The 119,529-nt window shown below is 38.4% G+C and overlaps 6 protein-coding genes and 1 long non-coding RNA gene across 12 annotated transcripts; 1 reads left to right on the top strand and 6 right to left on the bottom strand.

The window, feature by feature from the left end:
* Positions 1-1,046: 1,046 nt before the first annotated feature.
* On the bottom strand, positions 1,047-8,017 carry spmip4 (sperm microtubule inner protein 4). Of its 2 annotated transcripts, XM_077598181.1 has the most exons (8): positions 7,897-8,017; positions 6,349-6,417; positions 6,237-6,266; positions 5,978-6,144; positions 5,801-5,883; positions 5,554-5,728; positions 2,279-2,358; positions 1,047-2,209 (listed from the first exon to the last, which is right to left on the bottom strand). In XM_077598181.1, exons 4-8 carry the CDS (start codon positions 6,075-6,077, stop codon positions 1,697-1,699), a joined length of 951 nt encoding a protein of 316 aa, XP_077454307.1. In that variant the 5' UTR covers positions 6,078-6,144; positions 6,237-6,266; positions 6,349-6,417; positions 7,897-8,017; the 3' UTR covers positions 1,047-1,696. The 2 variants fall into 2 exon arrangements, with proteins under 2 accessions (XP_077454307.1, XP_077454306.1); XM_077598180.1 differs by lacking the exon at positions 7,897-8,017 and having other exon boundaries at positions 6,337-6,384.
* Positions 8,018-8,349: 332 nt separating this feature from the next.
* On the bottom strand, positions 8,350-34,530 carry tmem65 (transmembrane protein 65). 2 transcript variants are annotated; one of them, XM_077598182.1, is made up of 8 exons: positions 34,266-34,530; positions 33,617-33,971; positions 21,764-21,808; positions 21,040-21,107; positions 20,207-20,261; positions 17,126-17,168; positions 10,949-11,054; positions 8,350-10,310 (listed from the first exon to the last, which is right to left on the bottom strand). In XM_077598182.1, exons 2-8 carry the CDS (start codon positions 33,924-33,926, stop codon positions 10,137-10,139), a joined length of 801 nt encoding a protein of 266 aa, XP_077454308.1. In that variant the 5' UTR covers positions 33,927-33,971; positions 34,266-34,530; the 3' UTR covers positions 8,350-10,136. The 2 variants fall into 2 exon arrangements, with proteins under 2 accessions (XP_077454308.1, XP_077454309.1); XM_077598183.1 differs by having other exon boundaries at positions 33,617-33,928.
* Positions 34,531-35,436: 906 nt separating this feature from the next.
* On the bottom strand, positions 35,437-75,684 carry LOC144072843 (protein MTSS 1-like). 4 transcript variants are annotated; one of them, XM_077598175.1, is made up of 17 exons: positions 75,399-75,684; positions 75,166-75,286; positions 70,657-70,718; positions 64,775-64,848; positions 48,937-49,021; positions 47,855-47,946; positions 47,656-47,730; positions 43,752-43,909; positions 43,484-43,591; positions 43,126-43,223; positions 42,317-42,581; positions 40,896-41,018; positions 40,050-40,277; positions 39,284-39,499; positions 38,998-39,157; positions 38,649-38,918; positions 35,437-37,637 (listed from the first exon to the last, which is right to left on the bottom strand). In XM_077598175.1, exons 2-17 carry the CDS (start codon positions 75,235-75,237, stop codon positions 37,144-37,146), a joined length of 2,580 nt encoding a protein of 859 aa, XP_077454301.1. In that variant the 5' UTR covers positions 75,238-75,286; positions 75,399-75,684; the 3' UTR covers positions 35,437-37,143. The 4 variants fall into 4 exon arrangements, with proteins under 4 accessions (XP_077454301.1, XP_077454303.1, XP_077454304.1 ...); XM_077598177.1 differs by having other exon boundaries at positions 42,317-42,446; XM_077598178.1 differs by lacking the exon at positions 40,050-40,277.
* Positions 75,685-76,786: 1,102 nt separating this feature from the next.
* On the bottom strand, positions 76,787-83,317 carry mal2 (mal, T cell differentiation protein 2). The gene is made up of 4 exons (XM_077598526.1): positions 83,015-83,317; positions 81,104-81,274; positions 78,190-78,390; positions 76,787-77,350 (listed from the first exon to the last, which is right to left on the bottom strand). Exons 1-4 carry the CDS (start codon positions 83,129-83,131, stop codon positions 77,279-77,281), a joined length of 561 nt encoding a protein of 186 aa, XP_077454652.1. The 5' UTR covers positions 83,132-83,317; the 3' UTR covers positions 76,787-77,278.
* Positions 83,318-85,496: 2,179 nt separating this feature from the next.
* On the bottom strand, positions 85,497-88,887 carry LOC144073023 (uncharacterized). Its single transcript, XM_077598524.1, has 4 exons — positions 88,692-88,887; positions 88,519-88,602; positions 87,493-88,374; positions 85,497-86,274 (listed from the first exon to the last, which is right to left on the bottom strand). Exons 1-4 carry the CDS (start codon positions 88,789-88,791, stop codon positions 85,895-85,897), a joined length of 1,446 nt encoding a protein of 481 aa, XP_077454650.1. The 5' UTR covers positions 88,792-88,887; the 3' UTR covers positions 85,497-85,894.
* A 1,571-nt stretch (positions 88,888-90,458) lies between these two features.
* colec10 (collectin sub-family member 10 (C-type lectin)) lies at positions 90,459-101,525 on the bottom strand. Its single transcript, XM_077598525.1, has 7 exons — positions 101,393-101,525; positions 99,202-99,273; positions 95,212-95,283; positions 92,297-92,350; positions 91,894-91,989; positions 91,546-91,763; positions 90,459-90,809 (listed from the first exon to the last, which is right to left on the bottom strand). Exons 1-7 carry the CDS (start codon positions 101,499-101,501, stop codon positions 90,579-90,581), a joined length of 852 nt encoding a protein of 283 aa, XP_077454651.1. The 5' UTR covers positions 101,502-101,525; the 3' UTR covers positions 90,459-90,578.
* LOC144073026 (uncharacterized) lies at positions 90,526-92,931 on the top strand. The gene is made up of 2 exons (XR_013299992.1): positions 90,526-91,721; positions 92,321-92,931. It is a non-coding gene; the product is annotated as an uncharacterized LOC144073026 (long non-coding RNA).
* Positions 101,526-119,529: the final 18,004 nt, after the last annotated feature.

The following is a 119,529-nucleotide window of genomic DNA, read 5'->3' as shown; positions in this document are numbered from 1 at the left end:
AGAAATCCAATGCACAGTTACGAGTTGGTACTTGCCCTTCACTCAAAACTTAATTTTATGGAAAAATAGGATCAAAAGTATCATCTGGCAGTATATATATCTTACAGCACTGCAAAAATGAATATGCTGATACATTTTTCAAAATACAAATAGAGCAAAATTATATTTGTGAAAACTAAAAATAGATTGTGTACAATATATACAGTATATAGATTTTCAAAAAAGTTGCTGGAAAAAAAGTCTCGCTTGGCATCCATAATTGCATTGTCAGTTAAAAATATTTATGATTATGTGAACAGTTAAATGCGGAGTAAGCTAAGTAACCTAAAATTTATTGCGGGTTATCAACAGTCTCTTAACTGTGTTTTATTACTGCCAATAAAAATAACAGTGCATAAAAGTGCTATAAAACAAATGAACCAATGTGATACCCATTCCTCCTTACCCATAAGAGAAACCAGACTAAGAAGTTAAAAAGTGTAAGAAATATTTGCAAATGTTGGACAATTTTTTGGAGTAATAATTTTGGACTAATAATATTAAACTTCACCATGAAAGGTCGCTAAATTTACAATGGGGAACAACTTTTAAAAAAATCTGTAATTAGTTATATGGTGGTTAAAACTAATATCGGCATGTTAATTCCAAAATTGTAGTCAAGTTAAGTGCTTCCCCCCTCGTTTAGCAATTTATTACGTTCTTTTTAAAAAATATAATGTTGTATAAAGATTGTAGTCATTCCCGTTTTTCTCGTATTTTGTTGTGTGTACAAATTATGTATTTTTTTCTCAAAATATAACAAGCACGTGTTATCTCATTGAGTGCCATTGTTTGGGCTAGATGTCCAATCCATTTTAACTGGAAGAGGATGGCAGCAAAAGCTTTAAATTAGAAAAGCCTAAAATTAATATAAAAACGATTTTAAAAGAAATAAAAGTAAATATAAAAAATCTTATTTAAAAAAATAAATCTTCAAAAAATAAATACTTTTGATATTTTTCTTATACTTTCACATTTTTAGACCTTGTTTTTATTCTTAATTTTACATATTTTCAAAGTGTATTTTTTAAATATTTTTAATATTTTGAGAATTTTTAAAGATTTTTTTACAATTAATTTTCTATTCAATATTCTGTATTTTTTTATGTATTATTTTTCTTTGGGTATGTATTTATTCCCCAATGCTTGTTGTATACCAGCTCTTGTATACCAGGGTTGTCCAAACTTTTTCTCTAATGACCGCTTTCAGAATAATCAAAGGAACCGAAGTCTTTCCCCTCTCATTTGTTAAAAAGAGGATCGGGATTGGGTTAAAAAAAACAAAAAAAAGATTTAATTCATTTTTCAGAATTAACTCATTGGTTGCCATTACCAGCAAAAAAAAAACCCAAAAATCCAATCCATTGGCAGGGTTTCAATGCCATTCTTTTGTGTGCCATATTTAATGATGTTTTCATAATTTGCTGCTAAAATCTGGGCAGCGGGCCATAGTTTGGACACCCCTGGTGTATATGTATTGTTAAATGTAAATGCAGGCACCAAGGGTTTAAGTACAGTATTTTTCATAATAGTTAAAAAAATAAAGATCTATAGTTCTCAAAAAAAAAAAAGATATGTTTTGGATTCTGCACCTAAAAATGACTTAAAAAGAGCTATCAGACCAAACTCAAAAGAAATTGTATTCCCCAGCTTCAAATCAGTGTATGATGTTGCTGTTGACGCCATAAAAGTTGTGTTTCTTGCCTGTGTAAACATTGTCTCTCAAGTTGATAGACGAATATTTGATGGAGTCGTTGAAAATCTGGTGGGCCTTTGTTTTGCTGTACGCGGCTTGCAAACTCCGAAGGTCGAGGCCTATGTTTTCCCTAGACGCTTTTACCACAGGTGAGATGCCGGGCAGGCGAAGCCGTGACATATTGCTATTTTGGTTGTTGGTCGCCAGGGAGCTTGTCAATCTTTCCTCAAAATGCACTCTTGGCCCCTCTTTTCTCTCTACTTGATTATTCCTTAAAGATTCGGCTACTTCTCTTGTTGTTTCTTTGGTGTTTGTGGGTTGAGGAGCAGCTTTCTTGCATAAACACACTCCTAGTTTTGTTAGAGAGGGGTTTAAATACCCCTCGGCGTGAGGGCTCTTCAGGTTCCTTCCTTTTCTTCGTCTGGCTTCTTGCCTCAGTTTTGAGGGAACCAGCACCAAAACAGCTCGATCCCTCTGAAAGAGAAGATTTGAATTAAGGACAGTGAAATGCTGCCGCCAAGACTTAATTGTGAATTTTCTCACATCTGGGCCCAGTGGTACAGTTTGTGAAGTTCTCCTAGGCTGTGCATTCTTTTTTTCTCGCAGATCATACTGAGGCGATCCTTCGAAAAGATAAAAAAACAATTTGCATCATCCAAAGGCAGTAAAATGAACTCATTGTATGGGCATTATAGGGTTTTTTTCATTCGTTTTCTGCATTGCTTATCCTCACAAGGGTCTACCCCAGCTGACTATGGGCACCATCTGGGTGGGGGGACATCCTGAATCTCACACTCATACCTGGTAGTATTCAACCATTCATTGTTTTGGGACGTGGGAGGAAACTGGAGTACCCTGGGTAAACCCACGAAAACCCGGGAGAACATGCAAACTGGAGGACCGACCTGAGATAGAACCATCGACCCCCTAACTCTGACGCTGACGCACTAACCACGAGTTTATTCAGTCCAAAGTCACATGCTCATAAACACATCAAATGCTATCCTAATATTTTTTAGTGCAGCGCAGTGATGTAATTAATCTCCATTTGCACACAATGCAGTAAAACCCAGGGCAATGAGCAATATTAACACAACAGGTTGCAAAGGAAGGAAGTACATCTGTTTTATCCCAGTGGAGAGAAAAGATCCAATTGAAAGAATAAAATTTTAAATGTAACAAATGAAGCAAAAGTTCATCAAATCGAATGTGTGTACGGCAACAGTAAGAAATGTCATTAATAGCACTCGTGTAAATGTCAGCTAAAGATTTGGAATCAAATAACAACCCACGTCACTGGATCTATTTAAAATGCCACGATTTAGAACTAACGTGACGACAAGGTGTTAAGTAATGAAATAGGTAAAGTTATGGAACGACAAAACCATGGAGACAAAAGAGAAACTCAATTAATGTTTAAAAAGTGTATTGCTTCCTGGGTATTAAAAAAACTATGAAAGAAATAATGACAAAACTAAATCTTTCAAAAGACATTGTTGTATAGGGAAATTTACTTGTTAAATGACTTTTTTTGTGTCCCGTAAAGACAAAAAAACTACAGTATATATTGTTTTTGCTGATTGATTTCTTTTGATTTTGGATTATTTTGATACGTAATGAAATAAAGCCACCTGTATTGAATTATTGGTGTTTAATCTGAACTATGACGTCATGTTTAATCCTAAACTATGACGCAATCACTGTTCAATCAACAGTCTTTATGCAACAGCGCCACCTGGTGTCGAAAGGAATACACAGGCGCAAACGGATAGTTAAACACCACAAAGAAAAATAGATAAGCAAACATAAATATACATATACATGTTAAAAGTTAGAATGCTATTAAATAGCTATTTTATATTATTATTGCATTTAGGATAGGGTGAATGAGTGGTTAGGGTGTCGGCTTCACATTTCTGGGGTCCTGGGTTCGAATCCAGGTCGGTCCTCACTGTGGCGTTTGCATGTTCTCCCTGAGCTTGCATGGGTTTACGCTGGGTACTCTGGTTTCCTCCCACATCCCAGTGTAGGATGGTTGAACAGGGGTTAGGGTGTCCCCTGCCTGTTGCCCGTAATTAGCTGGGATAGCCCCCAACATCCCTTGCCACCCTTGTGATAATAAGCAGTTCAGAAAATGAATGTTTTAAGGATCAATACCAAGCCCAATTCATATAGTCTGAATTCATTGAGTGCAGGATTTGATTTCAACCACACAAAACGACAACTTTTCACCAATCTAGTGTCTTACAAGTGTTATCAGTTGATTGCAGTCAGGTCTACCATGTTTTAGCAGAAAACTCATTGGTTAAAATGTCTGTGCTGGATCAGGTGGAACAAAAAGTTCCCACAGCAGCCCCTGAGGACCAGTTAAGCGGCCCCTTCCCTATAGAAATTTGCCTGCTTAATGGCCACGATCCTGCACTTCGTGGTGATTCTTTCAATCTCATTATATACTTGTATCATGCCAATAAAAGCATTCAATTCAATTCAATTCACTTCGATGTTACCCCCTTCTTTCAATAATCCTTCACCAGTTTTGCACTTCAACACTATATGTTCAAACTGGTCGGATGTCCAGCCATGTTTGTTGGGTTAGAAATTTTAAACAAATGAACATAAATCAAATTCTCATTTGTGATTGAACACACAAAAAACTAGGAAAATATTTGAACACTAAAGTGTTATATTATAAATTAATCAGTGCGTTTTATATCATGCCATATTAATTTGAATTACAAATAAATGGCTAATTTTTTGCATGCTTTATTTTGCAAAGCTGGCTTCGTATCGGGTAGCGGGAGGTTTTGCATATGCATATAGTATCAATTTTCAGTTTGAGAAATGACAGGGTTTTTCAGAATAAAACGCAACAAAGGTGAGGTGCAAAATTAAGAACAAATAAAACATTATGCTTAAGAACACTCCCAAACCCCATTCCATTTGTTCTTCTTATGGCCTTTTCCTTTTGATATAGCCATATACATTGTTTACATATGTATTTTGTATTCATTCATTTTCCATACCGCTTAACCTCACAAGTGTCGTGAGGAGAGCTGGAGCCTATCCCAGCCAACTACAGGCACCAGGCGTGGGGCACCCTGAATCGGTCGCCAGCCAATCGCAGGGCACAAGGAGATGGACAACCATTCGTGCTCACACGAGCAATTTAGCGTATTCAACCATCTTATCTTATTCTGACACACCCATCACTTTGGAACAGGACAATAAATCTGGACTCATCAACCCAAGAGACTAATAATAATAATAATAATCGGACATAGGCCATGTCGTCATTACCACAACACAAAAAAGCCTACTTGTCATCACACGCAGAAACTGCGTGTGACGAAATTGATGGTGCTTCTCCATAAGCTACGTTTAATCGGCAAAAGACCTAAATAAGTGTAAGTTACGGACGAATTTGTCATTCCGCTGTTGTGGATACAGGTCGCTTACCTCTCGATTACATACAGGTCGCTTACCTCTCGATTACCGCACCCTGTCTGCCACTTACCTTCCTTCAAGTCAGCTAGTAGGAGGCAGATCACCAACCAAACATCTATTCATATGCCGCATAGATGTTTGGTTGGTGATCTGCCTCCTACTAGCTGACTTGAAGGAAGGTAAGTGGCAGACAGTGAATGGGTGCCATAATACAAACTAAAGACGGTCCAACAAAATATTAGTGTGTGTGACTTTTTCTTTTTGGATGGTGAGTTTTTTTTCAGCGGGCAGTGTAAGTCAAAATGGGCCTTTCCCACTGAAAATCAGCCATTATTTCCAATTTCAATTCTCTCAAGGGGTGATTCGACACTTACCCTTGTACTCCGTTTGATAGGAAGTGACCCATTGTAGCTTGTCCATTTTCCTTAACATGTTACTCGTTCGTTCAGAAGCCGTCAAGTGTCCGTCACCACTTTTGGGGTGGGGCAGCACTGCCATCGTGGGAGCGGCGTACAAGGCATGCCTTACTCCCCACACAGGTTTTGGACGCTAAAAAGATAAGAATGATTGGAAAAGGTGTGGACATGACACAATCAATTTGGTACTCAAATGTTCATTTACATCAGAGAAGGTAAACTCTCCAGTCCTTAGAGCTGTCTTTGCCCTGGTGGGTGTTCCCAAGATCTCATGCCTGTATGGAGCACCTGTATGAGGACATAGTAGGATTTCACCCATGTGATTAGGTTAGAACCAGAATATCTCATGAGAATATCCTGCACCTAGCTACTTTATTTGTACCTGTTTTGCCCAGCACACTAATCCTGGGTGCCGTCTGGACGATGGGGCTTATAAAGGGGAATGTCCGAGGGTCATCTGACTTCCGGAAGATAGGGAACATGGCAAAGCGGGAGATGTGGGATGCATAGGGATGTTCTCTTGGAAACGCAGTCTTGACTGCTTTCTCCCTATTTGGAAGTCATCTAGTCAGCAGGTGTTCAATTTAGGGTCCGACGTAATACACATGGTCACAAGTAATTGTCTTTTCAGACATACTCACGATATGTTTACATCAGTGGGTTTTGCAATTCTAAGAAAAAACACATAATTAGTCTATGCCATTGTCTTGTTTATATTATAGCCGCTCATGTGATACAGACAGCATTACTCACAGCTGATCATTGAGGGGGGCATCTCTGATCTTTATGACATCATTGTTGTCAGAGTGACTCACAGTTCGACTGTGGAAGAGGAAGTGGAGACTGTTATTAGAAATGCATTTGGGAGTTTGGTTAGGAACCGCTTGGATTCTAATTCTCACTTGGATATGTCTCTTTTTTTATCAAATACTACGTCTCCATCAGGATACAAAAACGATTAAACGGAGGAACAGATTTCTCCATGAGGACCACATTCATTATTACTTGGTTTTATTGGAAACAGCTGGGAAAGGTAAGTTACTTTCTATGGTAATTATCATACTATTTGATATTTCTATTCAATTAATGAAGTATTCTTTAAATTATTATTATTTCACATTAGATGAGGATAAAAATAGAGACTCCTGGTTAGCTAAGTAAATTCGAAATCTCATCTCATCTCATTTTCTGAACCGCTTTATCCTCATTAGAGTTGCAGGGGGTGCTGGAGGCTATCCCAGCTGACTCCCAGCCAGAGGTGGGGGACACCCTGAATCGGTGGGCAGCCGATCGCAGGGCACAAGGAGACGGACAATCATGCACACCCACACCTATACCTAGGGGCAATTTAGAGTGTCCAATCAACCTACCATGCATGTTTTTGGAATGTGGGAGGAAAGTGTAGTACCCAGAGGAAACCCACGCAGGCCCGGGGAAAACATGCAAACGCCACACAGGTGGACCGACCTGGATTTGAACCCAGGAGGCCAGAGCTGCGAGGCTGACGTGCTAACCACTCAGCCGTCTGGCCGCTCTAATTTAGAAATTATTCTGTGTATTCCTTTCTATTACCGATTTTATTGGCCAGATCATTTTATTGCCTCTGATGACTCAAAATTAGTTGATTTATAATCAAGCCACCTGGTAGTTTAGAAGGTTCATTCACCTGTCTTCAGCGTGGGCAAATGGGATAGAGCATAAGATCGATTCCTGCTCGGTGGTGTTATGATTGTGCGTGTTAATGGTTGTTTGTTTAGGATGTAGCCTGCCCTTTAACCGAAGTCCGCGGGGATAGGCTCCAGCAACCCCCGTAACCTTTGCGAAGATCAGCGGGATGGAAGATGAATGCTTTTTAATTTTATTTTCACTTCTTGAGCCACACCTGAAAGAGCTGGGTGCAGTTTTGAGTGTCAAAATAATAGGTATTCCTGTTTATTTTAATATATCTCATGCGATTTGAATGAGAAATATGAGTTATTTAGGCCTGACAGCTGTTTTAACAAATTCTTTAAGGCAGAGTCCATACCTGATCTCAGTTTTTCCTCAGTTTGCCGAATATGCACACACAATTCTGTTAAAAAACAATCCAGTCATGTGTGTTATAACCACATTCAATTGTATCAATGTTCTGTATAATTTTATGTAAACATCTAGAATCTAGATCATGAAGTTGAAAAAAAAACTTCAAAAAAATCAATGTCAAATATGGATTCCACATTAAAAAAAGTGTTAAAAACAGATGGCAGACACATTTTTATCCACAAGCTTTGACAGTATTGCACAATTTTGTGTTAATCTTACCTTCACAAGTATACGAGCAATCAATCCACCTTTTCGATTTGAAGGGGCAGTAGTGGGGAATAGTGCAGCAGCAGGTGGTAAAAGTATTGGGTGGGCATGGCTCCAATGAGTCCAAAAGAACCAAACTACTGTAACAAAAATGAAAATATACAATGTCACAGATTGAATCACATTATGAGTGGAATTGAAGCTCAAACCTCTTCTATGGAACACAATGAAACCAAATAGTACCTGCATTGGATGGAAGAGTGGTTTTGGTTACAAGGAGTCATCTTTCACAGTTGCATTACAACATGTTCAGTCTGCCCTGCAACACTTGACTCAGAAACAAATGAGAAAATTAACCTCCAGATAATGAAGCATTATGTACTCATATTTGATTTTAACATTATCTTGCGTTTTTGACATGCATGGCAATAAAGGCTAAAGCACAAATTGGACTCAACAAGAGAGTGAACGTTAGTGTTTAATAAAGGAAGAATAAAATGAAAAACATTCCTGACAATTCCTTAACACCCATGCTTGAGTTAGCATGCGGTTTGTAACCTCTTCTGAAGTCTAAATAGAAACAAATAAAGAACATAATACAATCGGTACTTGCATTTCCAAATCTCCCATGAAATAATCGCCATGACAACCAGCAAGAATAATAAAATACGGAACCGAGCAGTCATTTAATATCAAGTCATTTAGTGCATTGTCATTTAGATTTTATAGTGCTGCTCAAGTCATGTTACACTTGTTTTTCTAGAAATAAAAATTACCTCATGTAAAAGAAAATGTTAAATATAAGAGTAAAATAAATAGGACTAGACCATTTGATACTCATGTCATTTTCGGCCACCTCCATTTCTGTGCTTTTTTAAAATTTGACTTAAAATATATCATTTCACAGAGCTAATAAAGCTGGAAATGATCTTGTAATGTCCTTCATGAGCATCCTCAATACGTGACAAAACAAGGTTTCAGTCTACAAGTGGAAGCATGTCTGGATCAAACAATCACAACCAAAAAACGCCAAAAAAAACTTCACTTCTCTTGGAATGTCTACAGCCACAAATAAATAGCTTAAAATAAAGGGAAAGCAGTCAATATAAATGTGACTACAAAACCCCAAAAAGGTGTCTATGCAGAATTTGGAGGGAGAAAACCCACATAGTTTGCATCAGTCTCCTGTTGTGTGTATTACGGAAATGAAGTATATTTTCAAAGATAATAGGACTAAATAAATGTAAAGACGAAAGATATTATTGAGTAACTTTTTTTCATTTTAAAACCGGTAATCTGTTAGCAATAAGAATGTTCAGATTTGACTAACAAGTAGCCATTTCTAATATATAGTGCACTACACAAGAGGGTCCAACTATTCAAAATCTTTGCTTATGTCGCAGAGCATTTACACATAAATTCGAATGCTTTTCATCCTAAATTGGGCTAGAAGGGTATGATAATAATGTGGTTTGAAAATGGTATAACTCCTAACCAGTAGAGTGCAGCAGAGACACAAAATAGTGCAGCCATATCAACCACTGACTTCATTTGAAGGAAATTGTAATAAATTGAGAAGAGGTTAACTTAGTGTAGTCTTGCGAATACTTCTGGTGATTCATATTCTGGTTATCTCAAATGTATTTTTGAGCAATAAAGTTGCACACGTACGTATTTTTATAGTTCACCAGACTCAAAAAGTAAAAGGATTCAAAATAGGAGGTCTGATATTCATATGCTGCTATGTCATACAGCATAAGCTCTTAAATAGCAAAGCTTTTAAATTAAAAGTCTAATGTTAGTCAAAACCAAATGCATCACTTTGACCTCAGATAGAATATAGTTCTATAAAATCATAACATTCATCCATCCCACTGTTATATCTTGTCAGATATAGCAGCGGATTTGTTGTAGTGAACTTGTGGCAGGCCACAGTTTTTAATTTTGTTTTATGGGCAGATTTCACCCAAGCTTGCATGTTGTGCCACTTTTTGCGTCACCCAATCTAGCTTGGTTTCAAAGTCAAGTAAGGAATTTATGGAATGATACCCCTATTCTGTAATCAGAAATGCGGCATCAGAGAGAACAAGGAGGTCAGTTGAGAATAGCAGCAAGCTGATGATGATAATAATGTCGGGAGTAGACGTCCAGGAGCTTCACTTTTAGTGAAGCTGTTGAATAAGATTAAAAGTCTTCGACTATTTCAACGGTCATTTTTTTGATCCGCATTTTCAAAGCAGGAGTCCATGAGCTCACTTTCCGTCGACCTTGACAGCCGTGGCTGTTTGCGTTTTCTCATCATTGTCGTCCTTTTTTCCGCCCTTTTTGCCGCCCTTTTTGCCGTCTTTCTTGTCATCGTCATCGGTGAAGAAAAGGAGTGGGAACATTCCCAGGATGCAGCCGATCCCGACGCCAATGGCTTTTCCCTGGGTGCAAATACTTGCCATGTTACCCAATCTAATAAAATCATACCGTATTTTTATACTTCATGTCATGTACCTACAATGACTGGAAGCAAAAAGATTGATTTCCTGTCACAGTTTACTGCTAAAAGCCAACCGTATTAATGATTGCCGTGAACTTTTCCATTTATCCAATTAGTGTTTGGCAAATCGGAGCTAATGTCAAGGAGTTAAATCTCACAGCTGACAGGCCACGCACTATTGAAAATCTTTTTGGTGTAATTTTCTTTCAAACGTCAAGCGAACAAAAGGGCACATTTAGGACGTTTGACTTGTTTCACTCAGTGCAGGAAAAATGAAAGCAACCATTGATTGCAGCTGTTAAAGCATCAAAATGAAATGCTAGTATAATGATAATGAACCTGGATTTGCTTCAGTGATTGCACCACAATCAAAAAGTGCAATTAAGATGCCTATGTACATGTTTAAATTGTTTTATCACATTTGGACCAAGCTTGGCCATCAAAATCATGTACCACGGCAAAAATGAATATTTTTTTTCCTACTTACAAATCCATGTAATTTTTTAGTGCCCTTTCCAAGTATAGTTGGCTGAACGTTTTACCAACCGTGTCAAACCAATCATGTTAAACTTTACCAACCGAGTGGGAGCTGACTCTGGTCTGCCACATATCAGCCTGCTTCGGACTCAGGTCCGGAATCTGCATCCCCAGTCGAGATGCCAAGGCCTCGACATAGCCTGCCAGTCTGGAGAGGTAAAAACAAAGGCAGAAAAGAACATTTTAAGAAAATGTACGTGTGCGATATAAAACAATCTTCAACTGTTTGTTATTCTACTAAATAAAAACGAAATAAAACATTTTTAAAGAAGAAAAAATGGTCACACATATTAAGTTAATGAAAGATGAAATTATCAATAGGTGTGAAAGAGAATTGTTGCTTATCTGTACTTCTGCTGCAATTGCTGGCTGGTGACCACTCTGGCACTTTTCCAACATAACAAATAGCCTGATCGGACAGTTTTATTTTATTTTTTGGGAGTGCGACGGGCAAAGTTCGCTCTAATTTTTCGTTTGTCTGAGTACCAGTGTGAGCAACATCATCATTGCTCGCTATGGGCACACACCAGTATCACACCTGCCATAGGCAGGTGCAGGTCTACCACCCATAAATGATCTAGTCATAATAAAATGTAATGATTAAAATCTATGAATAAAACATGTTAATAAATGTCACTAGAATATCCACAAATCTGACTTAAATTTTACCGTATTTTTCACGTCTGTCCTTCTCACTTCTCATTCAAATGACTTTTCTGCTGAATGTGTCACTTGATAGTTAAACTTGCATCTATATGCAATATTTTTCCATCGGAAAACTCGCTAACAACTTTAGCTTCGCTGCGTGTTTTGCAGAGGAGACCTTTCTCACCCAATTTCACCGTTTGTTCCTCTATGTGCACACACTTCGACAGCCATTCCATCTTAAAACAACCGGATTTCTTTTTTTACTTTGCCTTTTGAGTGGCTCTGCCGCAGCCCGGTCGTTTCGCCGTGATAAAGGCTTGACAGCAGCTCGGACGAACTGTTAGCTATATGCTCACCTCCAATACAGGCAAATTGTGTAAATAACGCAGTCAATTAATGTCATTAACATTTACTCATGCCGTGAAAGAAAACACACCGGATGTGAAGCTAATCATATCATTGGCTAGACCAGGGGTGGGCAAACTATTCCACAAAGGGCCACAGTGGGTGCAGGTTTTCATTCCAACCCATAAAGAGGACACCTTTTCACCAATCTGGTGTCCTACAAGTGCAATCAGTGGATTGAAGTCAGGTGCTTCTTGTTTTCTGCAGAAATCTTATTGGTCAAAGTGTCTGTGCACAGATCGGTTGGAACAAAAACCTGCACCCACAGCGGCCCTCAAGGACCGGTTTGCCCACCCCTGGGCTAGACAGTGTTAGTCATAGTTTTATCTGAAATTACTGTTTATTGTCAATTGTCCGTGACAGGCTGTCACTCTCGGATTGCTATGAAAAATGGCGCAGAAAAAATTGTAATGTGTTTATTTTTGTCAAATCAGTTTGGATTTTATTTTGTGCGCGTATATGTTTGCTTGCGCAGAGAGCACGAGAGTAGTGTGCAATTGCGCACGCGCGCAGCTTAGAGGTAACATTGGCGACGGGTATTGTTCCCAAAAATCATTGTGCCATAAATCATTCTTTGACCTCCGTTCCTGTCACTGACCTCCCAGGGGACACTCGACGCAATATCATCACACCCACGCGCAGCAGACGTCCATTTTTCTCACCCACACCTTCAATCCCTCCCCTGCCAGATCTACTATTCGACTCCAAGACAAACTTTGTGCTGCAACAATCTGAAGCCAAAGTATTGAACACAAAGGGAGCTGGAAAGGTCAAAATCAATTCATGAATATGGAAAGTCATTACACAGGTGTTACATAATATTAGGTGTCAACTAAGGTTTTCTTGTTGAATGCTTACAGTGGTTCTGCATCAGGCAGGTGCAACATTTGAGCAAAATAATACAAAATATTAAAGAGTTTACTACAGATAGAGAGTCAGGATCAAGATAGGAACAGTAGCCACCACAAGTTTATACACTACAGTGAGATATAATTGTGTGTTAGGTAGGGCCCACAGTCCTGTATTTGCTAATGTGTATGCTCTAGATAAAGAAATGGATGCCCCCGAAAAGATTATCGTTGCCTACAGATTTCACAGTGGTTATACTTTATCAACTCAACGTCCAAACTATAAAGTGGCTGGAAACAGTTTTTGTGGGTATGCTCAATTATGTGCGTCATTAACTTTCATTTGCGCTGCCTTGTTTTCTCTCCCTCTGTAATTAAACCAGCTCTTTGCAGAAGGAAAGACAGGTCATGCACATATTTTGTCACTGATCTAGTTTAAGGGACTGGTGGGCGAGTGGTTAGGATTCGATCCAGCACCCCTTGCGACCTTTGTGAGGATAATCGGTTGAGAAAAAGAATGAATGAATGGCTCGTAGCTAAATCTCACTTCATGACCAAATTTTTTTTCCTCAATAACTTACAAATTGAAATATTATGCCAAAAGAAAAAACCCTCAACAATAGAATCATTTATTTTAATATTTTATAGGAAAATATAATGATTCCAAAAAACTTATGATAGGCACAGCTGCAAGAAGCGGTCAAAGGAAACGTTTTATATTAGAGGGGGCTTAGTTTGAACTTTGTAAGAGAAAACGGAAGAGTTCTTCAGCAAGTAAGTTTGCAGATTCGCGAGTAGCGAATATTAAATAAACGGAAAAAGTGATGCTGAGTAAGACATGTCTGTAAGAAAAATGACTCGGTTGCTTTCCTAATGATTACGAGCTGTCATTCGACAACAGAATTGATGTTTACCACAATTAATTGTTGATATCTCAAAGATATGAAAATTAAATTGCACATCAGGCAGTAAAAAGAACGTAAAGGAAATGCGAGTCACTTGCACACTTTTGACAATATTGCCGTTTTTATGGGTGCAGTTGCAAAAGCATATCACGACTCAACGGAGTGTATTTTACCGACAAGTCGTCCCAGCGTGACAAATGCCTCATAACATTTGAAGTTCAAATTAAATTATAGATTTAACGGCCGCTTAGCTCTTCACTGTCATACAAATGTTGAGTCAGCGGGCTGAAAGATGACATCATATTCTAGGACACGTGTCAAAGTGGCGGCACGGGGGCCAAATCTGGCCCGCCGGATCATTTTGAGTGGCCCGGGAAAGTAAATCATGAGTGCCGACTTTCTGTTTTAGGATCAAATTAAAATGAAGAGTATAGATGTATATTAAATTTCCTGACTTTCCCCCTTTTAAATCAATAATTGTAATTTTTTAATCATTTTTTTCTGTTTATAGTTAAAAAATCATTTTGTAAAATCTAAAAATATATTTTAAAAAAGCTAAAATAAACATTGTTTTAGATATATAAAAAACTGAATATTCAGGGCTTTTAATCCAGTTCTTTTAATCCATTTATTAAATAAAAATCTAAATATTATATCTAAAATGGTCCGGGCCACGTGAAATCAAGTTGACGTTAAAGCGGCCCGCGAACCAACCCTGACACCCCTGTTCTAGGAGGAAGACATTTTTTGACTACATGCCTTTCAACAATCCACATAACAATTTCTACCAAGATTATGTTGTCAAGGGTGCAAGAAACAGAACCTTATTCAAGATGACTAAATCAGCATGTCCTGAACTGGTATCCGGTGAATCATTCACCCACTCATTTAAACTGTCACTGAGTCAGAACGGGACTGACAGGGTGTAATTTAGGGAATTCTAAAAAGGGGAACAAAAAAGCACTTTAATGGCAAAATGTAGCAAAATGTTGTTTTGGTTATTAGAGTTGAAATTACTACTATTTATTTTGGGTTACTAAAAACAAATGACTATAGTCGTTACGCTGAATTACAGTAAATCATATTCAGAGAGGGTAAAGCTTTACATGATTATTAAGAAGATAACAGTCTGAATTGTGGCAAAGATATATGAAGATAATTCTCCACAGCTTTGTGTTAAAGTTATCTTGTGAGTCATAACATGGTAAGTGCAGATATACATCCCTTCATATCAGGAGGCAAAAACTGTTCTTATTCGGTTACTTAATCTAAATGGGCTAAATCCAATTATACGTAAAAGAGGGCTTCTTGCTGTGTTAGAAAGTAAAATAATTGGTCTGTTTAAAAAAAAAAACAGCAGCTGAGACTGAGCTGGCAAAGATTTTATCTTGTCAGCAGACAGCCACATTCAAAAAGTCAACATACACACATGGGAATTAATTATTACATGTTTAAACAATCGATTTGATGATAGATGCAGGCAAGCATTACAGCAGAGTGCAAAAGCTATCATAAAGAATAAAAAGCATCATTTTAGAGAGAGTGTCAAGGCAGCTCCATCTATTTGGCCTCCTTTTTTAAACATCTTTAGAAGAATATGACGCCGTTGGTTATGGGACAGAATTGTTGACTTGGGAATCTGCAGCTATCTAGTACACATTAGTTGAGATAACCTAGTTATTGTACAATGGGCTCTTTGCACATCTTGATGTGACGTTATTCCCACTGGAGATTTTACAACTCACTTTTTAACGATTTAAGTAGCACTCATAGCCCTTCATATTTTCACCAGTCGAATGGGAACCTTTTAAAACATCTGTTTTGCTGTTCCAAAATCTACAAAATCAATGCAATGAATATGAATGTGTCAAGGTGTGCACATAGCAATCATCTTGTAATTTCTGAAACTGGATGAAGGCGATGTTAAATTGAGGGTTTCTCGTAGCCACTGGGCACCGCAGTGCATGGTCACACACGACTAAAAAGAGCAAGTAATCCCATGATTGAAAAACTATTCATATTATTTATATGTATTGTATTAACTATTTATGTTTGTTTTACCAAAGATTCACCAAACAGATCAGACGACGACGCCCACTTCTAATAAAGGATGTCGATGATGGAATGAATATACAGTCACCTCCATAAGTACAATATAGTACCTTGTTCATCTTACTGTTCAAATACTTGTTGTAGGTGACTGTATATTGACACGTAAATTAGAGCTGGAATTTAAAAAAAACTTGAATATTGATCTCAGGCTAGTTTATTTAGTCCCAATATTGAGGATTTAGGAAATACCCTGTTCGGCAGAAGAAGAAAAAATCAAAGAAACCAACAAGCCTTATGTAGGGCAGCAGCTTCTGAGTCAATCTACCCATAAACATTGGCACACTTTATAGCACATAAATCAATTCTGCAAGCTTTTCGTTTGGCTTGTTTGCTGAGAATAATTAGAACAAATTCATGTGCATCCCATCTAGTCTGGCTGATTTGGGGGAACAGATCAACTAAGTGCTTAGCAACATCTAATGCATGCAAATATATGGGTTTGGGGATAGATTTGGCGATTCGTCACTTGGCCTTCCCTGGGAAAAAGATGATTTCCACCTGGAACTGTATGAATAATTAATGAGCCGATATTCGTGTTTTTCAGTACATCATTTGAAGGGGGTATTGCACACCTGGACAATGTTTTTTTTATTTTTCGCACAGTAATTTCACTCAAGACCCATAACGAAACCAGTCCATATGGTAAAATCACATCTCTGGTTTCATTACTCACAATAGTGAACATTAAGTCTTACAGACTTGTTGCCCAGCCCCAACTCTCCTATTCTCTCATGTCTTACTGATATGACCTCCCCTTGAGGACGCCTACCGGTGATGCTCTCTCCCGAATTGTGACAGAGTACCACATTCACATGTGAGTGGATGTGTGTGTGTGTGTGTGTGTGTAAAAAGGTCACAACATCCATCACAGCATCATAATACATCCTTGATGTCTATGAATAACTGATGTTTTCAATCGTCACTTCATTAAAAGTAGCAGAATGTTCGTAGAAAACAACAATATTACGTTAATTTAACCCATGCAAAATAACCTTGGTTCATTTCTTTTCCAAAATTTGCAATCTCAAACCATCATTGTCTCATGTAGCTCCTCATTTCTATTTCAAACAAATCTAGTACAGAGCTCATTCAAATAAAAATGGTGGACAACATCTATGCTGCCATTAATTTTTCACGCAGCGTATATTTCCACGCTGAGTGAGAAAATCATTTCATCACTCATTTATCTTTAAAAAAATACTTTAAGTAAGACCTTATCAGTCACTAATCTTAATTTGAGTGAGTGCCCTTCTCAAGTGTTTCAGGGGCAGTGTGTAGATTTATAGGTGTGTGTGTCTTACCCCAGTCCCGCCAAATCAGACACCAAGTTGCCGAGAGCCGCAGCTGGAGAAGGAAAAGATGAGAGTGAAATTCTCATTTTAGGGTTGTTGGACTGTGTCTTACATCAAGCACCAACTAGCATAAAACACATTGACAGGGAGACAAAGCCAACAAAGAATGAAAAAGTTTTGACATGCAGCTATACAAACTTATTTAAATATATTGAGGTTGTAGTCTGCAGTTTTGTTTCATTCATTGGCCTAAAAGACAGGCTCATAAGTCAAAATGTTAAAACTTTATTTTGGCATGTGAACCGATTAAATGTCAAGAAAGTATATCCTGTCCTTTGTATCTTCGCTTATACATGGAGAGGGAAAACTACCTTCCAGTCCAACATGAAACAACAGACAGGACGATTTGTCATTTTTTTTGGATGATACACCTGAACAGGTGGCCAAAAGGACCACAAAGGATCTGAGCTAAGTGAATTTAATATGAGCCAGCACATCATAAAACAAACTCAGCTGGCAGCCATAAAGAGGCATCCCGATACTGAAAGATCTTGTCTAACGTCTGTTTGAGCTGCTTGGTCTCATGGGAGACCGCCCCATCGTTCCAAAACTTAGGAATAAAGCAGTATTAAGTGAGGAGATTGATGCTGGGGAAGCCACATTTTTCTCTGGCTGTAGCTGACAGCTTCAACATGAAAACATTTACTTTTCTGTCCTCCTCCACATGTTAGTGCAGTCGTGCGTTGATAAAAATAGACATTTTGTAGTAGTGCTAGAGAGGCTGGTGTATAAAGGGAGAAAGTAAAATGAGACTTCCTATTAGCAGCAGAAAAATATGCTGCTCTCTTTATATATACAGCCATAGCGACACAAAAACAAAGCGTTGTTTGATGTATTATTTTTTTATCACATGCTGATGTGTGATGAGAACCATGAAACTGATAACTATAGGTTTTGTGGGATGATTAATGACATCTACTAATATAAGTGTAAGATGAATCTATTGTGCATTTCAATGCTTTGCACAAATGGAAACAGTGATTAAATTATAATTATACGTACATTAATCACAATTTTAACACATTTCATAAAAGAACATGTTAATTTAATGTTTCATTTGGGTTCTGTTAAAGAATTGAAATATAAACAAATACAACAACCACAGCCAAAGGTTTGGAGACATCAATTGGTTGAGCGTGTCTGCGGGTGTACTCTGCTATTTTCTTTTCAAATAATAGTTGACTTATAATACTACAGCTATTCATCTAACCATATTTGACCAAAAGGTTGCTACAGTTGTACCTCTACTTATGAATGCTTCTACAGGTGAAAAGTTTTGATGGGAAACAGGTTGTTCCAAGATCCACAAATATTAAATGAAATCAAACATCCAGACGAAAAGTTTTCATGGGAAGGAGGTTGTTTTAAGATACACAAACTTTTAATGTCGGCATTTTCAGAGCTAGTTATAGCAACTGTCCGACAAAAAGCCCACTTTGTGGGCACTCCATCTTTTTCCAGGACCATGGCTGATCAGCTTCAGCTGGCGGGGAGTTCCCGACTCGTGTGCCTTGGACCATGATTCGTCATGGAGTTGTTTCTTGAGTTTTTCTGAATGTGCGTAACATCCTTGTTGTTGAAGTTGTAGTGTCTTTACGTGTGTGTGTGTGTGTGTACATATGTTTACTTAGCTGCCACTCGCAACTCCACCTTATTGGAGAATGTCTTTTATATTCATTATATTGGCTTAATAAATAATGTTCTTAAGTTTTTTCTTTTATTTTGCAAATATAGAGCCATTTACATATATTTAATACCAGATGTATATATTGTAGTCTTTGCTCTGAGGGACAATTAAATGCTCAACAATTAAATAATTTTATTTAGCTGTTAATTATTTAGTGGCTTGGGCATTTAAGGGTAAATTTTCTTCATAGATATAGTAATAAAGAATATTGTCCAACACACATGAACCTGTGAATAAATGAGCCATGAAAATACCATATCAGAGCGTGGTATTGGTGATAATGTCCTGTTGACCACAGTATGCATGTGGATCTTCAACAGCAATTATAAAGGATTTATTTTTTTCAATAAATGCAATTCCCTCAATGACATTCAGCATCTTATTTTGCAGTGGTGCAGCCTCCATCTGTCACAATCTGGAGAGTCATTCACACTCATTTGCATCCCAGAAATGCTGTGATGGGTGAACTTGACTATAATTTTGACACAAGTGCTAGATCACTTCAGAGTGGCCTTAACACGGGCAGGCGTTTGGAACTTAGAAGTCACCAGAGTGGCTGTAATGGTGCCTCAATATTTGAAAAACTGAGGAAGGGAAAGGAAAATAGAGCTGTTTATCTTTTTACCTATAGGTGCAAGTGTGGCCTTAAAGCAAATTGCAGCTCAACATGGGAGAGAAATCACCACGATCAAAGATAAGAGGCAGCAAGTGTCGGAGCTTGCAGCTCAATTTAAAATGACATTGATAATCATCTCTGACTTTGCAGTTTTGACCACCTCTTTCCTGCCCTGAAAAGCTTTAGAGGTTTCCCATGGGCATTTTGCTACACTTCCTTGCTTGATCAATGAGAATATTTAACATTAGGTTCACAAGCATATTGGATCCCGTATCAGTCAAAAGCTCTTTGATGTGGACACCAATAATCCTGAAATCTTTTCAATCAGTGAAGTGACTGTTGATGATCTGACTGGCATGTACATGCACCCTCATTTGACCTGAACATACTCACTATTTTTCCCCAAAAGATGTTACAATATTTGAAATAAAAATGAGCCATATGAAGATTGACCTTTAAATGAACAGGATTCTAGTGATTACAAAAACAATACCGGAGACATGCATTTAATTTATGCCTTTAAATAAAAGTAACATAACATTCCAAATGAACTGCACAGACGAGTCACACTTAGTGAAAATGGTAAAATTCAAATAAAGCAGAGTAAATAGTATTACAGTTGTTGTCAGTGATCATTTTACATTGATGCATGCACAAATATGAGTCACAATCATGCATTTGTCTTTTCTTTGATAAAAGAGAAGTTGAGAAAGAGTAATCATCTTACCTGCCATAGTAGATATGCCAAGAATCACACCAATAGACAATTCAATTTGGGTTCCCTGGGGAGTAACAAACATACACAATAACCATGAAAACAAAGTAAGGTTCAATTCCTATTCAGTAATGGTGTAACTGAGTACAAAAAAAATCTGAAACTGGTGAAATAATATCAAAAAGGCATCATGCAATCATAGCTGAAATGTGTAGCTTATGACCCGTTCATCTTTGTTTGGCTGGCCTTCAGCAAGATTAATGAGTAGCGATTAAAGGAGCATGTGAGAATTGTGAGATGTGATATACAGAATGTTAGGAGACAGAGAAAGGCAGAAAGATCAGACAGTGTGAGAATATGACCGAGTAGAAGGTGTCACAGTACCATCTGGACTGTTGTCTTTCTGCACACATTATAATTGGTTTAACAATTGCTTTAAAGGGTTAGTCTGGATTCAACATCTCAAAATGTGTCATCATAATTACATTTCCAATTTCTAAGTAACTTTGAATTAGATTTACAAATAATGTCCGTGTTTGCCAGCTGATCGCAAGACACAATGAGATGAACAACCATTCACGGTCAGACTCATAAGTAGGAAAATTTTAGAGAGTTCAACCAATCTGCCATTCATGTTTTTAGGATGTAGGAGGAAACTGGTGTACCCGGAGAAAACCCACACAGCCAGGGGGAGAACGAGCAAACTGCTATTTGTTCAAGAGTGAAAAACTCTTCTTGTATACAGTATGTTACAGCTGAAGTCTTCTAAATGGTGTATTCTATTTCAGTTGTTGCATCAGCATTTTTAAGGAGTGGTCTTTGTATTTAATGTGTGTGAAACTTACGGCAACAATCATGATGCAGTTGTCCAGAAATCCAAATCCAACAAAAGGGAGTGCATTGTGCAGGAGAACTGAAAAGTAATGAATATGCCAATCACATTAGTGTCAATATTCAACACATTACAATGTTTTTTCTATCTAGAATTTCTAGCTATTTCTACAACTCTGATTTGTCTATAATTAGAACTATGTAATATTCCACACGACTAAAAACTATAACATTCACAGTGAGAATATGTTTTCATTAATGCGTTACAAAGCAATTCATATATTGATTTCAGTAAACTATGCAATGATATCTAGTGCAATGTGGAGTACATTCAGTTAATATAAGAGCAGATAATGTTATTTACTTGAGAACCTGTTCCTATTTATAAACAATTTCCAGTCAGACATAAAGTAGGGTCACATTATTGGCCAATAAAAATTGAATTATCCAAATGGCAAGATCAGGCCAACAATCACATTAGACAAAGGCTTGTGTTGGCGAGGGCAACGTAGACATTCCGGAGATTGCTGGAGTAGCCAGTGACTAATTGCAACTTTTATTTTACCATTTCCACCCAAGCAGGAAAAACTACATTTCACTGACACATATTGAATCACTGTGCTTTACACATCTGACTAAACCCAATTAGAATCAAAATTGTTTGTAGGGCTACTTTAGTTTAAGCATAGTACTGTAAAATAAATGGATTGAAACTCTACAAAAATGTGTACTTCTTACCATATCTTAACTGTGCTCTAGTAGGTGGCGCAACGTCAAGCTGCCCTGTAGAAAAAGAGATGATGAAAATGTTACAGTCAAGCATGAGAAATATACCGTGGTTTTCGAGAAACATTTTTGGATGAAAATGACGAAGGGGAGGGGTGGGGTTGGGATGATGGGGGGAGAAAATAGACCATAAGAAGTGCACGTGCGAGGAGCACTTTCTATCTCAGTCATTCCATCACCCAGAATGATAAGCGTGTAGGAAATGATGCATTATATTGATTGGAGCTGGTGTAAGCCTGGATGAGTGTGCTTGAGAGACACACACGCACCTTACTTAATTTCATTCAAATAATAGATAATGTTTGTGATAGCAGGGGCAAATAAACGGAAAGAGTTGATGGAAGGGGAATTAGGGACCTAGAAAATGACTGGTCGCCAGTCGGTTGTAAGACAGGAGTGGAAACTGATGCCATGCTGCCTGTGCCGTAGTCAGATTTTTGGGGATTTGGACTTTTGGACACTACTACGCCATCAGTGACTGAAAGTAATTATAATCAAATTATTCCACTGTGAGACAAAAAAAATGCATTATGCATTTACCGTACATGCATAGAATATATACCAATTACATTTCATTTAGATCTTTCAATTAATAATTCAGAAGCAGGAATTCTATTTCTGCAATTAATTACTAGATTCTCTGCCGTAAAAAAATAGAAACCAAAAAAAACCCGGGAACGGGGATCGATGCGTTTATATACAGTAAAGAATAAAGAGCTTAGAATATTCATTCATTCATCTTCTGGACCTCTAATCCTCACAAGGATCACAGGGGTGGTGGAGTCTTCCCAGCTAACTATGGGAAGTACGCGGGTACACCTTGAATTGTTTGCTGGCCAAATCCCAGGGCACAACGAGACAAACATTTATGCACATAATCACACCATCTGGAATGTCCTGTCAGTCCACAATGCATGCTTTTGTCATATGGAGTAGTTGAATTGCATAAAATTATTTTATTGAGGCAGATGTTGATAGAAGAGAAACGTAGCCTTTTAAGAAGTTTGTAATGTTTGAAGATGGCATGAGAAACAACAATGCCATCTGTTAATGGATTAACATGATTGTGTACTGTATAACATTTGACATAAATTTAGCATAGAGGAAAAAAAGGAACTTCACTCAGGTATCATACAAAAACCAAATCCATGTTTCCAAAGTAGCTGAGGCAACCTACAAAAATAGTGTGACACACCATACCTATGGAACAGACTTTGCAAACAAGAAATATAAAGAGGCATATGAAAGAGTGCAGTGTTTCTCTGGCCTTCAACAAAGGCAGACGTTTGTTTCCTTTGCTTAATCACTCCATCTTGCTGACTTTGCCTTGTGCTTATCTTATGTAACTAAAGCCTCTTGCTATATAACCGAAAAAATTGAAATTATGGAAATCATCTGGTCTATAGATGCAAATGATCACATTTTATTCTATTTTTATTTTTGAATCCAAAAACAAAGAATAAGCAAAAAAACAAACAAACCAAAAAAGCCACCTGTACTGCTAGTTGCTGTGCAATAAACAAAATGGTAGAGAACAACACCAGTGGCTCTACCACCCCCTTCATTACTGAGGGCAATAACATGGTTTCCGTCTGCAAGTTCTGTGAAATTGGATTTGTTTCACTCATGTGTGAAAATTGGACCTCAATTTCCACATGCTGACATCTATGGATTTTGTCACACATTTTATCTGCCTACATGATGGAACACATGATTTACAGTGTTGTTTACATTTTAATCATATCTACATATATAAACAAATACAGTTTTTTAAATTGTAGATATACAAAATCAGAGGGAAGACAATTAAATATTATATTAATTCAGAGAAAAAAATATTTTTTTATAAGATTTGAGGTACAAATAACAGGGCATAAGGAATTGTGAATTGAGGACCACTGACACCACAGGATTTTTCTGCTTCACTTTGAAGAAAGGCTCCTCACTATTTATTTATTTTCCTGACACGGCTCTACTAAAGGCCTCTGGTGTAAAGTATTGATTGCTGCCATCTAAAACCCACACTGCAACCACATTGCAAGAATCGGACTGAGCTGAAAGGATCTGGGGAAATGAATGGACCGTAATATGCTGCTAACCACAAACAGGTACTCAGAGAAGCTACAAAATACTTCTCTAATTGTTTCTCCCCAACTTGCAACAATGCAGAAGATAAAATTAGCTATTTATAGATGTGTTAGTAGATTGGAATTTAAATACACATTTGTTAATGATGCTGTCAGCCCCACAACATCCTAAAGCAGCACCTCCGCATCCATTATTATTACTACAAGAAATGGAGCATTCTGCACGCACGTGTGCGATGGGACACGCACACACATTTGTCTAAACCCAGGGGTGCTCAATACGTCGATTGCAATCTACAAATTGATTTTGTGGGTACTCTTGGTAGACTACATAACAGTAAGTTTTAATCCAATCTGTTGTTTTCCTTTAGGCCTGAACAATGTCTCATACGGTTAATAGGTTCCAAGACATGCCACAACAGGTAAAAAAATGACAATTTAGGGGGTCTATTTTATATTATTTGGATTTTTAAAAGGCATTCTGTACTATTATTTAACTCACCTATTACAATACTCTTCACTATTCCTGCACTAACAATAAAACTTGTTAAAAAATAACATTTAGTATTGAATAAAATATTGCACTTTACTTTGTTGCGATGATATTTGTATCCAAGAATATGTTCTTCTTTCGACAGTCATACATTATTATGAGACAATGCTCAAGTCAACCCAAATTGTAGATTCACTCAAAGCAAAATGGCAAGTTTGAGTTTGATTTATTTAATAAAAGGGACAATACAGTAATCCCTCGAATATCACGGTTAATGTAGACCAGACATGGCCGCGATAATCGAAAAATCGCAAAGTAGTCATCCCTATTATAACTCTTTTTTTTTTTCAGTAGCAAAAGTGGCTTTCGCTTACGAGTTTCAGCATGGATTTTCACATTTTTTTAATTAATAGTGGAAAAAATCACGATGTAGTGAAATCGCGATAAGTGAAGACGCAATAATCGAAGGATTACTGTACATATTAATGACCATATACATATTCATGTTAATGAACATATATATGTATAAATATGTAAGATTATAGCCAAATGCTACTTTCCATCTTTAATTCCTTGTGCAGGTTGAAGATAAAAACAATGTTTAATTATAATGTGATAGAGAATGTATAACGGATCTTGTTTTAGCAAAAAAAAAACTTGGTTTGTATGCCATGACTTTTACATGTGAGAATTCTTACATGAAAACGTTCTTCAGCAAAGTTTTTAAAAAGCCTGAAATTCTTCCTCAATATTCAGCGAAGGCAAAAGCAGAAAGGAAAAATGCAGAGGCACTTTCCATCTCAGACTTTGAAGTAGCTCTCTATGCTTGTGTGTTTTTGCCCCCTTAGGATTTGATTGAAAATCCAGTTCTATGAGGAAAGGATTCTCATTAACTGATAGTGAGAGGCAGCAAAAATGACTGAGTTGTTTGTATGGGTGTGTGCGCATGAGGGAGGGGGGATGAAAGGTGGTAGATACCACCTTTATTAGAGGGCTAACGGGCATTTTACCTTTTGTGGGCAATTATTGCTGTTCTGCACAAGAAAATGCTGGGATGGACTCTTTTCACCCTGACAGTGTGAGTGTGTTTGGGTGTGGGTGTGTGCAAAAAATGATCAATAGAACCCTGCATAGGGAGCAAGACATTCATCAAGCGACCAGCGCTGCAGTAGTTTTGTATGAATTATGAGACAACTCAAGAAAATAGTCACCCAGATTGTGAGCCAGAAAGACAGATGCAGTTGTCATAAAATAGGAAGAGAGTGAAATACATCCTGCTAAAAACAAGGATATGAATACAGACGCTCCCCTACTTACGAACATTCAACTTACGAACAACGGTACATACGAACATGTCTGCAAATTGCGTTTAAGTCCAAAAATGTTCGCAAGTCCAATTTTGTATTTCGCCTTTTTCGGAGTAGTACTTCTTTCCGCCGCTAATACCAACGCCTGGCACTGTGAGAGCTCAGCTCACCCAGCATCTACCTTCTTCTTCGTTGCAATGCGGAAGTGCGTGAATGTATCTCCAGTGTGCAAAGAACCTTTTTCATTTGTATCATTAAATATCTCATGCATCCAATATTGAATATGGTTGGTAAAAAAGCTAAAGGCTTCTATTGAGGGAGTTGCAAGGAAGAGGCAAGCCATTTCATTTGAAACGAGTGGCAATAATAACGAAGCTTGATGCGCGTGAGAGTGGTGAGCGTTGCACATCGTTCGACCGTCAGTACCATTTATAAACAGAAAGATCGAGCAGCAGGACCCAAATATTGAACGTTGCACAAAGTTTGCAAATCAATTGAATAATGCCATACAGTGCTACCGCATCATTTATGATGAAAAAAAGAAGAAAACTGTGTAATTGTCATTAGGTCGCTTCTTTTGGCCAGTTTCTAATACATAAATCTCTCTCTCTCTCTACAGTACTGTACATATTCTCTCCATTTTATTATTTTTTTTCAGTACAAACCAATGCGTGTTACTTATACAAGCCTTAAACATACAAATGCACTTATATAAACCTTCAATATACTTATATCGGCCTTAAACATAAATTATAATACAAAATATAGCACTGAATCAACTTACAAACAAATTCAACTTATGAACAATCGCTCGGAACCAATTGCGTTCGTAAGTAGGGGAGCGTCTGTATGTAGCTGGGATGTAAGTACAAGACAGATGCCTCCAAATATTCCATACACTAATGGGAATTTCTAAGCACAAGAAAAGTAAGTAGAGTAGCTTTCTGGTGGTAGGACATGGGGAAGTGGAAGTTTTAATTAGGCGGTCTAAAATAACTCCAAAGACATATACTACAGTGAATTGACATTGAGCTGAAAGAGAAGCCACTACAGTTCCTCTGAGATGGTGTTGATAATGAAGCCATGCTCACATTTGATCTCACAGTCCATCCATTTTAGTGTTGATACACACCATCTGCTCAGATGACCATTACAGTTAATGCAGCTCATGCCAGGGTGTACTTTACTTTATAGCACACTGACTTCCACTCACACCATAATGAAATTCATCATAAATTATTCACTAAAACACTAGACATGGAATTAAACTAAGGTCTGCTTCAATGCTTTTTTTCTTCTTTTAAAGGACGATTAAATTGAAATCTATTTGGATTAGGATTTTAATTCATGATGATTACCACAGAAAATAAAGTACCAACACTTATACTACAGGTCTTATTTTACATTCTTCTCTTTGTAAAAACAACAGCAGAGGACAATCTACAAGCAAACATAAATGCATAAAAATAAACCATAAATCCATGTATTTGTATTATGTAGATTTATGTGTTACAAATTTAGATTTTCAGTCTTTGTTTGTTTATTTTTGTTTTTCTGTTGAATCCAAAAAAATCTTCATTTCAGTGCAACCCAACCAGGGAAGGTCAAAGCCTAGCTTTGAGCCCAATCAAAACTGCAAAGTGGATGTGCTGTCCATTCTTTCTTGTGCCGCTACATCGCAATTGAGAGGGAATTCCTGGAATAATTATGAGCCAAAAGATTTCAAGTATATAGACACAGTTGGACTCAAGTCATATTGTAAGTCTTTACCATGATTTATTCTTTTTAGTATCAATACTACTTGTGTACTACTACTGGCTGTAACATCAAGATGGATGGTGTCACTTGAGCTTTCAGTTTGTCCTGCGATTGGCTGGCCACCAATCCAGGGTGTCCCATGCCAGGTCCCCATAGTTAGCTGGGATAGGCTCCAGCACCCCCCATGACCCTTGTGAGAATAAGTGGTTCAGAAAATGAAAATACTAACAGTATTTGGTAGAGGTGGAGCTAATTCTTCTACTTTCATGGCAAGGTGAGTTGGCTTGGTGCACACTAAGGAGCAAATAATGAGCAATGACAGGACACATACAGAACATCAGAGGTCAAGAGGAAAAATAGAAAGAAATCTGAATATATTTCTTATCGGGGAGGTCATTTTGTCCCAAGGAGAAGCAATCCCCAAAAGAACCATGACAGCTTATGATGCTCAGACTATCATGGCATGTAGTCTGAATAGTAGAAAAAAATAACAAGGCTTTTGGGATAATCACATTACCGGAGTGTCTGTGATGCGGTCATAACTTGATTTACAGAACAGTCCGCCTCTTCAGATTTTTCAATGAAAGCAATTCATATGCAGCCATTTCTATTTGGAATCCAGACACTGATAATCAATTATGTGCCTCTTTGAACTTGGCCTCCATCCTATACTTTGACGAGCGACATCTATCTGGCTGATACGCTTTCAACTTCACATTAATCAGCGTGAACGGTATCAAAGAATCCACCTCAGAAAGGTATAAACTATTACCGAGAGAAAGATGTGTTACATTACATACAACGGTGCATGTGGGATTAAAAACTAATGAAGTAGGGCTCTGTCTTGCATGAAATTGAGTTTGATCATTTTGTAAAAATCACTTTTGCCTTGAATGACCTTTTAAAGGAATTCCAATGGTGCGTTTTGCAAACACTCAGTTTGAAATGATCTTTGTGTGTTTGAGAGTTATTAAGGGCTGTCGGAAGTACAGCAGTGTGCAAATCAGAAGAGCTGAAGCACAATGGGGAAATGAAAAAGGGGAGACTTCTCTTTCTTACCAATATAAAAATAACTTCAAAATAACTTGAAGAGCACCAAGGCTTAAAAATTCATGAAAAAGCAGGCAGCAGTGAAGCTATAGATGAGCAGCTTCACTCGATGATCTGATTATGTGAAAAGAGATCGAATGAATAATATAGATTCTTCTGGATTCAAGCAAACCTATAATTTTTTCAGTCACTTGATCAGTCAGGTATCTTCAAAGGTTTAATTTATTTTTACTTAAACATGTTAAATTAAACTATGTGATTGCACACTTAAAGGAATTTGATGCTGTAGTTTGTGCAGGGAACCAATTTGGCTTTCTTGTAGGTACTGTGAAAAATGTGTTTTAAAATGAGAACAATTAGGAAGTCAACCATTCTCCTGAAATTTAATGTGTTATTTTTTTGACCATGCATTGCAACTGTACATGAACATTAAACAATGCAAGTTAGTTGGTCACCACACTATACAACCATAAGCCTTCAATTTTTGATCTTGCATTATAATTTGCGGGTGGATAATTATACTATGCCCAAACAAACAACAAAGACCACCCTCACACCTCTATGCATTTTGTGTTTTGGAAAATCCTGGAAAACTGCAACCTTGGTGGAAAAGTTTTTTGTCAGTGTCAGCCGTCCCACTTGAAAAAAATTATTAAAATTGCAATTCTTGAATTTCAAACTGGGGCTTGTGTTTCTCACCTCGGAACCAGGGAAGTCATAAAAAAATCTTTGTACAAATGTAACCTCAACAGGTACAGTTCATTATGGCATTGCTGTCCAAAAATGAAAATATTTCTACAAAAAATGTATTTGATTTTTTTGCTATGTCCAAAGAGTCACCATGCTTTCTTGATGATCAGTTGATTTTATCATTGTTGTTTGTGCATGTTTCTTTCTTTTTATTATTATTATTTTACAGTTAGTGGCCTTGGAAATTAACTCAATCAGCAATTACATATTTGTTATGTTTCCTCCAGTGACTGGGGATAACTTTGCTCCCAAAACGGAGGAGGAATTTGCACATTAAAGAAGCCATTTTTACTTTGATGTAAATTATTAAGCCCAAAGGAGTTAAAAGTTGGGTCAATATTCATGCAATGAAAGTAGGCTGGTTTATTATTACCTGAAACAAGGATGCTTCGTAAGCGAGCTTGATTCTACTAATACTTCATAAAATGTACCATATATTTTCCTCGAGTGCTGCTTGGATTAAAAAGAATTAGGATTGTCTGGCATTGGCATAGAGCAGGGGTCGGGAACCTTTTTGACAGAGAGAGCCATAAACAATTAATATTTTCTAATGTTATTTCTTGAGAGCCAATCTCGGAATTGAAAAGTAAAAATATATTAAAGTGTAATTTTTTGTTGTTGTCATTTCATCACTTTTAATGTACAAAAAGTCTCTGGTTTCCTTTGACAACATTGTTATGTGGTGGCTTACAAAATCAGTATCAATGATATCATGCATGCAGAAGAGTAATAAAAAAACAAAATTATGATTAAAATAGGGGGACAGGTAGTGTCGACGCCGCAGTGACCCTCTTGTTAGTGCGTTCGGGACTCCGCTCTCTCACCAATGATTTCCATATTTTACCTCACAGGTTAGTGGAGAGCCATATGTACCCATGGAAAGAGCCACATATGGCTCCCGAGCCATAGGTTCCCTACCCCTGGCATAGAGGAAGGCATGTTGACATTATTATACTTGTCAACTTTCCATTTAAGGCTGTTTATTATTTGCTTTTGCTGTGCTTGCAATGCCAGGATAAAGCAGAGAGCTGTCTAGGAAAATGATAAAAGCAGCTATCTCATGGCTTACCCGCTCTCAAAAGGTTCCCAACAATCCTTGGATGTCTCACAATGCAGCCTATTTATTCCGCATGACTCTCCTTGCCTGACACATTGATCTGTTCAAATGATCAATAAATTTTTGTCTCTTGGACCAGATCCGATTTAAAGCATCATGTTTCAACACACACACACACCAGTGTCCCTCCAACAATTTCCACTTGTTCAGAGTGACATCAAAAAGGAATTATACAAGTGCAAATTGGAATTATACAGGCGCACATCACGGAGAGTTAATTTGCCCTTAAGATCAGGTAAAAATACATGACTATGCACAAAATGATACCATCAAAGAAAATAACGGCTACCGTAGTAGCAATAATGGGTAATGATTAAAGGAAGAACACAGCGTACCCAAGAAAAGTGAGCTTCATTAGTTTTCCTGTCATAGTAATCACCTCACGTGCTTAGTCAGTGATCTTCACATTCCCATTAAATATTGTGTCAGCTATTTAATAATGGTTTTGCTTATTACATCAATGTCACCTTAGCAATTTTAGAAAATGTTTGTGCAATTTACTTTTTCCTGATTAAAATAGTTTGGGTCGGCACAGTGGAAGAGTGGTTTTCTATTCTGTTTCAACAGTAATGGTGTTCAAATCGAACAAATTGCAGTTTAAAATGAGATAAGCTGCAGTTTAAGGTCATTGCATGAATGGTTACTGATTATCTGAGGACACCGAGGCTTTTGTCACATATTGATGACACAGACTGAAATATGACGACGTCCTATAACACAAAAAAACAAGGTCACGTCAACTGATCGATGCTTTTGGAGGCTGAGAGTTGAATGTGATCAATTGATCTCAGTCAATAGATTATTCCCTCAACACGCTTGAGGATCGAAGAGTTAGAAATTGTACATAAGGCAAAACAGCACTCTGGCTGGGGGTCGGCAGAAGTGACTCAATAATTATGTGATTCTCTTCGGCTAACATTTGGTCCACCTCAACTGTCTCATGAGAGCGCTATAAATAAATATAGACACTGTCCTAAAATAATTGGCCATGTCCTTTTTTTCGGAGTTCAGGTAACGCACAAAAACTAACATTTGCTGATTTTTTTTTATATTGACTTACAATTTTAAACTTTTTTGTAAAATGACCAGAGCAATTCTTTTAAGAAGGTGACAATATTTGAAAAGTCATAAAAATATCTGACTTTGGAAATACACTTGATGCTCAGTATTGATTTTCTACCTCCTCTATTTTATACCAGTACTTTGTCTAAGACGTAGGCTCTAGGCATAACTGTGTAACTAATTAAGTGTCTGGGGTGTTCATTATTACAAAATCCTACTGAACCTAGAAGCAATAACATTATTCAACTACATCAACATGCTCTGAGTAAACCCATTGAATGCAGTACATTGGTTAAATTCAGATTTAAATGTATGCAATCACCTTGACCTTTTCTACCAAGTCTAGATGATCCTCTTTCAAACAATATTCCTGTATTTCAATGAAAGTCCCAAACACTTTATATGTATATTTTTGTTTTACCTGCCTGTGCGCCAGGTAAAAATAAATCATCCACTTTGAACATCTCAGTACTTTCCTAAGAGTAGCGGGTCAACAGTAGATTGCAATTCCTCAAACCTGCCAACAAACGCAGAACCCACTTAACTCATTCGCTTCCATTGAATTAGAACCAGAATGTGAGAGGTGCCAAGGTGGTACTATTTCTGCAGTTCTTTGATATTTAGGCTAATTGGGACCTGATGAGTGTAAAAACAAAGTTATTTTTTTACATGATGTAGTTTCTGAGAAAAATTATGTCTTCATCATAAGTGGACACCAGGTCCTTGTAGTCCAAAATGTAACATTGTAGTCTACTACAACAAAAAATGTGATGTCCACACTTGTGGACGCCTGGTCATAGGAAGTTAATGTAAATGATAAGATAAATTTACTTATTTTTTGGGTGATGATTTGTCGTGCACTCCCTCAGCTGATCCGCAGACTAATGGGTGTAATTTGATTGTCCTGGGTTCTGGGATGTGGACAGACCTCCAATGGCTATGGCGTTGGCGCATTTTGAACTTGCGGCATCTGGCTTGCTTATCGGCTCCCGGGAGAAGTACATTTCTCAACATGACTAACACACACACACATTATAGTGTGATTATGCTTGACTACGTGCCACTGAACAGATTGTAGGATGCAGATTTAGGTAGCATTTATATAAAATTATGATTTAATATTTTTGGTATCTGCTCTGTCTGTTTTTCCATTTTGTCTACCCCCCACCAAACTATTTTCAGTCCCGCTGCTTTCTCTGAACCACAATGAGAGCACACCCAAACCCCCATAAAACTGTTCATCAAGACTCATACTCACATTGTCTGTGTCGAAGCAGCTGAACAGGCCAGGGGGGAAAAGTTCATTTTTTGCCATTATACACAATTATTGCAAAGGGATATTTTAAACAAAATGGATATACAGCTCGGGTGGCCCGGCGGCTGAGTGGTTAGCGTGTCGGCCTCACAGTGGGAGACCTGGGTTCAAATCCAGGTCGGTCCATCTGTGTGGAGTTTACATGTTCTCTCATGGCTTGCGTGGGTTTCCTCTGGGTACTCCGGTTTCCTCCCACATTCCAAAGACATGCATGGTAGGCTAGGACACTCTAAATTGCCTCTAGGTATGAGTCTAAGGGTGAATGGTTGTTTGTCTCCTTGTGCCCTGCGATTGGCAGCTCACCAATTCAGGATGTCCCCCGCCTCTAACCCGAAGTCGGCTGGGATAGGCTCCAGCACCCACTGCGACCCTAGTGATGATAAAGTGGTTCAGAAAATGAGATGAGGGGATATACAGCTGGCAAATAAAAACAGCCCAAAACTAATGACATAACAAAATTATTCCTGATAGGCTATGTTTTAGCCAACAGCCGACACAGGGGACCATGTGACATGCTGTATCACGTTGCTGCCAAAGTGATAGTTGTCATTCACGGCTCAAATGTTTTAGCAACAAAAGTGTCAGTGGATGTCAAAATTGCTTTGTTTGCCTTGTCATTTTTAAAAACCCTTTTAGGAAAACTACCTGATTGTGTTCAATGTGTAAATAATACTGGATAACACCATTTAGAGACCCTTTGAGTCAAATCAAAAGGTAGCACACTGTAACAATGGCAAATATCGTTCCATTTTCCGATATGGCATTGTTATGAAATTGATGAACTACACCCCACCTCTAAATGGTGGTAATTATGCCAAATTGATTCCACAGAAGCACTAACCAGTCATACAGAGCCACTCACCCACCTTGAGCTATGGCAATGGATTCGAACTTGTGCAGTTCCCTCAGCAGGAAGGTGCGCTCAGACGGATGCAGGCTATAAATAAACTCTTTGGCTCCACGGGGGGAGTTGAGGGGCTCCACCGGCTCCTTCTGCGGGTGGGTGCCGAGATGACGACGTTGAATCCCCGAGCAGAATGGGAGATCTCCAGCCACAACTCCGGGTATGGATACCGCGGGTTCCGCTTGTTGGTTGGAGAGACCAGCTCGGAGCGGCCCACTTCCGGCTCTCAGATTGAGGATGGGTCGCAGGACTCCCCGCAGCTGGGTAAGCATCTCTGGGGGAGGAGGGCGGTGGCAGGGGGAATATGAGTCGAGAAGCTGGAGGGTCATAAGCCACGTTATTACTACATGTGGTGGTGCAACTCACAATCACATGAAATCACAAGGCGGGTCAATCAAGGGTGGAAAGTGGGCGTGACTATAACATTAAGGCACTATTGTAATATAAGTGGGTTTAAAAAAAAGGGTTCTAATGGTCTAAATCATGCACTGCGATTGGCTGGTGCCCGTAGTTACTAGCTGGGATAGGCTACAGCACCCCCGCGAACCTTGTGAGAATAAGCGGTTCAGAAAATGAAGGAATCGTTTAAATCAAAGTGCAACTTGTCTCACCTCAATCAATGCTCGGCTGTCCCGTCCAACAAGCTCCTACACAGAACGGAAAATAACAACAACGATTGCCTCGTCGCATGTGTTTTCTTTTCACTTGCCGTGTGGTAACTTGAGATATGAACCAAAGAAACCTACAAAATAAATCGTTTGTAATGGTAATATGGGCGTAAATAACTATCAGCCGTTGTAAACCCAGCTGCCGTAACCTTCGTTGACAGGACGCTGCGAGGCGGATGGGAGAGGACTGGAAGCATCGACACAAGTGACCAATGAGAAAGCATCTTTATTCGGTGCGTAAAATTGACGTCATCCGTGACGCAGTCACGTTAGAAGAACACTTATTACCATAGATATGTGAAGGTTAGACGTTTTATAGTGCTGTCAGCGATGCAAAGTAAGCCATCTTGAAACAGAAAATTCCCTGGTAGTCACAATTGTAGCTCACGTAAGACAAACTATTTACCCCTTAAAACACTCAAAATTCACTAAATTATTTTCTGATGTAGTACACACATTTTGGTTTGTAACCAACCGTATTAACGTGGCTGCGATCCTGGTAGTTTTTTTAATTAAAAATAAAATACCATACTTGTTTTTAAGAATGCAGTAGAATGATCGCATCCTTGAGGTTTGTTAAATAAGCATATACTCCTCAACATTGGTCATCAGTACTGTTGAAATGTGAAAAAATAAACAATAAGTAAACATCAAGCTCACAGAAGTCTTATTAAACCAAAACGATTGTTTTTGTACTTAATTTTATATACAATAGTTAAGTGTTTAAATAATGGACTGGCAGGGAACCAGCACTCGTTAATTATTTTCATAGATCAATTTGTTGTGTTATATTATGAAGTAAGTTTGTGTGTTAATCAATTTTAAAAGGCTGGGCGTGATCACATTACTGTCTCTATTTGAGCAGGCAGAACTCCTCACCTCAAGAAAAAAATATGCGTGTGGAAAAAACGACTAACATTTATTGAACGGAAGAATGTAGACCACTGAAGCATGAATTTATGTAAAGTCGTTAAAAGCATATAATACACTGCCCCCTTCTGGCTAAAACCTCCTAGTCCCAGATAGACAATCATTTCTACTTAAACATTTATATATATTGATATCAATGAACAATAAAATATAAATAAAAAAGAATGGCAGCAAAATCCTGTAATGAAGGTCTAAAGACAAAACATGTCTTTTATTCATTTATTTGTTTAAATTATATTGCTGACAGACATTGCACAAAGAAATACTACTTATGTGAATAATGTGTCTGTTGAACTGTGCAGAGTCAAGAAGCCATGTCTCACGCAAAGTGTGTGAAATTATATATCAGAAAAACTAAAAGAACTTAACTTTTAACTGCTGGAACATACAGTATAAATTTCTTAATAGGATAGACAATTAGGAGCTTTGATATAATATAGAAGTTATAATAGTAACTTAAATATGAACATTCAAAAATTGATAATAAAAGCTTTATACACATGGATTGCAGAAAATATAATATTTTTGATTACTTTAGGTTATATTAGAAAATATTTTGTGGCTAAAGACCATACTAACTGTCGCTCCACTTCATCAATAATACTGGAAGTATCTCCATTGCTAAGGAAAATAGATGAGCTTATGCAGAAATCCTACGGGAAGCTAAATGTGCTTGCATTTTTTCTTACTTTCTAACCACTCAGCTCCAATAGTGTGTAATAGGCTTAAAAGTATTGTATAAAGTACTAACGCCAGAAAAAAAGAAACTCATATTACAGGGTTGTGAGGTTAAGCATAATGAATACATTGAAAATAAAATAAATTAAAAAACACCTTTACAGCTAAATAATATTTACAAGCCTCATATGCATGGTCTCACAGTGCTTAAACTGAAATACAAACCAACAAAAAATGTTAAGTGAAGCCTTGCATTGCTGCAACATCTTGTCATGTAAAAAAGAACAGCATTTCTTAAAAAGTAAACAAGATTTTCTTATTGTTGATTTGTCTCCATTTAGTCATTTATGTGATAGTGCCGACACCAAAGTTTGAGCTTTGTCCATATATATGTAGAATACACGAAACTGAATGAAAACACGTCTTATATTTTTCATATAGTAACTAAAAAATTCTATGAACACATTAGTGTTAAATATTTACATTTGTATTTATAGCGTATGTATATAGTATAGGCTTATGTCCGAGAAATTCTGCAGAAAAGCTAATAAATGCTACAAAAAGGTATGTGTGCTGTATGTAAAGTATACAATAAGTGATATATAAAGAACAACACTGTCCCGACTGAAAGGGATGATGGAAAGCGATATAAATATCAAGTGTAAAAATGAGTGGATGAGTGGACGGATTGAGGATAGCTTTAACCTAAGCACGTCTTTACAGCAGCTGTATGTGTGTCATGTAAGTACCGTTTGGCCAAAAACAATGAAAGAAATGATCACCCTGAGCCATGACACCTTTTAGTACTTTGTCTCCCAGCGTTCAAATATCCTCTTTTTGGCGTGAACACATGCACTATAACCCAGTTTATTCTAAACCGTGGGACTTTCTTTTTTAATCTTAGAAACTAACAAGCAACTGAATTAAATCAAGAAACACAATTGAGTTTTAAAACAAAGAAATGTCCATCCTAACATCTCGTGGATTGAATTCTGCCATCTCTCTTGGTTGTGTGTTAGTCCTATATTTTTTCAATGATCTTCAACCAGACTAACTGCTCAGTTGGCTTCTGATACTAAATCATATAAAGAGGTATTTCATTGGCAGAAACATGTACACTAACCAATAGTAACTGGGGAAATTTGCTTGTTTGAATAAAACAAGATGTCTTGAACTTTTTTTTGCTGCCGCGAACACTTCTGACTTGTGGCGATCAGGCGATTCGTGGCGCTGAGCGGTCATTGGTGAGGGTCCGCTTGAGCTTTACTCCGTTACGGATGGCCAGCAACATGTTGCCATCTGGCTCGTCTCCGCCTAGCTCAGTGTGAGGGTGCTGGTGGGCCAATTGGTTGGGCAGTGGGACGGTGGGAGGATTGGTTGATGCCTGGCCGCTCCAAGAAGCCACTGGCAGCACTCCTTGTGGAAATGTGGGAGAATCTGGGCTCCCAGTGATCTCGTCTGTGCACCTCTTCCCATTTACCACCTGTGGCATGTCAGGAACTGTTGGAATTTTTACTGGGATGACTGGCGTACGGATAGGAATGGGACCTGCACCCACAACTGAGCCTGAACGACGGGTAGAGGGCTTGGAGGAAGGTGTGCGGCGGATTGTGGCCACACCTGGGGTGACTATAACTGGACCTTGACCAGTACAATAGGATCCGGTGACATTGTGGGATGCAGAATAATACCCCTGATTTGAAATACCTGCGGGGACAGAAAAACAATGGATGTTGATTGTGAATGACAATATAGTCTTACATATTACAAACAGCTCCCCATATGTTTGGTTAGAAGGCTCGCGGAAAACAGAGCGTGGACGGTCCTTGATAAATTTTCTGAGCATGTTAAAATAATATAGTGGGATTGCAAAATGTTTTGGAAGTTATGCGTTGTGGATTGTTTCTTTTTTTATGTTGCAGGCCAAAATTTTGAATTATGAGTTTCAGATACACTGCTGAATGAAATGAAAAATAAATAAATAATAAAAGTTATTTAAGTACTATTAAGCCCTAAGGCAAGGCTCCAGACTACTTTTTTTCAAATAAGGAGCTAAATGGTTGTCAACCACAAACATTTGTATATAAGTAGACCAGTTATAGTATACAAAGTCTCACACACACACGAATGAAAACCTTTTCAAGATTCTCTGAACACATGCAACAAGTGCTTTCTACATTACATATGGTAATTGCATTATATCAAAATGTATACATTTTATTTAATACAAGATTCCTTCATTTAAAAACATTTTGGGATATTTTGAGAACTGGCAATTGTATTTATATTTATGTATAATATATTTAATATATAATCAAAGGTTTTGATTTCATTTCGATGTGAATGGGCCAGTACATGGACTTGTACAGATGCGATTGGCTGGCAACTGATTCAGGGTTTCCCCCACCTGGTGCCCGTAGTTAGCTGGGATAGGCTCCAGCACCCCCCTCCAATCCTTGTGCGGATAAGCAGTTCAGAAAATGAATGAATATACTTTTACAGATTCTAGTCCCCAAAATCATTTACTATCGTTCATCCACCCACACACCAGTAGGTGGTGCTGTTGCCATTAAAATTAAATAGCAATTTAGGTTTGAGTCTATTCAAGGAGAAAGACTTCCACCACAGGCAGTTCAGAGCCAGGATCGAACAAGTCAGATCCACGGGTTCCTTAAGAAATAAATGAATCACGACATTGGTCATTAGTGTAGTGTGTACCTGTAGAGTTAGCTGGATAAGGCCCTGTTGATATATATGTATGGGTGGGTGTCGAAGGACAGGCTCCATTGGCGTAGCCCCCCTGTACAGGGTCGGGAGACTGTGGACTCGGCAGCCCGGCTGTGGAGGCGGGCCGCTTGGTCTGAAACATGCGGCGGTACGAATGGCATATGTCACTGTTTCTAGGGATGGTGGAAGACTTGTCAAAGTCTGACTGCTGTTGTTCAGGAACCTGCTCCCCGGCCATTGAAAAATAGTCGTAATCTGAAACTGCAGGGGAAGAAACACAAAGAAATCAGCGTACTGTACTGAAAAGGTTGGCTTAATGGATGCCCCATGTAAGTGTTACCTTGTGAGGGTATTGTGTCCTCAGAACAGCTGGGTGTATTAGTCTGAGTGTTGTATCCGCTGGAGCACTGGATTGATTCCCGGCTGGATCTCTGGGTATCAAGTTCCAGGCCTCTTGATAAGGCCACCGCCAGTTCATCATGGGCCTCAAACTCGCCAGGCTGGAGCCATGAATACATGTGAGGATGAAGTGGTAAGTCACAGTACATATCTCATGGTAGAATCCACTCAAGATGAGAGGTACTTAATTTGACATGAGAAGACAAAAGTGGATATGGAAAAGTAACCTTTACTGGTGATGTCCCGTTTCTTTGTTCCAATGACAACTTTTTAGGTGTTTGCATTTCAGCTGTATTCGGAAAATTGGTCGACAGGCTTTGCGGTGTGCTGATTTCTTTGCATGTTACACCATTACTGTCCATTACAGCTGGGGGCCCCTTGTCCTTCTTCTTTCGCAATGTGTTGACCATGGGCTGGTCATATGGACCTGGCTTTGCCCAGTCCTGAGAAAAACAACACAATTCAATATTCTGATCAATGATTTACAATAGAATCTGGGAATTTTAGCTTTTGACAAATTTGTACATGTGTAACAGATAACGGACATTTTTATGTAAATGAAGAAAAAAATTAACAGCATGTTTGATGAGACCTGTCGGGGTCATGATCAGATCAGTCCTCTCTTTGTAGTCATAGTTAGGATTTCCTTTAAAGAACCAATTATGTCTGCCTGCTAGGGCTGCCGCAATGAATTGACTTGTTGACAAATTATCCATTATTAAATTAACTGACAACTAATTGATAGTCAAGGAATCATTTAGATATTGTTAACCTCAAAAAAATATTTCTTTTTTACCTTAAAAAATTAGATATTCCTTTCTATTTTGTTTATTTTCTTTTTTTAATATTGAAGCAAAACGGGGAAAGGGTATAGATGTTCTCTTATTTATCTTATCTTATATCAGATTTTTAACAAAATGAGGTCACATCTGGCCAGATGTGGTCACCGCAGCAGTTTGAAACTGGTACACTAAAATAGTCTTTGAGACAAACCTTCCAGCTTGGAACACGAGAGGAAGGCACCATGGGAGAGCCCATCGGGCAGTTGTGAGGGAAGTCTGACAGCAGTGCTGAGGCGGGACGTGACCATGACCGTGTTGGGCAGGAGGATGAAGTGGAGGAGGTAGGGAAGAAGGGAAAGGCTGTGCTGGAGCCTGAGCTTAAACTCCCACCATTGATAGGAGAGTTGGCTGGGCTGTAGTGGTCAAAACCATTGGACAGCTGCTCGTGTATATTGGCCAGAGAACAACAACAACAACAAAAAAAGACAGGAGAAACAATGGGATGGATTAATGAGATGATAGACGGTATAAAAAAAAGAACACACAAAACAAATGGGTGGGTGAAAAATAGACATTTGGTAGTTTGAACCATTTTAAAACTGCAACATTTTGTGCTTTAAATTTGGCCAGTTGCTGGACTTTAAATAGAGTGAGCTAAGTTAAAATAGTTTCTGATCTCATATATTTTTATTTTTACATAATAAAATCATTTAAAACAATACATTTGTAGAGAATGCTTATGGAATTATAAATTGTTAATATATGGTTACCCTACAATCATACTAAAAGATGGCACAACATGATGAAGAATCACTTTACAACAAAGGTTAACCAAAGAGAAAAAGAATGGAGATGATATAGGGTTGAACTTGGGAATCCTTATTTATCCTTCCCATCAGCTTGTCAGAATTGTATTATTATGTGAAGGAAAACGGCAATGTTGAAACTCCAAGCCAAGTAAGAGGTTTAGAACGATGCAGGATGCGGTCAGCGACATGGGTAATTTACTGTATGTGCAAGAGTGAAAATGCCTGACATTAGTGGATGAGTGTTTCACCTTGTCAATAGAAAGCGGAGGTGTTTCAACAGTTGCTGCTGCTATTGACGTGAGAACACCGCTCAACTCAGTGTGAAGGTGCCCAGACTCTGACACATTAGAGGAGCTGGAACTGGTACAAGGCTGCGACATCAAGCAAAAGCAGCAAAAAGCAGGAATGCAGGAAAGGGGAACGCAGCAGGAGATAGACACAAACAGACCGTTACAATGGCAAAAACACAGAGTTGGTTAGATAAGCAGTAAGTTACACAGATAGTACAGGGAACATGTCCATAGTTGTCAGCATTAAAATAGCAGTCATTTGAGTCATGTGACCATTAAGGCTGTGGAGAAGATGCAGAGAGGTGTGCATTAAAATTAGTGCCAGGGTTCTGCTGAGGGTGGTAGACAAGCTCAAGGTTAGATCTGGTCCTGTAGATGATGGGCGGCCCAGCGGCTGAGTGGTTAGCGCGTCAGCCTACATTGTGGTATCTGGGTTCAAATCCAGGTCGTTCCACCTGTGTGGAGTTTGCATGCGTGGGTTTTCTCCGAGTACTCCGGTTTCCTCCCACATTCCAAAGACATGCATGGTAGGCCGATTGGACGCTCTAAAGTGCCCTTAGGTATGAGTGAGCGTGAATGGTTGTTTGCCACCTAGTACCCTGCGATTGGCTGGCCACCAAGTCAGGGTGTCCCCCGCCTCTGGCCCGAAGTCAGCTGGGATAGGCTCCAGCAACCCCGCGGCCCTAGTGAGGATAAAGCGGTTCAGAAAATGAGATGAGATGAGACATTAAATGATTGTACTGGATCACCGTAAATATTTGTTTGATTCAATGTAATTAAACCAGTTCATCATGGTCACTCATGAAGCAACTTCTCTCATTGAAAATGTTATTTAAAAAAAAAAGTAAAAACAGAATCACTAAATCATAAAACTTCTGTTGTGTTAACTTCAAATGTGAAACTCACTATGATCTGGCATGCACACACAATGACAAATGCAGCAATATTCATGATTCATCCCAAACCACACAAAGCCAACACAGAAGGGTCTCATTCTCATTGTTATTTTATAATTCAATTTCGAAATTGAGATCTCTGAATAGAGATAGATTTAAAGTACCCCTGGCCCCATTGTGTGCTATGTTTAAAGTCGCACAATATGTCAACACAGTAACTCAGGATTCTTGAGTCTAGTGACGAGTAGGACGGTAGTGACCTCCCTTACACTGGGCTACAAAAAAAACACACTTTAATTTCCTGTGTAGTCAAGCTATAACAACCATACCACAATCACATCACGTTATTGCTCTCACGGCTCATTTAGTCGAGATAAACGTCCACATCTCCCACTAAGACAACACGGTTGTATTAAATTTAAATTACACACACTGTTCAGGTTACAAATATGGTTAAAAGTGTAGAAGCAGTGAGCTTCTCACCTTGCTTTTAGCTGGCATCGGTGATGAAGACTTGGAAGATGTGTGCTGGTCATGCGATGAAGACATGAAGCCTGAGTCATGGGAGGAGATGCTGGAAAGGCGAGCTGGGGCCTGCTGGGATAGCATGGAGCTGCGAAACCGTTGGCGAGGTTGATGATGGTGGAAGAGGTGGTGTGAAGAAGACGAGGAAGAAGAGGAGGAAGGAGAATGAGAGTGAGAGCTACTTGAGCCCCTAGAGTCACTACTGTTAACACTGTTCAAACTACTGTGATAGAGAATAAAGGCAAGCGTGGACGGTATTGATAGGTGGAGCAGAGGACCAAGGAAGCCCAATACAAGGAGAGCATTTGCATAGAGAGTAGAGGAAACAGAGGAAATCAGAAAGGCAGGAAATTTGGGTTGTGTGGAAGAAACAAGGTACAAAATAGTTAACACCATGATTAAGCAGGCAGTGACTCAAGTCACTTAAGTGAACACAGCACAATAACCACTGACAGAAAGCCATAAAAGCAACACCAAGTAACAAAATTAAACCGTACTAAAGGTATTGGAACAAGGATTAATTCCTTTGTTTTTTTTCCTGTAAAATTATAACTTGAGGTTGAAATCTCAATATTAAGTCAGATCAGGTACAGTTCTATTAGTATTAGTAAACGATCATTTTACTGTTGCCACCACAAGGGGGCACAGCTGAAAGATTTGGTAAAGACTACTACTACATCAGATAGTGTTAAGTGTTAATTCATATCATTTTTACAACCTATATAAGATATAACTTTAGCTTACTTAAAAAAATACTGTGTTTTTACCTGCACATGCTGGACTTCCTGGACGTAGTGGTGCTAGGAGACGAAGGTGGAGTTTGGTATGACCAATTATAGTCTGAACCTTTAAGATCCAAGATCACCTGAGAAGAAAAGAACATGATTGCGCTTGTATATGAGAGTCTTGTATAATTTGAAGGAAAAAAAAGCTAACAATAAATTTCTCAAGTATATGAAAATGGCAAAATGTGGCTCGGAGGCCATTATATTATTATGTACATGAATTGCACATGATGAGAGTACACGTAAAAGCCTTTTACGTTTGATTTTGTTAGAAGAATACTTTTCTTGGGGGCTTGTTACACTCAGGGAAATTGCGGTAAATGAAATATTGGTGTGTTACTTGTTCACTGGCAGGGGGCAGCTTATGGGGATCGGAGGTCAGAGATTTGAGGTCATCTGAGATTGTCTGGAGATGGGTGATCTCTCCTAACATTGATATCTCTTCATCCTGAATGAGTTATTCATAACAGAGAAGGGTGAGCTTTGTTCATAAGCATTGACACAGTAATGCAAAACAGTCATAGTACATGCAAATGTAAATACGTATGTAGAAGTGCAACAACATGAAAAAAAAATTCCAAGTCACACAATACGACAACTTTACTTACCACAACAGGGCGCAGCATGGCTACAAAAGAGCAGAATCTCTGTCTCTCTTCTATTAAAGCTTTCCTAAGTGCCTCTTTCTCAATTTCTTCCAGAAGAATGTATTTGTCACTAACATCCTGCATCGCACAGTCCAACTGGGGAAGGATATCACCACGACCTGACACACAAAAATTAACAATTCAAATGTTGTACACTTACTTTGACATATAAGATCATTTAACTTAATAAATTACTTAAGTAAATCTATAAATATTATTAGAACTGGTATGATGTAAGCTATACATTTATTTTTTCACAGTGCGCACTTAATGGCTTATTTGCAACTTGATGACGGTCTTGACATATGGTGTAAGAAACCAAAGCAGGGAAATGCCCCATTCAAAACCGACTGGTTTTTCCAGTTGCAGGAAGTCATTGTTTGTCAAACTATTTAGGCAAATATTACAAGGAAACTAATACAAGTAAATTAAATATTGCATAATTGTTGGCATACATGGCTGGTCAGGTTGTTTTAATTCTAATAACAGTATTTTTCCATGTATAAAACTCATTGGATTGAAAGGAAGGATCAATGAGGTGCACCCGATTATGGAATAAAATGTTTTAGGAAAAATAAGATTTTAAATGTGCATTATAGTCTAAAAAATATAGTGCATAATCTGAAAAATTATATTTTTCCATACTGTTTTATATGAACAAAAAATGTATAGCATTTCCTGATGACATATGGTATATATAATATGAGCATTATGTAACTTAAATAGCAAAAATAAATACGCCGGAATGTTCCTATTGGCACTGCAAAAGGGCCTGTGATGTACAACTTGTATAACTGACCCCAAGAGTACAGGTAATTTGTTAGGTTTGAACCACATAACTAAACCTTTTTTTACCCAGCAATACCTGTATTTTCCTTGACATTGACTATAACAACTATTTGTTATTAATGTTACAGTCAACAATTAGTTATGTGAACATGCTAAAATTGGTAATGGAACATTGATTAGAACTTCAAAGCCATCACTAGCCCATGGAAAAGTAGAATTTCTATGGAGGCTCCTTGTCATGCAGTGATAATGTTAGCTTTCTCCCATGTCTTTTTATAACTACACATTTAGTCCAAATAGCTGTATACTCTCATGCAACAGATTAAAATCAGTAACAAACAGTACAGAGAGAAACAATCCTTTAAGATTCGATCATTTCATACCTGTTACCAATACAAACATTTAGAAAAAAAATCTGGCTTTCAGATTTGGTTTCATTGAGTGTGATGCATTCCGATAAACAAGCAACATACAAAGATTTGGTTCCACCGGCGATATGGATACAAGTTATTCTATGCAGTCGTCACACAGAGATTCATCTGTTATGATCATTTCTCAGGAACATTCCGGATTTTTTTAGGAACATTTGCATCTCAGCCAAATCAAAGCCATGCAACCAGAAGAGTAGAGAATATACGAATGAAGATTATATTTTCTTTCTATATAGATAGCAGTAGTTAAAGCTAAAAAATAGACAAGGACAAAAGAAACAAGTGTTGCCCAACGGTGATGCCATCAAAACAGACTTGCTACGTCTTTCCATCTGGGGTACTCACTTTCATAAAAAACAAAACAAGTAGACCAGAATTGTGTCTATTCATGGCTGGTTTTCCTTCCAGTAGATTTCTTTCATTGGCTAACTTCCTTTTGATCTGATAACTCATGGCGTCATGACTCGGGGAGCTGTCAGCTTTCCTTTTTTCGGTGTAATAGGTGTGCATGGTGCACAAGGAGATGGTCAACAACACAGGCTCACATTCATACGTAGGGGCAATTCAGAGTGTTCATTCAGCCTACCCTGCATTTTTTTTAGATGTGGGAGGAAATCGGTGTACCCAGAGGAAATCCACGCAAGCCTGAGGAGAACACGCAAACTCCAAACAGTGAGGAGCGACCTGGGATCAATCCCTTGACCCCAGAACTGTGAAGCTGACACGCTAACCACTTGTACAAAGGCTGCGTTGACAGAAATTAATGAAAATGAACAATGTATGCGTGCAGACTGATGTTTATCAGTTCAGTCAAACGCAACATATTTCCAATGCCAGCCTATGTCAGCTGACTTTGGGCGAAAGGCAGACCACACCTTAGACTGGTAAGCAGTCAGCCGGAGGGCACACAGAGACGAACATCCGCACTCACAATGATGCCGCCACCAGCAGGAATCGGGCCCACACCTGCCTGCACTGAAGTCAGGCGAGTGAATCTCTACACCAGGGGTGTCAGACTCGAGTTGGTTCGCGGGCCGCTTTAACGTTAACTTGATTTCACGTGGGCCGGGCCATTTTAAATATAATATTTTGATTTTTTTTATAAATGGATTAAAATAACTGGATTAAAAACCCGGAATATTCAGTTTTTTATAGATCTAAAACAATGTTTATTTTAGTTTTTATATATTTTTCGATTTTACAAAATTATTTTTGAACTAAAAACAGAAAAAAATGATCAAAAAATTACAATTATTAATTTAAAAGGGGGAAAATCTGGAAATTTAATATACATCTATACTCTTCATTTTAATTTGATCCTAAAACAGAAAGTCGGCACTCATGATTTACTTTCGCGGGCCACACAAAATGATGCGGCGGGCCAGATTTGGCCCCCGGGCCGCCACTTTGACACATGTGCTCTACACCATCAGGCGGACAGTTTTCATGTTAACTTGCCTTTATTCAGTTAACACAAATAACAGTGGAACTTGGACGGGCATAATGCTTGTGCACACACCTGTAAATGTGATCTAACATGCACTCTCAATTGCGATTAACCGCTTCAACGTCCACATGACCAGTGATTACATCGAGCCAGAGTCATGGGGTGTTACTGTGTTTACTGGCTGTAGTTTCGTCTCAAGAGTTGAACTAAGCAAAATACTTCTGAGAATTTATAATAATTTAATTAATGTCTTGTGGCTTATCTATTTTATTCCAAATGACAAGAAAGTTATTTGGCTTTGAAGTTTATGTTTATTAGTCTGTATATTGCTGGATTCTGAGAAGTCATTGGTGCAAAGTATCATGCAAAAATGCCTGGCAGAAACATGTTAGCGTTTTGTGTTCAGCAATATGGAGCCTGAAAGTCAGGAAGACTTGAGAATCTGACCTTTAATTCTACATGCTGTGTCACTGCACAGCTTGAATGAGAAAAAGCCATGAGAAAAAGAAAAGGAGAAAGAAGAAGACGCAATAAAGTGCAGGACCATGGGTCTTAGTTACCTAGACTTCCTTTACTTCATTCCATCTACTTAAGCAAGTGAATTCCATCTATCCAACCATAGCAATGAAATTACTTGAAGATGACGTAGCCATCCTTCATTTGGTAGCAACTCATTTTTATGGTTTCATCACAGTGGAACCAATGTTTAAAAAGGACAAACATCTCCAATACAACCTAACCAATAACATTTACTGACTTACCTCGAACATCAACTGCAAGAAGAGAAAGATGGTACAAGAACAAAAAGAGAAGAGAAGTCAAATTAAAGAATGACGCCTTCCTTTTGAAAGTGTTTGACTTTTTTTTTAACTGTTAGTCCTCTGTACGAGTTGTAGAGTTCACTGATATGTATCATAACTTTCAAATTATAAATATTTCAAAAGAAAAGGGAGTGAAATAAATTTAACTGCTATTTTGAAGCACATTTTTTTATGTAGGTACATGTGTTTGTAGACCCTGAGCCAAGAGAACTGAAGAGAGAAAACCATTGACCTGTGGAAACTACCAAGTAAGGCAATGTTTAGCTGTACCAGATATCTGCCTTGGGCACTCAAGACAAAGTGCTTCTGCCATCTTAATTTCGTCATATATCTATTTATAAAACCTTTGAATTAAAGCACAAATAAAGTTTATTAACCTTTCTTTGCTTTCTTCTGAAGTTTCAATGTGTCCGATGACTTTTTCTTGATTTCCTGTCGAGCTCTCTTGTAATCTATTTAGGACAAACATAATAAAAGTGAGTGCAGGACTTTGTAAATGTTTCTTGATGATATGGCAGTTTACAATCTCATTTTAATATTTCTCTACTCAGTGATGACAGTGACCTATCAATCTACCTTTGGCATGGTCCTTATCCAAAGTGTAGACATCTCTTTTCCACTCCTCTGTCTCTTCTTGTAGAGGGTTGATCAGAGCCTCCAGAAAGGTCCTGCAGATAATCGAGTTTTCCCTCATTATTATTTGAAAAATTTAAAAATTACCTTATTCCACCATCCACAATACATTGCATTTCATTGATATTATGACAATAGCATATTTTCAAATGTTTAATTTTCTTGTTACATTCTCACTCTGCAGAATTTATTGAAGCACAATTCCAGACAATTGGACGTTATATTCAATTGGTGATATCAATATTTTTAATTACTAACAGAGAGCCCAGCCACAGTATCCAACTGTGCCATGGCTAGACATTAGATGCTTATGCAGTAAGATCTGTCAATCATTACCCAACTGAGTCTAGAGATATTTGGGGATTTGTGCGTTCGGAAAGCTGCAAGTGGTAGGCAGCTGCAGGCTTACTGCAAACAACTAAAATTAGACTGCATCTCCTTCGTGCAGACATTTCTCTGTCTATCAGTCTGTCCAGCTCTCTGTCAGTGGGCGGAGCCCACACCCATGACTGGGCCCTGCTATGGAGATCAAGAAGAATGTGCTGAAATGCCATCCGAAATGAGAGATCCCTGTGTGTGTGTGTGTGTGTGTGTGTGTGTGTGTGTGTGTGTGTGTGTGTGTGTGTGTGAAATGGAGACAGACATGTGGTGTACGTGTGTGAGGGTCTACACTGAAACATTATCGATGGCTCATGCCAGACACGTCGTCTCTTGCCCAGTGTAGCGCCACAGGGGGCATTCCTTCACACAAGAGCAAATGACATCAACACTTGGCACATAGAGCGTCATAATGTGCGCAGAGTCGTTCATTGGGAGTGCAGTGTGAGTGTTGAATAACACCAAACGTGTTGAGTTATGACATAGACCATGGTGGTGGCCTAGATTGCACATGCCAACCCAAATACTCTTAGCTTCCAGTCAAGCACTGAACTAAACAGTACTCCTCCTGTAAATAAATGTCAGTAGAGTGGTACTCAAGCAAAGAGATGTGCCACACACAAGCGCACACAAAAACAATTCCTTACATGGAAAACTGTTTGAATTTGGCTTCAATGCTGCGGTGTCTCATGCACATCCTGGTTAAAGCTGATCCGATGTCTCTTGTGCCTCCTGCAAGACAAATAGACAAACGCCATTAAGACATTGGTGCAATTCAGTTGAGTAAATGTGTGACAAAGTCATTGTTTATTTCTATGATTATATGTTCACATGCATGGACAGACAAGGTAAAGTGAAAATTCTCTCATGGGTAAAGAGTGTCCCCCAAAACAGCTACAGTACCGCTGGTCCAAACACATTCAGCTATGAACCTCAATATAACAAAATAAATACCCTTCAGTCGCTCTGTTGCAGTTCTTCACCATTACACTCCACATAAAACGTATTTCCTGGCAGTTGTACAGGGAGTGAAGTGACCCATCCATATACAGCAGGAATGGAATGCAAAAATGCTGGCCTTTACTATAAATTTGACAGCGATAACCGTAGATGACCTTCATTTCTGATCATACTCAAACACAATTCTCAAACCACTGCGATCCCACACACTTCATCAGTTGTTATTGTACTTGCTAATAAAACATTGTGTGGAGTGATTTTACTAAAGAAATATGCACCATTGTAGTTTATTTTTAAAGGGGGTATAAACTCAGTGACCCATAGGTTAGAAGTCAAGAAATGTGAAAGGAAGCTGGAGATGCAATCACGCAAGACTAGTGTCATTTTCTTTCCTAGGGGTTCAGTAGCTAGCTGTCCATAACTGGGAGGCCTTAGGCTGGATGTCTATGCAAAGAATTGATGATGACTGACAGAACTTTTGTATAGCTGCTCAGTGTGACTCACAAGATTCTCTGTTGGACTGTTCCTGCATGTCTTTGTGTCTCAATGTGTTTGTGTCCACATGTGGGAAAAGGTTGGGCCAATAGGTCTGTATGCGCAGATGTGTGTGTCTGTGTTCTGGATTTGTTGTCTTGTGCTCTCCAGCAGAGCAGCCCTTTTGTAAACAGTTTGTACAATATGCATGCAGATCTAAGAAACAATAATAAGCCTACAGATGAGGCTTGTTCGGGAAACAAAAAAGCTCATTTGAGTCAAAACACTACATTTGCACATTTTGTATCTCAGCAAAGCAGCATCGGAGGCAAAGCGGATGCAAAAAAATCAAGACACTTTGATTTCTTGTTTTAATCATATATCCATACACCACCAAAAGGTATATTATTCTTGAGGGCTGGGCTAACAGATGTCAGAGTACCACAGGGAGGCCATAAGGCCCACGAAAGTGTTAGTACTGGCAAAATCTATTCATTGCACAGTAATTGAGTAGCTCAAGTCTGCACTGTCAGGGGAAGACTTTGGTTTCAGCTGATAATTTATTTTTTACTACCACACCCGTACATCTGGATTTGATATGAAGCATATGTAAGGACCACAATCGGCTTGCAGCAATATGCAATATAGTTAACAAGACTGCCTCTGTCAAGAGTTGGCAAAGTGACTTCAATACCTGCAATCAGTTTCAACTCAACAGTGTTCTATTCAGTATTTCTCATCTGACCAATGATGACAAAAAGTGCCACTAAAGTGTCTTCTAATGATGCTTACCTATATCAATGGTGTTTGCAATAGTGCCTGTTACTATAGCAACTACGTGCACACACGCACATGCGTGTGGCCTCTTGACCAGCTGTTGAAGTGGACATTTTTATAGGGTTTTTCGCCCCTCGGCTGTTTTTCTTTATAAATGGTGCTAAGGGAGCACGGGTGGGTACTAGCAAGGCAGTTACACCGGTATTGTGGCACCTATATGTATATGAGAATGTCTTAACTGGAAATGAGGTTCGTAATTTGGGCTATTTGACCCAAGTATTTAATATGGCTCTGCAATCTGATACTAACAATTCATAAAACTATCTGACAGTGTGTGGCACAATCCAACTTTGTTGGTGTAAAAGGCTGGGGCAGGTAAAGGTCAATCTTACGGCTCTGGCATGTCAGGTTTTGTAAAAGAGGTCTTAGAGATAGGTCTTATATATAGAAATTGGGGTTTTAGGTAGTCTTTATGTTAAAAAAAGACACGATGAAATGACTGTAAAGACCCAAGTATTTAATTTAACATTTTGAGACGTCTGATGGAAATAGATCCAGCTCTAGTTGTGTGCCACACACGATGTCTCACTGTCACACACGTAACACAAACATTCCAACAAACTACCACGCTGGCAAACAAGGCCAAAAAAATGCTTTAAGTGTGTATTGCATTTTTAAATAAATGTAAGCGAACGGAAAATATCAATTTGCTTGCTCTGTGAAAGATAATGATTGGTCAACACCAGCATGATTTTATGTGGCAGTCTACATTGTTCCTTGGTATGTGACAGCATATTTGGATGCGTAATTGTGTACTTTATATAGAAAGACTTTTGAAACCACTATATGAGAGCAAAAAATGTCCAAGAGGGTAGGGTTACACAAATACTATATGACTGCGGCGGGACCTTTTTCAGGTCTGTGTCATTGTCTACTACATCAGCCTGTAGGTTAAGGGAATGTGGCAATATGTTATACTAGACTGCAATTTAAAAAAAAAAAAGCCTACTGAATTAGAGTAGCAATTTCCACAAAATAAATGTTTAAAAAATGATCATGGAACAAGGACACTTTTGCATTGAACCCAGCACACTCAATAAAAGACTGGGGCAAAAATATAGTAAAATACTTTTTGCTAGTGGAGAGGGGCCCATTAATGACCTGGTCGGGTGATGGAAAATTATGTACAGAAATCAGGCAAGCATTCAATTTGTGCTGTTTACGGAACACAGTGGTTGTTTTAATCTGAACAGCGTGTATGTATAGCAGCAGATGTTTGCTTTTAACTGAGGGGTAGATGTTACACTGATAAGAGGCTTGAGACCGTACAGCTGGATTTAACACACGCACGTCTACTCACCCATCTGGACTGAGGTATAGTGATCTGCTGGCAGACTAATTAGAGAGCTGGGGGGAAGATGAAGATGTCACCAACATAAAAAGATTGTTTCAGAATTATTACAATTCTCTTCATGTTGGCCTTCTTTTTCTATATAAAAATATGGAAGACTATATTAAAAACATCTGTTCCAATAGGCTTAATTTATGTATTCATTCGCTTTCTGTGTTATCATCAATGGTCGCAGGGTGCTGGAGCCTATCCCTAACTATGAGCAGGAGGCGGGTTACACCCTGAAATCTTGGGAATTTGCAGGGCACTTATCAACAACTTTTTCACACCCACACAATCACACCCATGAAGAATTTAAAATGTTCAATTAGCTATGCAGAATTTGGGTGTGCTGTAGGAAGCCAGTGTACCCGGAGAAAACCCAGGCATGGGAAGAAGATGCAAACTCGATACAGGAAGGCCAGATTGAACTCTTGATCTCAGAACTGTGAGGCAGACATGATTTCACTCACCCACAATGGAATCACAAGTAGGAAAAAGAGGAACGGAATGTACTGTATGACAGAAAGTGAGCAATATTTAATCTATAAATCTAGTTTTTCACTTGACCTACGCTTGACACCAGATCACCGTTGCCTGTTGTGCTAGGTCAGTCCACATAATTAAGAATCTAGTGCTGACTTTGGACTCCTATGCAGATTAGGTATGATGTTTTTAACACCAAATCTTTTAACTGGGCTGATTAGAATAAATAGCTGACAATAATAATAACAACAGCAGAACGGCCAAATTCAGCTAATGTGAGGTGATTAACATCCTCCTTCCTTTGCCATTTCTTTCACCTCATTAATTGTGCATCATCAAAGTTGAATTCTATTTTTGCATATACTGTACTACAAGGAAGTGTCCCTTCTATCTTTTAAATGATGACAGTTTGAAATATGAACATATGACACATTTACCCTTAATGAAGTTTAATGATGCAAATATTTGACTCACAAATAGCTTATTCCCAGTTCTCAGATAAATCTGAGGGTACTCCATTTCTCGAATTCTCTGCATCGAAAGATGTATTTCCTTGTCGACATTTTTCAAATAATTTGATTTAAAAAGCTGCTGTGTGCATTGGCCACAGCCGCTAAGTGTTAGCTGAGCTGTAGCATTACTCCCTCCCTCCTTACACTATTAAAAGTTATGAATAATAAAAACATGCAGAAATTTTGACAAGCACCTTGAGTTCAAACTAAAAGTTGCTGTCCAATATAAAATAAATAAAATAATTCAACACAAGGATGCGCAGTACGGAAGATGAATGAATGAAAATTATTTTCAGCCCCACAAAAGAAACTGTAAATTTACCTCACACGTGGCGATTAAAAAAAAAAAAGAATATAAATTGTGTTGAACTGCTTCAAGGGTGCATGCAAATGATCAGTGTGCATACACAGCAGTATGCATAGTGCACAACAAATTTTAGTTTGTGAAGAAAACGATTATGTATGAAGTTCAACCAAATTTACATTATCAGATTAATAACGTTGACACCAACAATAAAAAAAAACTGATATAAGAAAGCAAAAGACTCAACCTTGCGCTTAGTGTATTAAATAGTGAATTGTGAATAATAGTGGAGGGACGGCAAAAAGAAAATTGAGAATCTCTCACCTCTGTGTGATTTTGAAGCCTGAATGCTAACGAGGTCTTGAGAGGACAAGCAAACAAGAAAAAAAATAGTTGACAAATGTCAATTTCACTGAACAAATTGTACAGCTCAATTCTTATGGATGTCCTTCAGTAAATGCAGATGCAATGAATAGGAAGTGGGAACCAATTGAATTCGGAATTGTATTAGAGGAATCATTTTTACAGCATGGCGAACATGACACAGAAAGCATAGGTCGTCGAATTGGTTCCAGTTTTTAACCCTTACTAAATAATTAACTGTCTCAAAATGTTCTCCACAAGTGTGGGAAAAGAAGCCATCGCTACTTGTTCAACATTAAGCCAGACATTTCAAATGTGACCCCCTCGCCGCCCAGTCCACTCGCATGGACGTCACGGCGACAATGTTGCATGCATTTTAATCATTTAGTTCGGTGGTCCTTAACCTGGGTTCGATCGAACCCTAAGGGTTCGGTGAGTCGGCCTCAGGGGTTCGGTGGAGCCTCTGCCACGGAGGTCAAGACACATCGACTCATCATGTCTATTCACGATAGCATGTCCCGCTTGACCAACACTGGCTGCAAATGTTCACGTGACATTGCTTGGCCAATCAGTGTTGCGAGGAATTTATATATCTTGAATTTGAAAATAATAATAATTTTATTTTACACTAAAGTAGGGTTCGGTGAATGCGCATATGAAACTGGTGGGGTTTGATGAAGACGCATATGAACTTGGTGGGGTTTGGTAGCTCCAACAAGGTTAAGAACCACTGATTTAGTAGGATGAGAAAGTGTCTCAAAAGTTTTGATCCCAGGTATACACGTTCATGTTTGCCCACGGTGACTCGCTGGATTTGACCTGCAAACACTGGGCCCAATGCATTCATGCCCATGTATTTGAGAAGAGAACCAATACCCCCACCCAACACTGTTCCTTTCTGGCTTTTTCCACTGTTGTGTCTCACAAATTAAATATACAAACTGTGAAAATCTTGGATATATGTATTTGTGGATGTTGAAAACGTGTGAATCACAGATGTATTTCTGTGAATATTTTTCATACAAAGAATGATAACTAAATACATAGATAAATAAAGTAATTATACAAATCATAAAACAAAAATGCCAGTACCAGCTCAGGGAAACTAGATACAACAGGGAGGGAGGGTTATTCAGTGTGTGCTTGAGTGGAGAGCAGATTTCCCCTTTTCTTGGCTTAGAGCACATGTGTCAAAGTGGCGGCCCGGGGGCCAAATCTGGCCCGCCGCATCATTTTGTGTGGCCCGGGAAAGTAAATCATGAGTGCCGACTTTCTGTTTTAGGATCAAATTAAAATGAAGAGTATAGATGTATATTAAATTTCCTGATTTTCCCCCTTTTATCAATAATTGTAATTTTTTAATCCATTTTTTTCTGTTTTTAGTTCAAAAATCATTTTGTAAAATCTAAAAATATATTTAAAAAAAGCTAAAATAAACATTGTTTTAGATCTATTAAAAAAACGGAATATTCAGGGCTTTTAATCAATTTATAAAAAAAAAAAATCTGAATATTATATCTAAAATGGTCCGGCCCACGTGAAATCAAGTTGACGTTAAAGCGGCCCGCGAACCAACCCGAGTCTGACACCCTTGGCTTAGAGGATACAAAATGAATCATGGAAGCACGGAACCAAAAGACTCGTAGTTTTAGTCAAAAGTGTATGTATGACTGGATCAAATCTTATTGTCATGTGATCTACCAATAGTACCCTGGCAAGCCACTGGTGATCAGAATTTACAGTTTGCGCACCAATGCTCTTAATATACAGTATTTGCCAAAAGTCTTTATGTAGGTTTCTGTTATGCTTAGTACTATACTAGTCTTTCTTGTCAACATGCAGTTTTTATTCTTTTTAATTAATTTTAAAAAATGTTCTTTTCTATCAGTAGTCACTGGAAAGCATGTCTTTGATGTGTCTCTGTATGTTGCTTTGTCATATACCTCTATCATTGTGCCCGAGGTAATCCAGTCAGAAAGCAATTGGCTGGTTCAATGAGTGGCCAAGTTAGGACCAAAATAAATGTTCAAAGCAAAGTACTTAGTGTTGCATGGGAAAGTACCCAGTGGCGAAACAACTTTTTAGAAGAAGCCTTATTTTACTGTGCTGTCCCATAGGAAAACATCCGTGACAACATTATAAATAAAGCAAGACTTTGGTTTCCACCAAGGACTGAATGCCATTAACAATCCTCTTGGATAAATGTTGAAGGCGTCAGATTAGAAAAAATAACTTTCTATATTATAAATAAGTGAGATGAAGTTCCAGAATGTATTTATTTGATATTGTTTAATATGAGGTGGCCCGTAGGATGAGTGGTTAGTGGATCGCCCTCACAGTTCTGGGCTTGAGGGTTCGATTCCAGGTCGGTCCTCACTGTGGACTTTGCATGTTCTCCCTGAGCGTGCTTTATTTTTCTCCGGGTAATTTGATTTCCCACCACATGATGCAAACACGATGCATGGGCTGGTTAAACACTCTAAATTGCCCCTAGGTATGAGCATGTATGGTTGACCCTCTCCTCTGCCCTGCAATTAGCTGGCCACCGATTCAGGAGGTGTAGTTAGCTTGGATCAGCTAAAGCACCCCCCACGACCTTGGTGAGGATAAGCGGTATACGTATATGACCGACTGGCAACCAGTCTAGGGTGTGACCTGCTTTTTGAAGGGAGGCAGTTGAGGTCCTGTCAATGTATCACTTAACGAGCAGCTGTCACTGCTCATTCATGTCACGCAGGGCAGCCTTAAGAGATTTTTGTTTTTGTTGGCAGAGAGAGAGAGCCTCAAGCGCTTATTAAAAGAGCAGATATGTCTTGCGAACAATGACCTTTAATAATAAAAGTATCACACGCACTGTGATGTGTGTTGCACATGTGCATATCACATTGTCACGGTTCAAACAGGCCTAATATGTAATGTTTCAATTTGGTCTGAAATGCATGTGTCTCACTCTGAATGCGTGAGTTTTGAGACCCCTGCAAAGAAAATTCAATGCATGTCAATGTGGGCATTGAAACTTAAGTATTAAACTTCCCACTCTGCTTGTACTTGTGCAACAGTTTAGTTACAATTTTGCTTTGGATACTTAGGAAGCCCAGAAAATGTGGGGTCAACTCCCATTTTGCATCTGTGTCAAACACAACTGAATAAATAGTGAAAAAATGAGTGCATCAGAGGCTAATGAAGGAGAGTATAGATTATACTAGAGATCCCCTCGTGTGCTTTTTCATCCATTGGTGTCCCACTTTTGTATAATCTCACCATCTGGTTTGACACAAATTCCACAGAAAGACTTAAAAGGATTGAATGGATGTACTATTTATAAAATTATCAATATCTATTTGCACTACACTTGTTAATTAAATCTAAAGAAGACCACTAAAAGTATGGTCTTGCCAGTTCTACCTGGTTATTTAATGTTCTTCCTTCCTGACCTTACTTAAAAAATGGATAGTCCACTATTTGGGCATACACTGGTGATAATTACAACCAGAAAATAGAAGAGATTGTGCAGTTTGAAAATACAAGACAACACTTGCCTTGTTTAAAATAATGAACACCAGATTACACCCACCAACCACATGGGCTGTTGCATGCTGGTGTGTATGTGTGAGCCACTGATATTGTCAATGAGCAAGTGAGATGACATTTTCCAACCCGGCGTCACTCGACATCCATCTGCACGCCCACGTTCACACAGGGCCTTCAGACAAGCACATCATTCATTCAGAGCACTTGATGCAGTGTCTATTTCTCAACAAAGAACAATAACAGCAAGACAACGCATTCACTGGATAGTTCCGACAGCTACAACTGACGAGCAATTTAAACAAATAATTGGGAGACCCTAATTTAGATAATAGATGTTGCATAATTTACAGAGGTAAATGCAAGCATTCGTGACAAAAAAGGCATACTCTGTCAATGTGCCTATAAGAAAATAATAATGGAATTAGTTAGCCAGACTTGGACATTAAAGCAAATTTATACCGAGAGTCATTCTTTCTAAAAATATGTAGTCCCAAAGGGGATGCTTTAGTCACAGCACAGGTCGCAACAAAGACTACAATAATACACACTAAGAGGCATTTTGCTGACAAATATAAGTAGTATTTTGTATTATATGCCACAGTCCAGCAGCAGTTGCCCTCAACAAAAACAGATGGCTCTGTTGTCCTGTTACACCTCCAACAAAGTGGTGGCATCATCTGAATATTTATATACCAGTCTCAAGTTTATACCAATGTCAAATCCCTGAACAGTTCAGATGCAAAAACCTGCTTATACTGTATTATTTTGCCCATTATCTCTGGACTACCTAACCTTGTACCTTGCTTGCTTGCAGTTTTCCTGTGATTAAAAAAATCAAGTTTTGTTTTTGTTGCTTGACAGACACCTGGGTTGGCAAACTTAAATGTAGAAAGGCATTCCAAGATAAAGAAGAAAACACTGCAAAGGCAAAAAATGAATGAATAAATAAAGACAGGCTTCACTTAAAGAAGTGATAGAATGGCCACAAGGAAACATGAAGTCTTTCATTGTTGTCTCTATGGCAAGTCAAAGTTCCCCTAAAAGCCACACCGACCGCGTCAAGATTAATACCCTGGCTTTATTTGGGCTTCAGTCAAGTCATGTAGGTAAAGTCCATATCTGTGAAACCTAGTGTGTGACTGTAAGATTAAGTTAGTATTGAACAGAGGGTGGATTGTTGACTGGCAGCTGAAGGTTTGAGAGGACTGTGGTCTTCAGTTCAAATGTTCAGCATTGCTTGTTGTAGAAAGGAAAAGCTAAATTTAGACAGCAAGGGCTCTTGTTATTGCTTTCCTTACGTGCCTCACTGGTCTGACCAGGTTCCTGTTAAAACAAAAACAGTGCAAACAGAGACAACACCCACAAACATTGTGACACATGTTCAACTTTCCTTCCTGTTGAAAGATTGTTTAGCCTTCTTTTCAGTGTCTTGAAAACATACTATTACTTGGTTTGCTCTGTCCTTGTCAATAACAACCTCTCCTCACTCTCACACACACACACACCTCCAGTGCAGCAACCACCAACTCCATAACAAGGATGTTTTAGACCCCATCTGTGGATCTCTTATTTATCATTAGGTAAAGTACCTATTGGTGTTGAACCAGAAGGCTGCAGAGTATTGCTATCTTATGCACGTATTAGGTTTTAAAGGTTACCTTGCATTATTTTTTGCAGAACGTTAATGTCAAAGTCACAGAGCTAGTCTATGCCAGTTCGGCTTTTAGTTGCACTAACAAGAATCGTTTGACCCCTGCCGTAATTCTTCCCTTTTGCTGCAACTAGGCATAGTCAAACTGTTACAAAAATGAAGCTTTATTGCAGTTTCAATGAGTATGGATCTGTAGAATGCTTTATAATTGTTTTTTTTTTTCAATTACAGTTTGATAAAAGCTAATCTTGTAGTCTGTGTTGAATTGAATCGAATGCTTTCATTGTCAATATACAAGTATGAGATTTAAAGCTTTCACCACATAGTACAGAAATAACAACAACAAACAGACAAATAAATAATGGAAATAATGGAAAAAAGCGTAACAGTGTGACTGTAAGGAGGTCGGGTTCAATACCCCCAAGCCAAAATGTGAAACAGCCTTTCCCTCTGGGAAAAAAGATCAAGAACGCAGCATCAGTAGAGTAACTTTAAAGAGAGGGCGGGTACGTATTTTAGTTTGGCTTCCTTATAACTGTGTTAGGGTCTATCAGTATTTAAATGTATTGTGCTGCCACTGCCGTGGCTCAAAACGTTAACCTCCAGCCTGTTAAGGGCTTTTCAAGAATTTGAGAAAGAATCAGACTTAAACTATCTGAGTTAACAACTTCTACTATTTTATTTTGACTCACAACCTTCTCGGGAGTTCTGACACCTCCAGCAGAAGCAAACATGGGTATAACTGATGTCACAATTGTCTCAAAATGGCAGCGCCTGTGAGAAGAGTAATTTTCTGTGTTTACAGATTTCTTTCGCTGTTATCATAGTTCATGACTAATCTTTCACAATTTACTTATTCATATACATAGAAGAACCATGTTTCATATTAAGGTAATTTACACTGTTTTTGCTGTTCCTTTAAGCATTTTAGTCTATGCAACTTTTACATTATGATACGCTATGATGACAGCTCTGGCACAAGGTTGGGCAAACTTGTAGATGACTTGTAAATCTATGTATGAATGTAGCTGTGTATGTGTGAGTGCTGTTGTTTTTTTAACCATTTAGGTAGTTTAATTACTGGTTAACTGCGATCGGCTAGCCACCGATTCAGAGTGTTGTACCCCGCCTCTGGCCTGGAGACAGCTGGGATTGGCTCCAGCACCCCCCACGACCCTAATGAGGATAAAGCGGTTCAGAAAATGAGAGAGAATTACTGGTTCAAGTGATTTGAAAGATTTTCAGACTGGTCACAGGTCAAACATGAAGAACAGTGACTCGATTCAAAGTCATGCAGAAAGCTTGCACAGAGAATGCAATTCTTGACTGGATAGAGGACAGAAACGTACGTGCGCAGGGTAAAAGAGCAAAAAAAAGGACTGAGCCTTTTCACAGGAGGCATTGAGAACTGGGTCAGGATTTGATGCACTTTTTTTTACTACAAACCAAGCCATAAACTGAGCAGGAAAGAGGGAAGACCCTTTCTTACATATTGAGTAAAATGAGTATATGGCAATGGATTAATTACATGGTTCATTAACATTTATCAGTTTTCCATCCAGATCTAAATAAGTGTTACTCAAATTCAAGGGGATCACTTTAATAAAACCATCCAGTGTTAATATTCACACTAAATGAGTGCTCTAGAAAAATGAATCAGTCATGATCACAAAGATCAGTGATAGGCACATAGCCAGGCAATCCAAAGAGCAAATGGGTACAGAATAAGTGTGGCAAAACATACACAATGTTGAAATGAACCTGTCTAGACTGGTCTAGGTTTGGGCAATTTACGCCTTTTGAGTTATTTAGAAAAGAACATTGCATGGAGTTTATGTAGACACACTCATTACTAATCCTATGTATGCCTTTTAAAGTTTTGGACCCATCTGGTCCACATCCACATTTAATGAAGTCGAGCTATCAGTTTATATTAACTTAACTTTCCCACGCCTGCTTTATAATACCCCTTGCCTTATAAAGACCCTCATTAAACACAACAAAGAATCCAACCTGAAACCAGGCATTTTAATGTGAATTATAAAGTTGTGTATTCAATTAGCAAAAAGGCTTGCACAATAGAAAATTTTAAATCATAGCTTTAAAAAAAATGATGACAACAACAACACCAAAAAACACCAGCTGGAACTGGCGAATGCGAGTGCATAGTTGCCACACTTTAGATTGCTCATTAAAAGGCAACACACAAAATTAAGTAAATCAGTTTTAAGTATTGTATTTACATTATCACAACATGCTAAACAACAACGATGTTTGGTATAGTAATGTGTTTAGACCAGAGGTCTCCAAACCGGTCCTCGAGGGCCGCTGTGGGTGCAAGTTTTTGTTCCAACCGATCCAACACAAACAGTTTAACCAATGAGGTTTCTGATGAAAAAAAGAAGCACCTGACTGCAATCCACTGACTGCACTTCTAGGATACTACATTGGTGGAAAGGTTTCCTCTTACAAGTTGGAACGAAAACCCACAACCACTTTAGACCATCGTATGTTATTCTAGGGAAATTAATCATAAATGCCTCTGGTACATAATGGACAATAAACAAATGGGAGCCAAAAACAAACAGCAAAAGACTTATGTAATCTTTGTGTGTGGTATGTTTAACTTACTGAACACCTAAGAGGGCTTTGGCAAGACTAATAATTTTGGGCTTATACATGTTACTCACACACATTGCCAGCATACAGAACAATGCTAACCTAAAATGTGGTAACTCAAAAGCCTGTCCAATTAAAGGAAAAACTGTTTATTAGAGTTTCAAATTCAAGCTGCATCTCAGAGTCGCTATCAAGCCCTGACAATCAGACACGTCGAAACAGACATAAAAATAGACCTATTGAAGAGGAATGGGATTAAAGTAGACATACAAGCAAGCATGCACACACGTATGCACTGTGCACGTTTACAGCAAATTAACGCAGACAGTCAAATTGCATTCATAGTGAACCCATGTATTATAATAATTTGATCTCTTTCAGTAAATGTAAAATTTACCTTGGAATTCCTTGGCTAGTGCCTGCCCAAAAGTGTGAAATTACAGAACCATGTAAGTTTTGTCAGTTGCCTATTTAGAGATTTGCGTCTATGAAAGAGCTTTTATGCATTTTCACTGGATTTTGGTGATTGTGAAAAAGTTGAGGCTTGCAGCCAGTCAACTCAAAGACAAGAACTTGCTAGGAATTAAGGAAGTGACAGTAACCTGCCTGCAAGGGGGCATATCAGAGGGTCTGCAAGTGAGATGACTGACCACTTGGTGGAACCAGGTACAGAGGCATTGGGCATTGTCTCTGGGAGATTTACAGCTAACACAAAGCTTCTCTAGGCGCTCTGAGTGCGGTGGAGAAGTCAGTCCCTGGGTGTCCACACGGTCTCCAGAACGCACGCCATTCAACCGGACAATATATCATACGTTATTGGGAATTCTGGCCAAGGAAAAGTTTATATGAATGGGTGAATGAGAGCCTGCAGAGTGCTTTGAGTATTTTTATGGTGTAGTTAAAAGCTCTGTATATGTCCCTACCATTCACCAATAACATTTTCTATTCTTCTAGGGTCATTCTGCAACAATGCCTGAACAAATGATGAAAAGAGGAAAAGTACTACCTTATTTGAAATCACAGTTAAAAGTTTTGTATTGAACCAGGATTGGCCATTTCTAGAGCGGATGTAAACATCAGGAAAGTTCGCTAGAGAAGGCAGAATTGCAATAATTTTATGGATTTTCCTGTACTTTCGAGTGCCACTGCTCTCCAGGCAAGCATGAAGTCTGAGCCAAGGTAGAACATTTTCCATCATACAAGAGTTGCACATGCATGTTTTTCATTGAAAATATTGATATAATAAGACAAAAAAATGAAGTGGTTATTTTTCTGCTCCATGTAGTCAATTTTCAATGCCTGTTTTACACAAAGCATTACTGGATTTGGTTTAAAATTACACAATCTGATATCATACCAAGTACAACACCCAACTAGAAAACAACAAAACACACGTAATCTAAAGCAAGACCCCCACCCCAATTTTCCCAGTACAAGCAACCAGAATGTCGATTGTTTGAGCTATAAGTTACTGCACTACTGTACTATCTAATAACTATATTTATATTTTAAAAGAAAATGCAGATATACACACTAAAGCACAATAAAGATCTTTTAAACTAGTAACAAAAATGATTCATTATTAAACTAAAATGAATTTTTATGCATATGAGGTCCGATTAAATTGAATTGTAATTCCAAAGATTATTAATGTACATATCTTACAATAGTGTACACACATTTGCTTTACACATTTCCAGTATTTACCACTAACTATTTGAAATCAGAGTTCAAAGAACCCATGAAGTCCTTTACAAAACAATAAATGTGTCTCAGCTTTCTGAACTCAACAGTACTATTGATAACAGTGCCAGAGTAATAGCTCTCATCTGAAATTCATTACAACTATAAACAAAACAGTCCGACGGTTGTCCCACTTTGGCAGACTCGATAAATCAATGTTTATAACATAAGACTCTACGCCTTCAACTACAGAGAGGGCAGATGGCTTTGAAAAATGATATATGTTGTGCTGATTTTCTGATCAAGTCTGATTTTCCACATCTGATAAAGTAACCCTAGCCTTGTACAGTTTGTAAAGTAACACGCATTGCGCTTCCACCACAACCTACAGTACGTGGCCTTGTTGTATTGTCTTTGTTTGACACGAAGCTGTTAAATTAATTTGGGCTAACTTGTGTTTTGTTTCAATATATTTTAGTTCTGGCTATTATCTGTCAACCATTAAGAGTATCGTAAATTTGATTCAACCACAGCAGGGTTATGACACAGTGATATAATACGGAATTGGTAATATTACCGCTGGCTAATGAGAACAAGCCAAGAGAACACAAAAAAAGCCACAGTAGGCTATGTACGGCTCATTTTGACGACCCAGTAGAAACTTATCTGATCCAAAGAGATGCTAATCAACGTCAAATATACAAGAGCAAGCTCACTTTACACACCCACACCTAACAATGTATAGTAGGGCAAAACATTGCTCTTGACTAAAAAAAAACCCTTTAGGGAGATCTATTATATGTACACGACAAAAACGCTTAAATCTAGATGCCAAGTAAGTAGTGTTTTTTGAGAAGTGACACTGTAGTTACACTATGGCTCACTTATTGCACATGGTACGGTAAATCAGACTACTAAATATTTCGCCCTAAAGGATGACTTAATATCACAGCTCTGGGGTCCTCGCTTCAAATCCAGGTCATGTCCACCTGTGTGGAGTTTGCATGCTCTCCCCGGGCTTGTGTGGGTTTCCTCCGGGTATTCCGGTTTCCTCCCACATTCCAAAATCTTGCATTCTAGCCTGATTGGACACTCTAAATTGCCCCTAGGTATGAATGTGAGTGTATATGGTCGTCCGTGTCCTTGTGCCCTGCGATCGGCTGGCCACCGCCTCTGGCCCGAAGTCAGCTGGGATAAGCTCCAGCACCCCCCGCAACCCTAATGAGGATAAAGCGGTTCAGAAAATGAGATGACATGAGGATTAATTAATATATTTTGTGGGTTGTGTGAAATTGGAGACAAAATTTCTCTTTCTCCCATCAGCTAATTTTATTTTGTTAAACTCTAAATCCCCTAAAGACGTCAAAAAAGATGGGGGTGCATGTAAACACATCAAACACATGCACAACCATAGGCAATGGGAAAGTGACAACAGAGCCAATGGAAAATTACAATTAAGTGATTGAAATGAAACAAGTCACTAAGCTCAGCATACTGATCAAGTCAAGACTGTTGTGAAGGAAACATTGTCCTTAAAGAACATCTCAAGAAACTGAAAAATGTTGTGTTTTCTTTACAATACTTTGCATAGTTCCTTATGAGGGGGTGGTTATGAGACTGTCAATTAACAACTGAAGTTATTTAAGTGCCAATTCTAGTCCAAAAAACACGGTAGTTTGTAGTTTCCTGAACCAAAGCACCTGCCAAATGGTACTGGCACAAATTTGATTCCTACCTCTTGAGTTGGTTGCTAGGTCAGCCACTTTCTGAAAGGCATCCAAGAAGGCAGCCAAGGCGACCACAGTGGCTCTAAAAGAGAAATAAAGGCTTTATTTACATAAACATTTTTTAAATTTCTATGGAAAAAAACATTCTACGTATTTTCCTGGCAATGTGTTGTTATTTACTGATTTTTTTACACTGTAAATTGAACCTGATTATGAATCACACCAATTAAATTTTACAAGAAAAATGTATTTATTTACTCATACATAAACCACACTGGACTATCAAAGGCAGGAGTCCGTAGTGTATTATGAGACACCAAGAGACATGCAACTTATTAGTGGGGCTCCAAACAAACAAAAATGAGCCTGTTTCCTGAAAATGTATTCAAAAAAAATAATAAATAAACTAGAAGCACACATTGATGATTTAAGGAATTTTATTATTTAAATAAACTAGTATAACATAAATAGGTGGGCGGCATGGTGAAAGACTGCGTAGCACGTCCCACTCATAGTTATGAAATTGAGTGTTCACTTGCAGCTCCACCCTTTCTGTGTGGAGTTTGCATGTTTTTCACCATACCTGCCTGGGCTTTCTTCAGCTACTCCAGCTTCCTCCTACATACCCAAAACATGCGTGGTAGACTGACTGGCTACTCCAAATTGTCCCTAGTTTTGTCTGTGTGTGAATGATTGTTTCTCAAAAGAGGCATAGAGCATTCGAGCGAGCATCACATAGTTGTGCGACAAAACACGATGGCTTTGAAATCAGCATGAGGTTGATTTAAGAGTGTACATGCATTGATTTCATCATTGTATAATGATATGTTTAAAGGTGTTATAACAAAAACTAACAACATACAGGCATACTATTATCTTTGCATTGTATTATATCATTTTGTGTATTACTTTCAAATGAGTGAACTGATTCTTATTGAATTGTGTGTGTGTGTGTGTGGTGATCTAGTATTTAAAGAGTCCAACCTGGTCAGTTAGTTGTTTACACTTTTTTTTTTCTAAATATTTGATCTAATTCAACAGTTTGGCTTCGTGCCATGCATGGAAGCATACTGATGGGCTACTTCAGACACAACTGCCCACTCATTATTAAGATCACAGGTTTCAACATGAAAGCCTCTTTTGTTGCCACCCGTGTGTGCACGTGCATTTAACAATTATCTGATCTTCAAGTAGACACTACAAATTATTTGTCATAAGAGCTGCAAAAACAGAGTGCCTGAATTTGTCACCACTTGTTTACCTCTGTCGTCCAACAGGAAACCTTCACATAGGCCTGGGCAATATGGAAAAAAAATCATTCATTCATTCATTCTTTTGTTTTCTGAACCGCTTAGGGTGTCCCCGGCCTGGTGCCCCTTGTTAGCTGGGATAGGCTCCAGCACCCTCTGTGACCTTTGTGAGGATAAGTGGTTCAGAAAATGAATGAATGAATGAATATATTTCCTGACATGAAGAACTAATTAACATTAATTTATTTTTACTGTATGTAATGTGTAAAGACAATGTCTAGACAATACCTATAATAGCAATTGAAATGTTCAGGTTTTGCTGGAACATTGTTTCCAAGGCATTGTTTTTGCTATTGCATTAAGACAGCTAAAAACGTGAACGGGAACTTCCATTCCCCATCGACAGTGAAATAGTGGGCCAAAAGCAGAAGGCTGACAATATCTGACAATGATACATTGAATGTCACTGCCACCATCTATTCTTGGTACAGCAGAAACTGGAATGTAGCTGTGGTTGATTTGGATCCTGGAAAGGGGGTGAATTTAACACCACCATCAGAGACACTAAATTCCAACTCTTTTGAGATGAGTATATACATTTCAACTGCAAGTTAGCAATTGCATGGATGTTATTCAATTAAATGCCTTCCTCATTTCTCAGTATCTGAGTTCAAACTGAGTTGATCGATATTTTGAGCCAGAGTGGGTGCTTATTTTTCCAAATGAAAACTAGTAACTAATTCTTAGTACATCTACTAGAATACAGCTGTGTCACACAGCAAACAGACCAAAGGAGCGCATGATTAGAAATCAGATAGGCTTTATTCTACCCCACACTACTTCTTTTGGTCTATGTTACACTCAAACCAAAATGGGAAAGAGGGGAAAAAATACCATTGCTGGACCCAAAATTGGGTGAACACTGTAATTGGTCGATTTCCTAGTTGCTTTGTGAGAGGGGTGCAGAGGGGATAAATTACAGAGTAGTGCCCTTAGGACATCATTACACACAGACATATGCCACAAGTACTGCTGGCTAGCCACTTATCCAGGCCAAAGTGGGAAGGTGGGCGTGTTTGGGATTTTACCGTGTGTGTGTGTCCCTCTATGTATTCCAGTCCTGCACCAGATTACAGAGCTCTATGGGTGGATAGGGTGTGGGGGTGGCTATGCTGTGGTCAAAACCACTACTTTTGCCAAATTGGAAGTGGCTACAGACAACATTAAAGCAGACCAAAAAGGCTGTATTGTGGTTTACCATTAGGAAAGGTAAGTAGCACACTCTTAACAATCACAGTAGCTACTAAGTGTGACGGATCCATTAAGACATGGCATCAATAAAGATGGCAAAACATCTGCATCAAACGGCTAAGAATAACTCCAGTAATCGGTGCAAATAGCAAAAGAGTCTTGACTATAAATATAACTGCAGTCCTGACTTGGTTTACCCACATCTAGGGGATATTCCTAATTATATGTAGCATTCTATTGGCCTAGTATGAGAGTGGTGTAGATACACAAAAATCAACGTCATATTTCAACACAATTTTAAAACATGAAAAGTCCAAATGCAGCTAAAGATCACCAAAGCTGGAATCACTTTAGTCCTTAAATCAAATCTACATTAAATGTATGTACAAAGCTCCCAACCTCCATCGACCCCTTTTCAGGAGTACCCTTGTCCCATTTCCGGAGTTTTTCCAGAGTGAATGCGATTCACGCAAAATCAATATAAAATGTAAAAATAAATAAATAACATAGGACAATTTAAATCAGGGGTAGGGAACCTAGGGCTCAGGAGCCACATGTGGCTCTTTTGATGGGCGCATATGGCTAACCTGTGATTTGAACTATGAAAACTGCTGGTGAGAGAGGGCACGAAAAGGAGCGTTATGTCGGTTAGCAACAGCGTAACAAAGAATTCAGAGACTTTAAAATTGGTGAAGCGACTAAAAAAGGCACACATTTTCATGTATGTTGACTTTTAAATTTTCTAATAAGCCAGTATGGCTCTCAAGGAATAACATTTAAAAAAATATTAATTGTTTATGGCTCTCTCCGTCGAAAAGGTTCCTGACCCCTGATTTCAATGAAACTGTTACCATGTTTTTACATTAATTGAAATATTGTGTAAATTTCTGTGAGGGTCTGGGTTTCTTTTTAGAAGTTTCATCCAAATTGCCATCCATTCTGTGCTTATCCCGAGCAGGCATATTGATAAGACTTACCAGTGCTGTGTACTACTACATCCTTTACAACAACCCCGGAAATAATAGGATTTGTTTCTAAACAAAGGTTTAGTGAGCCTTAATAATACTTACTTCCCTTATGAAAAAAAAAAATGAAAAGGAAAATGTTAAAGCGATATAGGCTACCTATGCAATCGATTCCGATTCGATTGCCACGCTGAAGTTGCACAAGACGAATCATTTGTCATAACTTGTAACTCGGATGATTCACAATGCATTCGTGTTACCGAATTGATCCGGTTTACAGTGCAGTTGAATGAAATGCGGAAGCGGTAGTGATGGTATGAATTGCGAGGCATTTAAATTGGAAATTTGCTACTTTTCTGAAATGGCTGCTTAAAAAAAATATAAGTGACAATTTTTGGGGCCTTTTTTTTACACACCTAGTGCTTTTCCACTCCTTGCTCAACATTACTTGCCCGCCATACCCACCTCACCTAGCCGGCTAACACAACTTCTATCATAATCAGGCAAATTTATGAATGCTCGCAAGCATGGCCAGATCGTTCTTGGCAGTATGCCACAAATAGTTCTGTCTAGAGCTGTTCTGCATGATTCCCTGGAAAGCTCACCTGCCTTTCGGCTCTGACCTGAAGCTGTGTCTCAGCATTGCTAGAACTAGTGTGCACTACTATCAACCACTCATCCAACTGGCCCCTACTACCCGTCCCTGCCTTCCCAGCAGTGCTGAGACGCCCCCGCCTGCTTCCAAATACCCTTACTTGCTTTCTGAAAATAAAGGTCATTACAAACTGTTCCCATTGGGGGTCCAGTCCAGTATTGTTCTGCCTGACAGGCAATGTTTAACTCATTCAAATGGTAGATACAGAATCACATGACACCAGCACCATAAACCAGATGTGTTGGGACTTGTGTGAGAACCGTAAAGCCGGAATTATTTGGAGTTGCGAGAGCAAGTGCATTCACTTCACTCTCTTTTCTGTTTCCAGTCAGCTATGAACCTCCGCCAACCAGTAGTTGGTCGTCTGAGTGGAAACATCCGTGTGTGTTAAACATCTCTGTGGTTACGCGGTGCGGAAATTTCTGTTAGCTCCAATGATAACTCCACTTTTGGTTTGACTTCAAACAACCTGTATTCTTTGGCTCTTGCATTGCACACAGCCCGTGGGAAGTGAAACTGCCCCCTAGTTGCGTGGCATGTAAAGACTCTTAGTGTAATTTAACTAAAGTTCGGCCAATGCGAAGAGGCGTAGTTGCTGAACACGTCGAGGATGAACAAATTGAGACTGCTACTGCAAATACAAAATGCAGCATAATATTGTTTGTTAAGCAATTTCATGGTAAGTTAGAAAAGAGTCTGTTCAGTTGCATGTTTGATTAAACATTTTTGTAAATTGGAATGTTACACGACACATTAATGCACTGCCCGCCCATCAACGCATTTTGCAAAATTTACAAGGTAGCGAGACATGTTTATTTGACTAATATTCTGAAAAGTTACCACTAGAGTTTTTCCATCCATTTTGATTTTATGCATGAAAGAGATGGGAATTAAAAAAAAACATTCCAATTCACCTTAAGGTTACAAAAAATAGATGAACATGAGCTATGAAAGAACTGCAAACAACTGTTTTAATATTTAGTTTGATGGAGCACAACAATTTGCAATAAAACTGTTAAAAACTCACTTCCCTGTTTAATTACAACTCCTCAGGTACCATGGTCCAAATGACCTTTTCACCAGAACAGCCAGTGGTCAGTTTGTTCGAACACTGACATACAATTTACTATCAAATATGTAGTCATTAGCAACAAGACACCAATTCCTGAGTTTGGGTATGGCTGGGTCACATATTTAATCCCAAAATTATGGCACCATTCGAATAGCATATCAGCATGAATCAGCCTAACCCTGAAAAACAGATGAATGAAATAGCGAGTGGCCTCAAGAAAGTATTGTTTAGTTCCTAAGCTTTTATACAGCTGTCACTATATATGAGTCTGTCCAGAAACATGTGGACACTTACACGGCAAGAGATCTGCCATGCACTGTTAATCAAAGAATATTCCAGACTGCAGGACAGCCAAAGTTACAGTTCTTGGAGAACAATAGCTTTTATCTGAGTTGTCATAAATTGTTTGTCCATTGACACGTGGCCACTTAAAGACAGCCAAGGGAAGTTGCCAGGACTGGGATGCATTGTTAGCAGGACACCGGCAGGAGTTGTGCAATTTATAGCCGTATACAAACAATTACGAATGAGAGATGGACAGGATGGAGAGAAACGATGTTTAGTGCTTCAGGCTTATTTAAACTTTCAATGCTGATTGGACTTTCTTGTGTCACTAATGCAGAGAAGGTATAAATTCAGCTCTTTGAAGTGACTGCCATCATAATCATACAAATTTGTTCTGTTAACAAAAGCTCACCTGAACTGTGATTGCAGTTTTCCAGCCTTGGTGATAAAGTCCTCCCAAATAGGGTAGCCACTCTGTAAGTAAGAGAAATGTAATGTCATAAACAAGAAAGATTTTCCAATTACCATAATTCCGTAACATTTGCTAAGATGCGGGAAAGGGGAAGGATGCAATGGGCTAACTAGTTTCAAAAATTATTTATTAAAATATTTTTTAATATGATACCTTAAACACATAATGCAACACCATTCAAAGATTTTTTTTACAACATTAATGAACGCAGATATTTACCATCATGTCCTGTAGGCTGCAAAAAGGGTCAATGGCTTCTTCGATTTTAATCCCTTCAGACCAATACTATTAATACTACATCATAATGAGCCTGGAACCAAATGGGACTCCAAATTACCTTAATTGAGGTCTCTGGCTCAAAATAGTTTCATCAAAGTTGCTTCATGAAAAGAATGGTGTTCATAGGAGCCTGCAGGCTACAAAGTGGATCTCAACAGTGAAACCGCAAAAGATAAAGAGAAAGGAGGGCTTGACCAAATGTTTTCCACTGATGTGTTACTCCTGCCAAGTGCCTTAGGAATGTTGTGTTATTCTGTCAAACATTACACCCAACGGTGACTCGGGCTCAATCCTGCCTCTGACTTCTACCTTTGTGAATTACATCACATATGTCCACTCTCCAAATTCATTAAATGCTAATATCGTTAATTGTGTTTTTGTGCCTTATATGTGAATTTTGAAATTATGATTGCACAATAGATGTTTAAACTTTACATGGCTGCTGGTAGATTAAGATAAAAGTTTAGCATTAGGAGAAAGGGATGGTGAATTGGTGGTTGTATTTTCAAGCTTAGATTGAGGCCAATGAAATCTGCTAAGCAAGTCAAAGTTTTATGAATACAAATAACATCATCAAGGGGAAATCCAATATTTAATTCATTATGTTTGGACACATTGGTTGTCTTCAATTGTGAGATGATGATGCACTGCTGTAACCCATAATAAGGCAAGGAGGAGGGAAAAAAGACGTATGTGTGCAAGATGATTAAAAACTTGGAACATGGATATTTGGATCGCTTGAAAGGACTGAAAAATGTTTTTAATAATATTTAACAACATTAGATGATGGAAAGTTGGACAAGTTAGCACTTCTGCCTTAAGTTTCAGGAGCTGCAAGTTCAAATCTGGGTTCCGGCCTTCCTATATTAAATTTGCTGTTTCTCTCTTTGCCTGTATGTTTTGCACTTGGGTTCCTCCCACATTCCATGAACATGCATGGTAGGTTAACAGATTACTCAAAATGTCATGATTGAATGTCAGTGTGAAAGGTTATGTGTTTGTTTTTGAACTGCAATTATCTGGGGACCAGTTATGGGTGCAGCTTGCCTTTTGCACGAAGTCATCAAGGAAGTCATCAAGAATAGATTCCAGCACAATTAGAAAAGATAAGCTCATTATGGAAGGATGAGGAAATATGTACATAGTATCTGATGAAAACAAATCTGGAAATGAAGGATGCACACTAGGGTTCTCAAATCTCATGCATCGCGTGTGCCTATACCACAGATTACATCTCTCACACCCCTTAGAAATATAAGTCGACCATTTTGATACCAAGGAACAAGGACATCTGTCAGTCTGCCTGCATGCATAATAGCAAAATATGCCATATATATTTGGACCAAATACACCAGTTTGGCGCCACCATAGCTCAGCATTGGGCAGCCCCTAGGCCACATGTGGCCTGCTGACCATTTCTGTGCCGCCCGGCATATGACCCTCAAAAATCAAATCGTAGGAGTATTCATTCTGCAAATGTATAACAAATGTGTTGCTTTTAATTTAAAAAGATGAACAGATATGCCTGTGCTCACGTTTTAAGCACTTGCCCACAGGATGCAGGCAGGAATTCCTAAAGAGAAAAGTTGGTAGCGATTTTCGTGCTTTCAACAATTCATGGTTGATTGCTGCCTGCACTCCGGTCAAATTGGATTGGACTTCTTTTGCTGTCAATGGCAGTGAAACAGGATGCTTTAACCAGCTTTCACAGTTCATTTGGATATGATATCTATCACTGTCAGTGAATGACTCATGAGCAACAAAATACTGTATTGGCCCGGATATAAGACGGTGTTTTATGCATTGGAATAAGACCAAAAAAGGGTTAGCCATTTTAAATTCGGGGTCTCGGTAGTCCAGAGTCGTATTGGCCTGAATATATGACGCTCCTGATTATAAGACGACCCCCTCTGTTTCAAGACTCAAGTTTGAAAAGACTTTTTGAACACCGTATTCAATTTTTATACAGAAAATAATGACAGTCCATCTGAAACAAATGATTTTAACAGTATATTTGAGAGAAAGAGCATGTTATTTTGCCTCATTCTAATCATATCTGAACATTTAAATATGTAAACTAAATGAATGGCTTCTGTTTTTTAAATGTAAATTAACCAATCTAATGTGATAAAATAACAACATTGCAATAACTGCATTAACCATTAAAGTGTTCAGCATTCGCTTTAAAGATATCTGGCACCATCAGAATTGTGAATGGGTATAATGTCCAGACCCGGAATTTAAGCCGACCAACACTTTTTTCCGTCTTATTTCAATGCAAAAAGCACCATCTTATATTCGGGCCAATTTGGTATATTGCCGTTCTTTCTGATGTAATTGCAGTTTAAATGTATCAAGTTCATTGCATTTTTATTTTTATTGTTGACAAAAATTATTTGATGATAATTATTATTATGGTTTTATCGCCCTGTTCTAATATATGTACATAATACATTATGTTCTGTTCTATATGTATATTTACACTACCAAAACAAACTTTGCTGAACAGAGAAAGAAAGAAAATTTCTAGTGACAGCAAAAAAGATAACTCAATTTGTTACATTGGTTTTTATACATTGGACATTATTTTGTCTATAAGTTTATTGATGTTAGACAAATATTTAAACATATGTTGCAACTTTATTTTGTGCTGCACAACATGCTGAAAACAGATGAACTACTAACTCATTTCCATGGCTAAATGTTGGGATAGCTTTGTTCAAATTGGGAATAACATACGGATGAGCTGTTTTTCTCTTCATAATACTTTTCCAAGGTATCAGATCGGGTGTTGGCAGATACTTAAAATCAGATGACTCAGACTCAAATTCACATGCAAAAACGATTGGGACACCGCTACTTATACATATGTTATATTTTGAAAAATATGTACCTATGTATAATGCACACGTACCAGAGAATCCATAGCTACACTGTTGGAACTTTATTTCTGAACTACAACATACTTTTCACTGAGATGTATCACTTCCAACATACTTGCTTGACATCAATTCCTATTCAGACAGGGCTTTGAAGGATAGAGTCATATGACTTTGTCCTTTGGACCCCTGGAATGTTTTTTAACTACCTGTTTAGTTGAGAATCCCTGAACTGGGGGGTCAAATTGAGCTGTCACTTTCAATGTGGGGGATAATGAAGATTAAAAAAAGAGGAAAAAAACAAAATAACACAAAGCATGCAGATAATTCAAAGATTCAAGGCTGATAGCAGTAACAATGTTGCCCATGAAACTAAACATCAGAGGTTAACATTTTTCAAATATCTGAGTAGGGTTTGGTAGCCAACGGATGTCTGGCCGTTGTGACCCCCCCAGGGTTACGAGTCAGCCCCTTGAGACCCCGGTGACATTGTCCCACTCCATTCTTTTGGACTAAATAGAGCAGCTGAGACAGTAGCTAATTGTCTATACAAGTCGTGTCTGTCAGTGAAAAAAGAAAAATTCACACCTGCCTTCCTCAAAATAGAACATCCGAATGAATAACCAGGAAAACAACACAATATCAATTTAGAGCAGGGGTCGGGAACCTTTTTGATGGAAAGAGCCATAAACAATTTATATTTTTTTAAATGTTAATCCTTGAGAGCCATGCTCTGAATTTAAAAGTCAACATACATGAAAATGTGTGCCTTTTTTAGTCACTTCACCAATTATAAAGTACAAAAAGTCTCTGAATTATTTTGACAACATTGTTACATTGTTGCTAATCAATGAGTAGCTATGTGAATATCCAAGCAGAAAGTGTAATGGAAAAAAATATGATTATAAGGCACTGGAGGTAGTGGCAATGCCATAATACTAACGTAGCGCTCCTATTCCTGCGCTTTCTCACCAGCAGTTTCCATAGTTTACCTCCCAGGTTAGTGGAGAGCCATATGCACCAATCAAAAGAGCCATGTATGGCTCCAGAGCCATAGTTTCCTACCCCTGATTTAGAGCAATGGTTTGACAAAAAAAACAGCAACAATTACTTAACTATTATAGAGTAATGTGAGGAGTGTGGAACTCTTAAAACCAAAAATCCAAAAAGTAAGCCAATTATACACGCTTATTTCCATTAAGTTAAACTCCCAGCATTGAAATACGTGAATTTCACAGGAACCACTGAGAACTTTTTGGGAAACTTACTGGATGAAACCCGTTAATCTTACCTTCATGTCTCCGATAAGAGTTTGGAAGAGTCCCCCAAGTGCACTGCAGTCTTTTTCGATAACAGTCTCCATTTTTCAGAGGACCCCCTCTCCAAGTGGTCGCCCGACTTCAGGTCGCCACCTCCAAGATTCAGGGGGAGGAGGGGGGACAACACGTAAATAAAAGTTACGCTAAAAAAATGCTACAATAATTCGTTCTTTGGCTTCAATTGAATAACAAAAGATGTTTCTACCTCCGAGTAATGAAGAGAAAAAAAAGGCGTTTGAGGTTGCTCCCGGTGCACCGTTCACCTAGAAGCTGTTGGAACGAGAGTGAAATTTAACTCCCAATCTTCTCAACGCCGTCGGCATCATAGTCATTTAAGACAAAAATTAAAAAAAAAGTTAAATCGAAACTAGTGACCCGGTGAGTATATTGAGTATATTGACATGTAACCAGGTGAAAGAGTCGCGAGTATCTTTTCTTTCCAAACACAGACGATAAGTGCGTGGGTGAACGGACACATAGTGCGAAAACATACCAAGCGTGCACCAACACAGGAAAAGTGCTTCCGGTTAACTTTTGGGAAGAAAAGTAAGAGCAGTGAAACGGAAACGTCCGTACATGGTCCATGAAAGACAAACTAGATGCAGCGAATCCATCAAATCAACAATAGTTATATTATAGATGACAATATATTTGAATACATACATAAGAATTGGGGGGAAAGTACATCTTTAAAATCACGGCTCTAATATGTAGGCTCGCCATTTCCTGTGTTCGCAGAGGCCAGCAAATTAAAAGCAGCACAGCACGATCATTTGTTTGGAGAAAAAAAACAAGTATAATTTTAAAAATCAGTTTATTTTCTCTTTCGTTATACTTGCTGGTGAATTTGCACAAGAGAGTGCTACAATTGAAAAACAAAACATGTATTGTATACTATCAGTGACATCTAGTGACTGAAGTTTAAATGACAACAGGTATTTTCTTCCTATAGAAAGGCTTTGTATGTACTATATTATGTATGCCTCTCGAGTGCAACCTCCTTTATAAATAACATTAATTCATTTCCGTTCTGCTTATACTAACAAGGGTCGCGGGGGTGCTGAAGCTCACTCCAGCCAACTTTGGTCAGTAGATAGACCACACCCTGAATTGGCTGCCAACCAATCGCAGGGTACATTGAGATAAGTATGTTGGCGTCACAGTTCTGGTGTCTTGGGTTCAAATCCAGGTCGGTCCACCTGTGTGGAGTTTGCATAATCTCCCCAGAACCACTTATCCTGACAAGGGTCGTGGAGGGTGCTGGGGCCTATCCCTGCTGACTTCGGGCACGAGGCGGGAGACAACCTTGAATTGGTGGTCAGCCAATCACAGGGCACGAGAAGATGTACAATCATTCATGCTCCCACTCATACCTAGGGGCAATTTAGAGTGTTCAACCAGCCTACCATGCATGTTTTTGGAATGTGGGAGGAAACCAAAGTATTCAGAGAAAACCAACGCAAACCCGGGGAGAACACTCAAACTCCACACAGGAGGACTGACCTGGGATCAAACCCAGAACTAACCACTCACCCACCAGCCCGCTTACTACACATACCTATAATTTGATGGAAAAAAATCTTAAAGGCAAACTAATATTTGTAGGTTTGAGTATTTAATTATTTGGATACACGATGATGATAACAACGATGTACCTAATGTTTCAGTTCGCTAAATGACTTGACTGTATGGGTTAATATAGGCTAATAAAATAACACAGGAAGTTACAAAGTATATGACATCTCATGACATAGTTTTGAAATTGGGAAATATTTGCTTCAGTGAGGATGTGATCCAGTAAAATAAGGAAGTTGCCAATGAAAAAAATGTTGCATAAGCATCACTAACATTACATATTGTACATGAGAAAATTACCGTAACAATTTCAACATTTCTAAGGTTGTTTCATCCACTCAGTGCTCAACATATTTGGGAGGTTTAATGACCCCAGAAAAGTCACTGGCCATTATTCAGTTAGTCGTTGTTCATACTTGAAATAAACCATTCCAATTCCGCCCAAAAAAGCAGCGTGTTCTATATTGAATGTTGGTGGAGATCTCTTGCAAAATGAGTTTGAGTTTCACGTTAGATTCTCCATCTCCTGAAGGCCATCACCAGACTGCAGCTGTAGCATAGTGTCACCACAAATGCAAATATCTGTGTAAAAAAACAAAGAAAAGGTGGAGAAAGTATGCATTAAAAATATGTTGGGTAGTGTTGCTTTCAAAAAAGATCCTATTTAGATTACTCTTAAAAATGATCATGTGAAATGGTAATCAGCCCCATCAATTTTCTTCAGAACTTAACCTAATTTCTGGTGGTTGAGCTTTGGACTTTTCACCAGTCAACACACAAATTATCAAACCAACAATTCACACTTGTCGACACCCTTTTGAACAAAGTTAATTCTCCTTGCACTGATACTGATACACTTTCACTGATAAGCAGTATAAAAATATTACACAACGTTAGATTAGGGCATGTGTACGACGTTGTGACTGTATAAGGCACATGTGTCAAAGTGGCGGCCCGGAGGCCAAATCTGGCCCGCCGCATCATTTTGAGTGGAAAGTAAATCATGAGTGCCGACTTTCTGTTTTTGGATCAAATTAAAATGAAGAGTAAAGATGTATAATAAATATCCTGATTTTCCCCCTTTTAAATAAATAATTGTAATTTTTTAATCCATTTTTTTCTGTGTTTTTAGTTCAAAAATCATTTTGTAAAATCTAAAAATATATTTAAAAAAAGCTAAAATAAACTTTGTTTTAGATCTATAAAAAACTGAATATTCAGGGCTTTTAATCCAGTTCTTTTTAATCCATCTATTAAAAAAATCTAAATATTATATCTAAAATGGTGAAATCAAGTTGACGTTAAAGCGGCCCGCGAACCAACCCGATTCTGACAACCTTGGTATAAGGTATAAAGGCAATATTATATGGTCAACAGTCAAAACACAAATGAAGAAATGTTTTCAAAAGAATTTTACTCACTGTGGCCACGACATTAATATTGTATTGGTTGCCAGTCAGTACAGTGAACACATTGCCACGAGGGTAGTGTATACACATTACAGCTCCGGTGCTGTTTGGTAGAGGTGTGATGATGGCTCCCCCGTTGGCTGATGTCACTGCCGCCTCCAGCACGAAGGCAGCAAAATAAAAAAGCAAGGCTAGGAAATGGTAAAAAACATCCTGTAAAAAACAAAAAACAAAAAAACAGATGCTGTGTTACAAGCTGGCTTGTAAGTAAATAAACTTATTTACCCTCAAAGGCCCCAGTGATTTTAGGGATACATTCGAACTGATGAAGAGAATACATTTTCACCAATCTGGTGTCTTAAAAGTATAATAACTTGATGTCAGTCAGGTGCTGTATGTCTCATCTCATTTTCTAAACCGCTTTATCCTCATTAGGGTCACGGGGGGTGCTGGAGCCAATCCCAGCTGTCTCCGGGCCAGAGGTGGGGGACAACACCCTGAATTGGTGGCCAGCCAATCGCAGGGCACAAGGAGACGGACAACCATGCACACCCGCACCCATACTTAGGGGCAATTTGGAGTGTCCAATCAGCCTACCATGCATGTTTTTGGAATGTGGGAGGAAACCGGAGTACCCGGACGAAACCCACGCAAGCCCAGGGACAACATGCAAATTCCACAAAGATGGACATGACCTGGATTTGAACCCAGGACACCGGAGCTGTGAGGCTGACGCGCTAACCACTCTCCCCACCGGTGCTGTAAGTTTAAAAAATGAAAATTAAAAAAAAGTAGTAATTGGTTAAAGTGCTGCTCATTTATTTTCTGTTGTCAGTCAGGCCGATTATCGGGGCCGATATTTGGCAATTTGATGGTAATTGGATGCAGATTTAAAAATAAATTATCACATCTCATGCTAAAGAATATACAATATATATGGTCATATAATGCTTACAAACATTTAATTATTTATACTCTGCTGAATTTGTTAGTAAGGATGCCGGTGTTGCCAATTTGGTTTAATTATCTGTATGCATGGATCGTGGTAGTGAGTGTAAAAATCAGAAATGGGCCACATTGTTAAGATAAAAATTAGGATTCTCCTCAATCAGGATTGGATTTTTTTTGTTTGAGGTGATAAACATGCAGTTTCTAAAGATTTGCAGAGTTAATAGGTCAAACTGTCTCAGAGTGCTGTACTGTCAACATCTTGCTACTACAAACATGGCAAAAAGATGAGGGCATATTAAAACTTCAAAAAGGTTTGCTATGGCATTAGAGAGAGAATGTGTGTTGTTTAGTTTGTGTTGTCTATTCTATTAGGCTGGTGGAATAATAACAGCCAGGCCTTTGTTGTGTTCTGGTGTGAGCTCACTATCCTTGTCCTTCATTGTTCTGTTGAATACAAGCAACACATGCTTGGTTTCGCCTGGGAATAAAGCTTTGTGCAAACTTAACTGATAGTACTACAGGTTCATGGGATGTGCATGCCTTTTTAACAACCACTATTTGCTGCAGTCATATGTGGGATCTGCTCTTAGTGTGTGTTTTTTGTTAGACGACCAGATGACTTTAGTTTGCTCAAATTCGAGCTTCTGTTGTAAATCCTGAACCTAATGGCAAGTGATGACAAACAGCTATGAAGAAATCCCCTGTTTTTGTGAGCGCTATTGTACTCCTTTGAATTCATTATTGTGGTAAATCCTAGATAGCTACAGTATTAAAATGCCACTAAGCAGTGTGATCAGGAAGTTTAAATGGGGACTTTAAGATTTCAATTATTCAGTGGTGAGGCTTTCTCTGGTAGACCAAACACTCTGATCTACATTTACAGGCTAAATTCTAATATTCTTCTAGGAAATTGTATCCATTTCATTCCAATCTCTCATCATTTTGTCAGGTTTATCTGCACCTCACCCATTCCATTCGGATTTTTTTTTATTTTGTTGCTGCAATGTTGAATTCTGCCGGGCTATACACAGAATCAGCAACACTGGCAGATGTTACTTAAACTGCATTTGCAAAGGGACTGTTTCTTCAACCAATTAGTGTTCAAATTCACCACATATGGCCAAAATCTTATTTCTTTATTTTTCATCCTTTAATCGTTATGCTAAAAGCAAAAATAATTACAGTCTATTTTGATGAGCAATTTTTTTGCCGCAATATAGTACATGCATTATTATAATCAATGGCCGATTAAGTGGAGAAAGCTCTGATAAGACTATGATAAAATGGAACACCAGTTCTAATCCTGATGCTGGTTAAAATGGGGAGTCATGATCAGAATCTGTTTTATCACTTTGGTTTTAACCTCCTATGACCTGGCGTCCACATGTGGACATCATTTTTCTCAGAAGCTACATCATGTAAAACGATAATTCTGTGTTTTTACACTCATCAGCTCCCAATTAGCCTACATATCAAAGAGAAAACAAAAATACATGCCTTGCAAGAGTCTGGGTCTTAGGAGGTTAAGTTTTGGGCCAGAATGATTCACATTTGCGTGGGGAAATTGAAAAAGCGACCGGGCTCACATTGAATTTCTCTGAGTACTCCAGTTTCCTCCCACAACCCAAACATATGCATGGTAGGCTGGTTGAACACTCTAAATTGAGCATAAATGGTTGTCCGTCTCCTTGTGCCCTGGGATTTGGGATTTTTGTTTTATTGTTGCCACGGTTTTTAACTACATTACAATGTACACAATAATGCTGTAAATGCTGTTGAATATGCCTACAGGACCAGATCTATTTAACTAAATTTCCCACTAGAATATTGTGGATGATATTGTTTCCATTAAATTAATTTTCAATTATATTTTTCCACATAGTTTAGACAAAATCACAGCCAGAAATGTCAATGATTTGATGTTTACATGACCACTCAAATGAACAAATTTGCTATAGGCTCAAATGTTACTTACCAAAAAGTTCCAATCAATACTGATTCGGTCAGCCAGGCCAGTGATGAGGAATGTTAGATAGGCGAAGGAGAGGAAGAATGCAGTTACAGACACAAACATCACCCACCCTTGCAGTAAAGGGACAGGCACATTGGAGGATGCCACCAGAATCCATACTAAACCACCAAATACCTGGAGACACAAAGCATCAATACTACATCAACACATGACACTATTTGTCTACATTTCAAATTACTCTCTTATACAATGCAGTTGCTACATACTTTGTGGTAGATATTTGGTACTGAACCATGTTAACCATACCTTCTCACCACTCGAACTGCTCACAAATGAACCCAAAACACCAATAGAAATGGCTTAAATCACGTAAGACATCTGTTCGTTTATCGTTTCAAAAAATGTCTAAATGGTTTACCAAGTGTGCTCAGCTTTTTTGGTGTAAGGGTAATGTGCTGTGTAGCACTGATATTAACAGATGGCTAACAATGAAAAAAGCGGAGAACAAAAATGTGATGATAATCGAGTCATACATGCTTCTCATGCTGACAAAGTAGGATATGATCTGGCAAACAAGATAATTACGGCATTAACGCAAATGATTGTTACTACTATTATGTATGAATATATATGTATATATATATATATATATATATATATATATATATATATATATATATATATATTCATATATTTATATAGTATTTACATACTATATAAAGGCAAACACACATATTAGGGGTGGGGCTCTATTAAAACAAAAACCTAACTTAACTACTGCATGTTATAAATAATAGATCGTATTCATACAGCTCTGCGGCGTCGTTTGGAGGTTGATGAAATCGATCTCTGCTTATGTTGGATGGTCGCTTTCTGTTGATTAGTCGGCCCGTCTACCTTTAAACGGGCCCCCAAGTCTCACAGCTGTCCTAGGACAGCTTCGGGAACCCCCAGGAGGAGGAGCTGTATATAAAGATGCTGGGGAATGGGAAGTAGTGGCTTTTTTCCCCTCAAGCTACTGTTTCTGCCCCAGCCTTAAGTGAGCGGTAGGTGATGTTATGATATACACATACATACGCACCGATTGTATTTACCACAGTTGTGACTTCATCAATTCATATTCAAAAACAAAAAAGCGGTTTAACTTTCATTTAGGTTTTGTCATACTTATATGACTGCATTGCAAGTGCTACATAAATAATACTTCTTTTAGGAAAGGTTTATTTATGGTGTCTCTTTGAGGTCTTTTATGTCTCAAAAATTGCCATTGTGAAATTGTTGGGAAATGAGAACAAGGCCAACCAGTGTCAAGGGGTGAATGGTGTTCAACCTTCCACGTACAGTCAAAGCATTGTTTATTGAAAACCTCCTAACTGTCACCCAGAATGACTACTTTGTAGGAGTAACTTTCAACCAGTTCTTGTATTGGAGCTTTCAAATTACGATAATAAGAGGTTAGTTATTTCATATTTTTAATTTTTGTTGGCCCGAACATGTTTACTACACACATTTTCTTATATCTACGTATTAAGTAAGGGCACGTTTCTTATGAAACTACATCTAAAATGTAAACAAGGAATGAATGAGTTCTAATATAAAGATAAATGATTTATAGTAAAAATAAACAAAAGCTCATGGGTGTCATGGACCGTGAGATCACCTTGCAGTTCTAAAGGTCGTCAAGGGAGAGACCATGAGGTTGTTATACTCTGCTGCCATAAATACATTTTAAATAATTATACTACACCTGAGTTCCTCATTATGTTTTTATTAAATCCAACCATTTTATTATGGACCAATCAATTCAGTTGAGTAAAATTATTTGCATGTAACATTTTAAAATAATGTACTGTAATTCAATGAACCACTGAACTTTATTAGTGCAATCCCCCAGAAAGAAAAAAATAAACTTACTATTTCCAAACAGATCAGTGCTCCAGAGTAAGTCCTCAATACTTCCAGTCCCAATGGCAGCGAAATTGTGGGCGCTGAGAAGGAGGTGGCAGCAGGATTGGTGGCCGGATCCGACATCTCTCCGTCCGCCGCTCTCTGCTCCCTTTCTCGACCTCCTCCCAGGTTCTCTCACCCCCCCAGGAAAGCCACTGGAACAAAGGACAGGAGTCGGATAGGAAATTCCTCCCGAGTCATGTGTCCCTTTCTGAACAGAACAGGTAAGACAGGTGCACCGGCCACTCCTTTGGGGCCATGATGCTGCGTTCAATGACATTACGGATTTAGAACGTTTTAGCTATGAAGACCTGGGATTTATATGAAATCATTTAAAACGTTTAATAGCAAGTAGTCACTGCATTTTTGTTATAAAAAACCCATAAACATTTGTTTTGAGTTATTAGGTTCACAGTGATAACATTTGCAATGCAAGTGTGGCCTATGTGAAAATGTGATGTCCACATATTTGGACCTTGGTCGTAATCACATTTGAAAGATTAAAAAAAAATATTTATAATTTTTTTCTTAATTAATACAAATGCTACTGAAAATTAATATTAATTTATACCGCGAGGATGGAGGCAGACCAGTGGGCCAGTAGTTAGCATGCTGGCCTCACAGTTCTGGGTCGAGGGTTTGATCCCAGGTGGGTCCTCACTATGTGGAGTTTGCATGTTCTCCCCGGGCTTGCGTGGGTTTTCTCCGGGTATATATATATTAATTACAATCCTGGAAATGTCTATGATTTATATGTAAAATATATATATATATATATATATATATATATATATATATATATATATATATATATATATATATATATATATATATATATTCATTCACTTTATACGCAGTTCCGAAGTTGAGGGTGTAGATCTGGGCTCTGGCTTTCTTCTGTGTAATTTCCGTTGTTCTTGCATGGAGTTATCTGCACTCCACATATGAGATTAATTAAGGACTTTTATTTCCGTAGGTGTGACTGTGTTGGTACACTTATTCAATGTGGTCAAAGCGGTTGACTATTGCCTCAGGTCCTCCTGTGTGGAGTTCATGTTGGTTGTTTCTTCCAGATGGTTCTTTTCTCATTACCAAAACCAGCATCTCAGGTTAATTGTGAACTTTAAATTTTATATAGTCATTAGCATGTGTGACTGGTTGTTTGTTTAGTCTACATCTGTTTCTGAGCAGTATTGCCCAAATCAGAGCAACACTATGTGTTATGCTGTAAATTTTAGTGTTTCCACCCATCCAAATATAATTTAAAACATTCAATTGTAATTTTGTGATCTCCCATCACAATTAAAAGCAACAGTTCTGCTCATGACCATCCAGTTAAAAACTCACTCATTACATTTGTGAAAGTAGAATAAGAATGAACTATATTCATGTTTGTAATTTATTAATCACTTATGAGTAACCAATAGACATTGAAGGGATGACGCTGTAGCAACTGATTAACCAAGCGCACGGTTAAATTAGAAATGTAACCATTATTGTAGACAAAGCAGACAACAGATAGTCAAAGAGGAATGAGGATGACTTTGACATTATTGTTAAAGTACAAAAACGAGTAAGCTTTCAGAATTTGCCTTGTTGTTAGGTTTTCCAGACTGTGCCTTAGTTAATGTTTATACAGGATTTGGAAAAGAAAAATCAATATTGACCTAACCTATATGAAGGCATTCAAGCTTCGGTTTAGGAGGGTTGGTGTGGAGTTACAAAGACTCAAGGGCCATGGCATGCACACCAGATCCATCACATGCCGTCATGCCATTGTTTTTAAGATCCCCACTCCTTACTTGGCAAATCTTTAATTGCTGACAACTTGAAAATGCATGAGAAAGTTGTGAGGTGCATATTTACTAAGTGTTGTAGCGTGGCTGGATGATTCGCCTAAAGACGTTTCGCCGACGGACGTTTGACAGACGGACAGGTCGCCGAATGGACGTTCCACCGAACGTTCATCCGGCCGAATGACCGTTCGGTGGAACGTCCATTCGGCGACCTGTCCATCTGTCAAACGTCCGTCGGCGAAACGTCTTTAGGCGAATCATCCGAGTACCGTGTTGTAGCACTTATGACCGATGATATTCATCTAATCTTGGTCTGAACTGGCAAAAGTCTTGATCTTGTCTCAGATTCAAACAGACTTAGCAGCATTTATCTGCTATTTTTAAGTGTCATTAATGTGATGTCTGACTCCAATACAGCTCTTAAATATGGCAAAACTGGTGGCAAGTGGCATCTTAGTTTACAGGCAGTAATTTTGCACCTTGGTTTTTCCACACGCTGTTGACTATTTTGAATGAAACTCTTGATTGTTCGATGATCGCGCATCGGAGACTGCATTTTCAGAGACTGCATTTTCAGAGACTGCCAATTCCCTCTCTGACGCATTTTGGCAAAGGAAAGGAAGTTGCCTAATATTTATTAATTCAATCATTCATTCTATTTCTGAACCGCTTTATTCTCATTAGGGTCGCAGGGGGTGCTGGAGTCTATCCCAGGTGACTCCGGGCCAGAGGCAGGGGACACCCTGAATCGGTGGCCAGGTGATCGCAGGACACAAGAATACGGACAACCATGCACACTCACCCACCTAGGGGCAATTTAGAGTGTCCAATCAGCCTATCCTCCATGTTTTTGGAATGTGGGAGGAAACCCACGCAGGCCCAGGGAGAACATGCAAACTCCACACAGATGGACATGACCTAGATTTGAACCCAGGACCCTAGAGCTGTGAGGCCGACGTGCTAACCACTAATGAAAATGTTTTATGTACAATTCAAACAAAATACAGGAGCACACATACAGCTAAACCTACACACAGTCACAGATTACATGTTAATCCTCACAAACCCAAGAAAGAGTCTCACTACAAGGCATGTCATTCCATCCCTTTCCTGAGCGGGACTGCTCCACACAATTCTCGTAAGCATCGGAGTCGTTTGGCTCCCCTTTTTGCCAGAATCCTCCAAAGTTCAGTTCTTCCCCATTTACCCACTTCCACTTCCCCTCATGTTCGATGTCAGACAGACCGATCCAAATTCGATCATAATATGTGGAGATAAAATTCCGCTCCTCTTTTGTGGTAACGATGACCAGGTCACCTCCCCGGTCTTGACAGTCTCCTCTACTGCGTTTCCATGTCTTTGTTTCGCCTTTTTCTGAGATATAGTAGCATTTCTCACCAAATTTGTTCCATCCCGATGGACACAGTTTTTCTAAGGGAAACACAAAGCACAGTTTGCCTCACAGAACAGTAGACACAGTAAATTGACAGCAATGGTACCAATATGTTGTGCTATGGCAGGGGTATACAAACTACAGCCTGTGAGCTAATTGCAACTCGCAACCTGTTTTTTATTGGCCTGCAGAAGAAACTTAAATTCATCTTACATTCTGTTGCACTGAAATTGATCTAGGAAACTGCATAGATTTTGTTCTATATTCATAAAGTTACATATAAAAATAATAGAATGTGATAAATTGAGCTATGCTTGGTTGTGATTTTCTTGACCTTTTATCCTGTCACCGGAACATTTTCTCTTTGTTCTGCTCTTTGCTAATTTACAATCTTCTAATACTTTTGGTTGATTTTGTTAGATTAGATTAGATTAGATAACTTTATTCATCCCGTATGTGGGAAATTTCATTGTCACAGTGGCAAGAGGGTGAGAATACAGACACAGGAAAACAAATTTTTGACATAAATAAATAGGTAATAAATAAGTTAATAAATAAATAAATATATTAATTAATTAATTAATTAATATATAATTGTTGCAGGTAGCCCTTAATTAATTCACTGCTGATGACAGTTGGAGACATCAAATTTATTACTATTTATTTACTTGCAAGGCTGGTATGAGTGATCATGTTTCACTGCCATTGGCCTTCCATTGACGTCTATCTCCATCAATGGCAGCCAATGAGATAATATTATTCATTCATTCATTTTCGGAACCACTTAATCCTCACATGGGGCACGAGAGGGGTGCTGGAGCATATCCCAGCTCACTTTGAGCCAGAGGCGGGGGACACCCTGAATCGGTGGCCAGCCGATCACAAGGCAATAGAAGACGGACAACCATTCACACCCACACCCAGACCCAGAGGCAATTTAGAGTATTAAACCAGCATACCATGCATTTTTGGGATGTGGGAGGAAACTGGAGTATGACAACACATATTGCTCCTTGAAATGAAAATGATGCCTTGTTTATCTGTGAGCTGAGAGCTTCTTAACATGCCAATGGAAACAGCTCTCCCCAAAAAGAACATGTTTCTCCTAGGTTAGTATGGACATGAAACCATGCTCCCACCAAATAAGAGTATTTCTTGCGTGTAATCTGTATCCCTTTTAATTAGGTTGAGACGGAATCCGAAAGAAGCAATGTTCACAAACAAGCAGGAACTTGTTTTGTGGAAACAAAACTCACCCGTTCTGTTGTGGTTTAACTCTTCAGCTTCCTCCTTAAAGCCATCTCGACTAGCAACCACTGTGTTGAATCGGGTCTGCAGCACCTCCAGTTCTTTGGTCAGGTTGCTGGACTGGGACTTCAGATGGTCTCTCTCGCCTGTTAGGGTGTCTCGCTCTTTCCTTAGGCTGTCTCGCTCCTTCTGAAGGGTATCTTTGTCATTTTTGATGGTGTCCCGCTCATGTTTGAGAACTTCTTGATTCTTTAGTAGGGTGTCTTTCTCATTCTTGAGGCTGTCTCGCTCATTTTTGAGTGCCTCTTGTTCGTTTTGTAGTGTGTCTTTCTCATTTTTGAGAGTGTCTCGCTCACCTTTGAGAACTTCATGTTCATTTTGAACGTTGTCTCGCTCATGTTGGAGGGCTTCTTTCTCATTCTTTAGGGTGTCTCGTTCACTTTTGAGTTTTTCTTCCTCAATTTCAAAGGCTCTCTGCCCAACCTGGAGGTTATCTCGCTCATTTCTGAGGAGACCTGTCTCATTTTGGAGGTTGTCTAACTCAGCTATAATGGTGCCTTTCTCATTTTTGAGAGCGTCACGTTCATTGTGGAGCACATCTCGCTCGTTTTTTAAGTTGTCACGCTCACTGTGGAGGGCATTCCGCTCCTTTTCGAGTATGTCTCGCTGGTTCTGAAGCATATCTCTGTCATTTTGAAGGCGGTCTCGCTCCCCCTCGGCAGTGTCTTTCGCTTTAGTCAGAGAACAGAGCTTGGTATCTAACTGGTTTTTACTTTCTAGCAAGGTGTTGTATCTTCCCTGTATCTGCAAGCATTGTGAAGTCAGATTTTGACACGAGGGGAGACCAGTGGACAGTTGTTCCATGGGTTTCATAGGGCTTGGTCCGACATCTATAAAATAAAATAAAGTATTTTGAATTTTTAAAAGAACCACAGAAGAATGGTGCTGAAGATCTGCCATATAGATTTGCTCCCACTCAATGACATAATCAAAAAGTGCTTTGGATTTGCAATCATGTCACGGCATGTACTCACATTGGCTCACCATGGCTAAAATGACAACAAGTAGAAGAAGATAGAGCAGTCCCAAACATAATGCAACAGCTCCAATCCACCACACTGAGTCACCAATAAAAAATACAGATTAGTAGTGTTTTTTAAAGTAGTTTTCTGATTATTTTAAATAAATGAATCTAAAAAATCCTTACCTGATTTTGGAAATCTTCCTCCATATTCTGATTTGGAGTCCATCAATTCCCAACCATCTCCCCTAAGCGCTCCTAACTTGCTATCAAATGTCACTGACATGTGTCTGATTTCTCTTCCGACCGTCTTAACTGTCACCCCAACATAGGTTTTGCAACTACTGTATGGAATACTTCTTGTTAAGTCTTGGGCATCTGCTGATTCAGGATAAAAAAAAGGAGCAGCCACACCTTTGGTCGTATTTAAAGGAGCCGTGTGGGATAAAGAACTCTAATTAGTGGTTCATTTTCTTCACTTTTATCTTTTACATCCTCCTAATATGAGGTATCTCTTATCATCTTTCGATAGTCATGTTGGTGCTTTTGATGATCTATAATGAGGAATATGTAAATGTTAACAGTTTTTTTCATTTGGGATATTTGTCATCTATCATTAATAGAGGGTAAACTGAATTCTTGAGATTGTAGGACAGTCAGCAAACTTCATATTTCCTGTTTTCAAAAACAGGAAGTCACTAAGGTTCACAACTGTTGCCATGGTTAAAACTGTTGATAGGAATAACTGGTTCCCAGCCAATGACATGGGCATATTAAGACAAACTGTTGGTATATTTATTTATTTTCTTGCATAATTCCGCACATTCTTTGTTTTTCTTGCTATATTCATTCCATATCATTTGTCTTAACCAAGTGGGACTCTATATTTGGATAAGATAGGAATGAGAGCTCTCAGCTTCTTTTTTGTAGCAAGGCCATCGTAGCTGATAAGTTATTGTAACTCTAGTGCAGCTGGATAGGAAATTTCCATTTTGGTGTGAGCCATATGAGTGTTAGCCTTATTTTGGAAATTCCTAGCAAAAACGTGCAGGTGAATGCCATTATTTTATTGAGAAGAATCAAAAAACACAATTTACAGGAGTCAGATAGCTTTCTATACATTAGTTGCTCATCAGCTCTTTATACATTAGAAAAGGACGAGACAAGCAGAATGGGGTAGGTCAGCAAATCATAAAATACAGAAAGACTTCAAGCTAAAAAACCCAAATCCAGAGTATGGGATGAATCAAATTTAATCTATTTTAATCTAATCTAATTAGAAAGAAGCTTCCTCGCCTTATGACCAATGAGCAATCACGAGCAGATTGCTCAAAGGGGATTTTATCTGATGAGTTAAGTTAAAGCAACCATTAGTACATAAAATGAGCCAAAAAGATTGCCCCAAGGATTTGGACTTCTATAATAACTGGGAAAATGCATGATGATACCATATAAAGTCCAAACAGGAGGACACAAGCTGGAATTCAAACCAGGAACCTCAGTTGTGAAGCAGATATGCAACCCACAGGACAAAGAAAAAATTAGCAGTGAATTGAATACCAATTTTGATAAAATGTAGCTTTATTTGAGGAATTTCCTATCCACCATTCCATTTTGACTTTAAAAGAATAGGTACATATCTTCAAATGGCTAAAAGCTGTGATGCAGTTTTTGTCCATTTTTAGGACGCCCTGCAACAACAACATCTAAAGAGCATAATGGATACACTGTAAATACAAAAAGTGGAACTAGCCCATAACTATTTGGTGATAACAATGAAATGGGATGAATCAAATTTAATCTAATAAACTCTGATAAGATTCATACCATTTTAATTAAATAGGAGTTACTATTTTAGAGCTAATTGTGTGGCACGCGCAAAACATCTAGACACTAAAATAGACTAATTTCATTACATTTTCACAAATAGACATATAAAATTGGAACTACTTTGAATTTTCTGCAGAAAAATGCTTGTAGTTACTTGCACCAAATATAAGCTACATTCAACAAATGGATATAGTGTAATTCATTATTAATTGAAATGTACTTGCATGAGAATCTGCTCACAACTCAAGATGCTGAGTCCATAGCCACTGTTTGTCTTCTTGTCATGATTTTTGTAAATTCACAGATGAAAAACATGGCAGTGTCACATTCCAAATGACTCCATGTCCCTGTGCTGAGCAGTTCCACACAGGTCGCGTTGCGGCTGGACTGAGTGAGGTCTTCGTCTGGGGTCCGTGCAGAGAAGTCCTGCAGGAGGCTAAAATCTGCATCCTGGGAAATGTTTCTGCCATCGCGCTGAAGAATGAATGGGAAAATCAAATGGATGAGCGTTTTCACACAAAGTGAACACTTGGAAGATTAACATTAATTACCAGATTATTTTTGTAGCAATTTTTATGATTTAATTTTGATTAGTATATTCATTGTTTTGTTTGAATAATATAGTTTATGGGGTGGCCTGGAGTATGACTGCGTCGGGCTCGCAGTTCCGAGGTCAAGGGTTCGATCCCGGGTGGGTCCTCACTGTTTGCAGTTTGTATGTGCTTGCGTGGGTTTTCTCCGGGTACTTCGGTTTCCTCCCATATCCCAAAACCATGCAGGGTTGCCTGGTTGAACACTAATTTGCCCCTAAGTATGAGTGTAAGCAAGAATGGCCGTCCGACTTCTTGTGCCCTGCGATTAGCTGACCACCAATTAAAGGTGTCCCCCCACCTGGTGCGCGTAATTAGCCGGGATTGGCTCCAGGAAAAATAAGTAATATACTGATTTTATTTAGGTAATTTTATGACTTTTTCCTCCCAAGATTACTTTTTTTACAATTATGAATCAATAATATGCAAAAAGCAGTTTTGTGGTCACACAGACTTAAGTTGATTCTTATTTCAATTTTAAACTCGTAATATTAAATTTTTTCTCTCAGAATTTTACAACGTATGACTTTCTGGCAGGTAATTTTCCGCGGCACACTAATGTGCCAAAGCACAGTGGTTGGGAAACAATGAATATAGCACTCAAAGTGTGTAGTACATACTCTGAAACTGTCTGTGTTTATAGGCTGTATCCCGATGAAAACCCCCGTAAGTCCAAACTGATTGACAAAATCAGCCATGAAGCGATTACTATTGATGTTGTTGGGCGTGGCTAGGGTGCCACCTCTTTGCTTGCAGTGCACTGATGCATCCCTGAAACTTTTGGCCTCCTTCACCAGTAGGTAGTAGTGATCCTCACTTTCTGTCAGGCCCGACATAACTGGATGAGAACAGAGAAATTTTCTTTGAAAGCACATTTAGACAATGTATGGCCTTGGGAAACAGAGTGTTATATTGAATGTTGATTGGCTCAGTTAAAATGTTGAAAGATAAAAGTTGAACACACTCACTGTTCTTCACAAACTTGACTGCGTTTTTTAATTTGCCCATCTTGATGTCCATCTGCCCAATCACTCTCCTGTACTTTCCACAGTCACATGTAGTGCCTAAATGATTAGATACAAATGAGTTTACAATGAGCAGAAGCATCTTCCATGAAGATATGAAGACTTTGGCCAAATAAATGGAATTGTAGCATTTATGTTGAAGATTTTTCCATAATGCAATTGACATTTGATCTATATATATATATATATATATATATATATATATATATATATATATATATATATATATATATATATATATATATATATATATATATATATATATATATATATATATATATATATATATATATATATATATATATATATATAAATGTTCAACTGTCATGATATTACACAGCCCTACCTGCTTTGCCCTTTAAACCAACAGGTCCATTCAATCCTGCATCCCCTTGGTCCCCTACAGAGGAATATATGACACATAACACCATAAAAACAAAGGATTTTTGACCAAAAGGAGAATGTCCGATTCTCATTCTGACAAGTACGTATTATTTACTGTAAAATATATATAATGTTGTAAATTGAGTTTGTTATGTCATAGCAAACTCAATTTATAGTAGTGTTATATGTATTTTGTTGCACTTATATAATGCCATCAATAGATGGCGATGTCACAAAAAGTTCAAGAATTTTCAAGACTTCACTGAGTTTAACCACCACTATTTATCACTATTATTTCATTGTGCTTTGTTCCAACATAACCATATAAATTTTTATATACAAGATTTTTCAAAAAAACATGTTGTACATCATCCCTAATTGGGATGTTGGGGCACCTGACAATTAATGAGAGACCACCCGGGATGCAGCAGGATTTTATAGAGTTTCCCTTCATTTATATGAAATGTTTACTCAATTACACTTATATATGAGTTTGTATGTATGCATGTGATGCATTATGACTTATAGACCTGGTTTGCATGTATGAATGTGAAGCATTAAGACATATAGAACTATTAAATGTGTGGTTACATCTGTCATGAATATTTAATTTTTTTGTGTATGTGTGTGTTTTCTATATTCCATGTTTTCACACTTTTTCATCAGACTTTGTATATTGTGGGTCAGTGAGAATTCTTTTATGTAAAATAAGCATTTTGTCTGTGATGATGGTGAATCATGTATGGTTATATTGTATTTCATTTTAAGATAACATCCCTATTTTTCAAAATGCCAAAAAATACTTTCAATCAACCTGATTTCTGCTCAAAGCTCTGCCATCCGCACAATTCATCATCGAAAAATCAGATTTTAAAACAATTACTGTATGTTAATGGCCTAGAAATGGTCTTTTTTTCATAGACTGAGTGAGTATTTGACTTATTTTCAGGTGCGACTTCTGGAAAGATGGAAAAATGTTCATTGTCAAATTAACAACAAACTACCACAAAATGGGTTACTAAACGAATGTACATTTTTAATGTGGATTTTCACATTTACCAGTCCTTTTAAATGTAAAGTTATTCTGTATATTACTGGAAGTAGTTAATCAAAAAAGCATTATTTACAGTGGAAAATAAAATGGGCCTCTTCCGCACAATGATGGGTTGAATTCCATTTTACTTTCTTAATTTTGACAAAATTAAAATCCTTATTTGAGTTGGTGTTTCCCCTAAAATACAACAAATGTGTTATTTTTATTCCATGTGATTATCGAAAGGTGATCTCACTTTTTACGGTTCCAAACCCACTTTTCCTGGAAGTCTATTAAAACTAATGATTAGTGTGCTCACAAACACATTACAACAGTAGCGCTCGTTAAAATATCAACCACGAAGGGAAACACAACAGCATGGCAACTTTTATTCCTCTTTGGGATAACCTCAGAAATAGGGCAAAGGGTAACATTGTCTGAATTGATGTACCAGAACTGAAACATATTATTCTTTCACAATATCATGTTACTTTTGACTACAAGTGAGTAAATGTTTTCGAGATATAAACTGTTGATTTGATGATTCTTGTGCGTACATTTGCAAATAAAAACTTGATTTATCAACTGTGAAGTAAAGTGAACTGCTTCACCGTATACAACAATTTTCAGATAACTTTAGCCAACGCTTCGAGATGAGTGCCCACCATCAGCTGAAGACTAAATTTGCATAAAGAATATACACTCACGTATAGTATTTAAAAATAACTGCAACCTTAACCTATATGACCTGGCGTCCACATGTGTGGACATCACATTTTTGGTTGTCAAAGAATGCAATGTTAAATTTTGGACAGTCTATTTTGATGAGCAAAATGTTTGTCGCAATATGCATGCATTATTATAAACAATGGCTGATTACGTGGAGAAAGCTTTGATAAGATGGAACATCAATTCTAATCCTGATGCTGGTTAAGATGGGGAGTAATGATCAGAATAAGTTTGATCACTTTCGTTTTAACCTCCTATGACCTGGCGTCCACGTGTGGACATCACATTTTTGGTCGTCAAAGACTACAATGTTAAATTTTGGACTACAATGGCCTGGCGTCCACTTATGATGTGGACATAATTTTTCTCGGAAACTACATCATGTATACTGATAATCCTTTGATTTTACACTAATCAGGTCCCAATTATCCTAAATGTCAAAGAGAAAATAAAAATGCATGCCTTGCGAGAGTCTGGGTCTTAGGAGGTTAAAGATAACTTCCAATTGGAAACAGGGTGCATGGGCCAACAATTAGCGTTTATCTTGTGTTATTGTTACTCTTACACATAAGGTCACACAACATAACACTACTCAATATTCAATATTCAACAATGGGTCCTCACTGTGTGGAGTTTGAATGTTGTCACAGTGCCTGCATGGGTTTTCTCCAGGTACTCCGGTTTCCTCCCACATTCTAAAATATACATTAGGCTGGTCGAACACTGTAAATTGCCTCTAGGTATGAGTGTGAGTATGAATGGTTGTCTATCACCTTGCGGTCTGTGATTGGGTGGCCAGCAATTCAGGCTGTCCTCCGCCTGGTGCACATAATTAGCTACAATAGGCTTCAGCATCCCCCGTGATACTTGACAGGATAAGTGGGTTGGAAAATGAATGGATAAATATTGTATATTTTTATCCTCTGTCAAGAACGACTAGTAAATCACTGCTGTAGTACTGAGGAGCTGAGTCTCCCTCTGGTAGAGTGTAGTGTAAAGGCATTTCCAATCATTTCACCAAGGATTAATAATTAGCAAGACAAGTATTTGGAGTTTTGAGGGTAGTAACTAAATGAAATACCTGTGCAGGAAACCAATGACTCCCTAAATTGTACCTTGATTTCCAGTGGGGCCCATCTTTCCCATGTGACCGACGTCACCCTTAAGACCCGCCTCTCCTGCTGCTCCTAACAATGTACACAACAACAAAAAACACTGTAGAAAAGAGTGGCATTTTAACTGTAACAAATGATGCAAGGAAAATTCGTGTTTCCCTAAAGGATCTAGAAAATATGTCAAAACGGAGAACACAAATAAGTTTCCATGAAGGGTTCGACATCGTACTAGGTGAAACGAGTCACATGCTATACTATAATTTAGTTCATTTTGTCTGTCTGTTTTTGTAGATATTTTTTCCTTTTTCTTCATTTTTGTATTTATTTAGCTTCATGAAGCTGCACAATTTTGGCTAAGATTTTTTTTGGCTGAGACATGGAAGAGGTCAGTGCATTATTAGCAGTTTGTCTTTTACTTCAATATTTGTTGTTATTTTTTTTCTGGAATGTCATATTCCTCCTCTGTTTGTGTGTTTTTTTTAATTTGGTTTGCTTTTAGATGTGTGGTTCTGTTTAATAAGTCTCAAGTCCCAAAGAAAATGGCGATAAATCATGTGACACAGCGTATAACTCTCATTTGTCAATATAGACAAAAATAATTTGTGTCAAACTTCATCATGTTCTGCAAAGAAAATGTTTTTTCATTTAATAAACAAAAGCCACAGATTTGGATTATTTCATACTTAAGGCTTTAATGTGTGCGTGTGTAAAGTACAGCCAAACCATGGCCTTATACTGTGATTATTTCCTCAGGAAACTATTCCCCTGGAAATAAATGATATTTGAAATGGAAAGTGACACATTGGAGAGGGCTGTTGTGTGAGGGAAGTGGCACACACACGCACACACACACATACACACATATACACACACACACACACGCGTGTGCACGCACAACACATACACAAAGTTAGACTTTCAATTTTTTCTCTTTTTCATAAAATGTATCAAAGAAGAAATGTCAATGAAATTACCATTAAAAATATCTTTTTAACTTGGAAAATTCTACCATATGTGCCAAATGTATAAAATATTTGCTGCTTAATGCAATATAGTATTTCCATAGCACAGAGAGTTGACCGTGTGGCCCAGTGGTCGAGTGGTTAGTGTGTTGTCCTCACAGTTCTGGGGTCAGAGGTCTGATCCAAGGTGGGTCGTCACTGGGTCCCACATCTCAAAAACATGCATGGTGGGCTGGTTGAACATTCTAAATTGGCCTTAGGTATGAGTGTGAGCATGAATGGTTGTCCGTCTACTTATGCCCTGATTCAGGGTGTTCCCCGCCTGGCTGGGATGGGCTCCCGGACCCCCACGACCCTTGTGAGGATAAGCGATCATGAGAGTTGACCGCGATAAGAGATTGTAAAAATTCTTTTCTTTATGACGAAATGGAAAGAGTTGCTTTGTTTTCCCCTTGTTTAAAGTTGATGAATGTTGTTTTCCCTGTGCTTACACAAGCCAGTTAAACCGTTCATCCATTTTCAGATAACACTAGCTCCTATCGTCTTTGTTGTTTTTTATAATGGCCAAACCCTCCAACTGGCTTAACGTCTGGATTCCCCATGCAGCTGCTGGTGGATAAAAAGGTGGAAGGCCACATTTATCACAGCGAACACACATTTGAAACCACCTCCAGCTAGTTAAACACTATCACACAAATGGGAAAGGGGTCTTTATTCAAGTTTGTTTATTCAGTTATGAACTGGCTTACACTATACTTGCGCGGATCCATATTTTTCACTGCTGACCCATCATGCGGCAGAATAAAACAATTGCAATTAAATTTCAACTTACATTTATGTAAAGGCGAGGGGCAGAAAGGCCAACCATTGTTTATTGACACTAATAAACCAAGAGAAACACATTGTTTTTGTTTCCAGGGTCTTAGCTGTCCTTAAAACCAACCCCCTTAACATTCCAAAATTAAGCCTCGTTTTCCTGTAAAAATCTACTAAATTAAAAAGGGAATTTGTGCGTCATCTATTGAGTTCTTGACATACAGCAGCTAAGTTGTAGGAGGCTGTAATGCTGCTACAGTAAGTGTACACAGAGAAACCATAATAGCAGCCCACACGACGAGTCATTCCGACTTGAATTATGTTTACATTTTGTACTTACATTAACGAGATTACCGAATGAAGATTTGTAGGGAGAAACAACCTGACAGTTATTTTGTAGGCGTGCGTGTGTGTTTGTGGATCCTACTATGCTGTCACTGACCACACTGGGTATATTTACCCAAACCAATAAGACTTTGATGTATAATGTAAACACATTACTGTAAATTACAACCACGGTAATAAAAAATGTTATCATTTTTTTTATTTGAATACCTCTGTGACAGTGCCAATCACTTTTATTGTCAAATTTAAAATGTCTCATTCAGCATATATGATTCCAAAGATTAAATAAATATGGCTAAAATTGTACTACACTTAAAGGTAATACTTTTAGACATGGTGTATGAAAGATAAATTGTGATTTTGACAAAACCACAAGTTATTCATGGTAGAAAATTATTTCGTACCATCCATAAATAAATGAACATACAAAGTTTTGAGCATTAAATTTAGTAATGTTTATATCATGTAACTTTTAAAGCTGCAGCACATAGTTTCTCTCATGTAATTGGCTTGAATTTCTCATTAAAACAGCAGAACTAGAATGTTTTGAATACTTTTTATTATGGTTTTGGCTTCGAAAGGGTTCAGGGAAAAGATACATTCTTTTGAAAAAGTGTTAAAAGTGGGCCCCAGCTTAATTGTGTTTAGGGACTGCTGATTGGACCAAGAGAATCACACATTTGATTATTTGTTAGGAAACCGTACATTAAAAATACTTTATTCTATATCCCCTCCTTATAATGTTTATTTACTAAACAAAACAATAAAAAATAACAACAACCCTGCATTGTATTGTATTATTATATGATTAATGTGTGCTACAGAAATGCAAAACAGGCTTTATTAGCTTTTTACAAACAAGGTTGTAAAAAAATAAGGTTACAACACTCCTCCCTTTGTTTCCACTCTATCATTTCAGGTACGTCATTTTTAGCCAGCCAGTGTAGGAATGTCAGCTGGTAAAATGAAATATAAAGGATTATCCCACCCAAAAAATTCCCATTGTAGCTTTCAAAATTTAAGGCTTGAGAGTCATAAACAAATATATGCCTTTACATTAAGAAAAAAAAATCAAATTAAAGGCTTTTTTGGTTCTGTGGAAAAACCTTTACACAACTTGTGAAATCCAGTATAAATAGCAAATTAACCTTGCAATTATTTTATCTTTTGAGCTACCTTCTGAGCCAAAACAGACGCGGGACATCAACTGCAAGGAAGGGAATTACCCAATGCTGGGGCAAGGTTGTGGAGTTTAACACCCACCAATTTCACACACCCCTGTCACGATGAGAGACTTACAGTCTAGTGAGTATGTTTGACTTCATGAAGAAAAATAAATCTCAGCTGTAGACATTTCTCCAAGTGAAATGCAATCAGGTTATATCAGTAGGTTACTCCATTGTCTCGCTCACTCTCATTTTTCGAACCGCTTTATCCTCATTAGGGTCGCGGGGGGTGCTGGAGCCAATCCCAGCTGTCTCCGGGCCAGAGGCGGGGGACACCGTGAATCGGTGGCCAGCCAATCGTAGGGCACAAGGAGACGGACAACCATACACACTCACACCCATACCTAGGGGCAATTTAGAGTGTCCAATCAGCCTACCATGCTTGTTTTGGGAATGTGGGAGGAAATCGGAGTACCGAGAGGAAACCCACGCAGGCCTGGGGAGAACATGCAAACTCCACACAATGGACATGACCTGGATTTGAACCCAGGACCCCAGAGCTGTGATGCCGACGCGCCAACCACTCGCCCCACCGGGCCGCCTTACTCCATTGTTCTTTGTGTAATGTGGAGGGGAATAGGTGCATCCATTTTTGTCAAAACAAGGAAGTTGCATAAGAATAGTAAATCACATCTTGTTACCTTGCTGTCCTGGTGGTCCATTCTTTCCCATTCTCCCCTCATCTCCCTCGTTTCCAATTTCACCTTGGTCTCCTGCATAGACAGGAAGAGAAGCAAAAGCATGACAGTAGACTCAAAACAGGTGGAATCATATCGCATACAGGATATCAAATCTCAACCTCACCAGTAGGGCACATCATTGATAACTGAGGCAAATTTTGTTATGTTTTATAACTATGGAAGTTACAGTGTGAGGTTAATTTGTCGTAGACACAGACTTTCTTTAAAAAGTCAAAATAAAGGCATAAAAGCAGACCAGGGATATTCTTTTTTTAAAAGCAAAGTTTCCATTAAAGCATTAATTATGACATCAGTTTTGGAGTGAAAAACAAAAAAATGAGGTGTACAAGAAAGATTTTGGCTACGCAGGATGTCTGATGTGGCTGCCAAGGACACTTTGTAACCTAGGAGTTGGGCAAAGGCAGGATAGCAACAAACATCTTTGAACTGAGGCATATTAAGACTCACGCTACCGAAAGCCTTATTGGCTTAATTAGTTATTTTTTTCTTCTGTAGCCTGAAATGAATCATCCAAAGTAAAATTACTTGATGCTATGTAATTACTTCAGGCTAAATTTTATTTAGATGTCACTTGGTGTGGTAATTTCCTCAAGCTGCGCTATAGCTTACTGTCAACAATTTCTCCAGTGGTGCTTCTAAAGTTGAACACAATTCCTTTGACTTGGTTTTATGAGAAATATGTTCAAACGAATTAATTCCAGGTTGAACAAGACAACAAGAAATTTAACCACTGCTTTATGAATCCAATTGCAGCAAAATTGCAAATTCACCTTTTTAAGTCCCCGGTTAAATGAACTGGATTACGAAAAGGAAGGTATTAGCAGAGTGAAAATATGTGTCAGGAGTGGCTCATTTGTCCCTCCTGGCTTGCCGTCAGGTTAGAGCAGCTGCAAACGATCCTTGATCACTATTTAAGCATCACGGAAGTAGTAAGTCATTGTCGGATCGTCCTGCGTGACACCCTACATGTTACAGCATACATCACTACCAGGTACTATTCCACATGGTCGGTTTTTGTTTCGAATTGGGATGTATAAGCCCTTGTTATTTTGTAAAGCCTTCGAGTCATTAAAGTTACTGTCATGAGAACAGCTCGTCTCGTCTCACCCTGCTTCCCCGCAACTGGGTCCAAATCCCCCCGATTGCGCCACGGCGTCTCAGCGCGATCATAACAATATGCTTTAAAAGTACTGAATTTGCGTGGGTGCTTTGAACGATTATTTGGTGAGTGAAATGTTTTGTCTGTTCAGAAGGGCATCGAGTCATTCGGGAATTGTGTGACATTTGATTTGTTCCTTAAAATGTGTCACTTTCAATTATATCACTTGAAAACAAGACGTCGGTGCATCACTCTATGTAAACATGTGGTATAAAACTGAACACAGCAGCACTGAGACAGAAGTGACAAAGCGAGCCATCAGTGTTCACCACAAAACCAATCACAAAAACGAGGAAATAACATCCTTATGTCATGAATTCTGCAGTAATTTTTATTTGAGAATCACAATATCATAATCAATTCCATTTACTGGCAGCTGTCTGAATACACGTTTTCAATGGGACTTTCTCAATGGTAACACCAGATACACAAACAAGCCTTAACTTTCTCACTCCCGGTCTCCACATCATCTACATTACATTGGTGTCTCGGCTCATTAGGGACAAAAAATGCTGTTTAACTTCTCCTGGTGTGCATTTTATTGGTCCTGTCTGAATCAGCAGGGGAATAAGCTACTGAATGTTGTAAAAAGGAAAAGGCATTCCCTCCACAAAAGACTGTGGGGTCGCAGTCAGCTCGCTGTTAAACGACAGGACATTACATGCTGGGTACCTTTATCATCCATTCTCTAAAAGCCTTCCAAAAACCAGTCTAGATGTTTCCTCAGAATTTTCCATTCCGTCTTACATTTGACCACATACTGACATTAACAGGACAACAAAATTACAAGAGGCAAGTCAACGTATTAAACAGGCAAAAATCTGGAATGAAAATGAATTTGCAGTGCTGAATCTCGGTTTATAGTGTTGTTATACTGTAATAGCCTAACCCAAGAATAGATTTGTTGAACCAATTGATCACACTAAAACAAAGCACACATTAACAGATTACTATAAATATGGTCGTTTTTACCTTTAGCTCCAGGTATGAGGGAGTTTCTGCAAATTTCTGGACTTGAGAAAACTTGGCTGAATCCCACCGAAACACAAAATATAAAAAAACAAGTTCCCAGTCTTGCCATTGTGTGCTAAATGCCGAATTTGAGTATTGCCTCGCCTTCTAATGTTTGCTTACTCAGGGATGTAAGAAAAGACCAGTAGGTCAGTGCAGAACTAATGACCTGGTGTGTTTTTAAAAGTCAAACACCATTAAAACATACTTGTTTATGTGGTTTTATCAGTTCCTTGTCATACTATCAAACAACACTGAGCAGAGAATGGCATTCCTCTGAGTCCAAATCACAGTCATTAACATGAAACTTAGATAAAATACTTACAAGCAACTGTGTATTTTAACAGTGGGAAGCAACATTTTTGTTTAAGTCAAGTTTTTGAGCTACTGACAGCAACAGATTTTGGACTGGATTCTCGGTCACATTTTTGAGAGGCCAATTTATTTTATTTTATCAGAAACCAAGAAACAAACATACTTTGTTAAAGTGTAAATTGTAAGATAAAGAACAGGCTAAATAGACATATGTTGACATAACAGTTTTCATCAAGATATAGCTTACAAAACAACATAACAGGAGAAAAAATCCATATAAACGTCACACTTGAGTATTAGTATTAGCAGGTGCAGACAAACTATAAAACAAAGAGCGACGACTTCTGGAAATACATTATTTAAAAAGTATTCATTTACATCACCTGTGTCAAAGTGGCGGCCCGGGGGCCAAATCTGGCCCGCCACATCATTTTGTGTGGCCCGGGAAAGTAAATCATGAGTGCCGACTTTCTGTTTTAGGATCAAATTAAAATGAAGAGAAAAGATGTATATTAAATATCCTGATTTTCCCCCTTTTAAATCAATAATTGTAATTTTTTAATCCATTTTTTCTGTGTTTTTAGTTCAAAAATCATTTTGTAAAATATAAAAATATATAAAAAAGCTAAAATAAACATTGTTTTAGATCTATAAAAAACTGAATATTCAGGGCTTTAAATCCAGTTCTTTTAATCCATTTATAAAAAAAATCTAAATATATCTAAAATGGTCCTGCCCACATGAAATCGAGTTGACGTTAACGCGGCCCGCGAACCAACCCGAGTCTGACACCTTTGATTTCCATGACATTTTGTTTAGTGCTATTATGTTCATACTAAATATATTGTTATTGTGCGCATACAGTAATTATGTTTCATTGTACAACTGTGGAGGAAATAATAGAGAAAAAGTGAGACCATTTTTGGATTCTCATCTCATTTTCTGAACCGCTTTATCCTCGTTAGGTTCACGGGGGGGTGCTGGAGCCTATCCTAAGGAGACGAACAACCATACACACTCACACCCATACCTTGGGCCAATACAGAGTGTCCAATCAGTCTACCATGCATGTTTTTGGAATGTAGGAGGAAACCTGAGTCGTTTTTGCATTCCTCAACCAAAAACTCATTTAAAAGAGCTTATTCATTAATTTTTTGAACCGCTTATCCTCACAAAGGGCACGGGGGATGATGGAGCCTCTCCCACCTTACACCCTGAATTGGTTGCCAGCCAATCGCAGGGCACAAGGAGTCTGACAACCCTTCACGCTCACACTCATACTGTAAATGTGTGTGACAGGTTGTTTTTCTCTGTGTCTCTCTCTGTCCCTCCAATATTGTAGTATGAGTAGGATAGGCTCTTTTATCCAAGTGAGGATGAGCGTTATGGTTTCAAAATGAATTAAGGATAATTCCACTGGTTAAAAATAAGGGGTGACAAAGACAACCATGCAGTTATCCCCCTTTGAAACTGGTGTCACAGTCATCATAGAGACGCGCTAAAGCTTATGTGCAGGGAAATTCCACAAATCCAGGACACAAGTGCGAAGTTTCAGACCTCACACTCACAGGGTAGAAAACCTGGTGTATTTCATCTATTCCAAGGACAAAAATAGCATATGGAAATGTCAAACTGCGGTAGATGCAGTCATTCCAACTAAGCAATTTTTTTTGTCCATTTTTGGATGGACAGTAAAAATGTTAGGCATCTCCTGTAAAATTCCAATTCTTATTTGACCCATGCCACACCCCTCTGCATAGTTTTATAGAAATTGGTTCCATATTTTTATCCGTGTTTTCCATCTCCTGCAGATATTGAAACAGACCCAAGGATGACTTCTTCTTGTGTTCTTTTTATATCTCACTGAAGTGTCATGACCTGCGAGACAACAAAGACACAAGACTTATGCTTGAACTAAACGTTGATTTAACAATATGACCTTGCCATGATTAGAGGAGTTGGTGAAAAAGATGAAAGAAAACTGTGCAAAAGTTAGTTAATGGGAAAGCAAATAGAAACAAACCTAACCAAAAAATAAGAAGAAGACAGAGCAGTGGATTAGGAAAGAGAATGTGGTTAGTGCCACCTGTTTTTGGGAAACTGACTAGATATTTTTTTAATATTAGACGTCTTTTAGTCATTATCAGGGGCGACTGTGTACACTAGTCTTAGAGCAGGGGTCTCAAACTTGCGGCCCGCGGGCCAACTGCGGCCCGCGGGACGATAATTTGCGGCCCCCGTCTTAATATGAAAGATCGATTTTTTTTTTTTTTTTTTTTTTTTTTTTTCTTCCCCTTTCCCCATGATGGCACCGTTTAAGTGGCAGCCAGTGGGAGTAGCTCTGTCCACTCATGTTTTTCTTGTTTTACAGCATGTTTTACATGAAAAATTAGAGGGAACATTGACATGCACCTGCTTGTGGCAGGTGTGATACTGGTGTGCCGATAGCGAGCAATGATGATGTCATGACCGGATGATTCGCCTAAAGACGTTTCGCCGACGGACGTTTGACAGACGGACAGGTCGTACTAGTATTTGTTAGTTTAATGATTAAATACAAATACTAGTATTTGTATTTAATCATTAAACGCTGTTTTCAGCTGGATTTGACCAAATTTGAGAGCATTTTGAGCCGTTTGGCGAATGGACGTCTATAGACGTTTTTTTGCCTCCATCGCGATATCATCCAGTATTTGTATTTAATCATTAAATGCTGTTTTAGGATGGATTTGACCCGATTGCTGTCATTTTACGGCTCGGTTCTGCTACATCTGCCTGCCCAAGAGTGCTTATTCCCGGACTGCCATTGATGGTAGACGAACATTGATTTTTACTATAATTTGGACAACACCGGCGGCGGGCCGGATTAAAAATCCTAACGGGCCGTATAGGGCCCGCGGGCCGAGGTTGAAAAACTTGTACACACACGATCCGGCGGGGCGAGCGTTCGAATCCTGTTTCGGCGAAACCTCCGTTCGGCCGAATGAACGTTCGGTGGAACGTCCATTCGGCGACCTGCCCGTCTGTCAAACGTCCGTCGGCGAAACGTCTTTAGGCGAATCATCCGAGTACCGATGATGTCGCTCACACTGGTACTCAGTGCGCTCAGGGAGGTTGTCTTTCTGCTCAGACCAACAAAAAATTAGAGGGAACTTTGGTTCGGAGCTGAATGAACCAATCACGGTGAGGTATACGGCTCTGGAGGGCGGGACATCGGCCGGGCTGTCCAGTGCCTCGCTCACTCACTCATTCATTCCTCCAATCAGCTGGGCGGAGGAGAAGCCGTGAGGCCGATCACTCCGCTCGGCGCGCACACTCCTCCGCTGCTCTCAGCATAGAACTGAATGAGGCGCTATGATCCGTGATCCAGCCTGTGTCAGTGTCTGTAGCCATCTCCGCGATTGAAACGGAGAGCGAAAGTGCACATGCGCCACAAACCCGCGCGACTGAATGTGAAAGATCAACCCGAGACTCATTCCAAGTGGAAAAACATATTACAGAGCCCCAGAGATGTCTCTTTCAAAGCCTGCCGTGAAGAGAAAGGTCGGTGATGAGCACAGACAGTTTCAAGAAAAGTGGGGAGTGCAATATTTCTTTGTTGAACACAGGGGCACCCCGACGTGTCTCATTTACACTGAAAAAGTTGCGGTGCACAAGGAATACAATTTGAAACGTAATTGTACTATGAGACATGCTGAGGAGTACGAAAAATACCAGGGAGATGAAAGAGCCAACCAGGTTGCCAGTCTTAAAACACGTCTTCTGAGGCAACAGGATCTCTTCAAGAAGGCTACCAAAGACAGTAATGCAGCAGTCAAAGCTAGCTACGCCGTTTGTGAGTTGATTGATCCTGTGCTAAGTGATCCCAAATGGCTCATGGACTTGGCTTTTCTTGTTGATATCACACATGAGCTTAATGTACTGAACAAGAAGCTACAAGGCCAGGGGCAACTTGTCAGTGCTGCCTATGACAACGTGAGAGCATTCTGCACTAAACTTGTGTTATGGAAAGCCCAGCTCTCTCAGACAAACCTTTGCCATTTCCCAGCATGCAAGGCTCTCGTGGATGCAGGCACACCATTCAGTGGTGAGAAGTATGTTGAGGCCATTTCGAAGCTACAGGAGGAATTTGATCACAGATTTGCAGACTTCAAGACACATTTCAAATTTTTGCGGACCCCTTCTCCTTTGATGTGCAAGATGCCCCTCCTGAGCTTCAAATGGAGCTCATTGACCTGCAGTGCAACTCTGCACTCAAAGCCAAGTTCAGGGAGGTGAATGGAGAAGCAGACAAGCTTGGGCAATTTTTGAGAGAGTTGTCCCCCAGCTTCCCTGAACTTTCCCGAAGGTTCAAGCGGACCATGTGCCTTTTTGGGAGCACATACTTGTGTGAGAAGCTCTTCTCCACCTTGAACTTCAATAAGTCCAAGTACAGGTCCAGACTTACTGATGAGCATCTTCAAGCTCTACTGAGGGTCTCCACTGCTTCCTCCCTCAAGCCAAATGGGACTATGTGAGAAGAAGCGCTGCCAGGTCTCTAGCAGCAAAGAGTAGGCAAAAGAAGCCGTGTTCAGAATATTTCATGTTCAATGTTCCATTCAAGTTCAGAAAGTTAAAGGTTAAAGAGCTGTTAATACAGACATTTGAAACGGAATAAAAATAATTCATTTTCTCTACTTAGCCAGCCAGTGTATATCTACTGTATGCTCATTAGTATTATTTGGTTTTATATTACTGATTGATTTATTTTTTATTCATCTTTAAGTTAATTTATTTAATTCATTATTTTTTGTTAAAAAATAAAGATATTTGATAACGTTGGAAAGTTTTATCAGTGCTTTTCTTGTGGAAATCCTGATGCGGCCCAGTCTCACCCAGACTCGGCCTCTAGCGGCCCCCAGGTAAATTGAGTTCGAGACCCCTGTCTTAGAGGTTCAACTGGAGTTCGTGATATGAAGAGAGTAATACCCAGGGAGAAAACAAATGGATTCCTACAAATGTCTGTAAATCAAGTGCTTTACAACTGGAGTTGAAAACAATTAACCTCGAAACACAACAATTGGAGAAAAAAACTGAAAAAATCTTTCACCTATATACAGATAAATCAGCACCGCTTATCCTTGTCAGGATTGCGGGGTACTCAAACTTATCCCAGGAGACCTGGGCGATAGGGGAATACACCCTAGAAATATTGATAGCAAATCACGCAGGCCTTAACAATGATGAACTCAGTCATTCGTCACTTGTTGATCCAGATGGTCATGCTTATTTTTTATGATCAATGTTGAATCTTATTGCGCAGACAATAGTTTGAAAACCAGTCCGACTTTTTGCTTGTGATCTGACTGATAGAGCAAGACCGAAGTTTCTTTTGGCATCAAGTCATGTTTTCTCAAAACTTCGAAGACTTCAGGATGTAGTTTCTGCTGAGGAATTTATGGATTTCAAAATCATTGTATTTTGGTTTTGCACGTTTATAGTCCTGGCTTTTACTGTTGCTGACAATGGCTGGCTGATGGAGAAGCATGCTGTGATGAACAACCAAGGCCAACATGCCTTGAATGGCCAACATCATGTCTATAAATTGTTACAAGTATAAAGCCTTGTTGTTGAATTAATCCTATTACAAAAGAGATTTACAATCAGGCAGTCTGCCCATAAAGACACTTTCGGATGTCCTTACAGGAACAATACAAAGGCTCGTACTTAAAACTCCATAGGCTACTAACTACTTTAGTCACTTTTTATACCTACTTATTTATCTGACCACTTATTCATGTTGACTATCTATCACAAGGGTGTCAGACTCGGGTTGGTTCGCAGGCCGCTTTAATGTCAACTTGATTTCACGTGGGCCGGACCATTTTAGATATAATATTTAGATTTATTTTTTAGAAATGGATTAAAAGAACTGGATTAAAAGCCCTGAATATTCAGTTTTTTATAGATCTAAAACAATGTTCATTTTAGTTCTTTTTATATATTTTTAGATTTTACCAAATGATTTTTGAACTAAAAACACAGAAAAAAATGATTAAAAAATTACAATTATTGATTTAAAAGGGGGAAAATCAGGAAATTTAATATACATCTATACTCTTCATTTTAATTTGACCCTAAAACAGAAAGTTGGCACTCATGATTTACTTTCCTGGGCCACACAAAATGATGCGGCGGGCCAGATTTGGCCCCCGCACCACCACTTTGACACGTGGTTTAGTTTATCTCTTTCTCTGCAATATTCTAAAAATATTCTCTTCCAGGAAAAAAATGTGAACATAAAATGAAATAGGCTTAATTTATTTTCACAATTTATGGTGTTCCTTCCATTGTGGCAACCATATGTCAGATTTTTTTTAAATAAATGGATTAAAAGAACTGGATTAAAATCCCTGAATATTCATTTTTTATAGAGCTAAAACAATGTTTATTTTAGCTTTTTTGATATATATATTTTTAGATTTTACAAAATGATTTTTGAACTAAAAACACAGAAAAAATGATTACAAATTACAATTATTGATTTAAAAGGGACAAAATCAGGAAATGTAATATACATCTATACTTGATTTTAAAACAGAAAGTCGGCACTCATGATTTACTTTCCCGGGCCACACAAAATGATGCGGCGGGCCAGATTTGGCCCCCGGGCTGCCACTCTGACACGTGATCTATTATGTTGATTTCTTATGTATTGATTACTTATTTATCATTATTTATTTTTTTATTATTTATTGATGATTTATTTGTGCACTTCACCGTGAAGCTTTAAATCTCAATATATTTGTATAATGACAATAAAAGCATTCAATTCAATTCAATTACTAGTATATACAAAATAAGCCTATGCATAATAAACCCCTCGGTTTTTTCCCCCCAGAGGAAACTCTCTTACCTAGCTGACTGTTTTGGCTTCAGTCTTCTTCAGCCAAAATCTCCTAAATAGAAATTTGGGTTAAATTACCACCGTAAAATCAACAGTGTTTGTGACTCCCTGTGTGGGTATATTATTTTTTACACATTATTTACCAATAGAAATTATTCAAACTGGCTGGGTCTCTTTCGTGATGCAATGCCAATCAATGTCTGTTGTTTTTTCAATCATTGTCTATGGTGTAAGGATGAGTATCATTTATTTTTATCAGTTCTATGTCAGTCCTCAAATATTTTTAAGTGACTCACCCTCATTCGTTGATGCAACTTGGTTGCAGGACACCAGAGATACATGTCAGCCTCGCCCATTGTTGTATGATAGACCTCCACATTTAGTCTGTCATGAGCACAACATTCTGGTTAAATTATTTTTATTGGATTCATATATTATAAATAATAAAAAGAAAGGGCTGCGAGTGGTTAGTACGTCTGCCTCACAGTTCTGGGGTCCTGGGTCCTGGGTGGAGTTTGTGTGTTCTTCTCTGGCCAGCGTGGGTTTTCTCTGGGTACTCCGGTTTCCCCCCACAGTCCAGAAACATGCATGGTAGGCTGGTTGGACACGCTAAATTGCCCCTAGGTATGAGTGTTAGCGTGAATAATGGTTGTCCGTCTCATCGTGCCCTGTGAACGGCTGGCCACTGATTCAAGGTGTCCCCAGCTGCTGGCCTATCAGCTGGGATAAGCTCCAAGACCCCCCGTGACCCTAGAGAGGATAAGCCGTTCAGAAAATGAATGAAATGAATATATTCTTCTCCAATACCAGTTGACCTTACACACAAAAAGAAACAAAAAAACACCACAGGCGTTGAGCTATAGAAGCTTAGCTTGTACAGTAAGTAAGTGATAAGAAAAAAAACACAAAAGAGAGACAACGGCAGGCCACTCACTGGAAAACAAGCAGGCCATACTCCAACTAAAGTTTAATGTCAACAAAGGGGCTGGATATGTCTGTCCCAGTGGAATCAGTTGACACTCTACAGCAAGTCTGAGGCTCCGGATTTAACATGGTATATTGTTGGGAAAATTGTACGCATTATGATACATACATTCAGCCTTAGACTTTAGTGAATGATGCATGTTGGCAATATATATATATATATATATATATATATATATATATATATATATATATATATATATATATATATATATATAATTAATATGGTCCATCTTTCTTTTTCTTGTTAAACTGTGATTCAGGGGTGACCGTCGGGGTCAATACTGCTGAATATCTTTGCTGCTTGGCTGTATTAATGAGAGAGATTCAATTACTAATCAAAAGCCAGCACAACCTTTGTTTAGTACATTGTACTGTATATCTATAACATGCAAATATTTTCTGCTTACAAAAGAGTTCTGTTCTTTGCTCCAATATCTTAAAATAACCTTCTCGAGGCCACATGGTTTTATGTGATCACATGCGAATAATTGAAAACTGAAACACAAAGTTGGAAGTCACAACATCTAAAGGACACCTGCAGCTACCAAAAAGTTCAGACTTTGGAACAACTACCACAAAAGGCCAATTTGAAAGTCACCATAAAATTGGATCATATGATTTTGAAAGCAATATTCAGACATAGCATAGCACTCATTCACCTTTTTGCTTGCTTTGGCAAGGTTTTCAGTTCTTATTGAACATGACACAAGAATGGTGTCGACATGAAAAAACATGGAGGGAAGCAAAGGTTGCGGGAAATGTCTTGTAGTCATTTCAAATGTTGTGAAATCTCATGCAACCAAAAATAAATCTGGGGAGGTAGAAACATTTCCAAGTTTTCATTCCTTGCTTGAGTTTCTTGAAAACACTGTGAGGAATTTGAAAACAGGCATCATGTGGGACCAACTAGTACAGTTCGCCCACAAGAATTGTTGAGCTATGATGATCAAGGTAAGTCAGCATTTATAACATTTTCATTTCATTAGGAAACCCACTAACATTTCCGTTCTATCGACCCCTGAAGCGCATTACTCATGGTGAGCAAATCCATGGCTGCTTAAATGCAAGTGAATCAAATGCAGACACAGTTGCATCTGGTAAAACTGGATTTGTAAAACTCATTTGAGGTAATATCAAGACTTTGGCTTGCACGGCTTCTTCTGAGACTAGTTTATTCATTTTCACTGACATAACACAACACTAGCAGTAAGATGAGATCAGAAGTGGACAGAAATATTTGGTTTCAGACAGACAGTTATGCAGCTCCGCTGACGTGTTGAGTGGAACTCATACGTCTTTCATTCATCAAAACGCGAGAAGAAAGATTGAACAGTCTAAATCACATGCATCAAAGTGGCGGCCCGCGGGCCAAATCTGGCCCGTGGCATCATTTTGTGTGGCCCGGGAAAGTAAATCATGAGTGCCGACTTTCTGTTTTAGGATCAAATTATAATGAAGAGTATAGATGTGTATTAAATTTCCTGATTTTCCCCCTTTTAAATCAATAATTGTAATTTTTTAATCATTTTTTTTCTGTGTTTTTAGTTCAAAAATCATTTTGTCAAATCTAAAAATATATATAAAAAAGCTAAAATAAACATTGTTTTAGATCTATAAAAAACTGAATATTCAGGGCTTTTAATCCAGTTCTTTTAATCCATTTATATAAAAAAATCGAAATATTATATCTAAAATGGTCCGGCCCACATGAAATCGAGTGGACGTTAACGCGGCCCGCAAACCAACCCGAATCTGACACCCCTGCTCCTAATCGTGTCATCATTATCAACCTATTGAACTTATATTGTTATTGCTCTCCTAGTGCATACCAGCATAGATCTTCTTTACCAACTTCAGAGAATCTGACTCCTTTTATTTCCTCACATGAAGCCCAGTTTCTCCTGCTGTTACCTTTCGGTTTTAGGGACATTGGGGATTTTTAATTATTTCGGGCCTTTTCACTCTAGCAAAGGGACACAATTGATTGACATGGAAACACTGTATGTATGACTCAAAATACCAAAGTTGAACCACAACGCCAGTAATTGTAAAGGATGGGTGTTGACATCTGCTTGAAAGTTTGCTGACTTTGGTTCAATGTTCAATGCTTTTTCCAGGAAGTATTTTGTAGACAGTTTTAAGACAAAGGTTTGTCTTTTTCAACCATGACCAGTGGCTCAAGTTTACACAAACGGCTCTGTTTCTAAACCACAGGCAACAGTTTATTGCCTTAACCCAATTTTAACCTTGACGCTATTTGTCATACTGCTACTTCCCATGTATTGCTTGTTTGTCCATTTTCACTTCAAGAAACGTGAAAACCATTGCACCGTAGAATCATGTCTAGAACAGTTTTAGTCCAGAAGAAATGAAATTGCAGCTGTGTGTCAGAATCAGCAACATTTTTCATTTGAAAATATATCCATAACTGCAGAAAGTCATCTGTGATTTTCAAAACCTTAATTTGAATCACTAAATTGATGCCAATTGCCACTGTAAGAATGTACATTTAAAGTGGTGTTCACATTCTGTTTTCTGACTGTTAAAAATAAAATTGAAAATACAGCAGCTGTTCAGGAAAATGAACAATGCTAACGTGTATGTATAATATTGACTTACCATCATTATTGTCTTTATTGGGTTTAGGACCTGTCCCTGAAGTCAATAACTTTGCCGCTCTTGTGCTTAATAGATGCTTTGATTGTAAATATTTGTAGTCGTTATCTTGATTGAAATCTATTGTGAAAGGTGGAGCATGGCCTCATCAATTTTAATACAGTAGTATACATTATAATACACAAAGAGTGGTTCATACCTGTCAACCTCTGCCAATAACTGCCCTTATAAATGATTATTGATTCCCCTTACAAACCCCCAAAAAACCTTACAAACACCGTACGAGTCGTACGGTGTTTGTAAGTTTTTTTGGGGGTTTGTAAGGGGAATCAATAATCATTTAAAAGGGCAGTTATCGGCAGAGGTTGACAGGTATGGTGGTTGCTTACATGGAAGAAACCGCCTTACAACACTGATTGTATGGCCTTAACTCATTTGAAAATTGTGGAATGAACATAAACAGTGATTGTGAAGACGGCCCAGATGTTCAATATAAGGAAATTGCTATAAAATATTATGGTTGAAAAAATAGATGAATTCTCAATTAATTTATGGCCCTCTTCCATTTGAAAGCCTTTTGCCCAAATCGTCACAGCCTTGATTAAATATCATATGGGGAAAGATGCAAAAGCGTCAAGTGGGCGTTGTTGTCAGATGGATGTTAAGAAAACAACATCACTCTTTCTCATGCCTCCACCTCACAGTTTTGGGTGTCACTCTGTTTTTCTAGCATACTTCATCCAGACATGTGGTTGCATTTCTACACGCAATAACACTCATATTTCTGATGATTGACATATTGCATTACACTTAATTCCTTCTGTGTGTCGATGAAAACTACACCTTTAAAAATGGGGAATAACCTCTGTATTACAGATGTTGAAAGAGAAATCTATGCAATGTGTGGCAAAAAAAGTACTGTAATACTGTAGCAATATCTGCAACTATATCTTGTAAATTGTTTTGTATCGGGCTTTTACTCATCAGAGTTAGTACTCTTAGGCTAAGAAGTTGGAAACACCCTGGTTTGGTGGAAAGTCATTTGTATGGCAATTGATTAGATCACATGTGTCAAAGTGGCCAAATCTGGCCCGCCGCATCATTTTGTGTGGCCCGGGAAAGTAAATCATGAGTGCTGACTTTCTGTTTTAGGATCAAATTAAAATGAAGAGTATAGCTGTATTTTAAATTTCCTGATTTTCCCCCTTGTAAAACAATAATTGTAATTTTTTAATACATGTTTTCTGTGTTTTTAGTTCAAAAATCATTTAGTAAAATAAAATCTAAAAATATATTTAAAAAAAGCTAAAATAAACATTGTTTTAGATCTATAAAAACTGAATAGTCAGGGCTTTTAATCCAGTTCTTTTTATCCATTCATAAAAAAAAACCTAAATATTATATCTACAATGGTCCGGCCCACGTGAAATCAAGTTGACGTTAAAGCGGCCCACGAACCAACCCGAGTCTGACACCCTTGGATTACATGCACAAATATGGCAACTATCGCTCCTACGATTCCGGTGAAAATCGTGAGTAATTTGACAGCGAGAGATAATTTTAAAGAATGAATGATTTAAGCATTAATAAGGACGATATTTGTTCCAGGCCATGACGACAATTTTTCACAATGTCATGTTAAAAGAAAGAATTGAATCACCCACTGTGACCCTTGTTAGGCTAAGCGGTTTGGAAAATGAATGAATTTAATGAACGTGAGAATTAATCACAACATGCTACATTTGCAGTTGAAGTACTTGGGAAACTGGTCTTATGTCTCATCAACTAATTCTTGTACCAGTACATTGATGACTAATAATTGTTAAATCCTGTCATCTTGAGATTCCCAATACTATAAATTCCCAATCCCTTTCAGACTGAGCTAATACCACCCTCCCCCATGTAATGAAAATACATACTAAATGACAACTTTTGCTCTTCCCTGATTTATGAAAGTACTTTGTAAGATAAATAAGACAACGACTAAGTTCTTGGCTACAAAGCTACAAGCTTACCACACAGGATAAATCACTGACATTCTGAATTAAATTTGGGGTTCAATGACTTATGGAATGACAACAGAAAGCTGAATTTGTATTTGAAGACTGATGTTATGGGTCGTCATGTTGTTTCGGCAAGGCTGGTCATGCATGTGTGTTTTATATTTTCTGGATTTTGATGAAAGGCGCTCTGGCAGTCATCATTACTTTATTGAATCAGGCTTAACAGGTGCGTCATCACAGAACAAAATAGTGTATGTGCTTTACTTGGCTGCTCAATGAACTGTGCATGTATAGCTGGAAAAAAGAAGTGCAGTATGGCAGAATGTGTGGGATGAGGTCCTGTGTGGGAAAAGTAATGTACATTTCAAGGGCTGCCTGACATGCTGTATGGGTCCGTGACAGTCTGCTCTGCACTACCACACTCAACCCTATAAATCCTCTCCATGATGCCACTGTTAAACTCTAACACACAAAAAAAGGTTTGTGATTCCAAATGTTGACTCCCAGAGGATGACGAGTAATTGATTCCAACTCGGAAACAAATTGATGTTAAGCCACAAAAAAAAAGAAAAAAATCACTGAGCTTACTTCATCGTTTAAAAGTACAGGGATAAGGGACAAAAAACATGCATCACTGATGTATAACATTTTTTCCATGGCTCAGAGCTAAACTAGATTTCTCTCTCTCTCTCCCTCTCTTTGTCTCTCTCTCTCTCTCAGTCTCTCTTCTCTTTCTCTCTCCTTTCTTTCTCTTCTCTCTTTCTTTCACCTCTCTCATTCTTCTAAACTGATGACAGAATGCCACTCACATTTGAAACCTTGCGTACATTATCATTCTGCACGAACTGAGGCAAAGCATGCAATACAGAAAATGACAGGAAGGGAGGGAAAAGGTTAAGATGATGCAAAGCAGATTTTGATGACAGATTGATTCAAAGTCACACATTAGTTCATATTCAGATGAGTTAGCTTCCCACCAGTATTTTTTAGGTACTGGTTGATGGATCTAGTATTGCAAATGTCTCCCAGCAAAGGGGAAGTAATAATAATAATCGGACATAGGCCCGATAAGTGTGGATACAAGTGAGCATGACAAACTAATTATTATTATTTTTAAATGCTAGAATATAGCACGACACACAATCCCTTCTGTGCAATAACTTCGGGGTGTGCAATAACAATGTGCAATATCTTAGACTGTGCAATATTTTAGAATTTACCTAGCCGGGATGTGACTTTTTATACTTTTATATTACTATTTATGTTTTTTTTACTGGGAAAACGCACTTTGTGGAGTAGCACCACCAATTTTGTTATACTCAATTGTGTATGATGACAATAAAGGCCTTTGATTTTTGTTGTTGTTGAAACTATCAAAGTAAAAATGTGGAGGAAATTTTCACCAAGAGGGAAAAAATGACGAAAGTTTGCAGGAAGCAATAAGGACTGACGGGCACATACATCATCAACAAAGAGCCAACCAGACTGAAGAGAAGCAAGGATACAAATAAAGTGACAAGATGATGAAGAATACCTCAAGCATGTAAAAGAAAGATTTATGTGTTACTCGACACTTCTGTCTCAGAAGTCTTTGGAAAACTCCTTTTGAGTTCACACATGTTTTCTGCTCTGACATTATCGAGGTAGGCGTGATCAATGTGCTTTTTAGGTTTAATAAATATCCAAAATCTAAACACTAAAAGGAGGCAAGATTGGCTCATATCACTATATTGTTTATTGAAAACATCCTGCCAGATGGAAACAATAAAATGATTTTAAAAAACAGGTTTTCTTTACCAAATATTGCAAAACTGCAAAAACTCAAGCACCAAACAAACACGAGACTTTATGGAATCAAATCAAAATCACAACAAACCAAAAAAACAGTCACTAACGCATCAGTTATTCCATCAATCCTTGTATTATTTTTTCCATCGATGTGTCTGCTAAAGAGGAAATAGCAATTTGTTAAGTAGACATTTATTTACACTAAAGAAATCTAAGAAGGCTATCATGAACAGAACAGAACTTCTCGTAATTGTATTTGAAAAAAAAAAGTTTGGCCAGACTACGGAGCACTTTTGGAAGTAATTCTTGTTTTTAATGTTTTGCAGGGAAACATTACAGCTAATATAACATACTGTTTCACGTAATGTCTGTATATTAGTAGGACTTGATAGTTGGTGGAATGGTTAGCTCGTCAACACATTTAAAACGTACCTGACTTTCCTTCTTACTGACATTTGAGCTACAATTTATTTTCTCAAAACACCGCCAAGGTCACTTGCGGGTTTACAGTGAACAGTTGTTTGTCTCTTTCCCTTGAATTGCCTTCTGGACAATGTGTTGTCCAAAGTAATAAGACGTGCAACAGAAAACGAATGGACAGGTGTTAGATAATGTCTTCTCCTGCTTGGCCCTAAAAAAAGTCCCTCTCATTGTTCAAACTTAAATCAATCTCCAAAATGGATTGAAAGTTCAAAGTGTTTTGCGATCTATGGCTCATCTCATTGTGTTTGGCCTAACTGACATCATCATCATTGTGGCCGTCAAAACACATCATTTTTGGTCACTCCATTTAAAATGCAGACTATTTAGGTTTTCTGGAAGTGGGCAGATTAGAACCACAGGAGCCCCATTAGTGGTGTTTGATTATACTTGGGTTCTCTCTTTCACCCTTTAAAATTCTGTGATCTGCTAATAGATTTTCTGAGACAAATATTTCCTTTGATGCCCACTCCTTGTCTGACGGCCTCAATATGTCACACAGTTCCTATTGGAGAAATAAACAGTCGTCTGTTTCTTCAGGCAAGTTCTGATGAGAGGAACAGACTAGTGAGTGCTGGCACCATCATCGTACGCTAGTCCTCTAGTAAGGAACATTTTAGAAGTCAGCATGACATGGCCAAATCCCACCACAAAGGTCAGTTAGATTCACCTTTCCTATTCATGTTTTCTTACAAAAAAGCCTACTCTTGGAAAGGTCAGGAAATACATCAACATTTGAAAGTACCTTCCAAGGCTGGATTAAGATCTCCCTATGGAAAAAAAACATCCATTTGGTAAAGTGAGCAAAATGTCAGGTTTGTGATGGAAAAATAAACTATGCTGTACATATTTTTCCATTTTTTTTTAAAACAAGATGTAAGTTTTTGGATGTTTTTGGAAACATAGGCTTCAATTTAGCTGTTGAAGTCTGCGGACCACTTCTGACCTGTGCGAACATGTCAACCGGGCAGTAAACCAAGAGAAACGTGTGTAATGTATTTGTATTCTTTTTTGGGGGATGGTGTAGCTTTTAAAGCTGAACGACGCCAAAATTGTACAATCCCATCTGTCAGTTGGTGTGAAGCATACGTTACTACAATTCATATGCATTAAATTCATTGATTAATTAATTCATTTATCCATCTTCCATACCTAATGGTTGCAGGGGTTGCTGGAGCCTATCCCAGCCGACTTTGTGTGAAAGGTAGACTACACTGGTCGCCAGTCAGCAGTAGGGCACACAGAAAGACAGATGACAAATCACACTCACAATCATACCGTCACCAGCGGGAATCGCACCCAACCCGCAGCAAAGACAGGTGAGTGAACCTCTACACTACTATATTCTATTTATGTAAATATTTGAAATATCTTCACTGTCTTCATTCAGTGAATCCCAACTGTGGTACCTTTTTCATCACATCCAGTATTGTTGTGCCTGACATTGTGATTGGCAGATCAAATTGCTCTTCTTCATATGATGCAGAATTTACCTTTGTTTTTGTTTAACGCAGCCTGGCGGGCCAGTGGTTAGCATACCGGCCTCACAGTTAGGAGTTTGAGAGTTTGATCCCGGGTTTAGACCTCTTGTCTGTTCTCCACGGTACCCGGACACTTCGTCGACGGACACTTCGTCCCTGGTTGACGAAATGTCCGGCGACGAAATGTCTGTTCGACGAACTGTCCGTCGACGAAGCGTCCGTTCAACGAAACGTCCGGGGACGAAGTGTCCGTCGACGAAGTATCCGTCAACGAAGTATCCGTTGACGAAGTGTCCGTCGACGAAATGTCCGGTCACGGTTCTCCATGTATTCCGTTTTAGATGGCAGGCTGATTGGACACTCCAAACTCCCCCTATGTATAAGTGTGAATGGTTGTCCGTCTCCTTGTGCCCTGCAATTGGCTGGCCACCAATTCAGGGTGTTCCCCGCCGGGTGCCCGTTTTTGGCTGGGATGGGCTCAAGCACCCCCCCCCCCCCCCCATGACCCCTGTGAGGTTATGTGGTATGGAAAATGAATGAATGTTTGTATTTATGTTGTATTATAAAATAAATGAGTGAGTGGGAGACACTACTGTAAGTCAAGCTCTTCCCCTCTGTAATTTTGCCTTGACATTTGTTAGAGTAGTACAGACATTTACTGGAATTGTGTCACACAATTCCATAATCCGTGGCCAAAATATCCTTTTAGTTTCCATTGTTTGGGGAATAACATGTATAATAAAAAAATAAAAAAGCCAAACATTGCTTCACTGAACATTTTCATATGTTAGATTAATTAACTTTGTTTCGACTGCTGGAACAAAAGGAAGCCTTTTGTTTAGAAGCACTGTTGTGGTCACGAATTGGGTTTATGTTAGAAATATAATCATGAAAAAAATCACTGAGGCAATATATATAGTATGTACATTCACCCAAATTGAGACTTAAGCAATGCTGCCTGTTTTATACTTTTTATTACAACATAAAGTAACCACAATAATTTGGAACCATTTTAAACATTAGTCATAGTTGCTGTTTTGGACCCTAAATACACATGTCGCTTGGATGTCATGAGTGTACTGATACCACAAGGTATTCTTGGAGTGGGGGCTCTTATTAGTTTGAAGTGGGGGTGTTAGGTTCACCAATAGGCATTCCCAAATGCACGCGCAAATAAAAGAGACAGAAGACTCATCTGTGGTTTTCTTGCAAGAGAGAATCGAACTGACGCGCCTTCGTCCAAGTTCATTCTGGCGTTAAACGCATCTTTTTCCTGTTTATTAGCTTCAAGGACCCTAGTTACAATAGACATCTCAGCTCTCAAAACAGATGAAGGTCCACCGGATCTTCTCCATATTCCAGCTGTCCAAGAGGATTCACCTTTCTGTTGTTTAGTCTAAACTCAGGAGGAAGCATTTACATGGTTGCAAGCAGATGTATTCTACTTTTCTAATGTTAATAAGCTAAGTAAAGCAAAGCGTTCTTCATTGCAAGCAAATATATAATATTGTACGACTAATAATTCTAAGTGAAGCAAAGCAT

This window comes from Stigmatopora argus, chromosome 4 (genome assembly GCF_051989625.1).
Source record: "Stigmatopora argus isolate UIUO_Sarg chromosome 4, RoL_Sarg_1.0, whole genome shotgun sequence".
Classification (NCBI taxonomy): domain Eukaryota; kingdom Metazoa; phylum Chordata; class Actinopteri; order Syngnathiformes; family Syngnathidae; genus Stigmatopora; species Stigmatopora argus.
Note: the sequence above shows the minus strand (reverse complement) of the source record. Positions and strands in the feature narration are given on the sequence as shown.

Coding starts and splice junctions, on each gene's coding strand:
- colec10 (XM_077598525.1), bottom strand. CDS start 101,501: ATGGCAAGACTGGGAACTTGTTTTTTTATATTTTGTGTTTCGGTGGGA. Junction 99,274..101,392: donor CCTCATACCTGGAGCTAAAG/GTAAAAACGACC, acceptor CTGTCTATGCAG/GAGACCAAGGTGAAATTGGA. Junction 90,810..91,545: donor TAAACACAGACAGTTTCAGA/GTATGTACTACA, acceptor TTCATTCTTCAG/CGCGATGGCAGAAACATTTC.
- spmip4 (XM_077598180.1), bottom strand. Junction 6,145..6,236: donor CCCACTGATGTAAACATATC/GTGAGTATGTCT, acceptor ACTTCCAAATAG/GGAGAAAGCAGTCAAGACTG. Junction 5,884..5,977: donor TAGTGTGCTGGGCAAAACAG/GTACAAATAAAG, acceptor GTCCTCATACAG/GTGCTCCATACAGGCATGAG.
- tmem65 (XM_077598182.1), bottom strand. CDS start 33,926: ATGCTTACCCAGCTGCGGGGAGTCCTGCGACCCATCCTCAATCTGAGA. Junction 20,262..21,039: donor ACTGCATCATGATTGTTGCC/GTAAGTTTCACA, acceptor GTTACTCCCCAG/GGAACCCAAATTGAATTGTC. Junction 10,311..10,948: donor CCAGAGTCAGCTCCCACTCG/GTTGGTAAAGTT, acceptor ATTTGCACCCAG/GGAAAAGCCATTGGCGTCGG.
- LOC144072843 (XM_077598175.1), bottom strand. CDS start 75,237: ATGGAGACTGTTATCGAAAAAGACTGCAGTGCACTTGGGGGACTCTTC. Junction 47,731..47,854: donor GGATAAGGACCATGCCAAAG/GTAGATTGATAG, acceptor TGTCCTAAATAG/ATTACAAGAGAGCTCGACAG. Junction 41,019..42,316: donor CGATGCCAGCTAAAAGCAAG/GTGAGAAGCTCA, acceptor TTGATGTCGCAG/CCTTGTACCAGTTCCAGCTC.
- LOC144073023 (XM_077598524.1), bottom strand. CDS start 88,791: ATGTCAGTGACATTTGATAGCAAGTTAGGAGCGCTTAGGGGAGATGGT. Junction 88,375..88,518: donor TTTAGCCATGGTGAGCCAAT/GTGAGTACATGC, acceptor TTTATTTTATAG/ATGTCGGACCAAGCCCTATG. Junction 86,275..87,492: donor GTTAAACCACAACAGAACGG/GTGAGTTTTGTT, acceptor TGTTTCCCTTAG/AAAAACTGTGTCCATCGGGA.
- mal2 (XM_077598526.1), bottom strand. CDS start 83,131: ATGTCGGATCCGGCCACCAATCCTGCTGCCACCTCCTTCTCAGCGCCC. Junction 81,275..83,014: donor CACTGATCTGTTTGGAAATA/GTAAGTTTATTT, acceptor TTGTGTCTCCAG/GTATTTGGTGGTTTAGTATG. Junction 77,351..78,189: donor ATATTAATGTCGTGGCCACA/GTGAGTAAAATT, acceptor TTTTTTACACAG/ATATTTGCATTTGTGGTGAC.